Raw genomic sequence first — 144,179 nt, forward strand, 5'->3', positions numbered from 1 at the left:
AGCGCTGAGGCGCTTGTGCCCACTAGGGGCACTTCTTCAAAGTTACCGGTCTAGCGCCCCTAGTGGCCAAAAGTTACAGTGTGCCTTTAAAGGAGACATACCATGCTTTTAAATCCTTCCTTTTTATATATGAATCATACAGTTGTGGTCTATATAAAGTGGAACTGCAATGCTTGGGTCTACATTCCTCATTATTATAGCTCCACAGGCCCCTTTTCTACCCTTTTTCTGATGTGCTTCTGAGAGCAACTCATTTTGGTGCGGTCTCTTTAAATGCAAATGAGACATTTCATACCCCGCCCCCTCTCCAGGTTGCAGAGGTGACATTCGGTTCAACTCCACCCTGTTCGGCCATTTTTGTAGTTTGATAGAAGAGATACGATTGTTTAGTGGCACAGAAAATGTTTATTCACACGTTATTTACAAAATGTCAACAACAGAAGACTTGTCCATCCAGCCTTACATGTTTGAGCCAGAGTCTGACCCGGCGGAGCGAGATGAAAATGAAGACGATGAACCTGCAGAACCCTAACAAGTGAGCTAACACAAGCACCGAGCTAACGCTAGCGCCGAGCTAACGCTAGCGCCAAGCTAACATCACGAAATGCATTTTAATACAGTCTTTTCAAAGACAAAAACGGCAAAATGAAATGACTAATGAAAACTTTAGATTTAAATTAAATCACGTAGGCCATATCATCAAGGATCTAAAACGAGCACACAGCGCTAACATATGAAGACGGTGCAACTGCTAATGCTAACAAAACAATGACAGGGACGTCTTATCATCACACTTTTTAGCGTTATTTACAGCTTACCGAAGTGCTCTGTTCGTCGTCTCCAAAGATAGAAGGAATTGAACCCTCAATCAGACAAAGTCTTTCGGCAAATCCTTCTTTATACTGGCGGAGGTTGCTGAAGCAGTCATCCTTGAAGTGCTTCACACACACAAAAATGACCTTACCCACAGATGTGGGTACATTTCCATAACAAATAAAACTCAACCAGGCACTTTGAAAAGGTTCTGATGCTGGGAGACGGTGTAATGAAGCGTGTGGGTTACTACATCCAACAACCCAACATTTTGACTTATCCTCTCGTAACTTCGGCATCCTTGAGCTTGGACTACAAAATAAAAGCGAGAAATAAAAATGGCCGATTGCTCGAAGTGTTGGGCCTGGAGTCGATGTCCTAATTTGGCAGTTCCGCTAAAAATACTGTGACTTTTTTGTTCAAAAAACGTAATAGAGAATAGAAAAATCAAAACAGATTGAAAAATATGACCAAAACAGAATATAAAGATATCAACGGAGCACCTGAAGAGACTATTTTGAACTCTTCTGTACTTCTAAACACTCTAAATATACAACGAAATGCATTTAAGGGCTAAAAAAGTGGATTTAGCATGATACGTCCCCTTTAAGCTTTTCATTTTTGATCCAGGCGACATGTTAGATAAATGCTCAAATGATTCGATTTTATCACAAAGAGATCAGTTGACTAATTAAATCTGCAATATAATCTGATAAAGTAAATGTTAAGCACTTTTAGTCACTAATTGTATTAGTTTTGCAGTTTTTATGAATTCAGTAATCCAAATTTTTCCATTCACTCATCATTTTAATAAAGCTTATCATGGAATCAATGAATATAACTGAACACATATAAAAGGTCAACTGTACAGTTTCATTATATGCAGAAAGTGCAAAAAGAGCAAAATGAAAAAGACTGTTTGTGTTTGAGTCAGGTACAGAAGGGGGGTGTCTGACTATCTTAGTGATGCGTTACAGAGTTTAATGACCACAGGCAGGAATGATTTCCTGTAGCGCTCAGTGGTGCATCTGGGTGAGAGGAGTCTCCCGCTGAAAGTGCTCTTCTGCTGGGCCAGTGTGTCGTAGAGAGGGTGTGTGACATTATCCAAGATGGACTGAAGCCTGGACAGCATCCTCCTCTCAGCCACGGTCGTCAGGGTGTCCAGCTCCTCCCCCCACGACATCACCAGCCCTCCTGATCAGTTTGTTTAGTCTGTGACCTTCAACCCACTGCCCCAGCATGTGATCCACTATGAGCTCCTTTGTCTTTGTCACGTTGAGCTGCAGATAATTCAGTTCACATCAAGTGACAAAGTTACCCACAACAGTGCTGTATTCATTCTCATCACCCTTCTCAATGCAGCCAACTATTGCTGAGTCATCAGAAAACTTCTGAAGGTGGCAGGACTCAGGGTCAAGATAAACGGTGGCTGACAGAGAGCTGAAATAGCGGTCGAGAAAATTCAACGGAACCTTATCTCATCCATTTAATCTACTGCCCATTCATTAAGTGTCCTCTACAATATTCAGAGATAAAGATTTAACGCTTACCTGCCAAAATGTATTCAAGACTTTTGTAATAACCTTTTTCAACAGGTCTGGCTTAGTTTTTTCAACAGCACAAGAACAGTAATTAAAAGATTTGCTTTCAAACTATATATACTGTAACATTTTGCTATAGTCACTTAGAACTTAGAGAGTGTAAACCTGTGCCAAGTGCCAAATAATCACCTTTTTGTCAGTTATTGGCAGTTATCTTGATCAGTGATCCTGATCATGGTACTATGATCATTTACACTTTACCATTAATAACAATACGGGTGTTTGGACAACCCCTTTTCTTTAAATGGAAAGATTGCAACAAAAAATGCAAACCGCATCTGATCTGGACGAAACACGGTGGGGTAACTGAGGAACCAACTCAACATATTCATAATTTCATAAAGATCGGTCAATTACGGACTGAAATATGAAGTTTTTATATTTTGCCTCAATGATGAAAGGGATTTTTCAAACTGAACCAGAATCAGTGCAATGATCCAGACGTCCTCCTAAATGTAATAGAATCATCCATAATTTAATGTGAAGCTTTAGTTAAAGTTTTGGCAAAATCTGTGCTTAATAAAATCCCACAATATCAAATTGATAAAAGCCAGGGAAAACTTTTTTTTTTTTTTTTAAAGTCCAATTTAAACTTGGATCAATATTTCATAAATAAAAAAAAAAAAAAACAAACTTAATTACAAATTTAAAATAAATTAAGATTGATTATGATTTGTGATTTAACTACTGTCTGTCACATACAAATGTTATCAAAACCAGGTCTGGCAGAAAGAACAAATGCTGTATGTGGATCAATGAATGATCCATATAAAAATAACTTTACATCATTTATGAGGTACTAGTGTAATAAAAATCACCTATCCACAATAGATGCTTGCAAATACTGGCGTTTGATGCTAATGTATTTAGAGGATTAACTGTCGTTTGAGCCACTGTCTCTAATTTTTAATGTCTTCTTGTTGTCACCAGTGATGATTAACTTTGTATTGTATTTATATTTAATGTTGGATCTAAAACATGAAGGCATGTGCCTCTCAAGGAACAGGAATAAAGATTTATAATCTAAAGAACTTCATCTTAACCCTTACCACTGGTAGATTAAATTAAAATCAGCAACAATCCAATATCAGGGCATCTGTTCATAGGTGGAAAATAAAAGGCAGCACATGACCTTATACAGTACTTAAAGTTGAAAAAACAGAAAATGTAACATATACATAAGGATCCAATCAGCCACAAATTGAACACTAACCTGTCAACAGTAGAGTTTTCTTTGACACTGTGACTTTCAGGCATTGTTTTCATTACTTACACATGAAACATGTGGCAGGAATACATTATGGAAGAAAGCCTAGCTGGTAGTTTATACTGTATTGTAATGTAAGGTAATGTAATGCTTGGGGCTTTGGTAGATTTATCTGACTGAACAAAGCCTGTACTGAGGTCACATGACTGAAGGGAGAAAAAAAGAAAACCACACTGGACAAAATAAAACAATTCCAAATAAATATACGATTCCAAAACAAGACCTGAAAAGGAATTTGAGAATATATTTACCCCAGACAAGCCACTAGATTTATCAAATGTTAGAACAACAACAGATGGACCCTGAAGGAAAATAAGGAGATAAAGTGTTTACATATGTATAGACTAAACAAATCCAGGACACGTGTTGGAGTTCACTCCAGTGAATGAGAGGGTCGCGTCCCTTTGGGTTGAGGAGGTCTCTCACCGTTGTCTCGGCCTACGGGCCCAACATCGGTGCAGAGTACCCGGCCTTCTTGGAGTCCCTGGGAAGGGTACTAGACGGTGTCCTGACTGGGGACTCCATTGTTCTACTGGGGGACTTCAACGCCCACGTAGGCTGCGACAGTGAGACCTGGACACGGGTGATTGGGAAGAACGGCCTCCCCAATCTGAACCCGAGTGGTGTTTTGTTATTGGACTTTTGTTATTGGACTCCATAACGAACACCATGTTTGAGAACAAGGGTGTCCATAAGTGCACGTGGCACCAGGACACTCTAGGCCGGAGGTCGATGATTGACTTTGTAGTTGTATCATCTGATCTCCGGCCGCGTGTCTCGGACACTTGGGTGAAGAGAGGGGCTGAGCTGTCAACTGATCACCACCTGGTGGTGAGCTATGATCCGCTGGTAGGGGAGGAAGCCGGTCAGACCTGGCAGGCCCAAATGTGTTGTGAGGGTCTGTTGGGAACATCTGGTGGATCCCTCTGTCAGTGGGGTCTTCAACTCCCACCTCCAGATGAGTTTCTCCCAGATCCCGAGGGAGGTGGGAGACATGGAGTCCGAGTGGACCATGTTCTCCTCCTCCATTGTCGATGCGGCCGTTCGCAGCTGTGGCCGTAAAGTCTCTGGAGTCTGTCGCGGCGGCAATCCCCGAACCCGGTGGTGGCGCCCGGAAGTAAGGGATGCCGTCAAGCTGAAGAAGGAGACCTACCTGGCCTTGTTGGCTGGTAGGACTCCGGAGGCAGCCGAGAGGTACCGGCAGGCCAAGCGTGCTCGCGCGGTTGCAGAGGCAAAAACTCGGGTCTGGGAGGAGTTCGGAGAAGCCGTAGAAGAGGACTATTGGTCGGCCTTGAAGAGATCCTGGCAAACCATCCTGCGCCTCATTAGGGGGAAGCAGTGCTTCACCAACACTGTTTACAGTGCAGGGGGGAGCTGCTGACCTCAACTGGGGATGTTGTCGGAAGGTGGAAGGAGTACTTCGTGGGTCTCCTCAATCCCACTGCCACGTTTTCCAATGAGGAAGCAGAGGCTGGGGTCCCAGAGGCGGACTCGCCAATCACCCGGGCTGAAGTTACTAAGGTGGTTGGAAAGCTCCTCGGGGGCAGGGCTACGGGGGTGGATGAGATTCGTCCTGAGTACCTTAGGTCTCTGGGTGTTGTAGGACTGTCTTGGTTGACACGTCTCTGCAACATCGCGTGGCAGCTGGGGACAGTGCCTCTGGATTTTTAGATATTGAACCAATAGTTGACAAACACTGCTGAAGGACTGCTGCGTCAAAATCTTTAGATTTAAAACCAAAATATCAGAAAAATACACATCGTTACATTAAGAAAGCAGCCTACTGTCGAAATATGCTTACACCTATAAAAAAAACAAAAACTTAGTCGCACATCTCTGCCATTTAAAGGTTAAACAATGATAAAAAATGGATCAATGTTTTCCCCCTTAAACCTAAAATATGTCTATTCATATTTTGAAGCACGCAACAAATGTGCTTATTTTAGACCAGGGATTGAAAACTTTTATGGGAGTGGGGGCCACAAATAGCATTGTCTGATTCAGGGCCACATTTTTATAATTCACGTCAGCATTTGGAAAAATCATCTGAGCAAAAATACAGGAAAGAACAATGACTTTTCTTTTGTTTTTGTAAATGTTCCCATCATTGTAGGATATATTTGTTATTCAGTTTTTTTTGTGCTGCTGTTTTGTGGGGGGGGGGGGTGTCACTTTGTGCTAGTGCTATTTTATATGGGGTGTTTTAGTCATGATTTTGAGTGCTTTTGTTGTACTTTCGTGGGGTTTTTTAGAGTCATTTATGTGTTTTTGTTATTTTGGGTTTTTTCTTCAGTCATTTTGAGTGTTTCTGGAGTCACTTTAGGCAGTTGCTTTAGGGGCCACACAAAATTAGACCAAGGGCCACCAGTTGCCTAGCACTGTTTTAGACTGTCAACTCTATGAATATTTTTTAAAACTCATATAATGGACTATGCCTTTTTTTAATATGTTCTTTTCTGCTCCATTGGCCTTTACATACGTTGATGTTAGCAAGAATAGCTTAGTTTTAGGGTTGATTCTCTAAGTGTAATAGCAATACTTTTAATAATTATAGCCTACAATCAATCATTTTAAAAACAAATGTCTTTTACTGCAATAAACAGCAAATATATACAAATTCATTAATGACATGTACAACGATTTGGGTGCATTGATACAAACATCTTAACTGCACTAGGACTGAATGTAAATCACAAAAATTAAACACATTAGCAATTTTTTTAGGCATCTTGCAACGTTTCCATCCAAAGCGTCCGTTAATGGCTCCTTAAGAATACTTACTGTTCCAGCATATACTGTACACATAAACATATTGGCCCTCATTTACCAACCGTTAGTATGTTCAAATCTAAGCATTCGACGTGTGTTTGACCATATTCACGCAAGCTTCGGTATTCATCAATTCTGATGTGAGTGTACGCTACAATCTCACATCAAGTCTGACCTCCAGTGTGTAGATTTATGGTTCAGCACAGCTTAATCTGACTGAGACTGAAAATAAAGTATTAAATGCTCAGCTCTCATTTAAGCATAAGCAGACACACGTTTAGAACAGAACTAAACAGATACATTTGAACATTTTTGGTTTTTCTTTTATGGTATACGTAAAACCTCGCTAATAAACTCTGCTACTTAGCAGGAGCGCATAGGTTCAGCCAGGGGTCTATTCTCCCATCTAGAACTAAACGCTTTTTTACGCGCTTCTCTCCTGCATGTATTTTCCGGTCCAGGTTCCTGATGTAGTCTGTGAATGAAGGTGGTCTGAAGAGGTTTAAGGAAATAACCCAGCAGAGCATCCTGCTTTAACTCATTGTCTACCAAAAACGTCTAAAGACATTTTTTGGTTTAGTAATGTTGACTGCCAAAGAGTTTATAGACGTCAATTGTGTTTTTCGGCTGGGTTGACAGTGTGACGAAGCTCTCCTGTGAATATTTAGCTTGTACAATGATGTAGTGACCAACTGGTGCCATGTAGGTGGCAGCAGCGCACCTTTGGGTGAGAGATCACCCACGATGAGCAGAGCTCAGAGGGAGAGGAAAGGAGTTCAAGAGACAGAAAATGGCGCTACGAGAGTTGATGCTGGCGCTCCCAGCATCTCACAGCAGTGCACACTCGACCAGAGCATGTGTGGAACTAAGTGGAATATTGAGAGTGTCGTGATGGTGAGAGAAAACGATAAAAAAACGGGGCAAGCGGTGACACTCGGCATGTCCGGGATGAGGAGGAAGTTGCGTGTGTGGAGAATGACGGGGGGAGGAATGACAAAATACAGTAAGCAAACCATTCAATTCTGACCCAGATAGCAAAAATAATAATAGTTTTTCAGTCACCTAAAAGTTCTTTCAGAAAAAGACATTTTTCTCAGCTTTTTGTCACAAACTGGCGATTTGTGTGAAACTTGCCTCTATTCAACTGCTGATTACAGAAGAATAAAACAAGCTAGATGAAAGTAGAGAGTCTAATCATTCAGAATCTGGTTTTAGATTTCAGATTGTCATCGAACAAAATATTCTGTGGGTCTTGAAAAATCTGTGAAAATCATCTAAAACACTTGGCAATATGGAAGCTGAGCCCCTCCTCTCATGCGCATTTCACCAACCTACATTTACTCTGTCGTGGATCAAACTGTGACTTTAAGTTGGACATAGTATGAAAATAGTTGGACATCACTGTGACCAACGTGGACAGAAGTTTGACATCTGTCAGAGTTTTATTATTGAGTAGCAGCAGCAGCTGAAGTGCAACTCACAGCTGATCAGCTCCACCACACACCCTACGGTAAAAGGAGGGGATGGCACGGATAAAATATAAATAAATGTAACACAATTTGTCCCGTCTAGAACTGTTAAATGTGAACATATTGAACCCTGTGAGAGCTGTGACAGGGTCAGTTTGGATAGTTTCTTTTTGGGAGTCTCTTTTGCAATATTCAGAGTCCGTTGGCTTAATTTGTAACTGAGTCCATATTTCTAGAGCAATATAATGTTTCACCTTATCGGGGCACTGCACTTATTCCAGGTTCAGAAGAGGAAAAGAACTTAAGCAAAAGGAGAATGCGCGCAAAGCCAGATTTGAATGGGAACGCCCACATTTAGGGGCCGCTCCACCCAGAGTACATACCTGGGACGAAGGCGTGCAGTGACTGACTTAAGTACGGGGGGAGAATAGCGCGCAGTCAAAAACAGTGAAGCTGCGTGGCTTTTGACTTACACGCATGGGAGAATAGACCCAGTGCACAAACATGCTGTCTTGGAAAAAGAGGTCCTGATTATAATGTGATGAAGTATAAGTGAAACTGGCTGAAGGCAGAATAAACGCAGACAAGGAACAACATTTAGTCATTTTTAAGGCTTTGTTTTTAAAGCATTTTAGTCGTTAATTTGTTTTAATGATATTTATTGCCTATAGCATGCGGACTAAGGCCGATATAACAGTCATATCTATGTTTCTCTCCAAGATCTCTATCGTGAAGTTGTTCACAGCGCACACAGGGGGGCAGACATCACTTGCTCAGTAGCTGATCCTCCTCTTTAACTCCAGTTTTCACACGTTCAAAAAGCGCATCTTTGTTTTGCTCCACCTCAGATGTGAGGATGCCAATTTTAATCTTGGAAAAACTTATTTTCTTGTCTGATCTCAGTAGGACGGGCTTCCAAAACAGGAGGGCGTTAATGACATCCAAAATCTGCCGCTACATTTATTAACACCTGATCATTTGTACGCTGGGATTGGTCAGATATGAATGTTGTCAACTCAAATTTGCACCTGTTTTTACGCAAGGTTGATAAATGATGGCCATTATGTCTTGACATCTGGAAAGATCTGGTCCAAATGGAGCCCAGTAAACCTGTAGAATGGGGCTTCAAGATAATCAGATTTAAGATACAATCATGCAGTTGTTCCCTGAGATCTTTTACAAATTGCCAGTCTAGAGTCAGAAGCAGCTTGGGTCCTGACCGTTAGCATAAAATAACCACATTCCACTTCTGGTCATAGGCAGTCCTTGCACAGAGCCACCTGACCATCGCAATAGTCTCTGCAGGGGCAGAGGCGCTGGTATCCGACGCCAGAACCAGCACAGCTGAAGAGCAGCGGATCTTGCTGCAGCCCACACTCAGCGTGTTCAGCTGAGAAGGCAGGAAAGAGGTGATTCATCTCTGACTCCACTCCTTCGCACTGGAAATGCAGTCTGGAAACAAACACACAAGACTACGTCTCAGTTTGCTGTACACTTGAACACACTGTATCAAATATTAATGCTTACAGGAGAACATGAATGATCGTTTAATTGCAAACTCCACACATAAAGCTCTCAGGTCTGCACTGTGGGAATGAAACCATGCTGACGTGCTAACAAATGGCATTCGGGGACAATTTTTTAAATTAATCATATTTTGAATACAAAAATAATAATATTGTGAGTCGTAGAGAAGCTGGTCCATGCTTTTATCTCAAGCAGACTGGACAATTGTAATGTAATGACAGGAATCCCCAGTCTTGCCTCTAGGCAACCCAGGAAGCCACCTAGGGTGCCATCTGCTGGAGGGGCACCAAACTGCACTCCCCCACCCAAATTAAAAAAAACAATAATAATAATTTAAAAATGTATAATGAACGTGAAACACACCCTTTACAATCACAGTACATGTTTTCTTCCCACTGTCGCTAAATGCTTGTTTATGTGGATCTTGTTGGGTTCTTTCTTTCTTACTATGGACCATATATTTTGTTAAGCACGCTAAAATGACTGTTGTAATTTGCACTATATAAATAAAGTTGAGTTGAGGGTTAATTAAATATTAATTATTAAGTCAGGACGTGTGAAGTTTTAAACAACATTGGAGATGTTGGGACCAAGCTTTTGTTTTCTGTCTCTTCTAATCATGTAAAGAACATTGAATTGCCTTGTGTATGAAATGTGCTTTGCAAATAAATATGCCTTAACTTGCCTAAAAATGAAAATAAAATGATTTCTCTTCTTACGCGCTAAAGGCCTCTTTGATGTTAATGAACCGATACAAGGCAGGTTCGCATATCAGCCCTGCCCCCTGGCATGCCTCAACACATGATTGGCCCTCCAGGGACGCCAAAAGTCTGAGTGCGCTGAGAGGAGGCCAGGATGGGAAGAAGCTGCCATTGGACGCCCACGTCAGGACGCTGGAGTCTGGCTGGAGTCGAAAAGGACTGGATTTGCTGTTCTGCCAAGGCCAGGATGCGTTGGCTGGAGGGAAAGGAGCCTGTGGGGAGCAAAAGTCCTGCAGGTGCAACGACAACAACAATCAAATCTAATTAGGTCTTGTCGTGTGGAATAAGACATTAGGCATTGAAAAACTAAAAAAACATGTGCTTATCAGAATTGACAACTTCCAAACAACGACATAGCTGCTGTTATGCTTTCCAATGAGAGATTAGATTTGGAGGCTGGTGAGAGCCCTGATTAGATCCTTTCTCCAGATGGGGCTATTCATAAAACCTGGGTAATAACATTTCTCTGACATGTCCCGCTGGCCTCCACACCCGTTTATTAAACAGACTCCCACTGCCAACAAGTAATAACCAATCTTCCAATTTCCTCTCTGCTGTGACTGCCGACCTGCATATAGAAAAAAAACCCCTGTTCATAACAGCTCATTATTAAAATTAAGCAGATAGGCAAGAAGCAATGAGGCAGCAGTATAAGCAAAGATTAGTTTTTGAGTGAAATAGGGGTCGCAATATATATATTTTTATTATTTCATATGTCACAGCTCCCGACTCCTTGCTGCATGATGTCTGTTGTCTTAACAACAACAATATATACAATGAATATAAAAAGTCTACACACTCCTGTTCAAATACCAGGTTTTTATGATGTAAAAAAAAAATGACACCAAGATAAATAATTTCACAACTTTTTCCACCTTTAATGTGACCTATAACCTGTACAATGTAATTGAAAAACAAACTAAAACCATTCAGGGAGGTGAAGTAAAAATACAAAACTGAGAGAATGAGGTTGCAAAAGTGTGCACACCCTCTTATAACTGGGGATGGGGCTGTGTTCGGATTGAACCAATCACATTCAAACTCATGATGAATTGGAGTCAGCACACACCTGTCACCATTTAAAGTTCCTCTGATTAACCCCAAATAAAGTTCAGCTGTTCTAGTAGCTTTTCCTGACATTTTTGTCCAGCACAAGCCATGGTACGCAGAGAGCTTCCAAAGCATCAGCGGGATCTCATTGTTCAAAGATGTCAGTCAGGTGAAGGTACAAAAAAATTTCCAAGGAATTAAATATAACATGGAACACAGTGAAGAAAGTCACCATTAAGTGGAGAAAATGTGGCACAACAGTGACTTTACCAAGAACAGGACATCCATCCAAAAATTATGACAAGACGAGAAGAAGAAAAAAATTCAATAATGCCAACATTTCCGTGCATGTCAGGGAGACTGCCAAAAGGTCGACCACAACAGGAATTGCAGGAATTTCTGTCAAGTGCTGGCTGTGTAGTACATGTGACAACAATCTGCCGTCTTCTTCAAATGTTTGGGCTATGGGGTAGGGTGGCAAGACGGAAGCCTTATCTTACAAAGAAAAACATCCAAGCCCAGCTTCATTTTGCAAAAACACATTTGAAGTCTCCCAAACACATGTGGGAAAATGTGTTATGGTCCGATGAACTAATTGGCCATAATTCCAAAAGGTATATTTGGTGCAAAAACAACACTGCTCATCACCGAAAGAACAACATACCTACAGTGAAGCATGGTGGTGGCAGCATCATGCTTTGGGGATGTTTTTCTTCAGCTGGAACTGGGGCCAATTAGTCAGGGTGGAGGGAATCAGAACAGTTCCAAATACCAGGCTGTGTTGGCACAAAACCTTCGGGCTTCTGTTCGAAAGCTGAAGATGAACTTTATCTTTCAACACAACAATGACCCTAAGCATACAGCCAAATCGACAAAAGAATGGCTTCACCAGAATAAGATTGAGGTTTTGGAATTGCCCAGCCAGAGTCCAGCCCTGAATCACATTGAACATCTGTGGGGTGATCTGAAGAGGGCTGTGCACAGGAGATGCCCTTGCAATCTGTAAGATTTGGAGCAGTTTTGTAAAGAAGAGTGGGCAAATATTGCCTCATCAAGATGTGCCACACTGATAGACTGTTACCCAAAAACACTGAGTGCTGCAACAAAGTATTAGTTTAAGAGTGTGCATATTTATGCAACCAGGTTATCTTAAGTTTTTTATTTTTTATTTTTCCCCTTTAAAGGTTTCAGTTTGTTTTTCAAATGCATTATACAGGTTATAAGTTGTGAAATTATTTATCTTGGTGTAATTTTTTTACATCACAGAGAACTGGCATTTGAACAGGGGTGTGTAGACTTTTTATATCCACTGTAAATGTTTTAGACTAGCTTCCTTCAATCTGTGGCTCCATCCACCAAAGGTGAAAGTAACAGATTACAAATACTCACATTGCTGTGATTGTGTTTCTTTTACTTGTACTTTTTTTTTTAGTATATTCCTAAATCAGTCATTTTACTTGTACTTAAGTATGTTTTAAAAGAAGTAAAGTAATTCATTACATTTCTACAACTGTTACTGAGTGAAATATTGTGAAACATAAAAAACATAAATGATCAGACAGCAATCAAATGCATCACATCATAGCCGACCAACCAGATTAAACGTAATGCACAGCGCCAAAACAGCATTGAATGCTGGTTATTTTCACAGTTTTAGAGTTAATAATATATATATATATATTTTTTTGTACATATTCACAAATCTTTTATTGTATTTTGTGGAAAAATCAACGAAGTTCCAATTGTGCAATATTTGTCTCTTCCTTTTAAAGTTTATAAATAAGATGTTTACTGTATGCAAGGGAATCACGGCAAGATTTATTACCAAAAATAAACGTAACGTGGGGGTTGAAAGCAACTTTTACTTTGAGCACTATTTAATGGAGCTACTTTTTACTTGTACTAGGGTGTCTTATGTATGACACTTAATTGTACTTGTACTTGAGTACAATTTCAAACAAGTAACAGTACTTCTACTTAAGTAGATATATCGGTACTCTTTACAACTCTGCCACACACCTACATCTATTATTGCTTGGATGAGAAGAAAGAGAAATTGCTCACGAAGGGAATGAAAGCTAGTAGTTACAAAGTGTGACTTAAAATAATTACTAAATTCTATTAGGACCATGAATCGGAACAACACACAAATAACTCAATGATAAAATTGAGAAATAGAATTAATACACCCATGCCTGCATCTTGAAAGTTGCATTATCAGGAAGGTTTTAAAATTTTTTTTTTTTTTTATGTATATTTAAACAACAAAAGCACAGATGACGGTTGCTAAAACCCAATAGAAACATTTCCATCAAAGCATTTCTTCCCATGTCCTCTGAAAGTTTTATAATAACTCCCTTAATGGGTTGATTTGATCCAATTTGTCTGCCTCTTTTATTTCTTATTTTCTAATCACTCGTGTGAACTCGCACTTCTCAGCGCTCCCAAAATAATCAGGATTTTTCTTTTGTACCATTAAACAATGAAATTGTGTGTGTGTGTGTGTGTGTTGCATGTTCACTCTCAGGCTTTTAATGCAACGTGGGAGTCGCTAAACACAGATTTGCTTTTTCCATTCATCTAATGTTTCTATTCTTGTATTAGATAGAGATATGAGATACACAGATACATAGATACTTTATTCATTACATTATGACATTTCAATATTTCATCTATATCTCTTTAATTGTACAGCACTTCACGTTCTTGTATAACTGACATATAAAGTATAAATAATGCACCGACAACATCCAAGCAATAAATGACAGGTATCAGTCCATGCAGGATCTTTACTTTAAAAATTCTTAATTTCGCGTAATTTTTTTGGTGCAATTTAAAGGGAATTTTGAGGGATTGTTTTAGAGAAATTTCAGGATTTTAGAAAATTTGAGAATTTTTTCTTCAATTTGCGATTAAAAAATGACTGAAATCATGCAATATACGCATTGGTAAATTGCAAGTTCCTGCCAAAATTAGAGTTTGATTGAATGTGTGCATACTTTAGGGCAGGGACTTTAACGCAATAATTGAGATTAATTTATTACAGAAAAATAACACACAAAAAAACGCAGTTAATTGCCTTTTTTTTGCACTTCCAACAGCACAACACTCTTCCCGTTGCACTGGTTCTGGGTATATCCATAACACTGATGCACAGACGACAATACAAGAAACGAGAGACTCTGAGGAGAGGTCGTTCCTGTTCTTCGTGAGTGTTAATTTGAGTTTATGAAAACACCAGACAAAAAACAAAAGCCCAGTTGTGTGCAAATTGTGCAAGAAAGAATGTGTCAATGACCGGAGCTTTTGCAGCCTCCGCTGTGCACCTGAATGCTAAACGTGTAGCGGCTAGCACGGACAGCTCGTACGGACACATAGAAAGTGCTAGGTGCAACATGCTCCGAGCAGGTAGTGTGGCCAATCCACACTTAGATGACAGGGTTCAGAGTAAAAATGAATAAGTTCTTTTGCAATGTTTAATTTCTACTTCTCTGGAATGTTCTGTACTAAGTGCTGTTTTTAATTTTAATACACGAAAACACATTTGTTTTTGCATAAATATACTTACTTAGAATTAGGTTTGTTCCCTGTGAATAAGGCAATCATGATATTCTTTATTCATATTGCACAATATGTTAGCACTCAGTGATGAAAATAGTAAACACAATTTTGCTGTTGAAGGTCATTTATTGTTTTCATTGAATCAATCATATACCAAAATCCCTTTAAATTGCATAACGTTGCTTCTCAATATTATGAGATTCATTGATATTAATTAATTACAAAGTTTACTTTTTTAAATCCAGAAATATATATACTGTATAAATCGGTTACATCAAGGGCTGGATTTGGCCCCGGGAATTGGTTTTGACACATGGGTCTTAAACTAAGATTTCGAAGCCTCACTATTCAAACAGTGCACTTGGTTTTTGTCTTCTGGAAACCCATATTGGTCTAAGAACATCAACTCTCCAATCTCAAACTTGGCCCTCTCAACCTATCATCTAAAACCATTGTTCAAGCTCACAGATTTATTTCAAAGAGCTTATTATATAGGATTTATTTGTGACTCTTACCTGGTTCTGAATATATGCATGGAGCCTTTGGAGCATCCCCTCACAGGTGTACTCATAGGGCAGGAAAGGCTTCACCTGTGAACACAGATGTTAATGCAGATGAGCGGCACAAGTCTGGGTGGCACAAACGGTCTGTGTGTGTGTTTGGATCAAAGCTAATTGTCATTACCAGAACCAATGGATTGGCCATAAATCAAAGCAGATGTGTTCATTAGCATTATTGTCATTGGCTTACATCATGCCACAAGCTTCCCATTAAAATCAATGACCTGATACATCGCAGGTGACAGTTGAGAAAAATTATTTCATTATCTTAGCGATGACTTCATCAATATGTTCGATGGTGGGTGAAAATGACAGATCGGTGTGCGTGGAGGAAGATGTTTGGGTGTGTTTTCGGTCCTACGGGAGCAGTTATCAAAGCTGCAGAGAAGGATTGTCACTCACTATCTGATTTTTGATGGCAGATGATGGATTATTATTCACTGATAGAGAGAGAATAGAGAACCAAATCACAGAGGGTACATAACTCATCTTGGAATCACAAGCACAACTACAATGTGACAGTTTTTGAACACACATTAACACAGATAACAATGCAGATGACATCAGATGAGATGCCATCGGGATCCTCAGAGCTCCTTTTATCTCGTCTCTTGTCTGAGCTCCCTGTTTACTATCAGTCAAAGCTGATGCTGATGAGTGATAAACAGTATCGCTTAGTGTTTTGCTTCTTTTACTGCACTCTTATGACTTTATTTCATTGGAATTTAATGAAACGTATCAGTTGTTCTGCAATGCAATTTGCCTTTTGGGCATTTTCATGTAGAAAGAGTCGGAGAGAGAGAGAGAGCTTCACAGGGCTGTTTTATTGTCAGCTATTATTAGTCATTATTAACCACTGGCCAAGAAAGCACTTGACAAAGAGTACTTTAAATAGTCTAAGACAGGATCCGCAATTACTTTTGCCCAGGGGCCATTCTATGTCAATGGTTGCCAAGTCAAGGGTCAAAACGTCTGTTCTCTTTAATAACATTCATTTCGATGTCTCACTATGGGATATACACCTCCACGCGTCATATCCAGAAGTCCTTCCTCATTCTGCCAATCTGATTGGCTGATGAAAAATGTATTCATCCGCCACAGCTAGTCCCACCTACTATAAGTGGAGTGGGCGGAGAATACATTGGCATTCTTTCACCTCTTCTTGCTCTGGAAGCTTTCACCGTAGAAGCTCAACTGTCCACAGGTGGACCCTACTTGGATTCTACCGCATGATTTAGCCGAGACTCGGCCCAATCCCAAAAATAGGAGCATGAGTCCAAAATCGCCTCAAAATAAGCCAAATATTGTACAGTGTATGTCCACCTTTACTCCTTCTCCTTTGTTTCAGTTTTAAGTGGAAAAGAGGACGTACACAGCGCGCTCAGTGCGTCATACGTGGGAGAGTGGTTAAGTGTACGGTGTGTGATAAGGTCAAATGATCACACCTTTGACTTAAACTCCTAGTAGAATGATGAAACAAGTTAATTTTAATTGAAAATAGCCAACGCTAATTTTGATACAAGACATGCATAATCAAATATTTTTAGTATAAGATAAAAAAATAACGCCAACATTTCCGTGCATGCGCTGCCATCAGTCTGTGAAATGAGCTTTGGGATTTTCCGTTGTGTGACGTCATAGGTTTGACTCGTAATCGGCTCCTTGTTTCTGACACGCAATAAGTTCACATTCAGAGTTCTGATTGGGCCGTGCCTGGTATCAGTGGATCGATCTCGTTCTTTCGAACCTGAAAATGTGCCTCTCCTGGAGTAGAGTCTGAATTGAGCTGCTGGAGACGGAACGCACACTTTTTGGAAACAATGAAAAACCTACTAAAAATGGAAAAATGCTTCCTCGTGTGACATCTTTAACTGGGACGAGGGGACATACTGTACATGCTCCTACACACCTGGGACACCATTCTTTACTGGTGATGCGAGGAGGGAGAACTGTTACGGCCAGGTCGGGGACTTTATTTTTAAAGTCGCCAGGCCTGGTCAGCTGTTTTTAACGTGTCACACAAAGGAGCAAGTGATAGCATCCAGCTGCCTTGACAACCTTGTTGTTGCTGAAGTATTAGCAATAACAAGGTCAGAAAAAATTCCTTACCGTTTGAAGACAGGAAGAACACAATCTATAAATAACACTTTTATCCATGTAATACTGACAGTTTGTGAAGTAGTGTTGCTGGGTCGGTGCGGGCCAGATAATAGAAAGCTTTCATGGGCTGGATCTGGCCTGGGGGCCAGTAATTGGGGTCGACTTGTCTAAGATATAATAAATAAGTACTTTTCAGAAGTTGAAATCTGACAGGACTATTAGAGTAATAATGTTCTACCTCAAACATATCATATACTGGTGTCAGGACCAACCTGTATTCATCAGTGTGACATGACACACATTATTTTGTCTTTATCAGTAGAAAAACACAAGCACCAGTACTTTGTTCTGGTGACAGATTGAGCACAGTGTGATTGAGTAATCCAATCTGCGGTGGACAAAGCTTGCAGCCTGTAGAGCACAGTTTACCCTTTGAGCAGCTCAATATCTCAACCATTTAAAAGCACAGAGAGAGGGAACTAGGTAAGCATGTTGCTGTAATATCGAGAACCATGATTAAGAGCTCCAATAAAGGCTGAGGGCTTTGAAAGTGGGTCAGAAGACGGGACGAATAAATTAGCCTCTCACCTATGCTAATGTGCACAGCTGATGCTGCAGTGGACGTTAGTATAATATGATCATTACTGAATGAATGAGGCTACGTTTCAACACTGAAAAATGGGCTTACGTTGATCTTCATGATCTCACGGATGGTGGATTCAAACTCTTCCGAATTATTGAAGTCAATAGTGATGACGTGTGGTCTGCCAATGTACTGCTCTGCATAGGGATGCTGAGAAGACACCTGAGTCAGAAAAAAACAAAAAACATACACGATTACTGTGAATGTCAATGGCGGTTTTCATCTGCGTCGTGACACATATGAATATTGAGTACCTTCCTTGATGTGGGTTTTCCTCTGAAGAAGTCGTGATTGAGGGAGCTGCGAGGTGGATCAAACTTGGGTTGCAGAAAAATGCAACCATTAGCTATTGCCTCCAAGGGGGCGGGGCCTTCATAGGGGAAGCCAAATCCTACAAATACCTGAGAAGGAAAGTGAAAAAAGAGGATGTTTTCAATTACTTTTAATCTATTCTAAAAGGCGCAGCTGTAAATATGGTTCCTTTGTGATAGAAAAAGCAGCAGTTAGCATGTGGAAAATCAATACCAAAGAATGTTTTGTGGGGAAAAAATTTAGCTGGTCGTCTTTTAAATTAAAAAGGTCATATTTGTCAAATATCTTACAATATTACAACAGGAAACATGAGGTAAAGTAATTGAAAGTGTATAACCTTATATTCGACCAAAGCGCTGCACAATAATTCATAAAACCCAGATATACAATAATGTAAAACACCAGCATTAAAAGAACATTTCTAATAAAAACAAGAGATTGCCACAGCAAATAGATGTGTTTAAAAGAGATTTAAAAATGGGAACAGAAGAGGTCTGTGTCTGTGTTCGAAATGTGATACTAACGTACTACTCATACTAAGTCTGACGTCAAAATGAGTATGTAGTGCGTTCACATTGGATAGTATGGAAAGATTGAGTATGCCAGAAATACACTATACTATATGGGGACATTTTTTATGTATGCACGGTGGGTACACTAGTCATACTCAACCGCCCCATGATGCGTTGCAAGCGGAACGTAAAATCGTCATTGGACCAACTTCAAGCTAAAAATCAAACATACTCTTTTCAAAATAAAAGCACCTCTTCTTGTCTTCCATTACTTTTTTAACACTCTTATTTTGAAGTTAACAATCAGTCAGTAGCACAATGGCGGGTCTCCGAAAATCTCCAAAATGTCGGCATGAAATGTGTATACGTGACTTTTATGGATCAAATGAGAACATGTTGATATTCTACTTGGTCACTTTCTCACTTAAAATGTTTTCAGAACATTCAAAGATGGAGAATTAACAGATATATTTAGTCTCAGTATGCTTCAGGTTTTTATCGTTGTAGGTTTGAAATGCATCTTGGGAAACTTTGAAGTATACTTTAGTGGGAACGCTCATCATCAGTCATCATCTTAATCATACTTATATAGTATAGAACAGAATGTGACATTTCAAACAGCCTGTGACTCTGTGTATAGAATCAATGTTGAGATCTGTTCCAACCCAATAATGTATTTTTTCATTTACTTATATTTTTTTATTCATCATGGAGGAGGTTTAACTATAAATTGGATATGGCAGCTCCAAGGAAATCTCAAGCCAACTTTCCTTTTTATACATGTCGAATATTGAAATGGTGACAAGGTTTGGATTCACAATAGAAATGATGTGAATCTGTTTAAGTGCCTCTCTTTTAGCACTCAGCTCCGCTCACAAAAAAACAAGTCATTAAAGATTAAATTCCCAAAATGCATTGCAGACCCTTCTGTCAACACTCATTCAGTCATGCTCGGGTCTGTTGACAATGGAAACAAATAATGTGTTTTGGGGCTTTTTGACTGAACGGTTCAAGGAGATTTTGAATCCACTACTGTTTACTCTTATGTAAATATTATTTTTGTCCTCTTGGCTTGCTTGCCATCTCTGACTTGAGCAAAAACTCCAGCATTCCTCAGCTGGCGGCTCAGGTTCACCTCACCTTGGCCTTTCTGAGAAGTTGCTGCAGTTCTTGCTGCGGCAACAGCCCGTGGTTCACGACAAAGGCAGGAACTTCAGGTGGTCGCTGCGTCTCATAGTAGACTGTCCCATGGATCTCCATGTAGCGATGGAGAATGGTCAAGAAGTTTTCCTTGCCCTTTGAAGTAACAGAAGTGAGAATTAGATTAGAGCAAAAGTAAAATAGAAGTAATGTATCTGTGGTAAAAGCAGTAAAATGTGTGTTTCAGATTGTCTGATTCAAATTTTCCCGAATTCCAGTTCATACTCATTTCTGTATTCTAAGCATGTGGAGATTAATTGGTACGAATCGGTATCTAGATAAAAACGTGCACGATGCGCAGTGTATCGATTCATTCAGTGTGCATCGGTACAATTTACGGGTGAAATTGAGATACATCGGTCACTGCGTGTCTGCATTGGTAAAATCAATGGTAAAATCAATGGCTGAATCAATTTTTTCAATCATCCATCATCCATCCATTTTCCGACCCGCTTGTTCCTGTTTTCAGGGTTGCGGGGCAATTTTTTGATGTTGTATTTCATTGTATCCCGTATTTTCGAGGCACATTGAATGCACCATCACTGTTTTGTTTTGAACATGGACTGCTATATTCATGCTTTTCATTAAGGATGTCCCGATACAACTTTTTCATTTCCGGTATGATACCGATATTGCAGCCTTACATATCGGCAAATACCGATATTGATCTGATACGATATCGGCCTGAAAAAAAATTATAATTACTTATTTTGTTGTGTGGAATGTTAGAAAAGGCTTGATCATGTGATGTTACTCAAACAGAGAACAATAGTCAGAAACAGTAGGGATGAGAAAAACTGTCCCATTTATTATTAACCAATTGGTTACATGAATTTTAACCTTCAACAAAATATCTACAGTATTCTACAATTGAATAAAAATAAATAAAAAATGAATTGAAAAAAAAAAAAATCAAAAATCTGATATCCGATATTCGTTTTCAGGCTAATATCAGACCGATAACCGATATCGGATTGGACACCCCTACTTTTTTTGTAAACGTTCTAAAACAAATGGAAGTGATAACTGAGCATCATAAAACAGTAGGTATGAAATAAACAGACCAACTGATGAAGTTGATGAATTTAGCAGTTCATAAGTTGATCAGACAATGCTAGCTTCTAGCCCCGCCCACATCCTCTACCACTGAGACTGGTCGACTGGCCACTACAATCATTTATCCACTTACTTTGTTCATTCGTCACTCATGGACTTATTCATTTGAGCTCTAAATCCTGTCATCTTGAGTGTGCTTAGCTGCTACATGTTTAGCATTGCGGTAGTAGGTGAGGCTGCAAAGCTCCGGTGAGCTTTCTTGCACAATTTGCACACAACTGAGTTTTTTCATCCGTTATTACTATAAACAAAAATTAACACCCATGAAGCACAGCCATGACTTCTCCTTTGGTTCCCCATTTCTTGTTTCTTGTGAGTATCGATATTATGGGGATACCGGGAACTTGCGAAATGCGTAAGGTTCCACGCTGTTTGGAGTGCAAAAAAACCCAATAATGGTTAACTGCGTTATTTTTCTGTAATTAATTAATCACAATTAATGCATGAATGTCCCATATATATTTCTAGACTTTCCAGATAGCTGAACGGGGGCTTGTTGATGTGGTCATTGCAGTCACCCTGAGTGTCTTACCAAAGCCCATTTCAAAATCTGTTACTTCAGTTGATGAATACTGTATATAGCGGGACAAAAAAACCCCAAAAAAAAACAGGCAAGACATCTAATAAAAGCCATAGATGGAGGTACTGACGGCTCTGATGACAGGATGAGACAGTTGGTTCAGGATAGAATAACTGGGCCCCAGTAACTATGAAGTCGCTAAATTTGTCGCTAGAGTTTTAAAATAAAAAACTGCGAGGGAGGTTTCAAAAATCGCTAAGTTGGCATCACTATGTAGAGACATACTGTATATATTGGGCACATAAAAGCTACTATGGATAGTTCAATTAATGACTTGTTTTTCTTGCCAATATGTTTCTATGTTATTTTTTCATTGTTGCTTCCATAACTGCAACAGACTGGTCGTGTGAAAAGAGCTTAGCTTATTCTCAGTCTGTCACAGGTGCTGAGGTTTCACCATTAAAGAGAGGTAATGGTACATACAAACATAATCACTTTATAATGGTCTACCAGCAAGTCCCTGTGCAATTTGAATAGAAAAGGAACAACATTGTCTATGTTTCTTCTTTGTGTGGTCACATAAAAACAACTAATTAGAGTGGGAGGAATGAGGCGAAACACCTCAGTGGCATTGATCGACCTGGTGATGTCATCTCCATTTCTTTTTCATGGAAAAGTCTCGATAGGTCTTGTTTTTTTTTTTTTAGGTTCTGTTACTATTTACTGCTACAATAATACACCTAAACTATCTGTAGGAAAAAGAGGCGGGGCTATAAGAAGTTTGGGGTGTGTTGCCCTTGTTTGAAGACCAATTGGAGCGACAAATGAGGCAAATTGGATAATTTGATAACAGTGCTTGTTAGTGTGCATTGCCATAGATCTGATGATACGGTAAAATACATCCCTATACTAAATAATACCATATACACCACAATATATCACAATATCATAACTATAAATGTCAGTACAAAAAGTACAAAATTGTATGAAATACAATTTATGTCATTTTTTTTTAAACTTGCAAGAACAAGTAAATGGTAACTAAATGTAATTCAAGTACAAAAAACAAGTGTTTTGTTTATCAAACTGTCAAATAAAGGTTTTCAAAAAAGTTTAACTTTTGCTTCTACAACTGATTCTTTGATTCTGTTTTTAGTTTTTAAATTCTGCCACCTATGTTTTTATGAGAAATGAAGAGTAATCAACTTCCAGGTTAAAATGCATTAAGGAGTGAGGTAGTTTAACAAGGTCTGGTGTGGTTCACCGACACCTAGTGACTGGGCGTTTACGTGCTATGCACGTTAGCGCAATTAAATGTTTTTGTTTTTTTTCTTCGTTAAAAAACATGATTAAAAAAATCAATGTGGACATTTCTCGGATCTATATGATAATCGCGCTGAGAAATATCGCAATGTATCACAGAATCTATTATTTCTTACACCCTTAGTGCATGATAATAAGTAGTGCAGAGGGTAATAGAGGGAGTTTGTCTGTGCTTTTTCAGTATGCATTGGAAAAATAAAAAAATCTTCAACTTTCTATTTTCTTGTGTTTGTCCTGGTTTGAAACAAGAACATTGTCTGTATTAGAAATAATAAATGAATAAATAAATAGTAATAAACTGTAAAATAAAAACTAAAAGGTTTATGATTTGTCTGTGTAAATGTAGTTCAGGTTCTGTGTTGTGATACTTGGTAGTGATGTGTGGAGTTTGAAAGGCAGGTGTTCTTACTTGAAGCTGTGTTGATCCATCAATTATGCATAGAAAAGATGATGACTCAGAAAAGCAGGAGGAACACAAGGAAAGTATCGAGTGCAGCAGATGAGAAAAAAAGAGTCGTCGTTAATCTCAGAGGAACCTTACAAGACAAAAAAAACTTCAAACATGATCCTCAAAACGATTCGGATACAAAACAATCGAGTAAACCTTTACAAGTTTAATCGCACATGCTACACAGCAGCTTGAGTTGTTGTGGGAATTCAGTGGTAGCGCACAGGAACAAAGCAGATGCCAGATCCATGAGAGTCAAACCTTGGGGGAGGCTGCAGCACATTTCAAAGTTACACTGTGTGCGAGAAGCCCTGGCAGCCTCTGGGAGGGAACATTAGCTCTAAACAAAGAAATTGTTCCTCTACCGGTACTTTCAGGCCAAGTTCCTGGAGGAGGAACTGGTTTTTAAGAACAAAAAAAATGAAGATGGAGTGGGAGTTTCACTCAGGGTTTGGGGTTAAATACATTTTTAAATTAAAATTCCATCTTCAATTATCCATGTTCAATTACAACTCAATTATGAGTATGTTGACCAGCATTTTTTTACAATTACGATTAGAATCTTAATAATTATTTTCCCCTGAAAGTCAAATACAATTACGTTCTCAATTACTAGTTCAAATACAATTAATCACAATTACTGAGCCTTTAATAAATAAACCCATAAAATGTGACCTTACTCTTGTGTTAGCTTTCTGTTAGCATCTCATATGATAACGGGTCGGTTTTGACCCATGTTGTAAAATAAATCGGTTGTAAATACACAAAAACATGGTGTCTATTTCTCATCTCTTGGTTAACTTGTAAGGCTTAATAATCATTGAAAAATATTGGTTTTAATATTTTTGATGTTGGCGTCTGAGCATTTTTTTCTGTCAGTACTGTATATGCCTTAATTAAAAACATAAATAAAAAATTACATGGTCAAATAATCTGCAACAAGGTTCCCCAGTTTTGTGTTCAATTACATTGTAAAAGGCCAATTACTATTACAATGTAATTTATCAGAACTCAATTACAATTCAATTACTATTACAAAAGCAGCATATTTTTCCAATTGCGATTACAGATATAATTACATCATAATTGTAATTAATTACAAAGTACACACTTACAATTATGATGGACCGCAACCCTGGTTTCACTGTTAGGTAAAGTAATTTGGAAGACATGCTACCATCATCCACCGTTAGAACACCAGCTGTGCTGTGTGTGCTGTGCTCTTATAACTGGGGGTACCATGGCAACATGAAATGTTCTCCCATCAACCACAGAGTGGAAGAAGGCTGTCAAACATTGAATTTGATAGATTGCCAGCATTGCAGAGCTTTGTTTTTGTTCAAACTGACCTTCCACATGCTTGCTTCTTTGCCATAAACGACGGCCATGTTGTTAACCTTGTTCCTCTGGATATTCAGCCTCTCCGTCTCGTTCAGCTCCTCTGCCACGAACCCCATGAAGGAGTTGTCTGGTGTGTGGGCTGCCAAGGACAAACAAAATAATTGGTCACGCAGGAATTCTGTTTGTTGTCAAACTAGCCAACGAAGAATAAAGGGAATGAGTTTGATGCCTAGATTGAAAGTGTCTCTGTGATTACAGATCAGGGGTTTACCAACCTCTATGAAACTGCAAGCTACTTCAAAGCAAGTGAATAGTCCGAAGAAGTGCCAGTTTAAAAAGCACTTATTAAATACTACATTTTTATGTTTTCACTTTAAAGGAGCATAGGGCAGGATTTCTAAAAAATAAACATTAATTTTAAGTCTTTCAATGGTAATGGGTGATGAAGCGCTCACAACCAAAAAGAATGAGCCCACACACATTTCTACCTATTGCCTTGATCAGATTGTGTGATACATTTTGTTCTGCTGTTCTGGAGCCGAATGTAGACGTGATGTCAAATTACATTGATGGTGATGTCAAATGACGCTGCTGCTTTCTCTGCGGCTTCAGGAGGCGTCCCAATACCCAGGAAATAAAAAACAATGAGAAGAAGACGGCTTGGAGACTGAATGAAGACCAGCACGGTGGACTGAACTACTGTTTGGCTCCACAGATGTACGCAGAGGCATGTGACATAACCATGTCACAGTTGGAGTGCAGATCAGGCCGCATCCTCCGACCCAACAGTGAAAACTTCATTTTTTTCCTCATAGAAATGACATTTTTATGTTTGTTTTAGTGGTAAACACCACTGTTATAAACAAACAACTGTTAATGTCAACCGCGCACGGGGAAACAAGCGAACGTCAAACACAAACAGTTGCACAGTGCACGCAAGAGACCCAGTGGATCTATTTACACATTCCATGTATCAAAGATAAGAATAATCCATGTTATTGTGCAGAAAAAGGAACGTTTCAATGGTGTATTCCTTAATAATTGTCCTCCTCTGCTCCATCCTCCTTGAACTGTGGATTACTGCTCTCACTGGTTCAGTTGAAGCTGCATTCTTCAGTGCTACAGCAGAAGAACGCTGCACGCAAACAACACCATGTGACTGAACCCGAACATCAGTTCTTAATATCTGTCCGAGCCCGACTCGTCCGGTGCCGTCAGGGTTCGGTCGGGTATCCATCCTCTACCGACAGTATCCGCTGTGCTACGGTGATAAACAGTTGATGTGTGTCCCCGCGCTAGCTTGGCTAATGACTACAGTTACACTAACCACCATGGTGTCACTATGGAGTCTGATTTCTAGATCCTGCCTAATGCTCCTTTAAGTTTCAACCTGCAGCATTTTATTTCTCCTCATTTGTTTCCACTTTCATTTCATTTCACAGGAAATCTTTAGTCACTAAAAACTTTAAATAATCATAAAACATATAACATGTTTGTTCAATTTAACCATTATGTTATATTTCATAAAAATCCACTCTGTGTTTTTTTAGGGGTGTAAAACTCATTTTAGTTCAGGGGCCAGATATCAAGTAGTTTGATCTTAAGTGGGCTGCAGATTTTAGGCGGGTAAACAAGCCATTTCAACAAAAAATTCCCCAAGTTTGCACTTCGACATATAAATGGTACATAAAGTATGTAAGTCGCTGACAATATCCAAGCAATAAATGATAGATCTCAGTCACTGCAAGATTTTCTCTTTTAAATTTTATTGATTTTTGTGACAAAATTGAGTTTTTTGAACAATTTCAGATTTTTAAAATGACTGCAGTCATGTGATAAAAGCATTGGGAAAACTGTGATCCTCCAAATATTGTGGAGTTTCATTGAATTAGTGTATTTATAGGGGCTGATATATCTACAATTGAATTATTTGTTAATTTACACAATACGTCATATTTTTTCTGTCATTTTTTTACTTTCTCCTGCGAACCAAATTGGCCTCGAGTTTGACACGTCTTATCACAACCCATTTACCAAATCTGTAACACCTAAAATCAGTTGTCACAATTTTTTAGTCTTTTTTCTTTTAGGCAAGCTTTTCTTCTAAAATAAAAACAAAATTATTCTATGAAATAGAACACAGAGATCTTCATGTATACAAATTCCAAGGACAATCTGCAAACTGCTTGGAGTTTCAAACTTCAGATCCGACAAATATTCATACACTTCGATGTTGTGCAGCAGTGTTAATTTTGACAGCAAATGTTACTGACTAAAAGACTAAAATACAATCTAGTTTAAGTCCAAATTTAGTCATCAGGATAATTTTGGTTACACAGACAGATTTGATGTTTGATGTGATCAATGTGTGAGACCACATGATCACATGAGTTCTGAATGGATTTCGTCCCATGTGACAAAATTATAGTTTGGTATTTATTAGTTTACGAAAATAGAAATATATTTTTCTATAGTTTTTGTTAAAGCAGAACTAAGTGACTTGCGCCTAACGCTCCCCCTAAAGGTCCCTTTTTGTTGTTACTGTCGAAAACACTGCGTACCCCCTGCCGCCTGTCCCACCCCACAGCTACATGTGCACCTTTGCTCTCCCCAGACGGTAGCAACCGATCACAGAAAAATCCTAATACAACAGTGACACTAAGGGTGCTTTCACACATATAGTCCCATGTGACCTTGTGAACAGTATAAGGAAGAGAGACAAGAAAAATAAATGAATGATGTGGGAGTAATACGGAAGGGAGTGTGGAAATGTGTGTTTGTTTGTGTGCTGACAAAGCGGTTCTGAAGATGGATGGATGGATATTTGTGTGTGTGCTGCCCGATGGAGCGCTGGGTTGCGAGTGTGTGTGCGTGTCTGTAGCTGTGACGACAGTGTGTGTGATTGCTGTGTGTTGCTGCTGAGCTGTCACTGCATGGAGATGCTACGTTCCTCGGTCTAAGGTCTTCTCTGCCTTTTTTTGCTGATTCCGCCATGATATACTGTAAGTTTGAGAAAAGTGAATTTGTAGACAACCGTGTGCAGGGACTGGGCTGGTTATAATCTAGCATTAGTTTGTATTGGGCTGCAGTAAAGCAGTACGTGTTGCCACCGGGTCGAAGGCAGGCAAGTTGCAAGTGCTGTTTTCTGGCCAGACACAGCAGGAGGAAATAAAAGACCCCCGAATCACCCCATAAACACTTGTATTACCCTCACAGGGACTATGAGAATGATTTATTAAGGTGAAAAAGTTACTGAATTCTGCTTTAACATGTATGATTTTATTATTGTCACTTAAAAGAATGTAGTCGACAAAAATTATGATGAAAACAATGACGAACATCCATCTGACCTTGAAAAAAAAAAGAAAATCTTGGATTACTCTGGCATAGCTTTCTGATTTCTGGAAATTAAACATTAGAAGGGTCGTTGAGAGGGAAATGTGGGATTCTCTGTCTGGTGGAGACCTGAGATGAAAGCTAATATATTTCAGTGTCAAAGTGTCTGACAAATTGTGACAATGCTGTGTTTTGTTGACAGCAGCGATGCTCACAGATTGAATTGGCGGGCAAACATCTGATGTTTGTCACATGTGTGCGCGCATGTGTGTGTGCGTGTGTGTGTGTGTGTGTGACAGGTGCCGTGAGCTATTGTGAGCGTAGCATGCATGTGATGGTGTGAAGCTGTAATCTGTATGCCAGATGAGCAAGCAGGGGCTTTAAGTTTGGTGTTTTGAGAATAATTAGGCACAGTTTAAGGCACGTGTGTCAAACTTAAGGCCCAGGGGCTAAATCCAGCCCTTTGGAGCATCTAATTCGGCCTGCAGGAGAAAGATGTCATCATATTTGCAGGGGCTGACAGTTTTCCCACTGCTTATATTGCTTATTTGCACATTGTAGGGCTGGGTGATATGGACTGAAAAATCATATCTCGATATTTTTTCTCAAAATGTCGATATACGATATAAATCTCGATAATGTCTCCCTCAACAAAGTCTTACCAGAAATACAATTCCGGGTTGAATTTGCTGATGCAAAATGCCCCACAGGCACAATTATTATTATTACTCAGAAATCCATCCAACTGTGTTTTTCATGCTGTTTTGAAAAGTAGCAAAAGCAGCGACTCCTAAAATTTGTATTCTAATACAAAATAAGCTATAAAATAAAAAACTAAATCGACAGGCGATATTGTACATTTCAATATTGCCAAAATAGAAATGTCAATATATCTTGAATCACAAAATGAAATTACTACCTTGCTTATGAACTAAGATATATTAATGTGTTTATACAAGTTAAATACAAGTTAAATATAACAGTGGAAAATACAACACTGCCAATAGAACTAACAACAGCTGGATTAACCTTGAAGTAGAGACAAAACAAGCTGCAAACTTGTGTGTCCAAAAGAGACATTCCCGAGTGGTGACATCATGGATGAAAAGGGAAAAACCTCCCAAACACCTTCGAAAGAGGAACTGTTCTTGAACTGGAGGAATGCTAACAACGTCTGGCAGGGAACAAGGCCAACACGAACAACGATAGAGAGGAGGAGGAATACAAACAAGACAACACTGACTACAGATGAGAATACACAAAAAAGGACTGTTCAGAACAACTCAAGAATGTTTGACCAGAGAGACATGTAAACCCATGTAAATTTGCGATGGTAAAACAGGGGACGGGACCCAGATAAGCAAACTGCTTCTCTCGTCTCCTTTTTCGGCATGTACAAAAAAAAAAAAAAAAAAATGTAAAAAAAAAAAAAAAGTGAATGTAACCATGTCGGAAATAAACTGAATAAATAAAAAAAAATAAAAATACATTGCCCAGGCCTAGCAGTGTTGTCGTTGTTTTGTTTTTGTTTAAAATTGTATTTAAATTTATTCTTTCTATTTTTTTTCTTCTCTAATTTATGTCCATCCCACAGTTGTATATCTGCATTATTATCCTATGATGGTATTTATTTTTGTTCTTACTGTTTACTTTTGCTATTCTATGATGTTACTGTAATCAATAAAGGTATATTCTATTGTATTTTATTCCATTCTATGATGGCAGTCATATGTCATGTTAAACTGTTGAAAAAAATCCTCAAAATTCTAACAAAATCTTTTAATTTTCCTCAAATTATTACAAAACATTTTCCTTAATGAGAAAAGAAATTAGTCACAAATCTGGGAAATTTAAAGTGAAGACCCTGTTGGGACTGATATCTATCACTTATTGCTTGGATATTGTCGGTTTCATACATATTTTGTATTTCATGTATACGTACCTGTGTAAACTAGGACACAATAATGTTGAAATTACATGTTTTCCCGCATGAAATCTGTGGCCCTCTTGAGATCAAACTGCTCTGTATTTAGCCCCTGAACTATTATGAGTTTGACACCCCTTGTTTAAGGAATCTGCATTTAAATAAATAAATAGGTGAATAAACTGAAGTCAGCGTACGAAACATGGTCATGTACTGCTGCCCACGCAGCTTCCAGTAGCCCCAGTTGGTTCTGTAGCCGTGCAAAGTGGCATATTCCTCGTGGTTGTAAGCAGGCTCCGTGCCAAAGGTGTCGATCACTCTAATGTGACATCTTAAGAAAAGAAAGAAAAACAGAGATGCAGAGTAATTGGTTGAAATGCCTGTCAAAAAAAAATATTTTTTTTTTAGGTTTGTTAGTGGTGATGGATCTCCATGCCTCTGTCTGGCCCCCCACTGAGAGCACAAATAATTCAGACGTCAAAGGTAAGGGAACTGACAGTTAGTCACAGCATGGCTTCACCATCACCACAGGACAAATACAGTACTTTAGACACCTTGACAAGACTGATCTCACTCACAAGTGTCCACAATTTAATCAGCTTATTTCACACTAATGTAAAACAGAATTACCTCCCCCCCTCCCCCATTGTGTGCATGCATTTCTTTTTCTTCAGGCTGCAATTTCCTGATCATAAGAGCAACCTTCACTGCTTAGTGATGAATAGATCAAAAATACACTCAAGTGGTTAAAAACATCTACTTGCACTTTTAGCCTTTCACAATAAGAGCTAGGGAATACTGTAGGTGATGCACTTAAATCCACGTAGAACTTAAACTTATGTTTGTATTTAAAATACTTTAAAAAATACTAAAAAAAAACACAAACTAATTATTTAATAAATAACTTTTGTTTATTCACTATTTGCTAACTGCTATCTCTTCTATTACACAAGAAGTTCTACCCAGAAAACAAAGCTCGAAACATTTTTTTTATATACTATACATTCTTAGGAAAAACAATAAAATACAAGTTTAGTCAGAGGGCAACAGGAAAGTGACTGTAGCATTATGTAATTGATGTTATTAATAGTCAGGAATAAGGGGGTCTGAAAATAGATGGATGGATGTTATTAATTGTCTATATTTTTCTTCATTAGTGCATGGTCATTATTAACCATACATTTTAGATTTACACTGGGACCTTTATTGACTCCCTTGAATAAAGCTGTATAACAATAATTATAATTAGGGTTATTTGAGGTTAAGTAAAAAAGAAAGTTAGCTATCAGTGCTATCTTAAAAAAATATACAAATTCATGCATGCATCTACAGAATCTAAAATCTTGACAAAATCTTAATGCAAATCCAATCTAGTCAAAAACAGTTCTCTTTTTGTTGCAGTCATTTTTTATGTTTTTCACACTAGGCAGGTAGAGGCTTTGTGACTGTGAGAATTAAGCAGTAATCTCATTTTAAACGTCTGCACTTAAGTCATTGATCAGAGTTTAAAACAAGGCCAGATTGGATAGGAACCGTTTTGGTGACGCGATGTAGACCAATAATGACCGGCTGTCCAACAATTACCAAACAAGTCAATAGAAACGACTTTTATTACAGAGGCAATCAGTCTTACCTGGAAAAGAAGCAAACAACTCTACAACTAAAGCTCTGCAAAAAAAACACTCAAATAACTGTTTGACACGAGACACGCATGGGTAAACAAGGAGAGAAAAACAACAGACTGACTTGTGCTTCTTCAGTGAAAGGCCCATGTGCTGTTTCATTTGTTGCAAACCGTGGTAGTCGGTGTAGATGAGGTCAAATGGAAGAGGTCCAGTCAGGGGGCAGCTTCCTCTTCCTGGAGGAACTCCTACAAACCTACGCACAGGTCACATGGGATTATACACAAGTAGCAGCAAAAACAAACAAGATGTTTAAAAACACGCTATCAAATCCGTCTTTGTGTGTTTGCACTCGGAAAAGATGAAGTTCATCTAGGGCCACAGAGACTACTAGACAATTTATATCCATCTTACTGTTTTAGACTGCGGAAGAAAGCCGAGTACACAGATGAAGTGTTTCCCGCCTACTGAAAGTTATACTTTTATTATTTTGTTGAACTTTTTTTTTGCCATTACTCGTTTCTTTTCAGATCAGAATAACTTTCCTATAAAGAAAAGAAAAGAAAAAAAAAATAATAACTTTCCTACACTAAAATATGTAATGTTATTTATTCAAATGTCAGACTCACCAGGAATTCGCAATGTTGCGATTGTAACTATTATTGCGAATTTAGCCAATCCCCGCAATTTCTGCGCGTCCCTGCAATTCTGTCCAATTCAACCAATCTGACAAATGATTCCGGTCGATTCGACGACACAACGTGGCTGAAGTCCGTCCGCCTTGTGTGTGCCCTGAGTAAGTCACATCAACTTCCGAAGCCGGCAGCCACCATCAACCGCCGGGAATCCCCCGGTGCGAGCGGAATCACCATTTAGTTTGGTTACAGACTGTGTCAAAGACAACACCCAAACTGACTCTTTCGAGCAAAATAACGGCAAATGTGTCTCACGAACGTGTGCATTGATCTCCTGTTGCTCTATAAATACTAACCTGAATAAACCTCTACTATTTTCAAAGATTTTTGATAGAGCTTACAGATGATATCCGGAGTTTCTGAAAAATCTGTTTATGTATGATTTTTTTGAAATGCGAATAAATACCTAACTAGTCTTTTACTATGGTGTACTTCTGGTGGTCATTCATATACATGACTGTATTTAAGTCTCGCCTTCGTCCTATAGACCCCTATACAAATGGAAACAATTGCAGAGTGCACCCAGCCAATAGGCTGAAACTTCCTGGAGCGGGAGCTGTCAATCAAAGTGAATGCGCGTGCTGTGCAAACTGTGTACGGAACTCCGAAACTCCAAAGTTACCCATTCCACGATTGCCAACGTATAAAGCTTCTATTAAAAAAGATAAGTAAAGTCCGGGTACAAAGCTTGTGGATAAACATATTCGTGACCGCAACAGGATTTATCGCGCAGCTGCTTTTCAAAGGGGGAGGGACTTTCTATAGATAGTGGAGCCCAGAGTTCACAGTAAACATGGTGATGCTGCTTTTAGTTGTTATGCTGCAAAGAAGTGGAACAAACTGCCAGCGGAGCTGAAGTCAGCATCCAATGTGAACATTTTTAAATCAAAGTTAAAGGCACTTTTTTTCTCTACTGCATATGATTGAGAGAGAGATTTTTTGTCATGTTGTTGATGTAATGATGATTTTACTGATGATTTTAATTGATTTTACTGATGATTTTAATTGTTCTTATTGATTTAAATGTTCTTATTGATTTTAAACAATTGAATGTTTTATCATGTAAAGCACATTGAGTTGCCTTGAGTATGAAATGCGCTATATAAATAAATTTGCCTTGCCTTGCCTTGCCTTTCTGCTTTTAAAAGGATTCCGAACGGACCAGGATTTGGCGACATTTCTCATGGACAGGAAATAAAGATGTTTTAATCAAAAGTTATGACACTAACCATAAATGTGTAGTTCTTGTAGTTTAGTAGACTTTGTTATGTTTTGCAATGTCAGTGCACAAACGTAGAGGCGTAGCTTCTGATAAATTGGCAGAGGCAGGGGAGGAAGAAGAGCTGTTGGGGGCGGGATATCGAGACGTTTTCTCAGAAACTCTGAATAGCAGCTTTAATTACAGGTACCTTCTAAAACGTTAACAGTGGCCAATATCATTGGTGTTTGTGCCCCCTGGTGGTATCTCCACGCACAAATTTACAAATTGCTGAAAACATGAGATTCTTCGGCAGAAAAAGTGTTAGTAGCAAAAGTCATGAGCGTAATGATTATGACAATTTATTTATTTCAGTATAAAATGGGCCATAACTGCTGAAATTTAAAAAAAATCTCTAATCATGGCATTTTTAAAATTTCTTTACAGTGGGTTTTAGGTTCAGGTGAATAAATACCTACAAGAGATGTTCAGAATTTTAAGTGACAGCGTAACTGAGTAAAAACTGGAGATCTGAGGGGCTTTGAAATAGAGTGTGAAAAGGGGACATGAGGATTAAAAAAGTCCCTGATCACTGCAGTGTGTCAGCACTCTCAATAAGATGGATAAGATGGCTGAGCTTATTCAACCTTACAGCAAAATCCTCACACTTTAAGTATGTCAACACAACCAGCTGTGCAAAAAACCAATGCATACTATCTGAGACACTCTGCACATGCACACAGAGGGATTTTGGCACTCAGGTGTTTATTCATCTGTCTGTTTGGGTGTGATTGTATCAAACAATAAATAGGTCAGTGATTCAAAGCTGGATAAACATACTCTGGGTTAGATTACCTGACTGACTGCACTAATCCAGATTAGAGGTTGAATGACTTCATAATTTTAAAGGTCGACTTTATGTGCACACCAGTTGAGTCGACGTCGACTAGTCAATGTTGTCACCAGGAGCCGAAGCCGAGCCGCTGTTATGCCAAAATCTGTGACCCGAATAAATCTGTGACCGCAGGTGGCAAAAGTTCCAACGGTTGTGGCTTCTCGGCGGACATTTACTCCCTTAAACACGTTTGTAATTCTTCTCCAGTCTGCATTTACTTCAGTGTCATGTTTAAGGGGGAGTAAATAGCTACTTCAAAGCTACGATGAGGTTTACGCAGTTGACGTAGCACTCTTTTTCTCTACCGCTGAGAAGCTGCAGCGATCACATATTTTTTCGGGATTGTGTGCTTTGGATAGTCAGGACTGACAGGTTGTTATAACAAATGTATAATAATAAACATAATACATGTTAATAAAATGATAATAAACATACTGACACAAACACTGCTATAGCTGACCAAAGCATCAAATGATATTAGCAACAACAAAATAAATCACTGACTGCGTTGTGTTGCACATAGACCTTCTAATGTATCACAGTAACAAAGCTTCACCAGTACGTCACTATTTTTACCGTATTTGAATAAATAATGTTTTTTTTTTTACTATATGTTGTAGTGTCAACATATGCCATATATATTTTTAGTATGCTTGTTATATTCCTTTTAATGTTTTGATGTATACTTGTATTTAAGGCTGTGAGTCGTATATGTAAATTGTATGCTATTATTCTCAGGAATGCATTAGTTAGTGCTAGATGCAAGTTTTCTAGGCATTGTTTTTTGTTTGCAAACCAATTCAAGTAAAGCAAAACCAAACTGGGAACACAGGTTGTAAAAGGCATGGCACAATATGATCACTAGACTGACTATGTTGCGTTTTTTGTGTTTTTATGTGGCTCAAGTTTTATGATGTAAAACCTGGAAATGGAAAAAGGCTTGACATCTACCTGGGGCCAATTTGGGTTGTATAAAACAACAAATTGAGACAATTTTTAACCTGTTTTCACCATATATCATGCTTATTTTTTGCCAATTTAACCACATTCAGAATTTTTTTTTACATCTTTAAGATGACTATATATTAGGGCACAAATAATAATAAACTTCCTGGATGCAATTCAGATCAATAAATAAAGGTGGTATCACAGATTCATAGAACAATTTTACCATCAATTTTGCTGACTTTATGGATGGGCCCCATAAATCTCTCCCCTTTATTCCCCCTTATAGATGGCTCTGTCTCTACATGACTGTTCAATGTTCATGTCTGTATTCAACCACCTTCAGGTACAGTGGGGGTCCCCGGTCGATGGAACCTTTATTTTGGGGGTTGCGGGCTGAAAAGGTTGAGAACCACTGGTATAAAGCAGCAGACAAAAACCAAACTCTTACCCTAAAAACATACACGTAGGCATTGCTAAATGTCCTTCAGAAATTATAGGAGTATTTTTCACTGCTCAGTATTAATCAAACGAAAAGCATCTAAAACATGACAAATGTTCCGACCTCTGCAGGGAGGAAGTGTAAAACTATAGATAAGTAAAAACATGATATTTTCTCTCTTAAACTTTAGTTATATGAGCCTCTCTGGCGGTGCAGTAATCATGGGCCATCCATCATTTTGACATGACTGAATTTTATTTTAATTTCAGACCATTCTCGATTTTTTAATCAAACAATCATTTCAGTGCAGATTACATCGTTGAGCACGTTACATTTATGCTGCTGACGCTTTCAAAAAACCGTGTCTTCTGATTCGAACCCGATCTTGAGAGTGAGACTCTTACTGAGTGTTGGAACAAACATCTTTCAGACAGATTTAAAGATTAAGAGGTTTCTGGTTCTGCTGCAGGTTTTCGGTTGGGGTCCTGCTTTTAATGCCTGCTCTCCTTCTTTTCCTTTCCAAAACTTCCCACTCTGTTAAAATATTCATTTCAAGAACTTCTAAAGTATTTTCTTTTGCTAAGACATTTCTTTTCACGGTTTCTGTTCACTTTTTTGGTCTTCAGTCCCAAGTTACAGACTCAACAGATAAGAGATTAAAGACTGAGGCTTAGACAGACAGCAGCCTTCAATGTATTATCAAAAAGCAAAGATACTAACCTGCATAATGATGACACCTGTCTGTCAGTCATATAAGACGAGCATTCTAAGAAGCTAAAAAGGGCACATTGGAAAGATGGGGTATGTCTACATTTCTAGCTCTAGAATCCAAAGCACAACCCAGCAACTACAAACATAAATGCCTGCAAAAGACTGGCTATCGATCTTTTCTTGGAACAGTGAGCACATGCAGTCAGCACTGCAAAGCAAACAGGCTCTGCAGCTGCTTTCCAACAGCTAACAAGCAGGTGTGTAAAAGCCAATGGCGCTTAAAGCTGAGGTTTCATCAATCATGCTGTACGTAGCCTGCCAAGTTGGTGCTGCTTACACAAACAGAATAAGTTTACTTAAACTATACCTTTGCTTACTACGATTACTATGCAATCAAGGCAACATTATTCTGTTATTCTAATGGGAGAGAGGACGCAACACCCCTGACGCCACTGACCTTTCTGCAAGTCTCAGTAATGATGTTGCTTTAAGGCTAATCTAGCTTTCAAATTCAAGAGGATTGAAAGCACTGGGTTGACTGTTGAATTAAGTCAGAGCCTAGGTTCTCAAAGCGGGGTACACAAATTGTCATGAGGGTAGGGATGTAAAGATCAATCGGTTTTTCAAAAACCACAAATATTTTCGGCTTGTGGCAGAACAAGGAACAGCACTCCCGGAGTTGCTCCACCCAGAAAACAAATAAAGTCGGCAGTGTGGGACTATTTTGGATATCCTAAAGATGACCAGGGTGCAGTAAGAGCTGACGAGTATCCCATATGCAAAACATGTCGGAGAAAAGTTGCTGCCAAGGCACAAATACGTCCAATATGATTTAACATCTTCGAGACAATCATCCCTCCCAGTCGGTCCACGTGAAGGTACAAAAAGTATAAATCCACTCCACTGATTAAAGTTTCGAGAAAGTGTTACGATTTACAACGCTATTGTAAGCCACGAGGTGAAGCCGAAGTGAAAGTAAAGAGAGCGCCACGTGCTGGGTAAACAAAGCACGCTCTGGCTGATGCATTATAAAACCAATGCATTATTATTATTATTATTATGATTATGATGATTATTATTATGATTATTATTATTATTATTATTATTATTATTATTATTATTATTATTATTATTATTATTATTATTATTATTATTAACTATATAAAGGATAATGAAGAGTTTAGTTTTAATAACAAATTACATTTTACAGTAAATGGTATTATTATTACTTTTGCTAAATAATCCTACAATATTTGTTCTCCTGTTTACATGTTAAATGGTGGTATTTATTTAGGTTTTTTTTGGTATTTATTGATTATTTCATAAATTTAAAACTTTTATTAATTTATTTTGTTCCAAAAATTTTGTTCTAATGTTAATAAAGCATTTTTGAAAAGGCAATAAAATCTATATATCTCAGTTTATTTTCATTGTGTCAAGAATCGCGAATAACCGTAAAAACGCTATATTTTGCCTCACATGGGGATACGTGAATAATAATTTAAAAAAAAAATGGAAACTACAATATAAATAGAACAGCAGTCAGGAGCCTCCATGCATTGCCACACATTAAGACTACCCATGGTGACAGAAACTCTCATCAAAAAAGTGTAAATATGGCGAGAGCTATATTGCTTTGCACTAGCCAAACGTGCAATCAGGACTTTGATGCCCTCTGTAACCACGCTCTTGTGTGAAAGAGGATTTTCAGCTTTGACAAACATAAAAAAAACAAAATATAGAACACAAATTTGCATAGAGAACGACTGAAGACTCAGACTCTCTCAAATTCAGTGAAACATTGCAGAGTTTTGTGCATCCTCTTAACCTCACGCTTCTCAGTGAAATTGTAGTGAGGTATATTTCAAAGTTTCAGGCTGATGAAAAAGATTTTTTTTTTCCTCACAGTAAATGCCAATAGGTTAGTTAAATAAATCGTGGGATAATTCAAAATAAGATTTTGTGCGTTGAGACTATTATTCTTTTTTTACTTTACATTATTCCTCAACAGGATAGGTAAAATTCACGGACAAAATTCACTGTAGGGATATTGTGTTTTTTAAGTGTGCAGGAGTAGGGGGTACATGGCTTCAGGTTGAAAGTCTGAAGGGGTACGGGACTGTAAACCACAGAATTAGAGCGTTCTGATGGTGGTTTGTACTGGTGCCATAAACTACAGAACCCTAGAGCTGGATGGATGGATGGATAGATGGATAGATAGATGGATAGATGGATGGATGGGGTCTTTTCCTTAACCTAAAGTTTGAGAGTCCATCATTATTTCAATGTTGCTAAAAGCCTTCAAAGAAACTTTCCGTTTCAATCAGCTCTGTTTGTGTGGAGAATAATCTAAAGCAGTGGTTCTCAAACTTTTTTGGCTCAAGTACCCCCTTTCTTTTATTTTTGAATCCAAGTACCCCCTTTGTCCGACTACATTATGCTCAGAATACGATGGCAAAACAACTCTAGAGCATAATGATGGAATGAATGAGTGATAACAGACATTTCAAAGAATCTCATTTTTTCTAAATAAGTGGAATGAAACAGTATTTAGTGCTTCCCGAATAGATTTATTTTTACAGTTTTTATCATTTCGGGTCATCTCTCTTGGCTGGTGTGTGACCAAGACTGACCCTTGTATTTTGAGCTCATCTTCTAATCAAGATAATTTCTATCACCATTATTATGATTATCATTTTTAACTAAAAATAAACCCTTTTTTATGCTTTTATGCCAAGAGCTGTAAACATCCTTTGCAAGTAGCTGTGTGTCTGTAGAAACAGTTTCACTAAAACCTTTAAACATCACTGTTTGGTAAAGGCAGCAAAGTAAAGTTAGCACTGTGTTTTGCAGTGCAGTCTTAATGTGTGGTGTTGCATGTTCTCCATTAGTCTGTTGTACTTCAACACTTCAACATACTTTCATGAATTTTCTAGTGTTGGGGGGAATTAGAAAAAAAAACGTGTATGGATCGGAGTGGCACCAGCATGCACATAAAAACCCGTGGATTTCTACATTTTTAAAAGAGTTTCAGCACACTTTATCACAAAGTAGAAAATAGTTTTTACATTCAGATGTGAGACGCCATCAGACTGTATATGTTCATTTCATTTTAGCAGCTGATGTTTAAACTGCAGTTTGTATGGGTATTTACAGCCAGATGCATGTGTGAAATAATATGGTAGAAGATGTATTAGAGAGACTACAGAGATAACCTGTGCATGACTCTGCTTCTCAGGTATCCTCTAAAACTGATGGTGTTAAGCATTTAATTGGGTGCAGGCAAATGCAGAGAGAATTTAACAGAAGGGCAACGGGATTAATGTGCTTTAGGAGACTACAAGCGAGAAAAGAGAATATTTGTTGTACAAGGCTCACTGAGTGAATGCATCCCCATTAATACATAGCTTCTCTCCCCTTAGACAGACACACAAGATGGCAAACGATTAAAGGATAGGGCTGGCATCTTTTTATTTATTTATTTAGGAGGACTATCTCGTGAAAAGCCCAAAACAACCACATTACTTCTCAAATTAATATCTTCTGGCAAGAATAACACGGCGGAAAAGCTTTAAAAAAAAACCTTAGAAATAAATTACTTCATTGTTATTTTTTTCCGAGGAGGCTACATTGTTATGTGCCCACTCAGAATTATCTTCGTATTATATGTTGGCTCTGGTAACAGTGCTTTGCAGAATAAATATCACGTACTGTTTCCCATTCCATGCCGGTAAGGAACTGGCAACTGAATGCATTGTAATAAGCAAATACAATGTGAGGTGATACTGGAATTGAAGTAGAAAAAGGTTTTTAACAATGCCTCCCAGCTACAAGATGTAGGTTTATTGTTCAGTAACGCCTTGGGTTTGCTCCTTTTAGTGCAGTTTCATCAATTCTCTTTATTCCAATTTAGACACACCCAAACAATAGACCCATGCCACATGACCTCACAGGTCACGTGATGTACGGCCATCCGCCATGATGGAAGAACAAGCCATCGCAGGAAACGTTTTAGCGAAGCAGAGAGCCCATAGCGATGGTAAACTTTCTGCTGTGTTTGGGGGTTCGAACACGGCTGGGACTGGACTACACAAGTCTTACTTCAGGAAATTAAATTAAACTAAACTGAACTAAATTGTTTTATTTGCATTGATCTAAGTGTGCAGATCTATTTTTCACACAAATTTATGTCGTCAATAAAATAGCTCTGATTCTGAAAAAACAGCATTGCACACTCATATTACAGATGAATTATTAAAAATTAGCCTTCTTACCCTGGATTTAACCACATGGAGTAAATTATGAATAAAAACAGCTACTTAACAAAGCCAGCCACAAACAAACGGCTTGTAAGCTTCCAGTCCCTTGAATCTTTTCATGTGGTCCATTGTGTATGAGCGAGATGTAAAGGTAGTTCACGATGTCAGGATAAGGCACTACATTTGTCAACAGGAACGTTGTAGGGGTCATTCCCGCTGATCAGGCCCAGTTTCTCTTTGTATCGACTTCTCTCAGCTTCTGGGAGAGTATAAACATAATCCGTGGACTCCAACATATTGAGGTCAAGACGACCTTCGACAATCGTTTAGCACATGGGCTGCTTTCAATAAGTCAAAAAAAAACACTATTATTCAAGTAAACACACCCGCGCAGGTGCATCCGTATAGGGCTGTAATCCTCCAAGATGGCGCTGGGTCAATGTGCTGTGACGTCAGTCGCAAGGGTCTATCGGCCCTCATTTATCAACCTTGCGTGAAAACGGGTCGTACGACAGGAGCAACATGTGATTTATGAATCATTCATATCTGACCAATCCTAACGTACAAATGATCGAGTGTTGATAAATGCGGTGGCTGAATTCGATCGTCATTAACATTGCTCCATTTCACATCTGAGGTGGATCAAAACAAAGATGTGTTTTTTAACCCTGTCGACCACCGTATAAAGGAGCTCATAAAAACGCTCTGTGAACGGTTAGCTACCGTGCAAGTGACGTCTGCCCCCCTGTGTGCACTGTGCACAACTTTACAGCAGAGATCCTGTAGAGACACATGGAAATATACCGTTTCTATCGACCAGTTGACCGCACGCTTTGGGCAATAAATAACACCTTGACCCTTGACTGTGTTTATTATGCTTTATTATGCAATTCACCTATAATTCATCACATTATTGATTAAATACTGCAGTGCATTTGCAGAAGTTTATGGTATACTTTACATTTTAAAAGCAGGAATGATACACCGCAGCCTTCCCCCGGTCTGATACAGAGCAGAAGCAGTGCTGCACGCCCGTGTGTGTGTGTGTGTGTGTGTGTGTGTGTGCAGCATTTACCAGCGGGGTTAGACGGTATTTTGTGGAAGGAAAACCAAAAAAGTGTTATCAGTAATAACTCAGGCTTGTTGGAAATTCCATTTATTTTGTTTAATTTGTTTTAATAATCTGTTTTCATCTCTTCTGAATAAGTGTCTACTTATGCTTAAATGACAGCGAAGGTTAGTTTAATAATTATTTTCAGACTCACTTACATTAGGCTGTGCTGAACCGTAAATACACATACTCAGATTTGTGTTGACAAGGTCAGACCTGACATGAGATCTGATCAAAGCATACGCTCACGTCACAATTGATAAATATTGAAGTTTGCGTGAATATGGTCGAACACACGTCGTACGTTCAGATCTGAACGTACGAACGGTTGATAAATGAGAGCCATTGTGAGTATACTACAACGTTATTTCATTATGTTGTATTTAAACCAGTGAAATTTAATACACTGAATGAATACAAAATTATATGTTTTCTAAAAATGGTTTACAATAGAAAAAAATAGGTCATTATCATCCAAGTGTGCACTCCAAGGCAAAATCTGTATGACGGTACAGTATCTCTGGCAAAGGGTGGGTGCTTTTCTTTAAAGAAAAGCTCATCAATACAAAGGCCACAGGGGATGGAAGCATCAGCACTGATGGAAGGGCACAACACAAGACTGGCAATGCAGCAAGGCCCTTTGATGGAGCTCGAGGGGCCAAGACATCTTTGAAATTCTGTAGTTTTATCTGCCTCTGTGTGCATTTTGCCTCAATTATTTTTTCAGGCTATGCTAGTAAATGCACAGATTTGACCTGATCTTTTTTTTTTTTTATGGTGAAAATACACTCCCTCCACTCTGCTGACAGTAATTTCTACACTTGACATGAGCATGTGGATCTGACAGCATGCAGTGGTTGCCCTCCCTGTTCCCTCCTCCCTCCGTCTGTCTCCTCACTCCTCAGGTGTTGCGATGTCGTGCTCTGTTGTTGCTAATAATCCACGTCGCTCTGTGAGGAGACGAGGGGAGATTCTCCAGATGAAGCTGACAGGTGTCGTTGCGTCTCAGCAAACTGCCTTTAGGGCTCTTCTCTCATTTTACCACGAGCACTGGTGTTACCGACTAAAGTCTTGTTGAGCCTTCTTCAGTCCCACCTCAATTACAGAACACTAGTAAAGAAGAAAGACGCCGTATCTTCTCTTGTTCTACTATTACAAATTTTGCATACGTATGTGCTTCCTGGCCTTTTTATTATTCTGATCATTATATATTATACTGTAAGATTAGCTAAGAAATGCTGCACTCAACAAGACCACAAGTGCGTGAAAATGTGATGAAAAGAAGTGTCTATCAATCACACGTTGAATATTGTACAACATTATGGTCAATGACAGCTGTAAATACAAAATCATTCTATAAAATCATAGAATCACTATTTTAAAAAATTGTATTTGATAGAAAAGCAATGCCATTTTATGCTTGTAACATTCTTTAAAAGTGTCTATTAAGCTTTGGAAATCTTTAAAAAGTTATTAATTCCATTAAGTTAAGTTTGTTTTCTTTTTTAAAAATATGTTAATTTTCGTAGGGACACATGAAAGCCTCCGGAAAAGGCTTAGATGCTTTCCTTATGAGAGAACTCGTAGGGACACATCAAAGCATATCACGTCTGAGGAAGACTGGCAGTTGACCGTCAAAACATGTCAGTAGATACAATTTCCTCAAAAACCCTGTCTGAATAACCAAAACCTTAACATATACTTTAAAAAGTTAGCTTATAGTTAAATCAAGTAAAAAATGACACAAATCTGCTGCATTTGAATATTTTTTCCTTTTTGCACTACAAGAAAATCTAAAACTCATGGCATTTTATTGGTGGTTCAAGGTGTTTTCCTGTAGATTTATACCTTAAACATTGTGATTTTCTTTAATTATAAAAAACAAAATACTGCTGTGCCCTTCATTTTTAGCAAAGAGCTCCAAACAGGTCTGCAGTGTAACCTGTTGGACAAGTACAGTTGGTTTTTATAATATGAAACATGAAAAACTAAAGGAACTGATAACATTTTGTATTTTGGACAACAATGTTCTAAACTTTGAATTCATATTTCAGATAACTACATAACGTGCTGTTAAAACAACACATTTGTATTGTTTCACGGGTATTCTTCAATGTTTTACAATAAAAATAAGATTGGAACATTCAAGGTATATGCAATCTATTGTCTTACTGTTATATCTGTTTCGTGCACTGTTTTGTAATGTATTTTTTATTGTGATTTATTGCTATGTTTTTGTTGCCTGCCTAAGGACTGTGGATGCAAATGAGCATTGTCACTATAATCAGGATTATGTCTATTGCTAGCTCAATAAATGTTCATTAATGTGCGATGTCGCGATCAAATAAACAAATAAATAAAAGTGTGTCGTATGGAACAAAATTACACATCATTGAGCATTTTAGGATGTGAAAAACAATAAAAACATGCAAGGGAATGCCACAACCTAATGCGTAAATATAAAAACGTGACGTACACAGCAAAAGTAAAGTTGAAAAACCTAAAAATAATTGAAACCTTTGTCTTAAACTAGAACTTGAGTGTATTCTCCCAGTTCCAGCAGTATCCATGTGTACTCCCACTAATGACTGCAGTGGGGTTATATAGAAAATGCAATCATGAATTTGCTGACATTTGTACGGCTCCAAGAAGTTTGTGCTGAGCAATGACTTTGACTGCACCGAATGACATTCATCACTTTAACGCAAACATAACTTGCAAATAGGAAATATTAACTATCCCTCCTAACTGTAATAAAATTATAAAATCCCAGAAGACAATGAAATTCCCAACTGCTTACTTTATATGACTTACGATTCAATAAGCATAAACTCCCTAAACAGTTTCACTTACAGTATAAACACCAGTTTCACTTTTTATAATGAGACGCAGATAAAGCTGCCCTAAGCTGAACACAGATGATAGGATGCTTTTTTGAAAGTTTTCATAACCACTTTCTGGTAAGATGTGTGTCCGTTTACCAAACTCATAGTTACTAATATTATCATTTTACTTGGCACCAAATGCAAGAATAAAAGTATGAAAAAAGCTTTGCAGTCCCAGCTAATTGCAGAATAAAACATTACAAATAATAACATTGGAACACTTACAACAACACATTTTAAATTCATTGAATTGCTAGATCCACCAATAATAGCATTTTTTTTGCCACTTTTCTCCTCTTTTCTAATTGGTTGTTGGCAAAACTACAAGTTAGCCCACAAGTTGCCATGGAAATGTTAGGTATTCTGTTTCCTTTTTTAACAAGTAGTCTGTATTTTTTTTTTTTTAATCAGGAATAGGTTTTTAAACATGTTTTTTAGCATTTTGGAATGTGCCTGTTAGCTTTTAACTACAGCTTTTATACCAAAACATGTCAATCACTTTATAAGAGAATAAGTACAAGTATAACATAACAGTTGAATCTATCTCTTCAGGTGTTTTTCCTCTAAAACATTTACGTTAGGTTACACTAATATTTTATATTACGATCCAGCTTTTTGTATGATGACTACCGGTAAATGTAAACACAAAGCCTGTTCTACAGTCATGGACAAAAGTATTGCACCCCCTGGAATTTTTCCAGAAATTACACCAATTCTCCTAGAAATAGTTGCAATTACAAATGTTTTTGGTATAAACACATTTATTTCCTTTATGTGCTTTGAAAAAACACAAAAAAGCAGAAGAAAAAAGCCAAAATGTACAGAGTTTTACACAAAATAAAAAAAAAGGACTGGACAAAATTCTTGGCAGCCTTTGAAAACTGTGGATAAATTATTTTAGTTCAAGCATGTGATGCGTGTTTAAACTCACATGTGGCAAGTAACATGTGCTGGCAATATAGAAATCACACCTGAAGCCAGTTACACTGTATAAAAGTTGACCCAACCTGTGTGTTGTGTGTCAAGCATGGAGAAGAGAAAGAAAAGCAGAGAACTGTCTGTTTAAAATGATGTACATTTTGGCTTTTTTCTTCTGCTTTTTTGTGTTTCTTTCAATGCACATAAAGGAAATAAACACGTGTATACCAAAAAACATTTGTAATTGCAACTTTTTCTAGGAGAAATGGTGTAATTCCAGGGGTGCCAATACTTTCATCCATGACTGTAAATTTAACAGAACATCTATTTTCCAGTTTTAATCAGTTTAATTCCGGGATTATTTTTAGTCGACTCAAAAACGACAGTTTGAAACAGATGATGTATAAATAATCTTTGTTATGGAAGCAAACGAGAGCATTGTGCCCTGATGTAAACCTAGCATACTTTTTTTGAAGCTAATGTTAAGCTAGCAAACCGAGTTTTAAAAGAATATGGTATCAGCTGATGTAAAGAGAACAAAATAAATAAAAAAAAAGAAAAAAATAAATCTTTCAAAGAAATGTTGGCATTTTTTAATCAAAAAAGCCTGTTAGCGAATAATTTATCGAAGTGGAATAGTTAAGCATGTACCATACGTTGGCCACAGTAGGATACTATCCAGGGAAGCCACAAGTGAGCTGAAATATAGCCAATTAAAGGCAATCAAAAGCTTCTCTCCTGCTGTAAATAAACTCCCAGTGTTGCTATAATCCGTTAGTGAAAGCAACTAAATGCACTAACTACTGTATATAGCCTACGATGTGTAGTGGAGACACAGTAGTCCATTCTGTGATCAAAGGCTTTGTTGGAAATCCAAGGGTGAAATAAGTGAAGTACATGTAGGCCAAAGGGACTATGTGGGAGCACAATCCACATGATAACCTGTCAATTTGCACGTGTGTGGGAGGGTAAGACAAGGAAATGTACTGTATAGGGAAGTTAAATAGTGCAGAGTGTTGTATGTATTATGGATGTTCAGAATCTTTTTAACTCTGGAAAACTAGACTTTACAATGTTTGAAAAACCAATAGCACTTGACTTGAAGTTTTATACATAAGGCTGACATTACGCTAGCATTATTATGACATGACCCTTGTCATTAGCATGAATAAGGTGTCATGAAGTGTCGTCGTTACCCTAACCCTAACCCCTAACTGCTAACCGCTAACCCTAACCTTAACACTAACCCTAACCCTAACCTTAACACTAACCCTACCTAACCCTAACCCTAACGTCCCGCCGTCTTTTTTACAGTGTATGGTCTGGAGGAGTAAAAGATGGAATTGGTGACTTTTCTGCTTGAAAGGTAATTACTGCTGCTTGCTTTACATTATGTTTGACTTGTAATGGTTACACTAGAACTCTGTGGTGCATGTGTTGTTTGTGTGCGCTGCAGCCTCCGTGTGGGCTGCTGTGAGTTACACTGAGTTGTTGCTGCTGCTGCTACTGATAGATTGGTGCGTGCACGTTGAGAGAAAGAAGCGCTGCAGTAATATGCTTTTAACAGTGCATGTTATATTACTGTAATGTTGCTGTCCAGCTAACGTTAGCTTGTTAGCCTCTCTGAGGGAAGGACTTTGGAAAGTGTGGAGGCAGGGCAAGAGAGCAGCGGGGATGGAGGGGGAGAGAAGGATCTGAAAGTGGTGGACTGCACCTTTAACCTTAACCTGGAACTGCCTAAAGGATGAAACAAATCAAAGCACCAACATAAACCAGTTTTAAGAGCTATTTAAGACATATATCATTAGTAAGTATAATAAAGAAGAGGAACAATTTTACCTAGGACAGCAATAATATATATGTACATAATGGTATAAAATATATTAATACTTAATAAACATAACAAAACGTATATATTGTGATAGAGATTATTATTGATTTATATATTGCCACACTAAATTTAATTGATGAAATTTCCGTCGTAAATATGAAATAGTATAATATTATTATGTAAAATGGACTAAATGGTAAATGGACTTGATTTATATAGCGCTCTATCACCACACTGAAGCAGTCTCAAAGCGCTTTACATATCAACTCATTCACCCAATCACTCTCACATTCACACACCAGTGGGACAGGACTGCCATGCAAGGTGCTAGTCAACCACTGGGAGCAACTTAGGGTTCAGTGTCTTGCCCAAGGACACTTCGACACATAGTCAGGTACTGGGATCGAACCCCCAACCTCGCGATCAGAAGACGACCCACTACCACCTGAGCCACGGTACATGTACATGTCATGTACTGTGCATTCATGTGTATGTGTGTATATGTGTGTACGTATGTATATATGATTGATGTGCATGTATAAACTGTATATATAAAACCTGTGCAGAATATATAATTTTAAATATATATGTATATATATTTGTAATATAAGTTTTTTTTGTGTGTGTAGGTGTGTATAAGCTTTTGCTTCAACCTGCACCCTTTTGGCAGAAGAATTAAACAATTGAATGTTATTTCTTCTGTTTTTGTTTTTCTGAAGACTGCCAAAATATATTTATAATTCAATAAAAAAAAAAAATTCAAACTCTAACCCTATATCTAACTCCACTAGATCCCTCCACCTAACCCAAAAAATGCCAACATAGCTCCAAAGGTGTCATAGTTTAGCAAATGACACTTAATGACAGCCTTCATGACACCTTATTCATGCAAATGATGGAATATGACAGCGTAATGTCAGCCTTATGTATAAAACGTCAAGAAAAGTGTTACCGAATAACCTTTTAAACATTTAAAGCTTCGTGTAAATAGAACATCTTGATGGTTTTATGTAAAAACTTGGGGATAATTTTTAAGAAAATAATTCCAATTTGTATCAAAAGGAAGCTTGGGTTCTCTATAGCTCAAATAGAGCTGTGATCATTCTAAAAGCATCTCTGTAATAGTGTCAACACCAAGGAAAGACACACCATGTTTTGCTGTGTGAAAGAAATATTTAGGCCAACCTTGACAGAGAGCGTCTCTTTGAACTTCCCCATTTTTGTAAAGACTTCTTTGCTGGCACCCAACGGAGAAAAGCTTGCAATGATTCAATACACCAAGACACCAATTAGCGGTGTAAATAATAGCGTGGCCGGCAGAGTTACTCCCAGTGTAGCTTCCTGACTTCACTCAACTCTCTTGTTTGTTCCCATGAAAGCAGCTTTTCTTCAGCGCCAGGAGTCAAAGATCAAAGTTCCAGTGCATCTGCCCCACGGCGATAAACAAAATGCTCCTTAACCACTTTACGCTATCGTCGGCTTGACCACAACAACCTGACATTTTGAAATGTCAGGTTGTTGGCTAGTGATCTTTCTCACTAGCCATCATCAGCACAAACATGGACAGTGCAGAAGGTTTTAGGCTTTTTGAAATCGTTTTTGCCATAGCAACAATCTATACAATCTAATACTTTGGATCAAGCCGTATTATCAGTTAGATTGGGAGGCATGCTGTGCAGATGTCTGCTGAAGTGTTTGTGTATACATTCAGGGTTGTGATGAGGATTGATATCACAGGACTGAGTGAGTTGTAGCAAGCTGTGGAGACGATGTGGAGCCCTTGGGCTGACACTATCCGCCACAGCGAAAGCAAAGCTCGCTTATCTTTGAGTGTCTAAAGGTGATTGAAAAAACAGCGTGTTGGCTACTTTGGCTATGCTGCTGATGCTCGTCTACGCTTCCAGAAAGAACAACCAAGAATAGAGAATTTGTGAAAATGAGACCATGTTGTACGTTGCCTGCGTACAAATAAAGGTTATAAGAATATTTCAGTAGTGGATGGATGCCAGAGTGTGTGTATGTGGGATGATGAAAAACACATATTAGTTTCCATGTTTTAAAACAAGGCTGTGAGTGAGTAACAGGGATAGTCTTTGTTCTACTAACATCTGCTGAGTAAAGGAGAAGAACAGATTGAATCTTACCCGTGCAGCTCCTTGAGAGATACTGAGATCTTAAGATTGTGCCCCAACACATGAAGTGCTGAGAGGATGTCAGCCCATTGCACCATTTCTCCCAGAGGACCTCCTTTAAGAACCTTGGGACTAAAAACATCCCCAGACTCTTCTGTCAGGAAACCTACATGGACAAGAACCTGAAAGGAGATTGAAAAATGGACCAAAGTTAATGCAAAGGAATATTTTTTTGTTTTTGTTTTTTTAAGATGTTCAAAAGATGTATTATTGCGATTGAGTCATTCCATATCATTTCATAAAAATTTACAGGACATCCCGCACACTTGGGTTTGAAAAAATTCTGAATTTTTTTTTACCAATTGTGATTTTCCAATTAAGTTTTTGGTTGAAATTGTCTTTATGTCCTGACAGAAATTAAAATCTTATGCGCTCTGAAAAAGGAACGAAGAAAATCCATCATCTGTAGCAGCTGTAAATCTCCCTGTCTCCCTGCTCGTTCTTGATCCCTTGCATGTACGAGCTCACATTGAAAGCGCGTCACCACTGACAGAGTCAAAACACAGTTTTTAGTCACGTTTTTTAACATATATAATGATAAGTTTATTGTTTACTTACTGCTGAATGAGACATGAGACAACAACGTTTCTACATAGTACAAGCGATGATCTGGGCTCCTCTTCTGCAGCAGCTGTGAGCATACATGTGAGTGAGACGGAGCACAGAGGGGAGGGGACATTCAACATCATGCTAGCTTCTGAAAATCGCCTACTCTACATTTAATTATTCAACCGGCACATTGTACAACTTTAGTTTGATTTGATACTTGGCCAATTTAGTGAGGGGGTATGTGTCAATACACTTTCCTTCCATTTTCAGCTTCCAATATCTCAGGAACGACATCACATAGGAAACTGAAATTTGCTATAGTAATACAACTCCACCCACTCGCTCAGAATATTCCAAAATATCTGCTATACAACCCTATTCGGCAGACAAGCCAGCCCCTCAAAATTGGAAAAAAGTATGTTGGGGCTTGAACATACATGCATATGCCTCAGCTCCCTGTAATATGATCAACTCTGAGCTACAGTATATACATAGCCTGTTCCAATCACTAATGATTAGTCACATATATCATTGGTTGACAGTTGAATTCCGAAAAATACTTTAGTTTTTTTATTGGCCAATAACTACATGTAGGAATGTAATAAATGTTTTAATTTATAGTATAAAAGGATGCTTATTATTGGGATATAAATGTGTTTTTCGTGAGGCTATTTCTTCATTTTAATTTTGGATCCCAACTTTGGGTTATTTTACCGCTCGCACATATCGAAAATCCTTTACATGAGGCCATTGTAGCTTGGCTCTGTGTCTTATTATTAGTTTGTGTTTATTATATTTTAATTAGTAATATCAAAAATATGATAAACTATATATTTTTTAAACATAATATTTATTATGAACAAATTTCTCGCATTCTACATTTTCTCTTTTTTAGGTGTTTTTCCTTCAAAATATATTTACATACACTACTGGTCAACAGTTTTAGAACACCACACCTTTTCTAGTTTTTTACTGAAAATGATTCAGTTTATTGTGTCATTGCACTCTGAAATGAAAGCATCGAACAAACAAGCAATTTGAGTTGAAAAATAGATCATGGAATCCATGAACAATACTGTTCAGCCGGTGCACATGAAGGTCTGTTGCCACAGTGTGTTCCAACACTGCTTTTATGCAGACAAAGAAAAGACCTGAAGGAATTAGTAGCACCAGCTTTCATGGCTGATTCAACTTCCATTGCTGCAGGTTTACATTGTGAACACACTTTGTGTTCCCTGAAAAAGGCATATTTGTTTAATTCTGAAATGTACATTTTCATTTTCAGTTTTGGGTAACCAAACCTTTTTTTTTAACGTCTGGCTGTTCAGTACTAACCTTTGTACCATTTCAAGTTATTCATTGGACTTGCACGACTTGAATTACAATACATAATTGGAAAAATGAGGGTGTTTTGACCAGTAGTATAGATTATCATCATTATTATAACAGTATATTTGAACAGATTTAATCTGAACTAAGAAATGAAACAATATCTAATCTTTTATTTTATTTGAGTCTTTTCTTGAAAATTACCTCCACTCATGTGGTAAATGACTCTGACGGTCGGTGAGAGAAAATGTTGGCTTTTAATGGTACATGTGGACACACTGATCCCTCCCTTATTAGGCGTGGATCAGTGGTGTAGAGGATTAAACACAATTAGGTACATAATAAATGTGGGGAAAATGAGTTAAAGAATATAGTTAACTGTGCATTAAGTCAAAAAATTACTCTATATTGATGTGCGAGGCAATGCATTAGCAGTGTAATTGTGAATATAAATATGTAGTTAACATTTTTTAAAAAACAAGAAAAGTAAAAAAAAAAGATTAAAGCAGAGGTTTCTTTAAAGTCCTTCTCATATTACATTTGTCTTAAAATTCAAAAACCCATTAAGTCTTCACCTAAGTGTTTTTTACAAATGTTTTCAGTGCTTGCACGCACTAAACTATTGATATTCAGAGATGTATGGAAAGACACAGTGATGCCATAACCATTACTGTTGCCATTACTTGATATTCTAGCACCAATTTTCTAATATTGTTATGCACACTTGAATCCCTGAAGTGAACATGAACAGGATACTGTAATTGTAACATCTTTGTGTAGCCACAATATCAACAAATGCATCATGAGAAATGTATGGTATATTAAGATCAATTAGATTAAGATCATCAATGAATCAAATCAAAAGATCAAAGAAAATTAAGGAAATACATGTGTTTTCACCCTTCCTGTTGGCATTTATCACTGTTAAAAATGACGTATATGGGGCAGAAAAATGCATATTAAATATTACTCAATAACTGTCTTTTCTGTAGTGTACTTGTCTGTATATCTGTGTCTTCCTTTCGCTCCATCTTAACAGTTAAATCATAAATCTCGTCTTTTTTTCTGCATTGAGTGATTTGTTTGACTCTGCTCGAGGTAACAACAGCAGTGCACCTTGACCTATCGACTGTAACCAATTATTCATCTTCAGTTTTCGGTTTCAGCCAACGATTTTCATTTTGGTGCATCCCTAGTTAATGAATATAGATTCTTAAACCCAACTGAAAAGTAAGAACGTTTATAGCTAATGATGAACATTTGAGACATTCCCACACCTAGCGACTCCAGTATGATTCAGTTTCCTTTGCACCACTCAGCACTGCACCTATAGAGGCCAAGCCTACAGGATCTGGTTAATGGTGAGTAACCATTACTGTCAAACTTGCCATTGCAGTAAACAAAGCTCCCTCCCTGGAGGGGACAGAGGCAGGCGTTCACTGAAACGTGTGACCATATTAACAGAACGGACTTTGATATATTCAGCTAAGACTGGCTGATGAAAGAAACGCGACGCACTCTTGAGTGTAGACAAACAACAGCCTGCCAGGAGAATGTCGGCTTGTTTGCAAAAACCAAAAACCCAGCAAATTAATTTCTCTGGCTCTCATTCTCACATTTCAACGACACAGAAAATTCAGAGGGGCCTTTCACACAAGACCTGGAGTTAGATCTACAGAACAAAGACAGTCTAATGAGAAGCAAACCTGCAGATTGTGTTTGAATAATACATTGTTAAAAAAGAACAGAAACTCACCATGCTTTTAATTGCATCACATTCAAATGGAGCTGTAGGGTATTTCAGAAAAAATGAACAATCTTGTAATTTTATGCCAGATAAATATGTAGGGTGATGTTTATATCAGGGTTGGGGTCATTTATAATTGTAATCGTGTCATTGATAATTACAATTATGACATCATTATAGTTATGATGTATGTAATTTTTGTAAAGTTCAGATAATTGAATTTGTAATTGTGATTGCCATGAAAATTTAAAAAAAAAAAAAAAAAAAAAAAATGTTGTATGTAGTTAACAATTATTAAAATATGTTTCATATCAAGCTTTCCCACATTTTACCATATAAAAAAAAATAAAATAAAAAATTTAGGGCTATACTGACACAAAAAAGAATCAGACGCCCACAACAAAAATATTAAAACCTATGAGAATTTAGATGATAGATATTTTTTTTTAGTGTATTTTATAGCTGATTATGACCCATTATCATAAGAGATGCTAACAGAAAGCTAACACAAGAGGATGGTTAGCTTTTATTAGGTTATTTATTTCAGGCTCAGCAATTGTAAATAATTGGATTTGAACTATAGTAATTGGGAACGTAATTGAATTTCTGAGGATAAAAATATAATTGTGATTTAATTGTAATTGGAAAAAATGCTGGTCACTGTAATTATAATTGAGTTGTGATTGAGCATTGATAATTGAAGACGTACCGTAATTGTAACTGAAATATGTAATTGACCCCAATCCTGGTATATATTACTAGTCAGTGCTGGTCTTTAATATGTTGAATATTCCAGATACACATTGGCTAATAAAGAAGGGGAAGGGGGAACAGTAATTTTTTTCTATTGAAGGCGCATCTGGATTATTATTTATGCTTCATAGTTTGAGTATTTAAGTTACTTCACATCTTTTGCTGGTGGTCAGATCAGAGCCATCAAAACCTTCTCTGCAAACATAAACACATTCTGAATTAAAGATCTATATTTAATCCAAACAATTAGATTTTATTTTAGTAGCGAATACTTCAAAACATAGTGTTTATTCTTTCTCATTGATTTTTTTTCTTGGTTGTTCTGCACTGGGTCGCATATGTTTATAAATTAGTTTTCATTTTATATTTTAGCTGTCATCTATTGCCAGGGTCACAAATATAATATCCTTGCTTTTGCTTTTGTCAGATAAAATCAACACTAAAAAGCCTTTTACTTTAAAGGTCCAGTATTTTGCTATTTTTCACCCATCTCCATTTGTCCTAAGAATCCCAGCAACATAGGTTTATTTTCCCAAACTCGCCTGTTTTCCAGAGTTTTAGCCCTCTGAAAAGTGACTTTCTGAGTAGTTCTAAAAAATGACGGTTTTGAGGCCGACTTATGCATATTCATGAGTGAAACACATGGCTATTTAAGCAGCTAATGTGATTGTGAGTCCGTCTCTGTGTCCGACACTGTGTGTTTATCACAGCAGCAGCAGTGGAGTCATTCAGCTGTTTCAAACACTTACCGGAGTGTTAAGCTGCTAAGTCACTTTCTTCTCCTAATCTCGATTAACTACAGGAATAGTGCATCTAAGGTGTTTTGTCCAACCACTGCATCACATTGTGTCACAAACACGTCAAATCAAGTCAAAGGTGATATAACGGATACTAAAAATGGAACAGCGTTGCTACTCACTCCTCCTCAGGGAGGGGTTAAATGCAGAGAACACATTTTGTGTATAGCTTTACATATATGATAATAAAGTGTAATGTATATTCTATATTAAACCGAAGAGTTTGCTTTAGCTGTGAGCTGGTTTGAGAGGGTGGAGCTCACATTCTTATTTTGGGTAGGAGGAGCCAGGATTGTCAGGAGGAGGAGTTTCCGCTTTTCAACTTTGGCTGTCTGAATGAGGCTAAATGGATGTATATCACTGTAGCAAAACCATTATAAAGTGATTTTTTTCATGATACTACTCCTTTAACCAATCAGATTTCAGTCAAGTTTATCAAAGCCTGAAAGTATACAGAAGGTATAAAGTCTTTTTAACTTTTGGAGAAACACAAGTACATTTACAACTCCATGAATTCAGTGCACATGGAAATATAACAATACCGAAAGAGATTAATGAGGCATCATTCTTGGCTGTAGATGAGACGTGAGATGGAAGTACTGTAACATAGCCGGTAGCTAAAACACAAACTGAATGATGATCGTAGAAGCAGATTTGGAAAGAAATGAATTCCTTATTTACTCGTGTGTGTCTCCATATTGACTGCTTGTGACAAATGGACAGGTTGACACAGTGTGGTTGTTATTTTATGTGTGTGTTGGTGCTCTGTTAGTTTGGTTTGTTTTTAGAAGTTTTGCTATTTTGACTCTTTTCGTTTTAGTGTTTTTAATTTAACACTTTAAAAACTGAGCTCCCCTGTTACTGATATGTAGTTACAACTAATATCGTGGCCTATGTGTTGGTAAAAAGTAGAAGGAAGTAGATGTTTTTGTTCGAGGTGAACTTTTGCTTTTTATTGCTTTTACTTTTTGACATTTAATCAAAATATCACTTTAAATGTCACAAAGAAAACCGCAATAAAGCCAATCAATCCTTCTGACAATCAAATATATTCACACCAAGCAACACAAGATAAAATAAATAAATGTTAGGCCAATAAAATGTCATATAATGGTCATTACCGAATTTTTCGGACTGTAAGGCGCACTATCAATGAATGGGTCTGACTGGGTCTATTTTCATACATAAGGCGCACCGGACTATTAGGCACACCGGTTTGTTATTATCATCATTATTATTATTATTATTATTATTATTATTAAGACACATTGAGCGAAATAAAATAGTCAGATACGTCAAACTTTATTCAACTCATTAACAATAACTCTCAACATTGTTCAGGTTTAACACATAAAATACAGAACAATACACTCACTTTTTCAGTTCAGTATGTTGAAGCACAGTAGTTAATTTTATACATAAGGCGCACCTGATTATAAGGCGCCTGTGGATTTTTGAGAAAATTAAAGGATTTTAAGTGCGCCTTATAGTCCGAAAAATACGATACGTCATTTCAACAAATGACCCATACACTTTGATCTTAAAAAATTCCGAATTTTCTAGCAATTGTTCCTTAATTATTCAATAGACACACTGTCCATTTTTAGTTTGATCTGATGAAAACTTTTTGAGATGTGGCCAATTTAGTGAGGGGGCAAGTGTCCTTATTTTTCTTCCATTTTCAGCGTCCAAGATCTCAGGAACTAAATCACATAGGAAACTGATATTTGGTGTAGTAATACAACTCCACCCACGCTCTCAGAATATACAAAAATATCTGCCATACATCCTATATGCCAGCCACTCAAATTTGGAAAAAAGTTTGTCAGGTTTTAGGGCTGGAACATTTTTGGGTCTTCAGTAAACAACTTTGCATATGTCTCAGCTCCCTGTAATTTAATTAGCTTTGAGCTAAGTACATAGACTGTTTAAATCATAAATGATTAGTCACATATATGCATCAGTTATTGGGTGACAGTCTCTTGAATTATGAAAAAAAACTTGTTTTTTACTATATTCATTGGCCCATAACTGCATGTGGGAATGTATGAAAAAAATTGTTGGATCTCTGTTTTAATTTATAGAATAAATGTTACTATTTCTTGGGATATAAAACATTTTTTCTTAATGTGACATCTTCATTTTTATTTTGGACCCCAGCTTTGGGTTATTTCACCACTTGCGGATAGCTTGTAGCTTGCCTCTGTGTCTTATAATCAGTTGTTGTTTATTAGTTTTTCTGATGAAGTATTCATGGAGAATAGAATAGAATAGAATAGAATAGAATAGAATAGAACTTGTCATTGTAACAAGTACAACACAATTGCAAAAAGTCCTTCAGTCAGTGCAAACAAGAATTTTAAACAGAATAAATATCAAACAAAGATAATAGTGCAAAAATAAAATAAAAATCAGGCTCAGTGCAAAAGTTGCCTTAGAAAAAGATATTTACCATCATCCAATCAAAGTAAGAAATGTACAGTGTGCAACTGAATTACGAAGAAACAATTGATAAAAAAAATGTTTGAATTTTTTTCGACCAAAGAGCATATGATGCGCTGGAAATTTGTTAAAATGACATGGAATAACCCATAAATGCTTCATCCAAAGCCTTATGTACAGATGTGTCTAATCAGATATATGTATTTACTTCTAATTATAGGATGAAAGAGTGGTCAAAGATATGCATTATTGGAAAATACACAGCAGACATTGAGGAGGCACGGTCATGAGAAGGAAGAGATATATGTAGATATTCACCCTCTTTTGCTCTCTCCAGTGGTTACGCAGCTTGTCATCCAGCCGTCGAGCTGCGGAGGCCCACTGTGCTGATAGCCTGCGGATTCGTCTTTTCATGAAACTTAGAGATTCCTTCCCAGAGCCCACTTGCTCCAACAGGAGCCCCATGTCAGACTGGAAGACAGCCTGAATGACAGGAGAGGAAAAACACCTCTGAGGAAAAGCAAAGGTAGACAGAGCTTCTCAGTGAAATTCAAGTGTATGTTTATTTGCAATAGAGGAGTGGGAAACGCATGCAGAGAATACTAAATAAAAAGGAATTGTTAGATTTATACTCCAGCTTTAAAAAAAAAAAAAAAAGAAGAAGAAGTTTGAGGGATGGTAAAAAAAAAAAAAAAATCAACATTTTAAAACACATTTACAAGTAAAATGACTTCCCCCAAAGGCAAAAGCAGCCTATGCCTGCTCTAAAATTCACTTACAGTAAAAATAAATATGGAATTTTATTACAGACAAAAACAGTAAACGTAGATGTGCTGTGCTCTAAGCCTGAACGATTGTGGCTCAAAATAAGATCCTGAATTTTTCTTTGAAAACTCGATTTCCAATTCCGATTTAGATTTTTTTACCCCTTAAAAAAAAACAAAAAAACATTGGATTTAATTATTAGTATTAATAGTATTTTTTTTTATTGAAAATTTGAAGAAACAAATCTGTATTGGGAATAAAGTACAACTGCAAAGCTTTAACAAAGAATGTTAAATCCCTTGTGGGAATAATAAAATAACACCAACCAAAAATTAAGAGAACCGTGAATTAGAATAAAACCTCACCCAAAATTCACATTTAAAAAAGGATGTTAAACTTGTTTTTCAACAGTTTGTAAAAAAAAAAAAAGAGAGAGAGACCTGATTACTCATGATTATATGGGCAAATTGATTTTCTGATTTTGACCTTAAAAATCCCACTCAATAAACAATCTGATTTTGATTTTATATAGATTAATCATGCAGCCTTACTGTGCTCACACAATACAGGTTGTTCAACGCTCTAGAGAGTACACTGTGTTCGATGCAGGCGAATGCAGAGACATGGCGAGAAAGCTAAGGATTAGCTGCTGCACATTAAGCCAGGCAATTAAAGCAGGAGGCAGAGCAGCAGAAAAGAATCACGTCAAATCCCATCACACTGGCTGCAAGTTACACTGGGGAGAAGCCAGAAGGAGAGGACGCAGGCAAACACTGCAATAAAGCTCCCCATGTGATTGGCTTTATACATACAAAGCTAAAAATACAAATCTAATAAGACACAAAAACATTCTGTGAATCAATGTCAGCCCATTTTTAAAGTTCAGAAGGACTGTTTTTTGTCTTAGTATTATAAAAGGTAATTTTAAATATGGTAATAGAGCTTTATTTAGTTATCTGTCTGCTTGTTAAAATATGGCATGTGTGCTGCCATCTGGACTCAAAGAGCTACACTGTGCACTCGTAATAAAGACAACGGCAATTTGACCTAACATGTCAAAAGTTATTCCACCAAAAGCTCCAAACCATGTGAACTCCACTTCATCCCATTACAAAAACAAGCCACTGATTCACCAACAAGGACATGCACCTCATGTGACTTCTTTAAAGGCAGGCATACACTGTGCGATTTTTGGCCCATTTTGAGTCAATTTTTGACTCGTGCGACTATTATGTGGGATCGTGCGAGTCTCTGCTAGATCGTGTAGTATACATGGGGTCAAGAGAAGAGATTAACACCGCACGACCAGCTCCCGATCAGCAATCGTATGGTCGTAAGGATATCAAACATGTTAGAAATCCAGGTTATCTCACAGTTGAAGCAGTGCCACGGACCGGTGCGCGAACACCATAGGACCGCTGTAAAATTGACGGACTGTACTGCCCACGTCTGTCCAGCCAGCTCCTGGTCCATCACATCGCCGTCTTTTCTTTTTGAAAGATCTTTTTGCTGAGATTTGTGACCGTCTCTACACTTTCGGGTTCTTCTTCTTTGTCTGTTTGAATGGCAGCGCTTCAGAGTTCTTCTTCTTCTTCTTCTTCTAATTTGTACGTCGCATTTCCGGAAACAAGACCCTGATGTGTCGTGTATGAACGTACAGTGTGAACAGTCAGATCGTGTCAGAGTGCCGGTCCGTACAGTGTGAAAACATGAATCGTGAGCTGCGCACATTCAGGCTCTGCACCTGAGTCGCACAGTTTGAGCTGGAGCTGAGTGCAACAATTAAAATAATCGCACAGTGTATCCCAGCCTTAAACGATAACAGAAAATTCCCCTCTTGAACTATTAAGGAAGCAGAGACATTTCTCAGCAAACATCTTACATTAGTTTCACATTGTTCCACAGAACTCTGCTTTAATTTTTCACTTCAACTACTTCTTACTTGTATCTTGGGATGAGGCTTGGAGGTGGGCGTAGCTGTTTGGTTCCTCCAGGCCAGTGGGGGGCAGAACCACTCCACTTCACTCAGATAGACGAGGAAGGAACAGTCAGAGCCGTCAACGCCATAAAAGGCGTAGCATGGGTCTGAGGTCCACCGAGCTCGCATCCACTAAAATGCAGAAGCTCAAATCAGTTCTGGTCCAGGTATCTCACAATTTTATTAGCTTTGAGTTTCCGTGCTCCTGCTGTGGTTTCATTAAGCCTAATAGCTGTAATTAGCAGGCTATAAACACTAACGAAACAGGAGTGCAGAGCATTTCCTATAGTATTACTAGCTAGGTTAACTGTATCTGTCAATAGGTCTGAGGAAGTACATCCATAGCTAGGCTTTAGGGGCCGGACCATATACAAAGTTCATGAGACAAGACAATATATGATACTGGGCTCACGGTAACAATACAGGATATATTTGATTTTGGAATGGGAATAAAGAAGAACAAAAATTCTGGGTAAAACCTTTTCAACTCAAGTTAATATAAATCATAAAATTAACAATAATGTAAGACCAAATTTTCCTATTTAACTCATTGAGTGCCATTGACGTCTATAGACGTCATTTAGTTTAGTAACGTTGAGTGCCATTGACGTCAATTGTGTTTTTCGGCTGGGGTTGCTAGGAGACAGTGTGAGGTAGCTCTCTGGTGAATATCAAGGTTGCACCATGATGTAGTGACCCACTGGTGACATGTAGGTGGTTGCAGCACACCTCTGGATGAGAGATCACCCACGATGAGCAGAGCTCAGAGGGAGAGGAAAGGAGTTTACGAGACAGAAAATGGCGCTACGAGAGTTGATGCTGAAGTTCCCAGCAGCTCACAACAGCTCACACTCGACCAGAGCATGTGTGGAACCTGAGTGGAATATTGAGTGTGGCGATGGTGAGAGAAAACAATAAAAAAAACGGGGCAAGTGGTGAGATGTCCGGGGCATGTCCGGGATGAGGAAGAAGTTGCATGTATGGGAACTAACAGGGGGAGAGACTTGGAGGAAATATAGTAAGAAATCAATTAAACTCTGACCGAGATAGCAAAATAATAATAATTTTGCCATCAAAAGCCCAGTTTCAGTGTTGTTTTTGTAGTTTTATAGATGGAAACCAATGTTGAGGTGTCACTAAAGCAAAAAAATTGCTTCAAAGTCATGAATAGGTTTTTTCAGAAAAAAGCCGTTTTTCTCAGCTTTTTGTTATTATTATTATTATGATTATTATCTGATGAAATTAGGGAGTTTAATCTTTCAGAATCTGGTGTCCGAATTCAGATTGTCATAGTACAAAATATTCTGTGGGTCTCAAAATGCTCTAAATTTTGAAAATGTTAAATTGCAAAAAGTGCCACTCTGCAAATATTGCGATACAACTCGTACCATCAACGATATATCGCGATAACTTGTGGCACAATACATTGTTCCAACTTTATTAGACATTGATAATTATTTTCTGAATGAAAAGCCACTACAATTATTGCCCCTACTGTCTGTAGGAGGCGCTGTAACTTGGCAGTCATTTATATGCAATGGTCTGTAGCTTTTCGAGCCATTGAGTGTTTTTTAACAAATCACTGAGATTTAAATCTACTTAACCTTTTTTTTTTTTTTTAAAGTGGCTGTTTTTATCTAAAAGTTGTTCAACTTGTCATAAATCCTGATTGAGATTTACTCGAAAACAAATGTCAAAGGTAGGTAGAAATTGTGGCAACTGGTCATGTGACTTGAACTCCGGAAAGGTTTCCAGCATTGTGTTATGGGATTTCTAGTCCCGTAGAAAAGTGTGTTTCTTTGACAGTTGGTGTTTCTTTCACCCATAATATGCGGTCACTCCAATGTCTGCCGTTATTGGGTGTTTCCGAATAGCCCTAATATCAATATCCGCCATTAATTTGTCGTAAACGTTCAATCCATGAAAACTCCAGAAATGTCACTTTGGTACTGTTTTTGAGGGCACGCTGGCATCAGTAGTGAATGAGAACAACTTTTGAATGAAAATGTGATTTGTGTCATTAGGCAGCTTTAAGTTTCTTCATTTTCTTTTCTTTTTTCTCTTACTTTGTCTGCACATGCTGTCGAAGGTCAACACTACATGAAGTGCAATCTTTTTAAGTATCTTAAAGAAGCAGTAGATAATTCCATATATATATACCTGTATATACACATACAGTATAGATGTATCATGTGCACATAAGCCTGTTAAAAGTAGAAGTTATTCAGCATTTTCACTCATTTGAACAGAGGCCAGATGATATAAAAAATGTTTTTCGCATTTTTCTATACATTTTCTCTTGCTTTTTAGCCTTATTTTTCCTTCTTCCTATCAGCGACAGCCCTATACTAGACATCCTTGTACTCGACAAAAACATCGTCAACAAAATAATCATGTTGCTGTTGTTTGAAGGTGAGTCACAGAGCGGCTACAAAACATTGCCTACACGAGTGAAACAAATTGCACTTGAAGTGAGATATTCAGACTTACATCCATCTTGCCTGAGCAGTCTGGATAGTGGGGATCTTTGGGTGTCTCACACTGTCCAAGTAGCCCGTCTCTCCCTGTAGGGAAGTACAACATTGGGTACGTGGTTTACTTTGGAATTAGTTAAGTTACCACAAGTTATGAAATGATCAGATGTGGTTCAGTGTGCTGCTGTGCTGATTAATATTGATGGAAAGTCAAAGTTTTAGTAGTTACATTACACTATAGTCTCTAAGCCTTTGAGGTAGAAAGAAAGACAAACTGTAGACCAGGGGTGTCAAACTCATTTTAGTTCAGGGGCCAAATACGGAGTGGTTTGATCACAAGAGGGCCATAGATTTTATGCAGGAAAAAAAGTAATTTGAACATTAGTGCCATTAGTTTGCACCTGCACATAAAATATAAAATAAGTAAGAAAATGACAATATCCAAGCAAAAAGCAATAACTATTTCTATACTTTCACTTTGTGAAATATAAAACTAGTTCAACTAAAATGCAGTAAAAAAAAAAAGAAAGAGCTCAAACATGATCAAAAACTAATTCTAGAAAAAATGTCTTTGGGGTCGTCAAAAATGGAGCCAAATGGGGAGCTTAAAAAGGTTGGAACCACTGCACTAAATACTGTTTCTTTCCACTCTTCTTTACAAATGTTTGTTATTACTCGTTCATTCCACTATGAAACTCTACAGTTGTTTTTAAATAGTTTTCTAAGCAAAATGTTGTAGTCCAACAAATGGGGGTACTTGGATTAAAAAAAAGGGGGTACTTGAGCCAAGAAAGTTAGAGAACCACTTTATAGAATATAAGACAAGGGGGCGAGCTTCAGTAACAGCTTAATATTGATATATAATAACATATGCTGTTGATAATCTTACCCTTTTTCTTCTGTTTTTCTCCCTATTTGTAATCGTTACATCTTCCCCATGTCTGGGCAGCTCCTCTCTCTCCCTGCCTTACACACTCCTTCTTTTCTCCTTTCCAAATACTACTACTACTGAAAGCCTAACTAAAAAGAGGTTTTAGCTCCTCTACCAGCAATCACAGACAAATGATTAGCAGCCATTCTGGCTGCTTTGCATGATAATAACAGACCTCTAATGACGGAAACGCCAGTCGCTGTCACAGCTAAGCCAAGTTGTCGTCCGGCCTCATTTATGAACATCTTGACAAGAGACAAATCACATGACGTGTTCTAATCACACACTGTGTGAGTTGCCTCAGTCACGTGGGATGAGAAGGAAAACTGAGCTTGGATTGAGTTGGTGAGTGAAATGATGAGGTCCGATTTTTCATTTTCCACAGTGGTACCTCTCCTATTGGCCACACTGCGCTGCAGGATCTGCTCCACCTTCACTGCCATGTCAGACATGTTCTGGGCTATAGCCTGGATCCGCTCCACGAGACCTACGGGCTGAATCCTGATCACACACACACACACACACACAAACAGAGCAAATGAGTGTCTTTAAAACAACAGGTACAGTCTGTTTGCTCACAGTGTAAGTAGCAAAATAAATTGTAATTACTCAGAACTTGAGGCGTGAAATGGAAAAGCATTTAAGCGCTGACAGATGATTAATTTGTTGAGGGCGTTTTATTGAAAAATCTGATGGGAAAAAAACACATCAGAAGACAATGAGATTATTGCTCAATTTTACTGAAAATAAATGTAAAATGAAGGGAATATAACTATAGAAGCCTTATTTACAGTACGATTTACAGTACGATGCAATCCCGAAACGAGTCAATCGTTCTTTTTATCACTGTGACAAACTAAGAGACATTGTCCAATACATTTAGACATGGAACTATGATAATAGGTGTGTACTGTGCAGGTACTCATGTTATTGTGGTGACCTAACGGACCATGAGAGGCGGTGTGTTTAACCATGACACTGCCTTTTGTTGTAAATATATATATATATATATATATATATATATATATATATATATATATATATATATATATATATATACAGTTATAGTAATTCTTCCTTAAAATTACATGACATCAATGGAAAATTTCTATTCATTATATATTTCATTAAATATAAAAAAAACTTTTGCTTCATATTCTTGTCACGTGTTCTGATTTGTAAATTTGTATGTGGAAAAGCCACCAGTGGGCGCAAAAACCAACAATAGTGGCCGCTGCTATCGTTTTAAACCGTACCTGTAGTGAATTTGACTCACAAGCTCCATCAAAGATCATATATGATAGTAGAGGTTTTGTTAGGTTATATTCTTTAAAAGTCCTTCTAGAGCAGCAGGAGATAAATTAACACTTCCATTTGAGAGGGAGGTTTGAAGCTATTTTGCTTGGAAGAGTCCTATTGGTGCGTTTCCATTGGCGGTATCGGCTCTAGACGACTCCGCACTCCCTTTTGGGACCCGATATGTTTCCATTGAGCACCAACCTGACACACAAAACTGCCAGACTCTACGAATTACACTTTTCTGCATGAGTTGATGACTCTACGCTGTGATGATTCTCAGACCCAATTAGTGTCACATTTTCAGACCAGGGGCCTCATTTATAAGTGTACCGAGGTAAGCACACTTCAGCTGGCGTACACTAAAAACCAAGAAGTGCTTACACATTTTTTTTTTTTTTTACAACTTGTAAACGAGGGCGCACGCTCGTCCCACGTCTGTTTCCGACCAAAAGCTGGAGGGTCATTGGGGAACCCCTCTGTGTTATAACAGAGGTGGGGGGGACACGGATTAACTATATGCTCCAGAAGCATGGGATTAAATAATTTCCTTGCTTGAAATAATAAAAATGAACAGGTAGTAAAACACCTTTGGAACGTTACATAAATTACAATATTTAACATATTTTTCATCAGTCCCCGGGTGTTTACTGGGGAGTGCAGCACCTCATCCTCCCTCCCACTGTAGCCTCTTCCTCCCTCCCACAACACCTCGTCCTCACGGGGGGGTCCTCTCAATAGATCTCACTGGTCTCTGAAGATCCGCTGCCTCCAGAATCTCCCGTGCCAGATAAGCCACTGTGCGTCTTTACGCATTGTGTGGGCGTTCCTTTTCATAACAGCTACAGGTGTTGCAGTCAATTAATCAGCAGTTTTGCGCAATGATCATGTGATTTTAATTACAATTATTATTATTAAGATAGGCGCACGCACAACACTCTGGGGCATCAGTATAATTATTTCCTACATATATGATATGTGTTGCGAAATGTGCAATGTTCAATTATTTCACACAAATGTATCTATTTACTCCTGCTGAGGGCGGAGTTTGCTGTTTCTCATGACGTCGTGTGTACGGCAGGGTCAGAGGTGCCATGGAGGTGCAAACATTATCTCACCAGTCCCAAACGTTGCTTATAAATGGCGTATGCTTTCTTTTTTACGTATGCAGCGTTTATAAATGAGGCCCCAGGGCTGCTTTTTTAGGAACCTCAACGAAGAAGGTACTAAAACAAGCAACACCAGGCACCATGGAGGAGGTCATTTTTCCCAGTGGAAACGCTCAAAAAGAGAGTAGAGCCGAGCCGAGCCCCACAGTGGTGCTGTAGTGACACAGTTTGTAACAAGACTAATTGATGATTCCGGTTGCTCCAGGGACCCAATCTGGAAAAAAGCAGTTTCACCTCTGCATACCACAGTATCCATTTTCCGCATCTTTGTTGCGCTAAACTTAACACTTAACGCTCATGTCTGAGCATGGCCCGGCCGGTGTTAAATAATGTAGAATTAGGCTGGATCTGACCAGCCCATTCCGGTGTTAGACAGTGGGCGTGGCTTCAGTAGCTCATGGTGGTTACACAAGGCACACAAGGAGGACCTACTTTAGTCACATGGACTGGGACTAGCTTGCTCCTGTAACAGTGCTGTAAACTAGTATCTCAGGGTGACGTAAACATGCTAGTGCAAAGTGTCAGCGTTGCCATGAGCAGATTAGAGTGGAGTAGATTTGTGATATTTTAGCAACACAGTGGGACCAAGACCACACACATGTGACCATACCAACCTGTCATTGCCCGATCTCATTAGATCTCTGAAGCTAAGCAGGTCTGGGCCTGCTTGGATGGGAGACCACTGAGAATTCCATTTGCCACAGTGGCGGACAGTCGCTCCAGTGGTATTTGTCATTGTGTCCTTGGGAAAGGCACTTCACCCACATTGCCTAGCATGAATGTAGTGTGTTGGTGGTAGTCGGAGGAGCTGATGGCGCACTATGGCAGCCTCGCTTCTGTCAGTCTGGCCCAAGGCAGCTGTGGCAACAATGGTAGCTTACCACCACTAAGTGTGGCGTGAAAGAATAATGCCTTAATTCTGTAAGGCGCTTTGAGTGTTTATGATAAAGCGTTGTATACAATCCAATGCATTACTATTATTATTACATTAAAATAGGGATATAAACGATAGAGGACTATATCGTACAATAGACTATTTCATATCGCACTACGATATATATTGCTATATCGCACAGCATTACTTCACACTGTTATAGTCATTACCAAACAACCCCCAAACCATCGTCAAGCTGTTTTAAGTAAAGGTAGTCATCTTTTTTTCCTCTCAGTGCCTTTGTAAGCGACATGAAAACCTTCAAATTGCTGCTGTTTATTTTTTCTCTTTCTCTCTCCTTGTCTCTCTCTAGGTTCCTGATTGTAGCTTTAGCTTTAGGAAGTGCCATAACCACAATTGTCATTTGTGCCTTTTTTAGTGTTTGCTTGTTCTTCCCTTTGAAGAATCTTTGTGCCGCCCTTTCATCCAAATGGCCGAGCAGTGGGATATGCACGACCAAACGCCTTGGTCTGATTCTGTCAGAAGCTGCTTGTTCACAGGGAAATGTTTTCTCCTTTCTCTACTAACTCGTGTGCTCAGTGCCTTTACTTGTCTTGTGTTTCCAAATAAATAAATACGATAATATATCATAGATTTTTTTAACCGCTGTAGAAAAAAGCACCACAACATGATTAAAACAGACCAAAGCAGCTTTCAACAACAAGGGTACGAGATATACTACTTTTAAGAAACGATACGACAAAAGAATAAAAATGCTTTCGGCAATCAAAAATTAAACTGCTAATAAGACCAGTTTCCTGGATTTTAATTGGCAAAAACACATCTTGTGTTACAATTACTATTTATTAACATAACCGTGGTAATGACGTGTGTTGTTGGTGGATTTTAAAATAAAATGTATGTATTAATGACGAGCCATCCTGTTTCATCTTAAGCCCTATTTGCACAGGATTAGTTTTACCTTGGGACCACATGCAATTTGTAATAATTGTGGAGAATGTCTGTGATGTTAATCCTGTGCGAATCCGCCATGTCAGTGAATTGTAAAGTAAAAATTCCCCCGCAAATTAGCTACTATATTTTGCTGAGCTCTGAAGTCCTGTGATAATACTAATCTAATGCAAATAGGCCTCTCTGTGATTTGGACAGGAATGGGCGGGATCTAATGCGTGATTACGCGTTGTTTTGTTTCCGGTGTCACAGTCTGAGTTTACCTCGTACTGAGATCGATTATGAGCATACATGCGCATGCAACCCTAACCTTAACCTTAACCCTAACCCTAACCCTAACCCTAACCCTAACCTAATCTAATAAACTAATAAATCCTGGTCCTCAAGAGCCACTATCCAGCATGTATTAGATGTTTCCCTCTTCCAACACACCTGATTGAAATGACAGGATCAGGATCAGAAATATCAGGCTTCTGCAGAGCTTGATGATAAGTTAATCATTTCAATCAGGTGTGTTGGAAGAGGGAAACATCTAAAACATGCTGGATAGGGGCTCTTGAGGACCAGGATTGGGCACCCCTGCACTAAACCAAGTCACACATTAAACAGTGAAAGCCTGATATTATCGGAGCAGCTTTTGTTATTGTGAGTCTGTCTATGTGTTTGCTGCATGGCTGTCCCACCCTGGGCAAAGCCATACAACTTTTCATATATGCATAACTTTACATAATCCTGAAAAACACAGTCATTCCAGCCCAGGAGGCATCTGCTAACCTACCCAACCATCTCCTATGTTTTCCTTTTCTTTTTTTAAAGAATTGCCACCAGTTACCATAGAATATTTGCAAGTTATTTCATAGTGACCGTATTTTGATTTCCAAAAAAGAGGACACTTGGGCCAACCTCGGTATACTCAAATGTTACTCAACGTTTTCTACCTAGTAACGGCAAAATACAAGATATGGAAGTAGATAAATAAGTTGTTTATGTCCATCAGGTTTAAAATGCATAAAAATGCATGTACAGTACAAAACGTAAAGACTAGCTACAGAAAAGAAAAACATTTATTCATCCACAAATTTTACTCATTTTACCCTTAACTTACATACTGTAAACCTGAGCATTCAAAGTATTTAAATAGATTAAATAGTTTATACTCAAAGTTAGAGAAAAAGTTCTACTAACTTAATTATGTCAAGTTGGTGTAACATTTTCTTCCTTTTTGAGTAACTTGAGTAACTGATATTTTTTGAGTAATAAGTATATTTGTTTATAAGTACAACTTAATATAATCAAGTAATAACATGCTAAGAATGATAAAGTCATGTTATTCCTGTTGTTTCAAATAGGGATCATTTAAAAAAATAAACTTAATTCATATTGCATTTTTAACTGTTATCAAAAAGTACAAGTAGCCAGTCATCCAACCTTTTAACTTCTGGAAAATTTTGACTTTTATGTTAATCAACTTCAAAAAAAATTGATTACCGAAATTTGTTTGAGTTCTGGTAACTTATTTGGGTTTACAGTGCATTCTACGATTCTCCCAGTGGCTCCTGCGCTTTCAAATCCCTCTCTGAACCTCCAAGGAGGTTTTTATCATCCAGGAGCATCTTCTTGCTTACATTTTGAATTAAACCCACCAGTATTTGGTCTCTTTTAATCCATCTTGGACTATAGTCTTTCTCTGCTGCATCTCACTATTTCATCAAAACAAAGCAACATCTTTAATGATTCTGTCACATGTGCATAAAAATACTGTAATTACATGATACTGGCTCTAAGGAGCAACTGCTGGAATTTCTCTGATAGAGCACATACTGTATTAGCGGAGTTATGGCCTTTTAAATGAACTATTTCGGAGATGTGTATGCAGTTTGGTAAAGCTGGCACTAGAAAAAGGCCTCAGATTTTTGGTAATCGCGGAAAACGGACGGAAAATACAAAATTCACATTCTTGAAATGGAAAAATAATACATTTTTAGCTGGAAAATAGGTAAATGAATGTCTATAGGAAATGTGAAAAACTGGCCAATATTGCAGTCCCGCTGAAAAGCCTGTTGAAAATCTTGCGCTGCGTAACGATTCCAATAGTTATTATGTATATGTATTCTTAATGTGTGGTGATGAACAAGCGGTTCAGATTATTATGACTGCGTTCAAATCTGAAAAAGCACTGGTACAAAGACAGTTTACCTGTTGGTGTATTAGCTCAACTGGTGATCACTTAACTGCAACTCCAATCGCATGACTGCTCGGGAATTCGTGCAAAACATAGTCTTATTTAAGGTAATTAATTAAAGATTTCAAGAATAATGTTTTGGGACCATATCACGCATTTCCATGATATCCTTTTTGTAAAACAACATGGAGATGTTAAACTCTCATGACATAATATTGTGTGATTTCAGCGACGCGTTTTTGTAAGTCATGTTAAGCATATGAAATGTAAAATTAATAACAGTAGTTCATGCTATTCCTATTCTTTTTTAGCATTGTTGGTATGAATTCAGGCTAGTAAAGCCATATAAATAGGTGGGCTGAAGTCACATGTAAAACTCTAGCCTAGCTACAGCATATTTTTTCCTACATTTTTTTTTAAGCATATAAATAAAGACAATTCTGCTCTTCTGTTAAGATATAGAACTCAGCTTTGTCACCTTATTCATCTGCATAATCCACCTATAGCCAGAAACGCCCTTGGCTGCTACTCTCACACAGTCAGACACATGGAGAGGCGTGAGATAAAATTGTGTTTTCACTAATGATCCATTCTATATTTACATACAATGGCCCTGACTCTTAGCTCCAATGATGTTGATTATTCAACACTTGAGTCAAGTGAAGCAAAATGCAGCCAGGAATCCCAAACACACCACATATTTTCACCTCCTAATTGGTTTTTAAAAAATTTGACCTTTAAGACGACAACATTTAATCAATCCCCGACGGATCAATTAAATAAATGTTAGACGTGTGTAAATGAGCGCACATCCAGGAGGCAATTTCCAGAGAAAAAGTAATGCTAACAGTAGCATCAAACTGCTGTTATACATACTGAATATAGTGACAGTAATTTGCCATTTTCAGCTAATAAGTTAGCAGACCAACATGCATTTCTTAGACATGAATTATAAGCAGCCTAAACGTAATTGTGGTGCTGTACCTGTACCTGTCCAATGCTGAGCTGAGTTCATCCAGCCGGTGGGTTTCAGTTGAGTTACCGAGTTTGGACAGAGCATCCATCCGCCTCATGATAACTTCCAGCATGTCGCTGATCTTTCTTAGAACCCCACGAGACTCCTGGCCACCAATCACTTAGAAAATACAGAGAATTACTAGTTAATTACATTTAACTAGTACAAGAACCAAAAATTATGGAAATTAAATGCAAGTCAAATGTACCATTGTGTTAAAACAGGTTCCGATAATAAAGATGTTATGGTGAAAATGAAGAATTTAGCCAATAATTCGATGTATTAGCAAAATCAAATAGGGATGTCCCGATACAACTTTTTCACTTCCGATATGATACTGAGATTGCAGCCTTGCGTATCAGCCGATACCGATATTGATCCGATATGATATAATGGATCATACTGTACATTTTTATTACTTATTTTGTAGTGTGGAATGTTAGGAAAGGCTTGATCAAGTGATGTTACTTAAACAGAGAACAATAATAGTCAGCAACAGTAGGTTACTTTGTTGGAATTTGAACCACTATCACCTAGATAGAAGTGCTGGAGTGGAACATTTTTTATCAGATAATTTATATTGGTGATTTTATATGCAGTCCGATAAAATCCAACATTTGTTTCCTGGCTGATATCGGACAGATATCCGATATCAATATCGGATCAGGACACCTCAAATATCAAATCAAATCAATTTTTATGTAATAAAATGCAGCTCAAAGTGTTTTTGAAAAGTTAAAAATAAATAAAAGCATCCACCCAGTACAAACCCCGTCCAACGCACACAGACACAGGTTAAAATAAGGACAATGTCACATGGCTGGGTACAGAGGATCTAGGTAAGGAGACATCACAAGGAGCCGTCTGCACCAGGAGCAGGACACTGAGACAGAGCCCCCAGCACAGCTAAACAGCAAAAGCCATATTCACCAACACTGAGGGCCCACGAGACAAACAGCACCACTGCAGCCACGACCCATCAATGCCCCCACAGTGCAGAGGACCCCCTCTGAGGAAACACTGGGATAGTAATCCTAAAACATAACAAAACTATAAAAACAACATAAAAGAACAATCCTAAAACTATAAAAAAAAACATAAAAGAACAATCCTAAAACTATAAAAACAACATAAAAGAACAATCCTAAAACTATAAAAACAGCATAAAATAACAATCCTAAAACTATAAAAACAGCATAAACGAACAATCTTAAAACTATGAAAACAACATAAAAGAACAATCCTAAAACTATAAAAACAACATAAAAGAACAATCCTAAAACTATAAAAACAGCATAAAATAACAATCCTAAAACTATAAAAACAACATAAAAGAACAATCCTAAAACTATAAAAACAACATAAAAAAACAATCCTAAAACTATAAAAACAGCATAAACGAACAATCTTAAAACTATGAAAACAACATAAAAGAACAATCCTAAAACTATAAAAACAACATAAAAGAACAATCCTAAAACTATAAAAACAGCATAAAATAACAATCCTAAAACTATAAAAACAACATAAAAGAACAATCCTAAAACTATAAAAACAACATAAAAAAACAATCCTAAAACTATAAAAACAGCATAAACGAACAATCTTAAAACTATGAAAACAACATAAAAGAACAATCCTAAAACTATAAAAACAGCATAAAATAACAATCCTAAAACTATAAAAACAGCATAAAAGAACAATCTTAAAACTATAAAAACAACATAAAAGAATAATCCTAAAACTATAAAAACAGCATAAAATAACAATCCTAAAACTATAAAAACAGCATAAAAGAACAATCTTAAAACTATGAAAACAACATAAAAGAACAATCCTAAAACTATAAAAACAGCATAAAATAACAATCCTAAAACTATAAAAACAGCATAAAAGAATAATCCTAAAACTATAAAAACAACATAAAAGAATAATCCTAAAACTATAAAAACAGCATAAAATAACAATCCTAAAAATATAAAAACAGCATAAAAGAACAATCCTAAAACTATAAAAACAGCATAAAAGAATAATCCTAAAACTATAAAAACAACATAAAAGAATAATCCTAAAACTATGAAAACAACATAAATGAACATTCCTAAAACTATAAAAAAAAAACATAAAAGAACAATCCTAAAACTATAAAAACAACATAAAAAAACAATCCTAAAACTATAAAAACAGCATAAACGAACAATCTTAAAACTATGAAAACAACATAAAAGAACAATCCTAAAACTATAAAAACAGCATAAAAGAATAATCCTAAAACTATAAAAACAACATAAGACAACATTCCTAAAACTATAAAAACAGGGTAAAAGATAATTCTAAAACTAAAAAAAACATTATAAAAGATAAACCTAAAACTGAAAACATAAAAGATAAGATCCTAAAACTATAAAAGCATAAAGGATAACAATCCTAAAATGAATAAATAATTATCTAAAAGCTAAATTAAACAAGCCTACATACAATACACACAGCTTTATGCATTAATCTAAACTAAACAAAAATCTAAGTACAATAACTCGTGTATAAAATACAATAACAATGAAAATATGAGTCAATATAAGTGAACAGCCTTTTTGCTTTTAAAACTCTTCTTACAACGCACTTTTATCCATTGCTGCTTGTTGTGTGTTGTGTACATATTTGCTACTGTTTTTACCTCTTATCTGTTTAAATGTTTTGCCTATTTTATTTTATTTTAAAGCACTTTGGTAAGCCTGTTTAAACGTGCTATAGAAATAAAGCTGACATTGACATTGACAATACTAATTACTCCCCAATGAGCAGTTAAATGTATAGTATGTAGTATACATACTTAGCAGACTATTTTTTATTCTGTCACATTTTCCAGAATCTATATTGAAACATAATTTTGTTACTCTATATCCTGCTATATATTTTTGTCAATGTTCATGTAGCACGACAAGAACCACATGAAGCAACACAAGAAAGAGCAAATTAGTCTCACAGTATTGACTTTGCCTTCCTGCTTGGTTCAAATTATCAACAAGTTGAAGGATGGTAAACCACAAAGCTTCTGTTAGCAAACACATAGTCAATTTATTAACAAGCCTGCAGCAACAACACAATAGGGTCAAAGCCTGTACCCAGAATGCCTTGCGAGTTTCTAAAGGTCTCGACCCAGTGGCGTTTTCGTCGATTGCATCAACTATGAAGCCAAGCGTGACTATTAACAAGTGAGAGTAACAGGTAAAAGTGAGATAACACAGTTAGCTACATGCCGCGAGCAGAGGGTCCCAAGTTGACTTTGATGAAGGGAAATGGTAAAATCAAGATAAATAACACAGCCTCCTGGGATTTATGAGGGGATTTATGGAGGAACTCAGGAACCTCTGCGGAATATCATGAACCAACAAGGACCTTTTATTGCTCTTGGAGAAAATGAGACCTTACTTCGCTCTCCATCAATTGCATTAGAAACAGCAATATGTGCAGACCCATTTTCCTTGTCAGAGTTCATTTATCACTGTCTAGGCAAAAGTCACAATGTACTGGAAACAATATGTTACGCTGCCAACAAATACAAGATGCTGTGAAAAGCAATACTTTGATTGTGCTCTCATGACATTTTGAAAACCCATAATGCTTTACGTTTATAAATAAACATAAATATAACCCTGATATTCTCTTCAGACACATTTTCTGCTTTTGCTCTGTTTTTTAAAAAGGCCCTAAATCAGATGACTCACTGTTAAATAATTTAGCTTTGAAGAGATTCTGGCAAATGCTTGACGCCTCAGGGGAGGGAGGCAGCAACTCGCCCACACTGTGTACTGTGGCGATGAGGAGCTGCTGACATCCATTGGGGATATTGTTGGGGGTCTTGGAGCTGTGGACCGTTTGTTCACCTTTGAGAGGGTACTAGAGTTTGCTCAACCACTCTAATGTTTTTTGGATTTGGAAAAGGCCTACAACCATGTCCTCCGAAGCATCTTGTGAGGAGGGCCTTTACTAAATACCTTCCAGTCACTCTACCATGGGTGCGAGAACCTCACCCACATTGCCAGCTCTAAGCCAGACCTGGGGTGCATCAGAATAGTCTCTCCCATCTCCTTTCCTATCCACTTTTCCTTAATCTCAAGAAGTGTTTAAGCCATGATAAGGAGTGTTCCAATTCTCTTAAAGCTAAGTAAAGGAGGCTCAATGCTTCCTTTATAACCTCCTTTAACCTTGGACACACTGATGCTTCTGTTACCAAAGGACACCAGATAATGCTGCCAAACAATTCCTTTGTGCGACAACTTTTAAAGGGACACGCTCATCAGAGGGTTCACGGAAACTCACGACTGAAAACAGAGTACTCCGTCGTTCAACAAAAAGAGATCAGAAACATTTTTAGCCACATTATGTTTTATTCAACATATTTCATTTACCTTGGAATTCTTTGTGCGGTTGTACATTTGTATGCCTACAAAGTTATGTAGGTCTATATCTTGCATAAAAGTCTTGCAACAATTTCATACATCATCATACTTACTGTATTTTGTAAGGGTGTAAAGATTTACCGATCTAGATCTTTTTTTGTTAAAACACCAAACGTTAGTTGGTGAGAAAATTTAGTTTTCAAGGAATGTTTTTCATGTAAATGCCTTAAACAGTCAGGCAATAAAATTCTCAAAATATATCAATATTGTGTTTTTAGTCTTTAATGTGAAAAAATCCAGATTATTGTCTGATATCAATCGCAGGCCTCTAAATCGAATCAAAATGAAATTGTATCGTGGCAGGCTTTGAAACATTGGCAAATATCGACTCGTTGTTCTGATAATCAATATTGTATCTTATCGGAATAAAACCGGTGATTTACACCCCTATTATTTTGAATTAATGTTGATTTCTGAGTGGAAGGTGAGTGTGAGCAACCATTCTCAGTGTTACCTGGTAGCCTCTTTTCCTTTGATTTACATTCAAACCTTGTGATATTTGAGTTTATATCAGTGGTTAGAGGCATAGGGGAAAGTTATAAATGCGCTTTTAGAAATGTGTAGTTTTCTCACCACGGCAGACATCACTAACTTTCGCCACCGTCAGATTATTACGTCACCTAGTGGATAAGGATGAGAGAGAAAACATTTTTGGGTGCCAATTTTAATAATCTATTCTGCTCCCCAGTATCGATTTTTTTGTTTTTTTATTATTGTATTTTTCACATTTTTGTGGGCGACCACTGGGTGGCGATAATGCACCAACAAGTGAGTGCAAACACGGGGAAGACTTGCAGCATGAAGAAGAGTTACAGCAGCTGGGGCTTCCCTTGAGCAAACAAACCAACCACCGTGATTAAACCTGCACCTGTACAATTTAAAAGTATGAACATACTTATGATCGATTCCATGACGAACGGATTTAGACATGACCAAAGCTGTATTGAACTCTGCTCTGGACAAGTAGCGTATTGTGTAACACAACTAACATTACTGCTCATCTTGTCCTTCACCATCTGGACATAAAGCTAGCGCAAGCAAGATAAGACACCCGACCAACGGACCCTGGATGGGATGTTGAATAAACTTATCCAGGTAATGAAGCCAGTCAAGGTGTCTACGTGCGTTATGTCAGATTAGGCGGACCCAACCCTGTCCATCAGAGCACGCATCATGCACACCTCCTCCAAGCGACACATGCGAGCCAAAAGGTTGACCATCAGCATTTCCAATAAGTTTTAGATAAGGCAAAAAGTGTTACATAAAATTACATTTTATTCTTGCTGTTCACTCCTTTTCCTTAGAAGGATGGTGGCTGCTGCGCTGCGGAGCAAATCAGCTGTGTGCCGTGGTGCGCACGTCAGCTGCAGCTTATGAAATGAAACTCTGAAAGACGTCAGAATGATGTCCACGCTGGTCAACTATTATAACACTGGGTCCAATGTAAAGCCACACTTTGATCACACTACAGAGTAAATAACAAGTGTAACAATGATGATGATGATGACTAATGTGCGCTGATCATTTCTGACATGTTTTGTACCTCCTTTCTGATGGAGGTTTTATTTTTTCAGTATAAATAATAATAAATCACTGAATAAATAATGATGAATCAGTCAACAACTGAATCAGTGAACAACTGAATTCTTGAAGTTTAGTATTCAACTTGTGTGTTTAGATAGGAAAAATCGTGATAATCACAATACTTGTAAACTCAAGAATCGCAATTTAAATCGAATTGGCACCCAAGAATCGGGATTAAAATCGAATCGGAACAAAAGGGTATCGTTGCAGCTCTACTAGTGGAAGTGTGTCTGATTGTCAAAACAACATGATGGCCTTTCTCCTTGAGGAAGTCTCCCAACTCCTGTCTTTAACCCCGTGGGGTTAAGGAAAAGTGGATAAGAAAGGAGATAGGAGGGACTATTCGAACACAGCCCTGTTCACAGTGAGGGTTGGTCTCCACCAGGGCTTCCCTTTGTCACTGTTTCAGTATATAAGTTTTATGGACAGAATATCCAGGTACAGAGGGGGTCCAGTTGTCTTCAAATCAACCAATATTTAGAAAAGAAAAAAAAAAAAAACTCATCTTTGCAACAATGAGCAAACATTTTTTCCCCCATGTTTTCAGTGCACCAAAATCTTTTCTGGTTTTACAAATGTTCTCCAAGATCAAAATTCTGTACTAAGCTTTAATACCACTGTGTATGGGGCTTGTGGGTGCACAGCTATAGGGAGGAATTATTGGTTAAACATATTTGTGAAGCTTTGTAAGGTGTATTTTCCTTTCAGGTAGAGATGACTTAACACATGCTGGCAATGCAGGTCTCTCAGAACTTTATACCCCGAGTTCAACCCTTACACAGCAAAACAAAATTGAAGAAACGATGTCGGACACAAATGGGAGCATATCTAAATCTAGGTAAAACTCTTTTTTCCTCCAACAATCATAAGTATGATTAGTTTTTTTTCCAGTGGTTTTTTTTTTTTTTTTTTTTTGCAATATTTCGGTAAAATGTTTTTTAATCTGGCAAAGAACATTAGGTTTGAAGAGCACAACACTCCCTTTTGACTTCAAAAACTGAAGCACAAATTGCTTAGATTCTTTGTAGAGTCGCTTGTCTCAATAGTTCGGAGATATTGGATTCTTGAAAAATGACAATGAAAAGGAATTCAAGTTCTAAATGAAACCGTCAACTGTATTCTCATTTTAGATGCTTTGATGCTGTTAATAATAAATATGTGATGTTTTCCCTTGCAAAATAAATAAATAAAAAGAAGCAGTCTTTGGCGTAATTAGAACTGACATGCCATGCTTGCATGCAATTCATGTTGCGTTAAGTCTAAATATTGCCTGTGTTCAATAGCACAGCCTTCTGGCTACATCTTCATCTACTTGTCTTTAGAGGGCGAATGATTCACATGACTACACGTTTCTATATTAAGGGTAAAATGAGTGAGTACAGATTATAAATAACCTGACAATTGAGCACTTACCACAACCATTGTTCTGTTAATTACAAGTGGTCATATATAAACAGCACTAAGAAAAGGTCATTAGTCAAGTATTCAATTTACCATTGTTGGTCATGCAAAGAAATGAATGAAATTACACTGAGACCAGAAGGTGCAGAGGCAGCAGACTGGAAAACTCAGAGCCAAATCAAGTGAAAATGCAAGAAATGACAGCAGGGATCTCTTCAGAACACAATGAGAATCACTGATAAAATCCTGAACACTCGGAATAGAATTATTACAATTGGCATGTGAAGGAAAAGAAGAAATGCTTCCAAGGCTATCAAATGCAGGAGTGTGCAGATGGTGGATTGCATGTTGTTTGTTTAGTATGGTGCTTCTTTTTCTTCTTCAAAAGGAACCGAGAAACTTCAGAATCAACACTTCATTTAAAGTTAATTGTGTTCTTTGTACAGGGTTATATAAATTGTGGATTTTTGAAGAAGAAAAGTCCAATTATGTGGTATTACAGCCAGGAGAAGCTACATGGTTTAGGCCTCAATATAAAAATCTAACTTCTTTCAGTTTCCTATTGTTATGGTTTCCTTTTTGTACAATAGCAAAAAACGAAGAACAATCAATACACCTTTTTCACGACAACCGGAAATAGCGCCTCCTGGTGCAGAGTAACTTCCCGTTATTGCGAGTCTAAAGGAAAATGGCTCTTGTTTTTTGAAAGCATTGCTCAACTTGCCAGCTTTTTCATTCGCTGATGCGGAGGCAATAAACTTGATAAGGGGTATAAGTTCTTCCATGAATAATATATCCACAGCTATCAAGATAAAAAAAAAAGAAGTAGCTTTGTGAACTAACCGCTATCTACAGCATATGAAGTACAGACACCGTAATAAAGAAACCTAATTTGGTCTGATAAAATATTTGGAATGTTTAAAGAGAGGCATGTTATAGACTATTAAACTATATTTTAACATTCAGATCTTTAGCCTGGCTAGCTTGTTGTGAGAGGACAATCTGCGGTTTCTGAGCCCTCTAGAAGGCAGACTTCCTCTCTGGTGGTGCAATAAAATTATTCCAGGGAAAGAGAGATGGAACAGCTCCACTTTGAAGGTGTCTGATGATGACTAGATCCGCTGACAAAATCCTCCTGAGTGAAGCACCGGTGTAGTGTAGAACACAGATTCCGGACCCTCCAACTGCTTAGATCCACTGACTCCTTTGGTCTGGGTCCGTCAGAAAAGCGTGGTAAGACAGGTACGGCTGTTTTCTTGCCCCACAAGAGCAACCAGGAACAGAACAAGAGCAACCACGCCGAGACTGAGCCATTTTTGTCACTGTCTCACGCTAAAGCTATAGCCACAGGAAGTTGTTGCACACCACTTCTGGTTTAAAATGCTAAAGTGTGAAAAAGGTCTATTCCTGCTTTTTTATGATTTTTCTAAGCAAGGGTCAGACTATTACATAAATACATAAATATATTCCCTTTCCCCTCCTTGTTTGAACCAAGGCATGCATAGCTAACCATGTCATGTCCTTTCACCTCTCACTGACACATCTATTATAAATCAAGATCAGGTCACTGTATTCTTATAGAAAGGCAATGAGGGAGCTGTTAATCACAGGCATTAATAGATTAATCTATTTGTGTGCAGCTTCAGCCACTCATAAAGCCTAAGATCCTCGAAAAGAGGAATGTTTCTTTGTTCCTTTCCTCCCTTAGTACTAACCACACATCTCTGCAAACACTCTGAGTAAATTACTTGTTAATTGCTCTTCTACTTAAATTAACACCGGCAGAGACACATAGATCTAAGTCTGTAAATATACCTGTGAGCATGTGATAATATTGACAATAGAAAATGACCTGAATGTAAAACATATTTGCTTTAATGTGAGTGAGAATATCAAATGATTAAACAATCTCTATACAAATTTTACTGATTAAACACTTAGACTGAGCATAAAGTTTTTTGAGTCTTGTTGCTATTTTAAATACCTGAAACCAGTCAAAGGTACCCTTAGCCCTAATATATCTATATTAGTTTGTTTTTGTGATATTTTGATTATTGAAATGAAGAAAATAGTTTCTTATCTGACATTATAGCTGACACCTATAATGTCCGGAAATGGCTATCTTCTCTTTCAGCGGCTCAAACACTCCTTTAAATAGTGAGGGGGCGCAATCAGGTGATGAGGCACACCTGAGTGGAAACAGGGGAAAACCTAATCAGTCTCACAGCATTTACATACTGACAAGACAGGTTATGAAGACACAGACAGCAAATCTTGGAACCGCAGACAGGGAATAATTTAACAGATTTAAGTTCAAGAACTAACAAAGTCACACAAAGAAATGATTTAAAAAAAAAAAACAATAAAATAACCACTAACCAATAAAACCTGACTTACTGCCTAAAAAATGAGGACTGAACACAAACCAGAAGCCTAACCCTAACCACATCAACAATTTAAGAGGAAAAAACCCACAAAACAAAACAAACTAAACACAAAAGCTACACGGTTCTTCTTGACAGCACAGGTATCTTAGTTTTCCTCTTTTGTTGTAAATTTTATTTAATTACCAAACATTACATTTTTGCAAAAATAAGAAAATGTTTTAATAGATTATTCACTGTGAATCAAAGTTCTACGAGATGCAACTAACGGTAACACTATACCTGAAGTTTTATACATAAGGCTGACATCACGCTGTCATTATCTGTCATTAGCATGAATGAGGTGTCATGAAGGCTGTCATTAAGTGTCGTTCGTTACCCTAACCCTGACCCATAACCCAAACCTTGACCCTAAAAAACCCCATGAGACCCATCCACCAAACCCCAAAAATGCCAACATAGCTCCAAAGGTGTCATAATAACAGCATAATGTCAGCGATATGTATACAACTTTAAGTAAAGTGTTACCAAACTACCTTATATGGCCACATCTAATTTTCACGAATGGTGTTTAGCCTTTAATAAATCTTATGTCTTAAAACAACCACCAAAAAGACATAAAGCACAGTGTTTTGGATGTATGCTTAGACCAGTTTGTAACACTCCCTGTAGAATAAAAATACACATCCATAAACTTTGTTGATTTAGCAAAAAGATTTTCTCTCTTCATAGCTCACTTAATTAGCAATTATTTACTTCAAAAACACCATTAGCATTTCTTGCATGATAGACCATTGCAATACAGAGATACGCCGACATATGCAATTATACAACATTACTGCTGCTACTTCATGGCGAGCAATAATCAAAGCAGCAGTGCTTAATTGCTCACTGGCTCCCTTAGGTCACTATTAATTAACTGATAGGAAATCAGCACAGAAAATTAAACCAAGACCAGTAGCGTTGCTAAATGTGTGTCCACAATGCTGTCATAAAAAAGTGTGTTTACATTCCGGAGTAGGAGAGAAAGAAAAAGTCACATCTCGGATGAATTAGTCAGTGTCAGCTTAAGAAATACAAGCTGAAGTAAAAGTAGTTTCATTTGACCCAGCTGTAAACACTGAGCAATTTCTGCCAACATAAACAATGGCAGCAAAAATCTGTTCGAATGTCTCTGCTCATCCGCGAGAAAAACAACTATCAGTGCGGCGCCGCTATGGTACCTGCGCCGCAATCAGGAGAAAATCACTGCAGCTCAACCAGGCGACAGGAGCCAGTGAAAGTGTGAACAATGAGCCATCATCTTTTATTCACACACCTCCTCTGTCAGCCACGGGTAATCCAAGTAGTCAGCCCGCACGGTATTTTCAGAGGATTTATTATTATGTCCGAACGCTGATGGACAGACTGACGGCGCTCCTGTTTGAAGCAAATCACTTATCCAATTTCTCCCTCTGACAAACTACTGAAGTTCACAGCTGAGATCAACCAGCTGAAGCCACATCCTCACTTTGAGCGATGTCGGCAAAGAGTCATTTTTATTCATTGTGTGCTGAGGATTACTGAGCCGTGAAATAAACAAGTTACATTAGTGTCAGTGAAAAGGATGGAAGGAGGATTCAGCGCTGTGCTCGCTGCATACCTGATGCTAATGAAAGTATTGCCTTCCTCCTTTTATTTATCAGTTTATCCTAAAGTGTTTTTGAGTGCACTCTTTCTTAGACAAATAGTTAATCTCCTGTACACTCACACTGTCCCAGTGAGACCTCAATACTACAGTTATTTTTTGGGCATTAGTTCAAACAAACATGCAGTATTTTGTGGGAAAAAAACAACACAAGCAAACTCCAAATTCCCCACAGTTGTACTCCTGCAACCAACAGAACAAACAAGAAAAAAATTCTAGTTTTGACTTTTGAAAAATCCATTAAGGCCACGGGTTCAAACATGCACAGGCTAAAACTGATCCATCATCACTAAACATATTCAGCGCACTTCTCCAAGTTTCAAGAAGTATCATCCATATAAGAATCAATGTTTTCAAGCATTTAGATGTAAATTAAATCAGATAGGTCATAAAGGTCTGTCGATATATGATTTATTCTCTACCAGAAAGTGCTCTCTATTAAACAAAAGACATAAAAAAGTACATCCAGATGATCATCTACAACAAAAGCAGGACTTTATGTTTGGTTTTATATTTTCTGCTAACTTAAAATTGAAAAAAATGTAATTTTATTACAAACTAAATATTCATTTTAAGGTCACTGAAAAAGTCATTTTCATTAAACCATATCATATTTGAAGTAGAGTTGTAGCCTAATGGATACAGAACTCAACTTGCAACAGGAGGGTCCCTGGTTCAACCCCCAATGTGGGTCATTGCTATCAACCGTTAAACAAGGCCTTTACCCTACACCAGTGGTTCCCAAACATTCCACAGTCCCTCCCGTACCCCTTCAAACAATTAACCTGAAGCCATGCACCCCCTACTCCTGCACACTTAAGAAACACTATAATGTAATGTTAGATAGAATGTAGCCCTATCATGTAAAGCACATTGAGTTGACTTGTGTATGAAATGCACTATACAAATATATTTGCCTTGCCTACAGTGAAATTTGTCTCTGCATTTCACCTATTCTGTTGAGGAATAATATATCATAAAAAAAATAATAATGATAATAATCTGTAAGCAGACAAGAAAACATCTTATTCAGAATTAAAGCCTACTGGCATTTTCAGTGAGAAACAATCATTTGTTTGGGGGGGAGGAAATAAATCTACCTATGATTGAACATATAGCAGCAATACATATTTATCACCCTAAAACTGTGAAATACAACTCTCTACAACTGAGAAGGACGAGGTTGAGAGGATGCACAGAACTCTGCGGTGTTTGCCTGAATTTAAGAGAGTCTTAAATCGTTCTCCACGCAAAAGTCTTGATCTGTATTTTGTTTTCATGTTCGTCAAAGCTAAAAATCCACTAGTCCGTGGTGGCAAAGGCCATTAAAGTCTTGACAGCACGTTTGGCTAGAGCACAGCAATGTAGCTCTTGCCATATTTGCGCTTTTTTGATGAGATTGTTTCTCTTTCACCACTAAAGGGTATATTTATAGAGGCCAATGTGTCATTTGTGGCAATGCATGGAGGCCCCTGACCGCTGCTCTATTTATATTGTAGTTTCCAATGCTGTCACACTGTGGCAATTTGCGTACCCCACTTTGGGAACTTAGGCACTACACTAACTGCTTAGCTGTGTCAAGGGGGCAAAAGGAAAGGAAAGATGATAGTATCAGGTTAGAAAGGAGCAGCATTTCACTTTTGGTATATGCAAATTATTGAGTTATTGAGAAACTTAAAACTTTAAGTTAACTTGCCTTAATTTTAAGTTTACTAATGCAAAACACTGATTTGAGAACAATTAAATTAGTAAATGAATAAGTCCATGTCAATCAATTAAACTGTGTTGAAGGAGCATAGGGCAGGATTTGAGAAAAAAACATAAATAAACATTCATTTTAAGTTTTTTTAATGCTAATGAGTGATGAAGAGCTCACAACCAAAGATAATGAGTCCACACATCTTTCTCCCTATTGCCTTGAAAAGATTGTGATACATTTTGTACTGCTATTCTGGGCGCAAATTTCCCCCGCAGTTCCGCAGGCGTGACGTCAAATGACGCTGGTGCACATTCTCGACGACTTGGAAATAAAGAAGAATGAGAAGAAGACGGCTTGGAGACTGAAAGAAGACAAGCACAGTGGACTAAACTACTGTTTGGTTCCACAGATGTACGCAGAGGCATGTGCACAGGTCTTGCAGTAAACACGAACGGCGAGTAAATAGATAACCGTGACACAGTTGGAGTGCGGATCGGGTCGCATTTTGTCGTCCGAGTCCGACTCAATAGTCAAAACCTAATTTTTTTATCAAGGAAATGACAAATTTACATTTGTTTTAGTGGTAGCGCATGGGTAACAAGAGAACGTCAAACACAGAGACCCAGTGCACGCAAGAGACCCATCGGATCTATTTGCATAATCCATGTATCAAAGATAAGGATAATCAACGTCATTGTGCAGAAAAAATAATGTTTCAAAGATGTTTTCATTTAAAATTGTCCTCCCCTGCTCCTTTCTCCCTGCATCGTGGATCACTGCTCTCACTGTAAGAGTTAAAGTTGCACTCTTCCTTTCCTGCTGCTGAATGCTGCATTACAACAACACAATGTGACTGAACCCGAAAGCAAGGCAAGGCAAATTTATTTGTATAGAGCATTTCATACATGTGCTTTACTTGATCAAAAAGTGCGACAGAAAACAATCAACAGCTTAAATTCTATAAGAACATAATTTAAAATCATCAGTACAATCATTTAAAATCATCAACAACATGACCAAAAATCTCTCTCTCAGTCATATGCAGTAGAGAAAAAAAGTGCCTTTAACTTTGACTTAAAAATGTTCACATTGGATGCTGACTTCAGCTCTATTGGCAGTTTGTTCCACTTCTTTGCAGCATAACAACTAAAAGCAGCATCACCATGTTTACTGTGAGCTCTGGGCTCCACTATCTGACCTGTGTCCATAGATCTGAGAGACCTGCTGGGTTCATACCTGACTAACATGTCACTGATGTATTCTGGACCAAACCCATTCACAGATTTATACACCAGCAGCAGAACTTTAAAGTCTATTCTGAGGCTGACTGGGAGCCAGTGTAAAGACTTTAAAACTGGACTAATGTGTTCTGAACTCTTTGTTCTGGTTAAGACCTGAGCTGCAGCGTTCTGAACCAGCTGTAGCTGTTTGATGCTCTTTTGGGGGATTCCTGTCAGAAGACCATTACAATAGTCCAGTCTGCTGGAGATAAAAGCATGGACCAGTTTCTCCTGATATTTCTGAGTCATTAAACCTTTCACTCTGGAGATGTTCTGTAGGTGGTAGAAGGCTGTTTTTATGATAGATTTGATCTGACTGCTGAACACCAGTTGTAAATATCTGTCCGAACCCGGTCTTAGAGCAACAGGTAACGAAGAGCTGACCTTTCCCTGCACTTTAATGGCAGTGGAAGAAAACAGAAGTATTGTAGCGTGCCGGTATGGATTGGGGGCACAATTGCAAATTAATATCTAAACCATTTGAGCATGTTAAAACATGGATGCATCCTGGAATTAACTCTCCCTATGTGGTGTAGCTCTATTAAGGACCCTGTGGCTAAAGGACACACCGTGAAGGTGGTCTTCAAAGGGCTTATTGGAAAGCTACAGTGCACCTCTGGAGACTTCAAAAAATCAAGGATCAAACACCTCTGCTTCTCATGTTTCCCGCCCTGTTAGGAACGGCCTCCCTCCGTCTCTACTTTTACTTTTTCCACATCATTAGTTTCCTACACCTTCAAAGAGAGGTAATGAAGGGAATGCCTACATACACCTTTGTGTGCAAGTGCAGCAAGGCATCCATAGAGTTCACCCATTTCCAGTGAATTCTATAACCTAGAAAAAAAAAATGTGGCAAGAAAGTAGGTGAAAATAATGAAGCAGGGAGACAGCTAGATGGACACAGAGAAAATGCAGATATAAAAACATTAATTATAGGTTTTTTACTTTACTCCTTTCCTTTTTTTCCTTACTGGCTTTAACTGCCATTTGGGATTTCTTCTTCTTCTTTCTTGGTTATTGACGTGTCGCAACCAAATTGAGTAGGTGCATATCGCCAGCTGTATATGTTTTATTTCATTACTTTCCCATTCTACACTCCCGTTCGGGATTTAAGATGAGCAATAAATGATGAGACTCCTGGATCGGATGATTTGGTTTACAATGTAAACAAATCCACAATGAGCATTTTACACCTCAAACACTGCAGGGTGCACGTGTGTATCCAGCACATTTAAAGTCCACAACGTGTGTGTTTGTGTGCGCGGATGTGTGTGTGTGTGTGTGTGTGTGTGTGTTCTGTGGTGTTCCTGCAAAAAATGCATGCCAGCTCATTTATTACCCTCACTTAAGAGCTGCTAATCCTCTCTCAGCAAACACGCACACACACACACACACACACACACACACACACACACACACACACACGCTCTCATGCAAAGAGAAAATGAGCGTTTTCATAGTCCAGCTCTGCCTGGTTAGAGGGAAGTCAGTGTTTAATGAGCTGGAGGCCCAATGGCTTCCCTCGACTGTAGCCTGTGAGTGGTAATTAATCAGACAGCTCTCCTGTCTTACAGCACCCCACCACCTCCACCCCCACACACATACATTCATTCTCCCACTCTCCTTGAACCAGCTCAATGTGTGCAACTTCATAAATGGATGAAACCCTTGAAATTGTCTCCCATGGCGAGTACCACGACGTTCTTTGCAAAGATTATTTTAAACAATTTTCTCAACCTTCTTTCAACTAGTCTGGGGCACTTGGATGAACCATCCTTCTACCCTATTCTGTTTGTGGTTCACTAACCCCAACCAGTCGAAGCAGATGGCCTGGTTCTGCTGGAGATTTCTTCCTATAAAAAAGAGGGAGTTTTTTCTTCCCACTGTCGCTAAATGCTTGTTCATGTGGATCTTGTTGGGTTCTTTCTTATTTTTTACTATGGACTTCATATTTTGTTCAGCGCTTTGAGATTACTTTACTTTGTTGTATTTTGCGCTACATAAATAAAGTTGAATTGAATTGAATTCTTTAACAGTGGGTTATTCTTCAAGAGAGGATTACACATTAAACATCTACAGCACCCTAATTCTGTCTTTACATCTAAATCCTTAAGCAGACTGCATTACTTTATTGTTATTGACCTCAACATAATGCCGTCACAATGTAAGCCATGCACAACAGGTGTCTGAATGAGCTGGAATGGATCGAGGCGTCGCGTCTTTCCCGTGCCAGCTGCCATCTCTCGCTGAGCATGTTGCTCTGCTTCAACATTGTGCCAGCAGGTGATAAAAAAAGTGACAGACAATGGCCTTCAGCTCTAACACCCACATTCCCCAATGGTGTGCTTTATATTCACGAGCACAATGTGCTAAAACACTGAGAACGTGCAGAGAAAGGTCAATGATCAGGCATTGTTCAGATTACTTATAGGAGTGGCAGTGAAATAATTACACCAAAAACACGTCGTTGTCATTTCAGAAGTCAGTTGTAATAACGGAAGCTGAAGCCACACCTACCACTAAGTACACTAAAATCTGTCATGGCTAATTTGATATGAATTGTAAAGGTGTTCTTTTTTTACATTTCCACTTCGGCCAATTCAAGTTTGAAGTGAAAATCTACATTTAAAAAGCATGTTAAGGTTTAATTTATTCAGATTTTATAAAGAAATTGACTTAGACCTTTGATGATGATGAGCGTTCCCACTGAAGTATATTTCCAAGTTTCCCAAGATGCATTTCAAACCTACAACGACAAATACCTGAAGCACACTGAGGCTAAATATCTCCATTGATTCTCCACCTTTGAAAGTTCTGAGAGCATTTTAAGCAATAAAGTGAGCAAGTAGAATATCACCATGTGCTCATAAAACTTGCGGAAAACAAATTTCATGCTGACATTTCAGAGATTTTCTGAGACCCTCCATTGTGCGACTGACAAAACTTCTGGTTAACTTCAAAATAAGAGCCCAATTTACAAAAGTGTTAAAAAAAATTAATGGAAGACAAGAAGATATGCTTTTGTTTTGAAAAGGGGATGTTTGATTTTTAGCTTGAAGCCGGTGTCACAGTCTGAGTTTACCTTGTACTGAGATCGATTATGAGCATGTGCACTACCGGAAAATTAATTTTTGTTAGTTCCGCTGTGAGTTTTGCTACTTCCGACGTGCTGAGATGGAAAATTCAATTTCAAAGCTAATGTCCCAAGCTAATGTTATTGCAAGTATTGTGATTGTATATTAAAAAAAAAATGTTTTATAATGTATTCTATGCAGTTTTTTTTATTATTACATGTATTGTGTTTGTACAAAAAAACCCAACATGTTTTATAATTTATTCTATGCAATTTTATTTATTATTACATGTATTCTGTCTGGATAAAAATAAAGCTTTTTAAGAATATATTCTTCCTTTCACTAATTTCCCACGGCAAGCTGAGTATGGCAATCTGAGTGACAATCTCAGTCAACAACTTGAGTAAAGTAATAGTGTCTCAAGCAGCAATGTCAGTACGAAAAGGAATAATTTATTTCCCTAAAAACCTGATTATAATATACATTGGAATAAATAACAGTTAACCTAATGTAACTTTAAAATAATAAGCTGTTGTTTTCATATAAATCTGATCATGACAATCGTATTTTTTTTCATCACTGGTTGATTTTTTTATCGATGGTCGACTGATATGATGTTTTATGCCTTTTTTTTAAATCAGCACAACAATCTCTGTGCATGACTAATCCAGCACGGGTACATCTCAGTACGTAGCAGTCACGTACTGAGATTGCAAAAGAATCTCAGTACGAGGTAAACTCAGACCGTGACGCCGGTCCCAGGACGATTTTACGTTCCGCTAGCAATGCATCATGGGATGGTTGAGCATGACTAGTGTGCCCACTGTGCATACTTCAAAAATGTCCCAATATAGTATAAATCTGGGCAGGGTTGGGGTCAATTCTATTTTTCAGTTACAATTACTTTTTCAATTAACCATGTTCAATTCCATTACGATTACAGTGACCAGCATTTTTCCCAATTAAAATTATATTGTAATAATTTTATATCCTCAGAAAGACAGTTACAATTGTGTTCTCAATTACTAAATTTGTATTACAATTAATCAGAATTACTGAGCCTGAAATAAATAACCTAAAAGTTAACCTTCCTTTGTGTGAGCTTTCTGTTAGCATCTCTGATGATAACGGGTCCTAAATCAGCTGTAAAATACACTAAAAACATTTATCATCTAATTTATTTTCTATCGCTTGGTTACCTTGTTTGGCTTCCTAATCAATACAAATATAGGTTTTAGTATTTTTGGTATAAGTGTCTGAGCCTTTTTTTGGTCAGGACACCCCTCTATTAAATTTTTTTTTCAATGGTAAAATGTGGGAAAGCTTTATATGAAACATATTTTAATAACTGTTAACTATATATATATGTAGAACTATAGACTAAGCTGTAACATGGCTCCTCAGTTTTGCGTTAAATTGTAATTCAACAGTTTAATAGAATTTTCATGGCAATTACAAATACAAGGTAATGATCTAAACTCAATTACAATTTAATTATGATACGACAGCAACATATTTTTAAAATTACAATCACAATTATAATATTTTCATACTATCTAATGTGAATGCACCACATACTCATTATGACATCAGACTTAGTATGAGTAGTATGTTAGTATGTGATTTCCATAGACAGCTCAAACTACTGAGCTATGTAGGTGTGAGTCAGCGTTAGATCATCACCTAAAAGCTATAGTCAAACCAGACAGAGGTGCAGATGAGAAAAAAGAAAGGTCTCTCCAGGTGACAGGACCCCCTACTGCACTCCTGATGAACCAAGCGAGCAGGTCTGTCAGTCTGCCGGCAGCAATCAACGAAACCCCACCAAGATCCCAGCATGTTTTCAGCCTATTCATTATTAGTGCAGGGCACGGCGACAGGAGACAGGCTCACCTTCAGCTCGCACCGTGAACGGAGACTCTCCCGCTCGCCTGGCTGACAACTGGCCTCCCAGAGAAGTCATCAGAAAGCACAGGCTGAAGAAGCCAATCCCCACCACAAAGATCCTGTGACAAGAGGTAGAGCAGCAATGGAGAAGTTAAGAAACTCCTGAAACAGGCCAACGTCAGAAAAGGAAGCTGTATAAATGATAGACCAAGATAAGTAATGCTCAAAGTCACGACACATTGGTCTGTGTAGGGTTTTTTTTTTGGTCATCGTATTTTCCATTCAGCAAAAGATGTGAAAAAAAAAAAAAAAATGACAGTTTTTTTGTTTTGTTTTTTTATTTAAAATTCAACAATTAAGCATGTTTTGATACCACTAGCCACTAGCAGCAGCCGTCAACACAGACGGAAGTTGATCACAAGAAACGAGGAACACCAGTAGATTCATTACACCATATCATGTGCATAACATCTATGTTTTTGCTTGGATTTATTCATGTATTAATAACGTTTCTATTAATGTGACTTATGTGTTGCTCTTTTTTTTTGTCCAGGAGTAAAAGTCTGCCCCGTCTGTGGGTCCCCTCTGTGTGGTGAGCTTAAAACAGGAATCTCCTGTCCTAGTTTCCATTAAATATTTAATTAATCAGAATAATTCATTTTAAAACAGAAGAACGCTGCTTGTCTGGTTTTTAATTTTTCTGTATTTCTGTTTTAGTTTTTAAGTCAGTAAAACAAAGCTGTTTATTTGTTATTTTGATTTGGTTTGAAAACGGAATAAAGAAAAAAACACTTACGGGTCAAGAAGGGTTATTTTCATTTACTATAATAGAAAATGAAATGTAAAAAAAGCCTGTTTTTTCATATGGTGCCACCGAAAGTTGGCCTTTTCAAAGTAAGAGCTAGGATGTCTTCTCATCTGCAAACATCTCTGCACGCATTTCACACCAAAATGGGGTTGGAAAAGATTTTTTATTGTTTTGAAAAACAACGTATTGATTCATGTCCATTAAGTTCAACTTGTTACAGACCAGCGCCCAAATCAGGCAGTTTTTTAAAGTTTTGTTTATTGCTTTTCAACCCTTAAAAAGAAAAATGTCTTGAATTTCACTTTTGAATTTTTAAAACAAAAAAAAAAATGTATTTTTTTAATATCCTTTGTTGAAGGAAAAATCCGATGACCAAAAAAACTGACACTGACGAATGTGTTTTTGCATTTTAAAATGAAAATCTAATTTTAAAATCCTATTCTGAACAGAAAATCCAATGACCAACACAGGGTTCCTACTATGGAAGCTTCCATATTCTACAGTCAAATAAAATTCCTGACTTTTTAAGACTTTTTTATCGCCATTTGAAATTAAATTTAAGACCAAATTCACAGTAAACACAATTGGGGAAAAAAAAGCCACATCAATTACAAAGGGTTAGGGTACATTTGTTCCAGTGTCTAGTGCAGATGTAAAACTGGCGGCCCCCAAAGTAAACACACAAAAACACACAAAATTACAGTAAAATACACAAATAAAACAGACTGCAATAATCAAAATCACTCTAAAAACACACAAAATGACTACAAAAATAGCCACTAATCTATAAAACACCAACAAAAATACAAAAAATAAAAACCATTATGAAAATGTTTTAATGAACAGGCAATTTTTGTTAAATTTACATTTCCCCATATTGTTGAAAGTCCTGCTGCAATCACCGTTTTGTAGATGGTTTAGCTGTCGTGATTGCACAATGTTACGGTAAATTATAAATTAAAAAAAAATTAAAAAACAAATGTTACCATTTATTTTGAAATGTGAGACTATTTACATTCTAATGTGTTAAAATATAAGACTTTTGAAACATCGATTTAAGATATTTTAATGACAATTAAGGCCTTATTTTTAGATTCATGAATTTAATGCCTTTTAAGAGTTTTTAACCCTGCAACACGTACACTGACCACACATTGGTCTTTTTTGTATTTTTATAGTTTTGTTGTAATTTTTTGAACTAAAGCGTTGACAGCAAACATTGCATACTCACATTACTGCATTATTGATAGACTTTATGTGGCGCTTAATGAGCAAACATCTAAAATAAAAGATTTCCCAAGCTCTCTGCAAACAAACACGTTGGAGTAACTCTATTAATTTCACAGTGTTTGTCTGATCACTCAGGGGAGGTCGTGCTGACAAAAACATTTAGAGCTGCAGGAAAAATTCCTTTTCTGCTCGGCAGTAAACACAAACAACTTCTGGAGCAGTTAAAGCTGAGAACCCATCACGCACATACAGGGTGTGTGATCGGATCATATCCAATATTGGAGGTGATGCTGTGAAACTGGGGAGCAGCATGTGTGATCGAACCAAGCACTGCAGCACTAAGTCAACAGATAAGACTATTTAGTCCAGTGGTTTCAAACCTTTTTCAGGTTATGACCCCATTTTTCTATCACTAATTTCTGGTGACCCCCAGAAACATTTCTTATCTCAAATTGGTTCAGATATTTTTAAACTGTTTTTTTTTTTTTTAACTAAAATAAAATTTGAGAAAGTGAAAGTATAGGAAACAGTTGTTTGAGTTTGGGTGTGTGGTGTTTTATTTTGAAAAAGTATACAAATTGTAAAAAAAAAAAAAAAAAAGGAAAATGATTTTAGTCCAGTGGTTTCCAACTTTATTCAGGTCGTGACCCCATTTTTATGTCACACATTTCTGGCAACCCCAGAGACATTTTTCTCTAGAATTAGCTCAGATATATTTTATAGTGCTTTTACTGAAAAACACTTTTTTTAATTTGAGAAAGTTAAAGTATAGAATACTGTTGTTTTTTGGGTTTTTTTAATTGGGTGCGTGGGTTAAATATTATTTTAATATATATTTTTATTCTCATCAATTACTACACATTTCAGGTGACCCCAATTTGATTCCAGGCGACACCACATGAGGTCGCGACCCCAAGTTTGAAAAACAGTGAATACGACTATTTAGTCCAGTGGTTTCCAACTTTACTCACGTCGTGACCCATTTTTTATATCGCAAATTTCTGGCGACCCCGAAACATTTTTTCTCTAGAATTAGCTCACATATTTCTATACTGCAGTTTTTTGTTTTTTTTTACTAAAATAACATTCGAAAAAGTTAAATTGTTTGAAATTGGGTGTGTGGTGTTTTAATTAAAAAAACAAAAATATAATATATATATATATATATACATAATTTAATCAGTATTTATTTATTTATTTTTTTATTACTACACATTTAAGGTGACCCCAATTTGATTCCAAGCGACCCCACATGGGGTCACTACCCCACGGTTGAAAAAATTTCCAAAGGGGTTTCCAACTTTTTTCAGGTTGTGACCCCCATTGAATACAAAATCATAAAAAACATGATTTTAACCAGTAATTTTTAAAAATCAATTACTACACATTTCTGGTGACACCAATTTGTTTGACTCCAAGGTTTAAAAAAACTGGTTTAGTCTGTGTCACACATTCGCTCTCACAGATCCGTGGACTCCAATCACTTAAAGCTATCCAAGTGTTAATGTTGTGTCAAGTTTTAAAGAGTTTTACAGTAGCTTGTATTGGTTTGGTTTGAGTGGATTCACTGCTGATAGTGGGAATGTTAACAGCTGAGGGCTAATACAGTAACACTACAGCCTCCCTGTGGTTTTAATTAATTCCAATGGCCTGCTCAAAGCTATCACCACTGTTCACTGTGCATAAAGCATCACTCCTTATAATAGCCTCTATATAACAATATGTCCTCCACTGGGTCATTAAATCAGTGGTTCCCAACCGTTTACAGGTCCTGACCCCATTTCTATATCACAAATTTCTGGTGACCCGAGAGACATTTTTTTTTAGGAAGTGTCTCCTAGTACGCAATACGTATCTATATACAGGCAGTCTATCCGTACAAAAGATGACGTTGCCGGACCTTTTCTACATAAGCGTAGTGTGCCAGAGTTTTCACCGCCTCAAGGATTCTTCCTTCAGCTGCTGTGGGTTTGAATCCCACTTTTGACATTTATATTTTTTCATTTTTAACATATTTAACACGACAAACTCCACCTTTAAAAATACATATACGAAAAAAATAAACATTTTACGGTATTTCCTGGGTTAGAGTTAGAGCTAGAGTTTGGGTTAGGGCTAAAATAAACAAAGTGTCTATTGATACAGACACGTATCAATAGACACTTGCATTTCCACCGTGTCAGGATGGCCGAGTGGTCTAAGGCGCTTGACTCAAGTATCCTTTTTGCCGCTAACGTGGGTTTGACTCCCACTTTTGTCATATATATTTTTTCATTTTCACATATTTAACACGACAAATTTTACCTTTAAAAATACATATATACGACAAAAATAAATATTTGATCATATTTCCTGGGTTAGGGATAGAGTTAGCGAGGTAGCTAAAAATAAATATGAGCTAAAATAAAACTGACGGAACTTTAAGTCATGTGGTGCACCTATCACGTGACCTAAACTGGTCAATGAGGGCCGCTGCGTATGAATAGACTAGCAGTCTATTCATATGTTTCCGTATCAATAGCCACGGCCTAAAAAAAGGGTTAGCAGGGTAGCTAAAAATAAATATGAGCTAAAATTTAACTAACGGAACTTTAAGTCACGTGATGCACCTATCACGTGACCTAAACCATATACATAGACTGCCGGTGTAGTGAAAAAGCTTCCTACAGGCGCATGCGCACTAATAGCGTAGTAAAAATTTACACGTATATTATGTACAACATTTTACTACCTTAAATTTTCCTACTATGATAAACACTAATTCTAACCCGAACTCAAACCCTAAAAATTAAAGGAAATATTCTTACCTTTTTTTCAACAAGACGGACGCACATGCGCAGTTCGCAAGGTGCGCATGCCCATTGTCTACCGTAGGAAACTTTTACCGTTAGGTTATTCTACACTACACCGGTCTATTGACACGTATTACGTACTGATAACCACTGCCTCTTTTTTTTAATTTAGAATTAATTTAATTTTTGATCATGTTCGTTATGCTGTGTTACAAATACAGACTAGCCATGAATAGTGCACAAAGTGACAAGCTGTGCCAGCTCAAATATTTTATACGGCATTTTATTTGAACTAGATTTAGTAAAGTAAAGTAAAAGTATAGTATACTTGTTTGAGATTATGTGCGGCAAAGAAAAATAATAAAATAACAATATTAATTTGATAATAATTTTGAAAAAAAATCATTTGAATCTGTATTTTTTTTTTTTTTTTTATCACCTACTAGACATTTTACTCGACTCAAAGCACGAGAGTTGATAAACATTTTCAAACCAAGCCCACGCAAAAAATACACAGAATTACACCCGAAACACAAAATACAACAAAAATAACACAACAGTATATGCAACATAAACCGAAATACACATAAATGACTCAAAAAAATATATACAATTACATACAACATATAAAGTATATATTGTATTTGAACTAGATTTATATTTGAGAAAGTAAAAGTATAGAATACCTGTTTGAGATTGTGTGTAGTAAATAGTAATATTAATTTGATAATAACAAAAAAAACTAAAATGTATTTTTAATCGGTAATTATTTTTTCTTAATCAATTACAAGTATTTCTTGTATATGTATTATATTTGTACATTTGTATATAGGTAATATTGTTTTCTTTTTTTATCTTATTTTATTTGTTCTGCTGTAATGTGTGCACTTGTATTTAATCATGATTTAATTATTTAACAGTCTTTTACTTTTTAATTTCTGTCTTTCGTTGGTGTTTATTCTTTTATTCTGTAATATTTCTCGAGCCGCTGCAACAAAGTAAAGGTGACGCCACATGGGGTCACGACCCCAAGGTTGAAAAACACTGCATTAAATATTATCATAGAAACAAAGTAGCATTAATATGTTTATACAAACATCTGCAGTGGGGTGGTGATGATGATGATGATGATGATGATGATGATGATGATGATGATGATGATGATGACAACACAGTTCAGACTTCCTTACCTGAACGGCTTGAAGGTGAGAAAACATCTCCTCACCATAATGAACAGCTCGCTGCTTGTTGACATCATTTTCCACCCATGAATAGAACATAGATCCCGTGTGTCATTGAGCAGGTGTACTGGGAGTACTGGGAGTCCACCATAACTTCACTCTACGATGTCTGTCTGAGACTGAATCAATACGCAGCCACGCCGCGTTTATCCGCACGAGTTCAGCTCAAATCCCGCCGTGTTAGAGTTAATCCTCTTCCTGGTCATAAAGAGTCACTTTTTTTCAAGTTATGTTTGAATCCATAACACGATACGAGGAACATGTCAAAGAAATGAAAGGATATGGAGCGCAGTGTGAGAGCGGAGTGCTGCTCTCTGTCCCTCTATGAATGAGCTTCTTTAACCAGGGACCAGCGGCTAGTTTAGCAACAGCGACACCCAACGGCTCACACTGGAATAGCAACGCTTAGCTCAACTGCTAAAGCCACTTATCGTATTAAAAAAAAAAAAAAAATATTTATAACAAGAATAAAATAAGAAAATAAAAAAATTGAGTTAAATAGCCAAACTGCTAAAACTTTTCATCATTAATCAGAAAATTTAAATAAGTTAAATTATATAAATGAACAAACTAAACGAATTTAATTACAAAATAAAAAAAATTAAATAAATAAAATGAGTTAAATAGCTAAACTGCTAAAACTACTTATCATTAATCAGAAGATTGAAATAAGTTAAACTATCGAAAAAAAACAAAAAACAAATTAAATTCCAAAATGAAAAAATGCTAAGACTACTTATCATTAATCAAAAAATAAAACTAAGTTAAATTATACAAATAAATAAATAAATAAATAGATTGATAAAATGTAAAAATGTCTGTAGGTGTCAAATACGAATTTTATGCAAGAATTTACAAATATTGATTGACTTTATTGAAGTGTTATGCACATGCGTCCAGCCCACATAGGCTTACAAGACACAAATAAATAAATAATAAATAAATGAATAAAAAAAATCACTTATTTTGATATTCTACAACAATATACGCACAATATAAAATATTAGTCACATGATGATGAGGTGGTATTAAGCAACTAGGCTTTTTCTGTGTGGAGTTTGCATGTTCTCACTGTGCTTGTATGAGTTTTCTCTGTATGCTAATCCTGGTTATACCCTCAGTCCAAAAACATGTATGACTGTTATATTGTAATCATTAATATATATATATATATATATATATATATATATATATATATATATATACAATATGGTGCAATATGGTGCAAATATATGCATTAAAATCTAAGAATAATGCTAGAAATTAATTTTTTTCATTCATCTGAATGACAGTAAAGACCATTTATTGCACCTGCAAGCCTGACTTTATCAATAGTTATGACTTTTTTTTTTAATCCCCACGATAGCTTACACAGAGAAGAAAATGTTAGGCATTTATCTGGTTGTCTTGGTAACAAAATTCCAAGATAAATTGCTTTGCAGATTGACTTTATATGGAACAAACAAGGAGCCCTCAAAGGTCCACGTTCTGTGGAACAAAATGTGATGATGACCTTACTTAATGATGTTACTTTAAAAGTGAGAACACCTTCCTAAGTGTTTTTAAAAGGAAGATACAATGTCATACACAATGTGTTACATTTACTGTTGGGGAGTGTTTAGTGTTCCCAACGGACACATTATTATTGAACACTAACAGCTTAAAGTGCAGAATACGTTGCCTTTATCTATTTTTCTTTCTTTTTTTTTGAGGAGAAAGGATTTATTATAGTTTGTCTTGGCTTTTTTCACACTTTTGAAAGACAGCATAATGACACACAAAGTGCCTTTGTCACAATGTGAAGTGTTTCATCGGGCACACTGAGTGGAATCAATCTCGTTATCTATCTATATATATATATATATATATATAAAGCAAGGAATCTCTGTCTGTCTGTGTGTCTGTATGTCTGTGTGTCTGTGTGTGTCTCAAATATCTCTGCGGTTCAGGGACAGACAGAGCTGAGACTTTCAACATGGCTGCTGCTTGGTTCAAAAGTGTGCAACATCCGATTTGTTTGGACCGACGTCAGCAAACGTCACCATTGGCTGATAAAACTGATTGACAGATTCATCTGCCAATCAGGTGTGTGACCCGGGACGTCAGGGCCGTCTCAAAATTCACCGCACACATTTCTCTCACAAATGCGCAGAGGTTTCACAGCACAGAAGGAGTTTGTAAATGCACATTCAGCAATTCGCATTATCTGTGGATTTATATTACAAGTGTGCCTCAAAATAATATTTTTGAAGTAGAGCGTGTGCATTTCAGAATTTATATTACAAGTTTGCATAAAATATATATTTGCGAAACAGATTGTGTGCATTTGTGAATCTGAAATACAACTATGGAACAAAGCATGTGTATTCGTGAAAAACCCTGCAAGAGTTCATTCATTATGATACTGTTCTGATTCCATACTCCTCAGCCTCCCCAAACGTGTGCACATTCAGCACACACTGGACACACCCACGTCAGTGCACATTGCCTCACACACACTCAAACCTACACAATCCTGAACTCAACGAACTCACAAAGAAGTCCCAACACAAGCTGCAGCGCACAAAACGCACTCAAACGAGCAAAAACACTCACCGATGTCTGAAGGCAGTGGAACGTCAGAGGGGAGAGAGAGTCTGGGGTCGCTACTCCATTTATGAACTACTTTTTTTTTTTTTGGAGTGATACAACTGTGTGCTCACACCAAATGCGTAAGGGTTGGCAACTATGTTTTTACCTTTTTCCTCTTGTGCGTACAAATTAAGGTGGCAGCAGGGGTGGTAAGGTTTTGTTGTCAGGTGGCATTTGCCACCCTATGCCACCCCGTTAGATCCACCACTGGGTGGGGCGTGGAGGTGGGCTCTCCAGTGATTGGCTATGGCGCGCACATGGCTACGGAGTGTAGTGATTAGCCATTTATTGGTAAAAGGAAATCATAGACATTATATTTCCACAGAACATTGCAGGAACATTTTTGATATAATCCTTGAAAATGTTCAGCTACGTCTCAACACATTAAAATTTCTGCAACACCCTGACATAAAACACACCTCAATGTGAGCCACTTCCCGACATGCATGTGGTTGCGAGGGCCCGTTCATCTCTGCTTGCAGCGGTAAATGTTATTATTATTATTATTATTATTATTATTATTATTATTATTATTATTATTACCACCACATGTTGCAAATAGTCTAAAGCTACCACTACTGTTGCTGCAGTGTAACAGTGAAAGTTTGGCCCAGGTAGCGTAACGCCCCTTAGATAATATCACAAGATTTATAGAGTCGGCTTCCTAAGATGAAAAAAAAAAAACATGTTAAGCGTGTCAGAGAAGTGTTAAGCAACCCAACCACATGATTGTGAAATATAAACAGAAGTGGAACAATCTAATTCCACATTTGGAGATGCGTATATGTATTTTCTTTTCCTATACTTATGAGCATAGAAATAATTGATGAATTCTCCAACACATTTAAAATCCATGCCTTGACATTAAATGTACACAGGAAGTTATCTATCAATAAACTATTAATATAATTGTGAAATATTGACATACAGTTCATCAGTAACCAATCTAGGTGATAATAGCAAGTCAAAGCCACTTTGTGGCTGATCTCACTCACATAAAAGTAAATGTGAGTACAAATGTTGTATGGATTGGGTTCAGTTTGTGTAAAAAACCAGGAAAAAATGCTTTCGCTCAGTGGAAACCATTCCTGGGCATGTCAGCTCACGTTCATGCGTAAACCTGACATCATGAACACTACTCAAGGTTTCCTTTTAAAAAACCAACTAAGAAGAAGCAGCAGCATTGAGGACCTTAGCGCTTTATCTGTCTGTGGGAATGAAAAGAATATTGAACTTATTTCAAAGCCATGAGTTTCCCCTTTGCTATGAGGACACGCAGAGTTTTGATCTTCTGCCTCTTTTCAGTCATCGCCATTGTTGGTAAGTCTGTATTGTGCAGCCTCAATAGGACACAAAGATTTGAATCTGTCATGGTAAAGTTGTCACAAAAAAGTAATTGAGTCCTTGTAATACAAAGGTAAAGGTGAAGGTGAATGTGAAAGTGGAACGGTGCTTCTTTCTTTCGATTTATAAAGAATTAGTCAATCTCAAACAGAAAGGTGTCATTAAGTGTGTCATCAAGTACAAGAATAGCCTCAATAGGAATAACTGACGTTTAAAATGGGCCAATGATTTAAACAAAATGTAAATAAAAGCTTAACTTGGACATGACTGACCTCCATGAGCAGGGAAACACTTGCAGTGACATATTCCTGTGTTTGGCTGTACAACTAAAAAAAAGTTGAGAATTAGGTATCATTTTATATTAAGGTGCTTGTAATAAGCATTGAGTCATAATAAATCTCTTGATAAGGCCTTATTAAATTCCTATTACAATAATTAAAGCTATATGAGTGTTGATTAAAAAAAAGTAACATTAATACATGTAATGACTGATGGATCAAAAGAGGGAACAGCACTTCATAAGGCCTAATATAGTATTTATCATGCACTAATTAACATTTAACAATCCTAATAGCATTGGGAAGCTTTCAAAGTGACAGGATGCTTATTACAAGCACCATAATAGAAAGTTTTACAGAGAACGGATTTCAAGAACGGCCATACCAGCCTGTCATTGCCTGATCTCTTTAGATCTCTGAAGCTAGGCAGGTCTGGTCCAAAGTTGCAAATACAAAACAAAAATAAACAGATTGAAGCACTGTGAGACTTACAGACTAAATAAAACATAATTCAGCTAAATGCCTTAAATATAATATAATGTATATATAAAGCCAGAAAAAAATTCTAAAACCTGCCAAAAACAATTGTGTTTTTCCAGATATTAACAATTTTGCAACCTAAATGATATAAGATGTTTACTCTTTATGCAAATGTATTTTAATAGTTGTCTCTTTGGTTTGCAAATGTTCTGTTGTTACAGCACAAAATATGCATACAAGAAAAAGTTACACATAAATGTTTATATGTATATATATTTCTTACTCTTTTACATGTTGTTGAGGGCAGTGGTGACTTAACGTTTTAAAAGGAGGGTTACTGGTTTAAATCCCAAGAAGAGCAGCTGGGTAAGGGTCAATTACGTCATCAATTATCCATGTTCAATTACAACTCACTTATGATTACGGAGACCAGCATTTTTTCACAAATACAATAAAAAATATAGCCGCAAGCGGGGATAAACGGCCCTCGCCTTCGCCGAGCCGCCTTTGGTGCGCCGCCTTCACCACGCCGCTTTGCCGCAACGCCTTTTCCTGCGCCGCCTTTGCCGCACCGTCTTCTGTACCACCTTAGCCGCGTCACCTTTGCTGCTTCGCCTTTGCCGTCTTTGCCGTGCCGCCTTCGCCGCGCCGCTACGAGAGCAAGAGGCCCTTCGCCAGCTTGTGGCGCTCGGGCCAAATTACAATTATTATTTTTCCACTGTGAGTCAATTACAATTACGTTCTCCATTATTAATACTCACATTAAATTAATTGCAATTACTTAGCCTTTAATAAAGAACTCCATAAAACGTAACCTTCCTCTCGCATTAGCCTTCTGTTAGCATCTTTCTCAAATCAGCTGTAAAATGCACAAAAAAATGTTATCAATCATCCAATTTGTTTCTCAACTCGTTAGGCTTCCTGATCAATGAAAATATTGTTATTAATATTTTTGTATATTTTAATATCTGAACCATTACAAATCAATTACGATTACAACGGCAACAGATTTGTTTCAAATACGATTACATTTATAATTGCGTCATAATTGTAATTAATTACCAACTATGCAATTACAATTATATTTGACCCCAACCCTGACTAGCAGTCCTGGGTGGGACTGCTAGTCACAAATAGATAGCGGAGAAAAACTTCCATGCATCTCATTATATGACAACAAAACATTATTCTTCTTCTGTACCACTAAAGTGTTAAACATGTAATAAAAAGCTCCGACATAAGATATTTTACATACTTTTGCTTACTTTGTTGTGTTTTTTTTTAGTTTTTTTTTTTTTTAGTTTTTGCATCACATACATGCCTAAAGTGTTAAAGTGCTCTTCCTCTCTGTCAGACTGCCTGATTGTGCAGCTCCACGCACGTCCCCAGGTGGAAGCACAGTGTGGAGAAGATGTCAAACTGATGTGCAATGTCAGCTCATCACAACAGATGGATGTCAAAGTCCTATCCTGGGTGGCTTTCAATCGAACGCTGTGTGAATACGAACGCAACCGAACTGAGAAGGAGTTTCACTGTGAAACCACAAAACTAAAGGATGACCAAACCCTCACTCTGAAGCTCAACAACGTGATGCCAGTCAACACAGGAAAATATCTCTGCAAAGTGCAATCTACAGGGGGAGTGAATTCTACAGCCACAATGGTTACAATACAAGGTATGTCATGGCCCAATTAGGCCTAGGCAATATATCAAGATTCAAGATATATTGCGTTTTCAATTTTGGCAATATAGAAAATTACAATATTGACTATATTTTTATTTTATACTGTAGCTTATTTTGTATTAAATTCCCTGTGACTTAGGAAATCCTCTTTGATCTCCTGACATGTTTTGACTGACAACTGCCAGTCTTCGTCAGAGGCATCTGCTGATCGCTTTGATGTTTCCTTTGAAGTTTCCTTGACCTCCACGTAGTAATTCCAGCAAGATTCTTTTTGTCCTCTTTGTGAATAGTAAGTTAAAGTTTCATTTATTATGACAACTGACAGTGACCATAACATTTTATTCAAAAAGAGGATAAAATAATCTTGCTGGAATCACTCACACGTGCTGTCCCTTATTGGGAAAAAAAAAAAAAGCCAAAAGTGGCACAAATTGTGCAGCTGTTTGTTCATAAATGTGCCTGTGTGGCATTTTGCATCAGCAAATTTGATTCAGAATTGTCTTTCTAATAAGACTTTGAGTTTAAAAAATTGAGATTTATATTGCACACTATATCGCATTGAGAAAAAGGTAACACTTTACATGAAGTTGTAATGCATGAATAAGGTGTCTTGAAGGCTGTCAAAAAGTGGCGTTCGCTAAATTATGACACCTTTGGAGCTATGTTGGCATTTTTTGGGTTAGGTGGAGGGATCTAGTGAGGTTATGTTGGCTTAAGGTTAAGGGTTAAGGATTAGAGTTAGGGTAACGAAGGGTTAGGATTAAAGTAACTAACAAGACTTAATAACAGCCTTCATTACACCGTAGTAAAGCTAATGACAGATGTCATGTCATAATAATGACAGCATAATGTCAGCCTTATGTATAAAACTTCAAGTAAAGCGTTACCGAGAAACAATATTGAAATATGAATTTTGGTCATTATCACTCAGCCCTATAAGTCCAATGTGTTGCCATGTTTTTAAAATGTGGTCCCCTGTTCTTTTCACCTATTTTTTTTTATTTTAATTTCATCTTCACAGAATGCAAAGGAAGATCTACTGCTTCAAAGAACATATCCCATGCTGAGTGTTCATTTAAAGGAGTTTATCCCAGTGGTTCAGTCCACTGGTTCCAAGGAAACACAAACCTAACCAACTCAAGCTCCACAAAGGAGATAAAGGACCAGCATGGACTTTATAATATCCATAGTACATTGGATGTGAAGGGAGAACATCTGCATCTCCAGCACTATAACTGCTCACTGTGGATACCCTCCCTCAGAAAGTACCTGTCTTGGCAACAGCCTCCTCTTGTGGAGGAAGTGGGATCATCAGTAGGTTCTGCCACTGTCAGACTGCAGACAGGCCTGTGCATGATGATAGTGAGAGTTATGCAAGATGTACTGTAACAAAGCAAAAAAAAGGAGTCTGTGTGTTTATGTGGCGCATCTTGTCACTTTGTGCACTAATCCTGACAACATCAAACATTATCAAAAGCAAATTCTAGAAAGAAAAAAAAAGTCTCTGGATACACCAAAAACGTGTGATATTAAATCAGAATCAGAATCCAAAAAGTTTATTTTGCCAAGTACAGTTTTAAAAAAACAGCACAGGGAAATTGACTCGGTAGTCAGTGCGCAGAACAGAAAAAAACAAAACAAAAGCCAGTAACAGTAATAATAATAATAATAATGATAGGTATAAAGTATAAAATATAAATAAAGGATAGATAGAGGATCAAGATAAATAATAAAATATTTCTTTTTTTACTTTTGTCTTTTATTTATTTTTTATTTTCCCAAGATAAAAACGAAAAATATAAATAAATATATAAACATATATACAGTGCTGAAGATAATATTGACTTTATGGAGGTGGTGGAGGGGGGGTGGTGGTGGTGGAGGGGAGTTTATGGGTGGCTGGGGCTGTGTTCATGAGGATGGTGGCAGAGGAAAAGAAGCTGTTTTTGTGTCTGGAGGTTCTGGTCCTGATGGACCGAATCCTCCTTCCAGAAGGAAGAGATTGAAACACAATCTTTCCTGCATTTACTATACCTAAATGGTATCACAACCAAATAAAGTTGGGAACTACTGATGTAATGTCACATAATAATGTAGCCCTCACAGCCATCTTATTATGAGGCTAATGTCCAAACCTCTAAGCATCCTGCTGTTAAGTTGTATAACCAGAAATAGATATTGTATGAACAAGTGTCTCCACCTGATGGCAGCAGAACACCTTTAACATTCTACAAATCAGGTTCCCAGTACCCCAAATGAATGATACAATCATAAAAATTGTTGCCATGTTCAATCTAAAAATGTTTAGATATTATAAATAGATGTTAGATTCTATATATATATATATATATATATATATATATATATATATATATATATATATATATATATATATATATATATATTCTGTTTTTTTAAAGGCCAGAGAGTAAAGTTTAACCCTGCTGTGAATAAAGAATAAACATTTATTTAAATCACAATTCTAAATGAAGAAGTAATACAAACACAGGTCATGAACAATAGCTATGACAAAGATGATGCCATCCTCTTTTTTTCTATTGTTATCATGGCGATCGTAAGCTGTTCAAGCATTGGGAAAGGTCTATTTACACTTTCTTCTGATCTGAGTAACGCTTTGTTCTATGATGAAAAAGAGAAATAGTCCACTTCTGACATTTGATGTAGTCCTTTTTCCACAAAGAACATTTTCAAGTTTGGATGAAACAAATGAAATATGTGAATCACAGCTTCATTGTAAGGTTTTTTCTTATTAAAAAATAATAATGATGATGAGATGATGACAAAGGCTTAGAAACAAATAAAGACACGTGGAAAAAAAACTGTCACATGTTTCATTCTGTACTGGCTGATGAGGCAGTATTAGTAGCCATTCTTGATAGACATCCAGATGGTGCGCAACCACAATTAGACAAGGCTGTAATTAACTTTCCATGCGACAGATCTTTTTTCTATTATTATTATATATTCAAAGTAAAAAGGGAGCCGAATCATCTGTAAAGAAAGAAGCGCCAGCGTATTTAAAAATAAAACAAGTGATGATGGAGAACTGTGTTTTGATTATCTGTCCCTGCTCAAAACAAATAAATGACATGGTGTAGTAACCTGGTCCGGTTCAGGTCTGAATGAATGATCAAAGTAACAATATTTATCCTATTGAATCTTATGACTAACCTACAGCTAATGGATTACAGTTTGATTTCTACACCTGGTTCACAACTCCACCACTAAATAACCCTTTGAAGAGCAGGACACAAACACACTGTAATGATAGAATTGAAATGAAAGATTTACACACATCTTTGAACTACGAAGATGTAGATTTGAATCCACCACATAAAATCTTTCAGGAGGAGATAAAAACATTTATTCTTCTATTATAAAAGTATATTTATAATAGTTCATACTGTATATTGATTTGACATAAATATCTTATGTGTATAGGTATTGCACCTACCAAAAGTGTAACATAATTACATGTGCAGTGTTATAACAAACCATTTGAAAATAGACAATTTAGCAAAATATAGTTATTTACCCTGGAAGATAGACAAACACATGACTAATCTTTATTGCTTTAAATACGCAGTAAATGTTTGATTTCTAAATGTATAACATGTGTTAATGAATGATTCATTGTTTCAAACCAAAACCTCCAACTCTGTCTTTCTAGTCGCTCTCAGGTTTGGACACAAGTAACATCACTATTCTTAAAAATTAATTTGAATACATTTATTTATGGAAAAGTTCACATTTTTTCATGCAAAAAATAAAACTATTACAGAACACAATGATGAAACTGAATAAAACATATTTGAATTCCACCTATTTGTTACATTCGGCTTGATTAAAATGTTGTTTCAGCTATATTATGTGAACATTATACACATTCTTGAGAATCTTTACAAAAGTAGTGTTTTTTGAGCCACCTTAATCAACATGTTGCAGTAGATAATACTCTATCAAGGAAGACCAGTTGTTCTTCGACAGAGTCTCGTCGACGGCCGCTACTCTATTGGTCTGCCGTTGAAGAATAAAGACGTAAAAATGCCGAACAACAGAGCAGTGGCAGAGCAACGAGCGCTCAAGATGAAGAAGAAGCTCCAGAGAAAACCAGAGGTTCAAGGCAGACTACGTTACTTTCATGAAAGGTGTGATCAACAACGATTATGCTGTAAAAGTTCCCAAGGAAGAATTAAACCGGAATGACTGAAAGGTGGGGTTTATCCCGCATCACAGCTTCTACCACCCTAAGAAGCGGAAAATACGAGTGGTATTCGACTGTAGAGTTTTGTATCAAGGAACCACACTCAATGAGCAACTACTACAAGGGCCTGACATGACAAGCAGTCTGATCAGCGTCTTAACAAGGTTCTGTCAAGAGCAGGTCGCAGTAATGGCGTATGTGGAATCAATGTTCCACCAGGTGAAAGTCCCACCAAAACACGCTGACCTTCTCAGATTCCTGTGGCGGCCGGATGCATTGTTTCACAAGAGCTGCAAGAATACAGGATGGAGGTTCATTTGTTTGGCACCACTTCCTCACCAAGCTGTACTCGTTATGCTTTGAGAAGGTGTGCCAAAGATGAGAATAGTTTTGACGCAACAGTAGTGAATATGGTCCTCCATAATTTCTATGTTGACTACTGTTTGAGAGCAGTTGCCTCAGAACAAGAAGCAGTCAAACTACACCAAGGTTTGAAGGCCATCTATCAAACAGGAGGGTTTAGACTAATGAAATGGATGACCAACAACCAGAATGTATTGTTTTGTGTAACATGATGGATGAGGCTGAGATGTTGGACTCTGACTTGAAAAAACTGTATGACAGAATTAGACAACTAACAGTCCCAAGCCAAGAAATCAGAAGGAAAGTTGATGCATGCTCAGCCATTACATTTTATTAGTTATATTTAATGAAAGTTAGACTAACTGAGGACAAAAAAAGAGTTTGATTCAGAGCCAGAAAAAAAGCAAAGTTACACTCTCCTCGACAATGACTATGCTCGATCTATATATGGGTCTACTGCTTCCAGAGTTCATGCACGCAGCCATCGTTCTGAACAACCCTCAGAATCACCAAGTATTACATGCAAAAATGCAGAATTTGCTGCACAGAAAGCGGAAAATGACATGGAAGATGTCATCCAGGCTCAGCGTCAACACCTGTGAAAACTTGAGAATAAAAGAGACATTGAGGTGATGGAGGCTAAGTTGAGAGCCTACACAGAGGTAGAGATGAAAAGTGAGAGATGTAGTTCTGTAAATATATCAACACTGGAAACAAAACTCAGACTGTGATTATTTTACGGAGACTGAATTAAATGTGGAAACCAAGAGTAAAAAAGGTCTGTCATTTATTCATTTCAATTGCTAGGTGGTGGGGTGATTAAGGATTACATTAAATTTAAATTCAAAGTGTTTATTGTCATATGTGCAGTTAGAAACACGTTTTCCTGTACAATGAAATTACTACCTTGCTTATGAACTAAGATATAATAATGTGTTTATACAAGTTAAATCTAACAGTGGAAAATACAACACTGCCAATAGAACTAACAACAGCTGGATTAACCTTGATGTAGAGACAAAACAAGCTGCAAACTTGTGTGTCCAAAAGAGACATTCCCGAGTGGTGACATTATGGATGAAAAGGGGAAAACCTTCCAAACACCTTCGAAAGAGGAACTATTCTTGAACTGGAGGAATGCTAACAACGTCTGGCAGGGAACAAGGCCAACACGAACAACGATAGAGAGGAGGAGGAGGAATAAAAAAAAAAAAAAAAAGACAACACTGACTTCAGATGAGAATACACAAAAAAGGACTGTTCATAACAACTCAAGAATGTTTGACCAGAGAGACATGTAAACCCATGTAAATTTGCGATGGTAAAACAGGGGACGGGACCCAGATAAGCAAACTGCTTCTCTCGTCTCCTTTTTCGGCATGTACAAAAAAAAAAAAAAAAAAAATGTGAAAAAAAAAAGTGAATGTAACCATGTCAGAAATAAACTGAATAAATAAAATAAATAAATAAAAAATAAATAGCAAAGTCAGTCCTCATCTGTCCACCTTTACATTTAATGTGAACAGCCAGTCACACAAAATGAAGCATTTTTTCAAGCATTTCAAGAGTCAGTAACTCTTTGCAGACTACCTGCTCCAGAGCCTAGGGTGTTTTCAGGCAATCCTTTACAGTTTATAGAGTGGAGCACAAGCTTTAAAGCTCTTAAAGAAAGACGGTGCTCAAATCACGCAGACAGGCTATTTTACTTGCAGAAGTACGTAGAAGTTTCTACCGCAAAGATGAGGAAGCTTATTGGAGCTTGAGGAAGCTGCGAACGCTCTGCCGCCATGTGGCCAACACATTAACATTTCTCTCTTGTTTAAACACACTCAAAGTTCAAGCCTTTGTAGATTTCAAAACATAAACCTGTTTTCAAACATACAACACTTCAGAGTCACACTGCTAGCGATTAGACATTCATGCCGAACGCATTTAGAGTCTTTGTAGCGTCAGGCCAACGCAGACACCTGTCTGTTCACTCATTCAACCATGGAGTAGAAGCTGTGTGTGACCACCTGGAGCTGTATGACATGGCCTTTATAACCAGGATCGGAGTAGGAAGATTAGGCGTGGAGGAGAATCAGCGAGGAGGTGGTAGCAGCAGGTAAAAGTTCTCTCTGTAGCACTGAGCTATGATATCATTCGCTGCTAATCACACCAGCTTTTTTCACTGGTGGTTTATGTTTATGAGAGGAGAAAAAGGAGCACAGCTCCTCGCTTCAGCAGACAGTGAAACTCACCGAGTTGGATGTGTCGCTGGTGGGTGAATGCAGGATTAGCCAATCAGGACGCAGAACACAATGCAACAACAAGCAAACACTTTCTTACTTGTGTGTGTTCTTTAGAACTACAGTTGAAAGAACAACAAAAATAAAGAAGTCGTTCATAAATTGGTTGGCTTTTAATGTTTTAAAATGACAGTTTCACCATTGTTGCCAAAGTTTGTCGTGAGTTGATTAAGCTCAATGTCGTTTAACTCTACCTGTTAGTCTTGCTAAGGATGAAGACTTTGGATGAGTGTGCAAACACTGCTGCAGTTATCAGAATCAGAAATCAGGAAAAAAAAACTTTATTTTTCCCCGAGGGGTAATTAGAAAGGCAAAGAGTGGCATTTAAAAAGATTAAAGAAATATAATACTAATAAATGAAAACAACACTAATATAGCTAATTATGCACACAGAAACCAAAGAGGTTGTAAGGTAAACTAAATAACAAGGTTCAAATGAATGATAACGTGCTTATGTATAGGTTAAGAAAAAAATAATAACAATGAATACAAAATAAAGTAAAGTACATGTATTTAAACATATGTAAACAGATTCTAGTTAGTAGAGGAAGCAGCAGGGGGCGGTGCTGGCCTCTGGTCTGCCTGCCATCACACAGCTGCATTTGTAATGCTTTTTTTCTGCCAACTCTGCAATGTGAATAACAATGAGATGGAGCTTCTGCTTGTTAAATAGTCCTCTGCAGAATCACAGAAAGGAAAAATCAGTGTTGTGTGAAGCCGGCAACTTCTCTGACAGTTACAAACCTGGGATCTTCGTTTGTTTACGAACTCTCGAGGTCATCTCTATGGCAACGCCGTCCCACTTAATTGGCATTGGAGACGAACTGTGAGAGACTGCAGCAGAGTCTCAGAAAACAGGTACACGCTCGCATGATCACTCCCACACTTTCACACACAACCCGTCTTTTTCAATGTTTCCTCCGGCCCCAACCCCTTCTCCTTCCCTGCCAATAGCAGCAGAAGCCAAAGTGCCGTAAGGGCTGCTATGCGCCACCCTGTGGTTGACCTGCGAGCTACTCATCCTAAAGACCTATACCCCTGGTGCTAACGGGCTGTTGTATTGAATTGATTGTTGTTTTGTTTTGGTGCATGTATGCTGAGGAAGTTTTTTCATAGTTTTTTAATGTCTTCCCCAATAGGGAACCCAGTTTTCTCCCTGTACACCAACAGCTGCACCTCCTCTCACCAGTCGGTCAAACTCCTGAAGTTTGCAGACGACATGACCATCATCGGTCTCATCTCTGATGGAGACGAGTCCACCTACAGGTGGGAGACAGACCAGCTGGTGTCCTGGTGCAGCCAGAACAACCTGGAGCTCAACGCTTTAAAGACAGTGGAGATGATAGCAGACTTCAGGAAGAACCCAGCCCCCCTCACCCCCCTCACCCTAAGACACTCTACAGTGAGCTCTGTGGAGTACTTCTGCTTCCTGGGGACCATCATCACTCAGGACCTCAAGTGGGAGCTGAACATCAGCTCCCTTATCAAAAAAGCTCAGCAGAGGATGTACTTCCTGCGGCAGCTGAAGAAGTTCAGTCTGCCAACAAAGATGATGGTGAACTTCTACAGCACCATCATCCAGTCCATTCTCTGCTTCACCATCACCATCTGGTACGCTGCAGCTATGGCTAAGGACAAGGCCAGACTGCAGCGTATCATCCACTCTGCAGAGAAGGTCATCGGCTGCAATCTGCACTCCCTCCAGGACCTGTACGCCTCCAGGATTTTGAGGCGTGCAGGAAAGATTGTGGCCAACCCCTCCCACCCCGGTCATAAACTGTTTCAATCTCTCCCTTCTGGAAGGAGGTTTCGGTCCATCAGGACCAGAACCTCCAGACACAAAAACAGCTTCTTTCCCTCTGCCACCATCCACATGAACACACCCCCAGTCACCCACTGAACCCCCGCCCCCCCAACCCGATCACCACCTCCATGATGACATTATCTGCTGCACTGTATATATATATATATATATATATATATATATATATATATATATATATATATATATATATATATCCTATTTATCCTTTATTCTCTCTCTATCCTTTATTTATCCCTCATACTTTATATTTATCATTATTATTATTATTATTATTGTTGCTGGGTTGTTCTTTGTTTTTTTTATTATTATTTTTTGTTGTTGTTTGTTTTGTGCACCAACTACCAATTCCAAAATGGTTAACGGAAATAGGTAAAAAGGGGTTAAAGTTTGCCCCTTTTAAGGTTTTCTGGGGAAATAACAATTAAAATGAAGACATAAAGAGCCACATGCTGAGCATCACTGACTAAATAACAGCTTCTACATGGTGTACACTGATAATGTAGTGGACTGGTCTGGACACAAAATGTCAGTGCTGAATTTTGGCCCCAAGACATAGTAATCTGAGGAAAATCTTGTAGTTGGACAAAGGGGGTACTTATGGATTCAGAAATAAGAAAAATAGGGTACTTGAGCCTAAAAGACTGCCTAAATTATTCTGTAAGAGAAAAATATACTTTTCATCCAGATATCTCAATCTTTGTCTCTCTCTTTCCAATCACTCAATCATTCACTCACTGATCAGCTCCACCATCCTTCAAATATTTCTCATTTCGTCCTGATATTTGAAGCTCTTCTGCGACATTGTAATTGAAAATAAATGACAACTCTGATTGCTTTTGGATCAAATCACTGACGTGGCTCTTATGTAATGCTGAAGGAAAGACAAGAAGAGATTGATGTTTTTTCATCCATCATTTCTGATCAACCAGTCCTTTTCATTACACACTTAAGGGACAAAATAGTAATAATGGAAGACCCTTGGTGATCCTTCTTCTTCTTCTTCTTCTTCTTCTTCTTCTTCTTTTTCTTCTTCTCACTCAACTCAGTTGTATTAGTGCAAACCATTACAACTAAAATATATATGCATCAAAGTGGTGAGTTGACTCACAAACAAAATTGAGCCACAATGTTTGAGCAACCATGAGCACGTCCATGTTTGAATGTGTAGGAAAAAACCCATGCGAGCATTGGGAGAACATGCAAACTCCACACAAAAAAGACCCCGAGTCCACCCCAGGAATCAAATTCAGGGTTTTCTTACAGTTTTTCACAAATTTTAACAATCTGACTTTTAGACATTTAGAAAGATTATCAGTGTCACTGCTCACCTTTCACTCTGCATTCAAATATCTGCAGTATAAAACACTGAGAGAATGACCAACATTCGGCTCTTTTAAAGCTCAAATGAAAAACTGGTTATGGTCAAATCAAATGTTCTCACTCAGCAACACTGGGTTGAGTGCAGTAGAGGGATATGTGCAATAGTGGGGTTTGTGCAATAGTCTGGTGTGTGCAATAGTGAGTAGACTGTAATAGTGAGTAGTGTCTGGTTTGTGAATGTGTGTTTTTTGTATGTATGAAATGAATTAATGTTGTGTGTGGCATTATCAACATTTGGTATTTGTGTATGGTTTATGATCTTATTTTGTATATAGCCCCATGTGACCTCAGCCCCTTGTAACCTTGGCCCCATTTGGGACAACAGATGGAAATTGGCCACTGGCTACAATCTGGCGTGTTTACATTCATGTATTTTTTATTCATGTATGTCCATTAACATGCACTGTCCCAATCAAATAAATAAATAAATAAATAAAACAGTGTAGTTTATGAATGAATAAGATCTGTTAACTTACATCACTTATTGTAAAAGCACCATTTACACTCAATGTTCCCACAATAAATTGCATTTTAAAGAGTCACTGTGACGTTTTTTTTACATTGGCATCTTCCAACATTTGTGAATACTGTGTATATATTGGTGGTAAAAAAATACACAGCCACAGGATCAGCAAACATTTCTGGTTTGGTAATATTGAATGTTCAGCTCCTTTTCTTTGCTGTGCTCTGTCTGTGCACAGCGGCTATCTTTGCTACTAAATAGATCAGAAGAAAAGTGAAGGAGGACACTTTCATCTATTTTTTTTTGTCCAAAGTAATCTTCAATCAGAAGTTTTTCAAATTCAGTTCATGCTTGTTCAGTTGAAAATGTACTCTGTGTTATGAGAGGTCTGTTGTTGCTTTCTAATAGGATGTATAATAAAATGTAATGGATTTGTTCGTTTATTTTTGTTACATGTACATTTTGTGATCATTCTTTAATGGAGAATATTTGGGCACTAGGCAGGATACAAAATATTTGCTGTAATATCTTGAGGTTTCGTTTATTCAACAACTTCAACAACTTCATTCAGGAAATTTACTTTAATCTCATGACATGTTTCGACCAACTGTCAGTCTTCCTCAGAAGCATCTGCTGATCACTTTGACGTGTCGCATTTCAAAAAAGACAAAATGTAAATAAACCATCTGCTGTTTCATTGTCATTTCCTGCCCATTTGCGGTGGCGTCTTCATACCTCCAGGTTGAGTGAAGCCAGGTATTTGTTTCCTTGGTTTATCTTTACTTTGTATTACATACATTTATTTTTTTGTGTTGTGGTTTTGTACAAATTTATTTTGCAAACCTTTAATATTTGCTAATGTTGTCTTTGCTAATGTTATAATCTAATGTTCACCATCAGTATTTTTGATCAAATATTGTTATCAAATCACTGTTATGATCAATACTAGAAAATTCGTTGGTCGAAATGGAAAACATGATTATAAAATGTGATCAGATCACCTTATTGTGGTAAATTCTCTGTCCCTACATCTGTTGGGTTGGGTTATCACCTGTTTACAAAGAGATAGGGCCTACCACATACCTTTACCATATACAGTATAGGCAGAGAGTCATAGAAAAACAGAGCCCTTAGATTAGATGGGTCACAAATATGAAGAAGCTGGTCACTTAGGGGTCAAGAAATATATATGGAGAAAAGCACACAGGCATTTACAGGAGAAGCAGAATTAGAGTTATGTTTAAGGTGTAGCATTTACTGTAAAACTGATGAACTCCCCATAACTGATCATTTTCTGCTCTCATTCAACTCTGCTCTCACCATTACCACCACTAAGCTCCCCCGTCTTATATCATTCCGCAACATTAAAAATATAAATCTTAACACCCTCACCTCCAGTATTGACCACCAGGGCAATCAGGGCGATCGTGGCTCAGGTGGTAGTGGGTCGTCTTCTGATCGAGAGGTTGGGGGTTCGATCCCAGTACCTGACTATGTGTCAAAGTGTCCTTGGGCAAGACACTGAACCCTAAGTTGCTCCCAGTGGTCGACTAGCGCCTTGCATGGCAGTCCCGTCCCACTGGTGTGTGAACGTGAGAGTGATTGGGTGAATGAGCTGTTATGTAAAACACTTTGAGACTGCTTCAGTGTGGTGATAAAGCGCTATATAAAATCAAGTCCATTTACCATTTTACTATTTACCACCTGGACATAAATACATTCTCCACCCCTGATGAACTGGTTATGCATTACAAAACTACACTCCATTCCATTCTCAACTCCCTGGCTTCGTTAAAATCCATGTCTGTTAATTTCTCCACTCCTGCCCCCTGGTTCACACACCATCTCCGGCTCTAGAAAGCCAGAGGTCGCCAACTGGAGCGTCTCCATAAAAAAACCCACCTCACTATTCACGAAGACATGTTCCACAACCACATCCTCCAGTACAATGACTCCAATGCTAAAACGAAATCCAAATATTACTCCAGTTTAATCAGTTCAAATAAAGGTAACTCCAAGTCTCTCTTTTCTCTCCTCAATAAACTCACCTGCCCCCCTAAGTCACTGCCACCTCATTTCTACTCCACCTCATCATGTGAAACCTTAATGTAATTTCTCACCTCAAAAATCCTGAACATTCATCACCACCTCAGTCAGAACTCTCCTCTCCCCATCTCACCAGAATCCTTCCTAATTACTCATTCCTTTTCTACTTTCCAACTACCCACTCCCTCTGAAATCTCAGACCTCATCCATCAGTCCAAATCATCCTCCTGTCAATTCGACCCTCTCCCCACATTCCTGGTCAAAGCCTCCCATCATCCACTCCTCGCTCATCACTGGAACTGTTCCCTCATCCTTCAAAACCGCTGCAATAACTCCAATCCTAAAAAAAACCCGGTGCAGATGCTTCCAATCTCGGTAACTTCCGTCCCATCTCAAATCTCCCCTTCATCAATAAAATTCTCGAAAAATTAGTAGCCAGCCAACTTCACTCTCACCTATCCCACAATAACATTTATGAACAGTTTCAGTCCGGTTTTCGCCCCCTCCATAGCACTGAAACAGCACTTACTAAAATCACAAACGACCTCCCCATGGCAGCTGATTCTGGACTCCTCACCATCCTCATCCTCCTCGACCTGAGTGCAGCATTTGACACCATCTCTCACACCACCCTTCTGAACAGATTAGCTTCTATCGGCATTACCCTCACCCCCCTCAACTGGTTCAAATCCTATCTCTCCGGCCGCACTCAGTTCATCCAGCTCAAATCCTTTAAATCAAACCCCTCTCCCATCACTACAGGTGTGCCCCAGGGCTCAGTCCTGGGGCCCCTTCTCTTCATTATTTACCTCCTCCCCTTGGCAATATCTTCCGTAAATTTGGCATTCATTTTCACTGTTACGCAGATGACACCCAGCTCTACCTCACCAGTAAACCATCTTCTATTCCTGTTTTTGGAATTACAAATTTCAAGTGAGAGGTTTTTGAATGAATTTTGGTTAAGTTTGGTTTTTGGGGTAACTGATAAGTTTGAGTGAAAAACTGCTGCCACTCCTCCTCCTTGACCACTCTCACGGAGAATATGGTTATTACCATAATTGGGAGTGCTGGCTTCATTAAGAGCAATAAAATCTTCATTTTTGAGCCAAGTCTATATGAGGCATAATACACCTAATTGATGGTCAGTTATAAAATCACTCACTAAGAGGGATTTAGACAAAAGCGATCTGATAATTAATAGTCCACATTTAATGGTTTTTTCATTGTTTTGTGTTCTGTTTGTAGTTTTAATTTTGATGAGATTTTTATGGTTAACTCCTCAATTGTGGACTTTAATTTGTATTGCATGTTCTGTACAGCTCAGCACAATGTTTATGGGGTATAATTGCTCTATGTTTTAAGTAAGTTGTATATCCATGAAAGTGTTCATTGTAACTGCCGGTTTTTTCTCAGCTAGTCATGCGCTTGTGGAGTTGTGAATCACAGACTGTAGATTTAATTTTAGCATTTGTGCTCTATGTAAATTAGGGTGGACACCATCTTTTTTGAATAGATCACCAAAAGAGGTCAAAGTTATCAATAAATGTGAAATTATGGAGTTTGCAGCAGGATTGTAAGAAGTTGTGCTGCTGTGATAGGCGACTAAATCATTCTATACCCCTATTTAATGTAGGAAGAGGGCCAGAAATGAATATTGATTTCCTACTTGCATTTAGAAAATTAAAGAGAAGGTTAAACTCGTTCACGGTCTGCATCGATTCACGTCGGGTGGTATCGTTCGTCCCTACATGTAACATTATTTTAGTGACAGTTGCTGGCAGCGTGGGTAACATTTGATTAAGTTTGTTTAAGCTAGTGTGAACTGTAGAATCTGGAATACAGTGTGTGATGGCATTAAAGAATCTAATATTCCTTGTTATTGAATCTCCGATAATGAGTGTAGTTTGTGTGAAGAGAGTGTTAGGAGTGAGTGTGTTATTTTATCCAGAGGTTTGTATTCAGGGAACTTTACTAAAGACGTCAGTAGATGTTTTAATGCAGATCAACCTCTCAGTGTCTGTCACTTAATGATCTGTATCCACAATAATAAAGAAAACTACCATTTGCACACAAAAAAAACGTAAAGCAACACAACATTAGTAATGATGTCAGCACGTCTGAGGTGTGTGATGTTACTAATGTGTTTCAGAGAAGAGTGTTAAGGTTCAATAAAGTGTTCAGAAACGGTGTTCAGGTGGGCGGAGCCAGGTAGAAACCCAGGGTTTCTGCGATGAAACCTGCCAGCAACCAGGTTTAGTTCACGGACAATGTTGCCATGGTAACATACTCAGAGAAGACCATACCTCGCGTTTAGGAATGGGATACTCAGAGTTTCCCTCATTTGAGCCCGAACATACTCAGAGTTTGAACATAACCCGCTTTATGGAATACCCTTCAGACAAATACTGACCAAACACTAACTAAAACACTGACCAAACAAAAGCTAAGCCTGAGGTAAAGGTTGTTTCTGTGAAAATCGTGAAGGAGGGCAGCAGCAGCAGCATTATTATAATAATAATAAAGCATAAAGGATTTCAAAGTGGATTTCATTGGTACAATTTTGTAAAAGATTGAAATTTGTTGAATATTATAATGTTTGTAACATTTCCTCTTTAAAAAACTGAATCAGGATCAGGGTTGCATTGAAAAACCAGAATTAAAGTCTTAAGTCAGTCTGCTGTCATGACTGGCAGAAATTAAATCTGGATCATTTTGATCCAGATATTAGTTTACATACTGTATTTTACTGAAACCATGCTGCCATTAGTATGTTCCCAAGCATTGCAAATTGTGAAAAAAATATTATTCTAATAATTTAGAAATGTCATTTTCAGCATCTTTTGAAAGCCAGATGTGTGGCCTCCAGTGCAGCCAATTCATCTAGTGGTTCTGTGTGAATTGGTGGAATGGTCACATTAGCATCCATCGTCGCGCTCCATTAGACAGTCAAACAAAGCCCTGAAACCCAAACAGAAGCAGCCACCACTACACCCTCTCCATTAGGGTCTCACACTTCCGCCTTGGAGATGAAGCGCAGCGTGTGTTTGTGTTTTTCTGTGTGTGTGTGTGTGCACCTGCTCGTGTGATTGTATTTGCCTGTGTGTGTGTGTGTGTGTGTGTGTGTGTGTGTGTGTGTGTGTGTGTGTGTGTGTGTGTGTGTGCGTGTGTGTGTGTGTGTGTGTGTGTGTGTGTGTGTGGGCGTGTAGAGCAAATATCTCCCCGACTCGGTGCGAGGTCGACCTGAATCTTGGTCAACAAGTTCCAAATACCCCGAGTGTGTGTATCTGTTTTTTTTTTTGGAGTAATTTGGTCATTTCAAAATGTTCATTTTAATTTTATTTCACTTCTGGACGGCCCTGAAATGAAACCTATTCAACTTTTGACCACGGGGTGTGAGGGGGCGCTGCTTGGATCATGACGACAAAACCCTTTCCACGGTGGAAAATGAGACACCAGAAGATCTGGAGCTGATAAACAATGAGCTCACACAGCTTGATTCTTCAATGGTTGGGGAAACAGAAGATCTGAAGGACACACAAACCCAACAGGACCAGGAAGTAAATGGTTTTAGTCCTGAAAAGGAGAACACTTCACTCCTCGACTCTCAGCAGATGTTCATCCTCCAACGTTCTCAGGTCCAAAATGACACTTCTGTGGTTGACCAACTGGGGAAGGAAAATGCCAACCTTAAACTGTCTCTGATCGAGGACCAACAAACATCAGAGGCCCAACAGAAGCAGTGGGAGAAGGAAAAGGCCAGATTATTGGACACCCAGAAGGAGAATGAGACCATCTTTGAGCAACAACGAGAGAGGATTGACCACCTCAAACAGACACTGGATAAATCATCAGAAGACTTTAAGGTGCTGAAGGAGCAGCTGGTGACAGAAAAAGATGCTCAACAACATCAAACCAATCTGAGGATTAAAGTCAAAGAAGAGGAAATCTCCCGCCTCAGCATTTTATGGGAAACGGCTAAGCGCACGGTCTCCATCCAAGCTCTGGAACTGGAAAATAAAATTCATCTGGAGGCTGAAAATGGAAATATAATTTCCACCTTGAAGGTTTCTATCACCACAACACAGGAAAAGCTTGAAGAAACAAGAGAGAAATGCAAACAACTGAACGACGTTCAAAAACAGAACAAGGAGCTGATCCACCTTCTTCAGTCCCAGCTGAAGATAAAGGAAGGAGAACTTCAAGAACAATGCCTTCAGGCCATAAAAGGTCAGGAGAACCTTCAATTTGAACTCAAAAAGCTGAGTGAGGAGAATGTCTTTGCTTCAGTAGAAACAGAACGAACAGGAGTGAATCTGAGAAAGATCCTCCAACAAAAAAATCTGTGTTTAGGCGTCTCATCAACTTTCTGATGAAGGGATGGAAGAGGATAAAAGAGTTCTTCACGAATATTATCAGAAGATAGAAGACACAGACTTGGAGCCAAATCTGGACTGGAAGTTGGAATACTGACTAGTAGAGTTTATTAGCAGTGGCGGCTGGCCAATAGAGGGCGCTAGGGCGCAGCCCACCACTTACCATGTTTGAGTGAGACATAAAAATAATAAAAAATAAAATGAATTAAAAATACTACAAAACAAATGTGTATTTAGATAATCAGAATAAATATTATACAGATAATAATGATGATGTGTGAAGTTGTTTTGTTCATCTGTGTCTGATTGGTGATGACGTGTTTCCTGTTTAGGGCGCAAAAATCTTTACCGTCCACTCTCGTTCAAAGTTTTGCATTCACAGTAACTCCTCTTCAATACGAGTCAATGGAGTGTCTGTGGGCGCAGTTTACCTGCGCCCAGACCAGTGTTGGTCTAAAAAGTAATTAGTTATAATTACTCACTACGTGTTCCAAAAAGGAACTGCGTTAGTAACTGAATTACTCTATAAAAAAAGTAACTCATTACCAAGGAAAGTAACTATTTGCGTTACTGTTAAAAAAAAAATTGCTATATGTCAAACAACTCAGATTTTTTAGATGCGTGTGTTGTTGTGAGGTGCTTTTTTAAATTTGAGTTGCTTACAACAGATATGAACAAAGTCTTCACTCCCGGATATAATGAACACTTCACATATACATTCTTGTTTTTGACCACAATTAATTTAAAGTAGTGTTTGTATCGCCACCTTAAAAATGACAACTTTTCATCAGACTGCTCCACGCTCACCATCTCTGCTGCTTCATCCAATCTGCTGTGTGTGTGAGTGTGTGTGAGTGTGTCTCATTTCGCTGCTGATTCAACACAATCTGCTCTGTGTACAAACAATGGAGACCTCAGTGTGATGTTACAGCTCTGAGAGATGATGTCTTAACAAACCTGAGAGGATTTAGTGCCGAGATGGGCAACTTAATCAGGGCGGGGCCCAAAAAATGTGATCGTCTGATCCGAGGGCCACATAATCAACATTTATAGTAGCATTATAATAATGATTAATCTGAACATTGATACAGGAAAGAAGGGTTTTGTCTGTTTAGTCCCTTTTTTGGTGTTTTTTGTTTTTAGACATATTGTGTGTTTTTGAAATCATTTTGTTTATTTTCTTGTCAATATGGCAATTTGTATCCTTTTTGCATGTTTTTTGAGTCATTATGTGTTTTTGTTATATTTTTTGTGTTATTGTTGTCTTTTTGTGTATTTTTCTGTCATTTTGTTCAATTTCATCAGCATTTTGTGTCTTTGAAGTCATTTTGTACATGTTGTTGTTTTTGTAACTATTTTGTGTTTAAGTGGTTGGTTAGTGTGTCTTTGTTATAATTTTGTGTACTTTTGTTGACATTTTATGCATTTTGCTCTCGTTTTCTACATTTTTGGAGGTTTGAATGCTATATTGGGTTTCAAATAACTTCCAACTTCATGAATTACAGTTTTGTTTTAGGGGCCGCATGTGGCCTCTGGGCTGCCAGTTGCCTATGTCTGGTTTAGTGTAATATACCTAAAATTGCATGTTAAACTAATTTAGTTATGAATGAGTGTTTACCATTAGTTTCAGCTGCTCAGTGAACTAAAATGCCTCATTGTGCGTATTATTGTTATTAAAAAACAACAAGTTAACATTGTCATTAAGCAGCTTTTTCTTTCACCATTTCACAAATGCAAATATCAGCGGGGTCATTGAGTGGAAGTGGGAGTCGGAAGTTGTCTCGATAGCTTGAAGAGTTGGTTCACCTTGAAGACGTGGCTTGGAAGACATTTTGCAATCTGTTGTTTCAGCTTCAAAGCAATAAATGAAAGGACGTGTTTAGCCTGAGTGCTGGAGAAATGGCTCAGAGATAAATAAATGATTAAAAACACAGTCTGAGACACACATGTCGTGACTCACTGTGAGCCCTGCAGGTATGGCACCACAACCATGTCAGAGGTGTTGTTGCACAACTATTCCAATAAACAGCAATGGATTAACAATCTGTTGTGGAAGAAAAGATGAAGAAATGTAGAAAATAAACCACACTGGATTAAATAAGGGTTTAAACCTTTGAATGTTTTCATATGACTCGTAGGGCATGTACTACGAAGCTGGATAGGTATATCTGGGATATCTCTCCATTAGCCGGCTTCACCTAACCAAACATTGTCCATCAGAGAGCCCCTGTACTACGAAGCAGGATATGAATAAGCTCACTTAACCCAGCCTGGCTATGTGCGCGATTGCAGCGTCAAACCAATCACAGACAAGGAGAAACCATGCAGACTGTCAGGTTTCATTTTGTTGTTATTTAGCCCTTGTGGTCCTCTTTCAGTTATTGTGTGTCTTTGTTTTTTGTTTGAGTCTGGCCTTCTGTGTTCAACTCTTGTCTTTGTGTTTCATTTTTTTTTTTTGTCTTGTCTGCACATGCTGTCAAAGGTCAACACCACAGGAAGTGCAATCATTATGAGACAGCAATGCATATTTTGTTATTGCAATAAAATACATTGATTTATTTTATTTTGCTTAATTGTGACCATCACCAGCCCTCCCTAAGGAAGGGTAAGAAATCTTTTATTATAGGGAGGATATAAAAAGGGAGAGCAGTGTTACACCCAAGTGTAACACTTTGTGTTTCAGGTATTCCTGCTTGTGGCTCCACCCCCCAGTGATGTCTGTGTGCTTGGTTTGTGACTGATTAGCTCCCTCATGTTTCCACCCAGGTGTGGCCCATTCCCAATCAGGCCTCGTCCACTATTTAGCTGAGTGCTTGAACATTGAATGTTTGCGGGATCATTGTCAATGTTATACTCCCCGTATGCTGCTGGTTTGTTCCCTGCTCCCTGAGTTTCTTCTTGCTGCCTTTTTAGTTTTTTGACTTTGGAATAAACATGGACTGGTTCCAAGAATGCTACACCTGTATTCTGCCACCATCTCTTTCTCTACATTTGGGTCCACACCTACATCACACCGTGACACAGGCTTATGTCACAATTGAGGAATAATTATAAAAAAAAAATAAATATGAAGACTTGAAATCAATAATTCGGACCAAAAACATCACTGTTGCCGCAGAAAAAGCAAGAATGAAAGAATGCAGGAATTTATGACTGTTAATGCTTAAATTAGAGATTATACAATATTCATTGGAGAAAACTGACACTGTGATCAGTTTCACTTTTTTCAATTTAGCCTACAGTACATTATAAGGTGGACAATATTTGTATTTTATACAGCCTGTATTATCTTACAGGACTGAGGTTCTCAGCATTGCCACAGAATACATGAATGAATGAATTTATCGGTCTGAGGGGCGGATTCACTAAAGGTTTAGGGGTATTGAAAAATGCACCCTTAATCCATTAAGTGCGATTCCCTCGAATGAATATGTAAAGTAGGCGGTTCTCACAAGGGGAGCAATAAAGGGGAGGAGGAAATGCAAACAAATTAATGCAAGTGGGGGCATTGCAATTCATCAAATCTGGAACTGTTTGCGGTGATTGTTCTAGCACCGGAAAATGTTATGATTGACAAGCAGGTGCAAACACGCAGAGTTGAGCTGCAGTAAATGTTGAGACAAAACACAGCGGAGATGGAAAAAAAAAAGACTCCAGTTAATCTTTCTAGTTTAAGAAAAATAATTAAATAAAACAGTCAATATAAACAACCACAGAATAAGAAAATGCAGAGTAAAGTGTGTGTGTGTGTGAGAGAGAGAAAAAAAGCTGGATGTGCACCCGTGGCGGCGCGTGTGGAGTCCTGTGGCTGCGGTGGAGAGGAAGTTGTGCACAGAGATAAAAAAATGTCGCTCTGGAGTCCTGATGCACCAGCTTCTGTGTCTTTCTCTCCATGTTTTGACCATAAAACTGCCTTGATGGCAGCAAGCATAAATTATGCAGCAATGGTACAATATTCACAAATGAGTGTGCGTGACTACTCAGGAGCTCAGACCTGCTTGATGATGCTCAATAGATCATCTTCAAATGGTGCTGATCGACTGACTGACAGACTGTTGCTGCATTAACTCAGATCAATGGCATCAACAGATCAATAGGACGGTTTTTGTCCACATCCGCCTGTTTTAAGAGCAAAGTTTTATTTGTTTATTTTCTTTTCTACATTATTACATTTTTGTGCAGCAGACAGAGAAGTCCACCAGCCTCCAACTTTTTTAAATGTAATTTTGTGCTTCTGTGCACTCACCTCTCCACATTGAACCAGCAAAATGTTCACTTAAAATGGGCGGCCTCAACCACATCTATACGCACACCGACTAGTGAATTCCCCACAGCACGTGAGCAAACAGCGTGACCAAAGGAATTAGGGATGCACTTGGTTTACTTTTATTTCAGGTCTTAGTGAATCCGCCCCTGAAAGCGCCCGACACATGCAGGCTTTATCAGCTGACTAACGTAGGTCACTCCATCAGATCAAAATCTATATCACTATGCAGCGTCATAGTACAGGCCCTTTGATGTTGGGAGTAGGGATGAGCGAGGACAACGTTATTTGTATCTGTTAACCATACAAATGATCTGTATCTGTACTCGAAGTGGGCGGGGCCTAACCCAAAAGTGGGTCGGGTTGTCTTGAAATGGGCGGGGCTTTAACCGGTATGTTATTTTAAGCATGCAATTGATATGGGTTGATCATAAATTGTTATATTTATTTATATTTATTTATCTTATTATTATTATTATTATTGTATTTTTATTTTATTTCATTATTATTATTATTATTATTATCTTGTTATTTTTATTTAGTTTGCACATATTAGTCTAACTACTCTTATATTTGTGTTTATACTTCTTTTTTTATTCATTTTTTCTTTGTTTTATTTACTTTTCTTTATTCTAGTTGATTGTTATTATTTAATGTTACACTATCTGAGAGAGCACAGGTCACCAAAAGAAATTCCTCGTGTGTATTCATACACCCTTGGCCAATAAAGTTGATTCTGATTCTGATTCTGATTAGAAAACTATTTACAGGACAGCGTCAGCATTGAGCTTCAGATCAAACAAACTATTTACAGAACAAGTTTTGCAACAATGAATACAACACATGCGGTTACAATTATGAAGTAAAATGTAATGAACATGAGTTTTCACACTCAACATAACTTTCTATTTTTAACTTTTTTTTTTTTAATTTTATGATCAGTGTGATTTTTTCATTTATTTATTTATTTTGGTTCTTTTTAAAAAAAAAAAAAATTGTGTGTGTGGGAGAGAAAAAAAGGCAGACCTTTACCAGAACTCTACTGGTTAATAACTGTACAAACCAATGTAAAAACAAACCTGAAGCTAAAGAAACCTTAAACTTTAATGGAAAAGACCCGCAAACCTGAGTGACTGAGGGAGAGAAGGAGCTGCGGGACACATTCAGTGACAGCAACACATCTGTATGTGTGTATGGAAGGGGCGCTGTGACTGACACAGACAGCTATCCACAATGAGGTATTTCATTCAATCCGTGCACAGATATTGACTCATATTACTCGTATAATATTCGGACAGATCCTGTACAGATCACAAAATTAAGGATATTTTTTTCCAACTTTGACCTGTAATAAAAAATATTATTTCCCATAGTCTATGATTCATATACTGCTGAAGTTAGTACATCTTAGACTATACTTGCATGCATACTGTTACTGTGTACGTTTTGTCAAATTCCTGTACAAATCACAAATTTAAGGATATTTCACCCAACTTTGACATAAAATAAAATCCTTATTTTCCATAAGTAGACCATTATTTTTATACTGCTGAAGTAGTAGTTTACCACTTTCATATTAGGCTGAATGTGTGGCAAGAAAGCGATAAGCTGGTTTAGCTGGCAAGCAGGACGAGGGGAAGACAGTGTCGCGAGCAACACTTGTTGAGAGCAAGAATTCAAACAACTGTTGTTTCTGGCTTTTACCGTTCAACTTACCTACAAGCATCTCTTCAAATAGAATGATCTATTTCACATACAAAATACTATTTACATATTTTCACATTTTTAAAAACCACAAATAAAAATATTTTAAAGTATACTTGAAGTTTGTCTTTTTAAATAAAACAATATGAACACCTTTAATTATATACATCTGTCAAGTTATATTTAAATCACACAAGAGCTTCAACATGAAACATTCTAAGACTATGTCTGACTAAAATTGGTCTCATAACACAACAGACCAAAAACAAAGTCAAATCTGCTTAATGACTAAAGTCCTATGTGTCTGTAAACACTTTCACCAGCATGTGCAAACAAAGTCAAATATAAAAGTAGAATAAAAAAATACAAAATAAATAAAAAATAAAGTCCAATGTGCAGGCATCTGTGATGCACTGTTTTTGCACAGTAACGCAGTGAAATTATAACATTTACTTGATATTATTATATTTAAATAAAAAAATGCCTAAATATTAATACTTTAACCAATACCTGTAATGAGGTAATTAACACAATTTGAAGTAACCAGCCCTCTCTTCACTTAGTAAAAAGTGTTGTAACTGTAATTTTAAATTAATTTTGTTTTAAAATGATAAAGTCTGTATGCTTTAACCACTACATCATTTTTGAATTGTTCTTTCAATCAAGAAAATAAAAAAAATTAAAAAAAAATGAACAGTTAATCCTCGTCAATACAATGACACTTTAGACATAGCCATGGAAGAACTCACAGAAATAGAGCAGTTACATTTCAACAATTTGTTACCATGGTGACAATGACCCCACGCTTACTGCCATCACATTGAACTGGACAGTGCACGGTTGATCCTCTCCATTTGACAGTCCCCCAATCCTCCTCAAATCCTCCTCATTTTGAAGTATTCACTTGGTAAAACATGGATAAATAGTGTGTCTTCTTTAAATGTGTGTCTTATTCAAATGATCAAATATTGTTATAAATAAAAACACATTACCTTGCCTATTGAGCAACTTAGTTTCAAAATCAGTGTCTAGACACTGAGGGCGTGACAGTGAGAGATAAGAAACAATACGAAAAATAACAGATGAAATGTTTTGGGTTAGGTTACTTCAGCCCTTACACACTTTAATCTTAAACAGAACATTTTAAATAAAGTAGTCAAATTTAGACTCCTCTATGAAAATGTTTATTCTAGTGTCTACACTGTGCTCTTTGAGGCACATCTAGATTTTAAATACTAATTTATGTCTACGTTGATGACTAACCTAACCCATTAGCTAACGAGGAAGAAGCAGGGACGAGGGAGATTATGGAGTGTGTATGAAGTGATATTGTGAAGAATCCAGCAGCTCACAGCTCCACATACTAACACAGAACATGTGTGGACCTGAGTGGATTATTGATAATGTTGCGATCGTGGGATTAAAGCAGAACTAAGTAACTTTTTTAACTTAATAAGTCCTTCTCATAGTCCCTGTGAGGGTAATACAGGTGTTTATGGGGTGATTGGGCATCCCCCCCATGCTGTCTCTGGCCAGAAAACAGCACTTGCAAGTTTCCTGCCTCCGACTCCGTGGCAAGACGTACTGCTTTACGGCAGCCCAATATAAACTAATGCTAGATTATGCACATGGTTGCCTACGAATTAACTGTTCTCGAACTTATATCGTGGCGGAGCCAGCAAAAAAAAAAAAAAAGGCAAAGACCTTTGTCCGAGGGACGGAGCAACTCCATGCAGTGACAGCTCAGCAGCAACACACACTGTCATCGTCGCAAAAAAAATAAATAAAAGTTGCTCCAAAGTCACTGCGAGGATTTTTTTGTTCTGAAACTGAAGATTTGTGTGAAACTTGCTCTATTCAACTGCTGATTACGGAAGAATGAAACAAGCTAAAAAAAAAATTTCTTCTTCTGATGAAAGTCTATTTAAACTTTCAGAATCTGGTGTCAGATTGTCATTGTACAAAATATTCTGTGGGTCTTTAAAAATCAGTCAACATGCTCCAAAATGGCTGGCAGTGAAGGGGTTAGCCGTTTTGAAAATGGCTGGCATTGAATGAGTTAACTTCAATTTGTGGTGAATTTGACCTGAGTTGATTTCTGGGCCAGTCTTTCAAACCTCTTTGACATCTTTGCATAAAAGGAGCGTCTTCCATGGCGTCCAAGGTTACCTGCCATAGAAGCACAAACCTTTAACAAAAAGAAAACAAACTAAACATGAAAAATTGTTAGTTTACTTACCCAGTAGTAGTCCTGACCACAGGGCAGCCTGAGGCAGAAAGCACTTCTGAAACTTTGGTATAAAATTTCGCCAGAAGTACACATTTTGCTTGCCGTCTTTGTCCAATGCTGCCTGCTGGATTATCCTCTTAAAGTGGTTGTTAAATGGTGTTTGGCCAAAATCATTCTACATGTGAAAAAAACACATTTACAACATTATGTTTCTGTGGTCCATGCAATTGATTATTTCTTATTTCATGGACTACCGTGACAAGACATGATGCTGACATCTCTCACAGAGAAATTAGCTTGCATCATTAAAGAAGTCCATACAACATGTATTTATAGGCATAAATAACCAAAGGAAATTCCTCCAAGCATTCTTAAAAACACAAACATACACAAATAAAAAATTACAACACAACAAAAAAAACCTAATCATGTCATTTATATATTCTCGAAAATATTACCGACCACAAAGTCTTCCTCAGCAATGCTTGAGTCATCAATGACTGGCTGTGAAACTGCTGTCAGCAGTGGACTTGAGAACAGCACAGTAGCACTAACTACTACTTCATCAAGCTGTTTCAGAGTAGTAGCCTGAGTCATCACCCTGAAGGCATGCATACACAGAACATAGTGTTTTGCAGCACTATGAGGAAGAATTATACCGAACTAGTTATTTGTATGCTTCTGCATTGGAGGAATACACCAAATGATATTTAGTCAAAGACATTACACGCAGTTTTTTGCAGCGGTCCTTGGCATTCTTTATTACATGGCTAATCTGTGTACCTTTTGGTTCTTTGGTGATTTCGTTTCAAAAACCAAATTGAAAAATTAAAAAAACAGGTTGTTTTTTTGGTTTTATTAATTTAAAACCAGTAACAGAAAAATGAAAAAACCAAAAACCAAACAAGGAGTGTTTATCTGTTTTAAAATAAAATCTGGTTTGTGTGATATTTGGATATTTACAGGGACATCTGGGGGCATCTGGGGGGTTGCTCGGCCGCAGGGGGGGTTGCCTGGGGCTCCCTGGCCTCCGCTCTTTCTGCTGGCCTGGCTGCATCTGCGGGCCCAGGGCAGTTCCTGGGCTTGTAGTAGCGGTTTTTTTTTTTTTTTTCTCATATGCTATTCTTCTATTCTTCCCCACCTTTTTTATTTCCTGTCTTGAGTCTCTCCTCCCTGCTCCCTTTCCCCTCCCCTTCCCCCTCCCCCTCCACTTAGGTGTAACACTGCTCTCCCTTTTTAAATCCTCCCTATAATAAAATATTTCTTACACTTCCTTAGGGAGGGCTGGTGATGGTCACAATTAAGCAATAAAATAAATCAATGTATTTTATTGCAATAACAAAATATGCATTGCTGTTAAAAAAAAAAAAAAAAAAAAAAAAAAAAAAAAAAAAAAGGATATTTACAGGGAAACTAGGATGAGAGCTTCATGTTTAAATCTCACCACATAGAACAACTTCTATTCTGCTGGGTTTGATAAAAAATGATCTTGTATCATGCTGTCCACCTCACACCGATGGCAGAGGTGTAATTTGTGTGTCGATGACGTTTTATTAAAGAGTCTGAATCTGTGAATATCTGCCAACTTTACCGAACAGTGTTACGGTCCAAATAGTATCCAGGTGAACTGGTGACTGGGTGGACTTTTGCTCCTGGTCCGGACATAAAAAAAAAGCAATGCATAAGTCACATCACTGGTGAATTGAAACGTTATTTGTCAAGTCAATCTCAATTTTTGTGCTGTTCCTGACTTGAGGGAACTGCTCTTTATTGGATGGGGATTCCTGGACGTCACTCAATGAACCAGACCTTCAATTACTTTTTATTTTTATTTAACGTAATTTCTGTGGGTCGGAACATCAGTTCAGGTGAAAAACCTCAAAAAGAAAATACACAGTACAAAACCAATTAGACAACCATTTGTGAATTGAAATCAAATTTAGCTTTTCACCCTTTTAATCTTACCCAACATATTAATTTATTGGTATTTTAACATCTTTGTCTGGTATCCATTTGCCCAGTTTTAACAAAGAACCAAACCAAATCAAATATTTATTCATCCTTCTTAAGTTAGTTAACTTAGTACTTTTAACTCGGGTATTTTTAAACCACAGCATTTTTAACAATGTAAAACTTACTTATTTAACCAAATATTTGTAACCATTGTATCTTAGCTTATCTCTGCAGATAACATGGCACTGGAAATAAACATGATAACCCTTTAAATTAAACAAGCATCAAACTCAATAACAATCCTTGCATTTGCCAGTAACCAGTAAACAATTTGCTAATCTTTACAAATAAATTAAGAAGAAAAAAAATGCATTCAACTTAATTTTTTCAATGCCAAACAATGTCAATCCGTTTCCTGTCTATTTTAAATGAATTGTCCAACTAACAGAAGTTTTTTATGCTTGTGGTTATGTAGGTGCTTACCAGCTGCCCATCCATTCATAATAAGAGTTTTTGCACAAAGTTCAGTCCCAGCTGAGGAAACAGAACTTTCTTCTTCAAGGCATGCACTGCCATTGCCTCAGTGCTCCCACAGTGGCTGGTTTGTGATTAAAAGAATCACATGTGGGAGGGGCTTCCACAAGGCCCCTCCCCTGCTTAGCAGGAGGGTGAAAGGCAGCTCACAGGCAGTTTGACGGAACATTATTATTACATAAATAAGTCAAAACAAAAACATGGATTTTACGTAAAACATGCACATACAGCATGTGGAACCAGAGGTGGTGTATGAATCGTTTCTTATGATCAACTTCCATGTGTGTTGACGGCTGCTGTTAGCGGTATTTATAATGTGCAAAATAAATAGCCCTTAAAAAAGCTGTAATTTTTTTTTGCAAAAGTGTCAAATAGTAGAAGTTCTAACATCTATTGTTCCTCACACCAGCCTCACAGTTAATAATCAGTCACCAGTTTATGTGGATACTATTTGGATGTTTTATGAGCTAAAACATCCACACACTGAATGAAAACGTGAGCAGAACCAGAAAACTGCTGAAATAAATCCTACACAGTCCTATTGTGTGAGAAGACCTGGTCCAGGACCTGGGGAGGGAAACAAGGTGCAGTGGACTTCAGTTCTCGCTCTAATTTCCCCATAAATATCACGCTGCTTATCTGGTTTTTGGTTTTTCTGTGTTTCTGTTTTGGTTTTAAATCAGTAAAACAATATAACCACACTGTTTATTTGTTATTTTGATGTGGTTTTAAAACGGAATAACCAAAGAACGAAGGGCACACGGATTATGGCTGAGGCATCTGTGTAGAATAGGCAGTGCAAATGCATGCTCCTTTCCTTGTCCTGTCACAATGTCATAGTATCGTCACAATAGTTCATTCAGACTTAGGCCACAAACGTTATGAGCAATTGACTGTATCAGAAATATGGAGCCATCACATACAGTATGTACATGACTGGTCTTTTGCAAATTTTGGGCCCATGGTCTGTGATGAAGGAGCCAAGAAAGTAGGATACAGATGCAGTAATGTGGTCACATGTAACATATGTAGCAACAGGGACAGGGGAGCATTATTTCACTGGATTCTTCACTACAAGTTTGTATATATAAAAAGATGTGCTCTCCCCTTCTGCCTTTTTAACAATGCTCCCATTGGAATCTAGACAATGTCCTCCTTTGACCTTTGGTGGAATAGCTGAATCATTTTCTTTGACCACAGCATGACACCTTTAGGCTGCAGGATTAGCTTCTGGATTAACTGCTCATCAGTGCATTTTCTTGTCTTCGGACATCAGTTGCAGACTGATCGTGTCATTGTCGTGCCGCTTTTGTTTTTTTTCCTTTCGCTCCATGATAAAGTCTTCATTACTCCAGGAGCTGGCTCCTCATCCCTGCAACCAGATCGCACAACAGTCTCTTCAAGCTTATTTTAAACTCTGCAAATATAGACTTCTTGGGAGTTTTGAGGTCAAAGTGTTGGCAATCAGTGGTCTTTCTTTGCCTCTAATTGGCCTCCTTCTCAGCTTTTGTCTGCTGTGAGCAAGAACCTCGTGGGACTTGTTTTCAACTTTGACTTTTACCTGAACACAGCAGTCATCAAAGCGGCAGCACCCAGCGCAGGTAAAAAGTGGGGTGGTTCTCTGAGAGCCTTTTTTTTTTTTTTTACATTGTGCCGCTTGAAAGCAAAGCTACAATATGGATGTAAACTTGCAATCAGATTTGTCCAATGAAGACTTTTGAACTGGTGGTTCTGTTGGGTCGTCCAAAGTTTTGCCCATTCTTTGTGTGGAATGAAGAAAAAACAAGGTTGCTCAGGCAATTTGTGGGTGAAGTATTTTTTTTGTCAGATTCTTCTGAAGATGAATCGGTTGAGGCACTGCCAACACAAGTTGAAATTAAAGGTAGATTAGACCTGGAAGGCTTAACACTCTTGGTATAAAATATGCATTCATGCCACTCATTTCAAATCGTTTAACAAAAAGAAAGGTGGTTTAAAACCCAAAATATATGACCAACCAATATATAACCAATAAAACTAATTACTGTATCAAAGATATCTTTTTGAAAAAATTCCTAGTTTAGCTGCATATTGCAAATTTCATTATATAATGTGAGGAAAAAAGTGACTTTTACTATTTTCTGTAATAGGACATACCTCTTAAATTGATCATGTCATAAAGGACTTCAGAGTACTCCCTTAATGTAAAATTAATAGTTATGAATAATTATTTTAGATTTGAACAATTCAACCAAACCTACTTGAATTGGCTCATGGCAAATAACATTTTTTGAGTTTCTTTCCTTACATTACAAAGCTTTTTGATTCAAGCCTGTCATCCACAGAGCATTTAGTTGTTCTTGGCTGTTTTTAAACTGGGTCACAGAGCCTGGCGAGTCCAACTCTGTTCAAGGTGCTGATGTATGGCTCGACACATATGCTCAGACCCCAAAAGCAACAGAAGTTAAAATTCAATAAAATGCTAAGGTCTTTGATTGTGCATTTATTCATTCCTTCATAATATTATCATCATAATACATTTATACCATAGAAGTATTATCCAAATACTTCACATTCACATACTCCACATTCTAAATTGTGGAAAAAAATCATTCATTATTATCTGCTGATGTTGTAAGTAGGTGTTTTTTAGTCTCGTCCGAATACTAAAGGAGATTGGGGATTAGTAAGTTCTCACACACAGTGCCCCAGAAACGTTCCTTTGAAAGAAGCACTTTCTGTGCAACATCGGTCTTGATCTGAAGCCTCTCGATATATGTCAGAAATTCTGTTGCACTTATTGACAATTTTCTGGACTATTCAAGCGAGGAAAAAAAAAATTCAAATGTTCGGTTTCTATTTTTGTTTGTCTAAGCAATCAGTGCATTTGGAAATAGTATTAACACTTACCTTCCCAAATGTAGAGAAAGAAAACAATCTGTAAAGACAGTCATGATTAGAAGTTACAGAAAATATACTTAACATTATGTAAAAAATGAAAAGTACTGTTAAAAATGTATATAATAAATTAGTAAATGAATGCTGTGCTATTAGCTTTATAGATCTACACGACAGATGACTACACTGAAAAACATAAATTATGAAGTTATTACAGGCTAATGCTTATGAGCACCATGGAGAAAGGCTTAGTGGACTGGCAGTCATCAGTATTGACCATGTGTTTGGAAGGTAGATTTCCTGTGATGATTTAATGAAAGACTTTGCTTCTCGAAAAACATATAGTCGTTAGCAAGAAGAAAGAAAATTTTTAAAAAAAGTTGTTGCAGATAATAAGCTGTAATATTTTTCTTATAAGTTCTAAACAATATTTTAATTTACTTTTTCAGTTGGATCCTTTTTTTTTATAAACAATTATATTTAGCACTTCATAAATACTATGAATATTTATTTTGTTGGAATGAGTGTTTTTATTTTTTGTATTTATATTTGTATTCATATTTAACCTGACTTGTTTTTTGTTTTAAAGAAAAATGTCTTTTTGCAGTTATTATCGTGTTCATTGTGTTTCTGCTAAGTAGAAGAGTTCAGAGTTGGACGTGTATTTGATGGAATCCCATATGCAAACACATTATTATTGGCTTATTGAAAATGAGCAATTTATGAATACATTTAAAAGCAGGCTTTAACTTTTTGTTGTATTTATTATGATGTTTGACACTGAGGATCATTCAGACAGTCGATGAGCAGTTGGTAAATTAAGGCCATCATGTTCATCGAGGGAAAAAAATGTAAATAATTTGGTTTAGAATAGAATACAATATCGGCTTTTGTGTTCCTTAAACATCCATAGTTGGCAGTGTGAGGCCCTGAAAAGGTATCCAGCTTAGGGCCCCAAGATGTGCTTAACTGTTAATAGCAGTTCACATATCACGCTAACTTTTATCTTCTTGCAAGAGTGTGTTTTAATGTTTTTGCTACAACATTTTTTCCATGTTTTTTTAAAGAATAGAATATACTTTTATTGTCATTAGACAGTGATGCAATGAAATCTGGAGGCTCAGTGTGCAAAAAAATAATAATATAGGAGCTATTTACAGAAGATAAGGATATATGATAAAAATAAAACTCAAAGTAAACATTTACAGATGAGGTATAACAAATGAGAGCTATTAACATAAAAAATACAGAGATACATAAGAAACAACTTGGAGATAAAATTGCAATGTAAGTAGCCAGTGTCCAAGTGTTTTCATAGTGTGCCTCTGCTGCACAAGAGATACTTTTCTTTGTTCTTATTTAATATTTTTCTGTGTATGTGTGTCAGGGAACCAAAAATACATTTAGCTCACAAAGGGCTTTAGCAGTTGTAGCTTTACCTGCTCAGGAATATCATTCCCATTGGGTCTTCTGGCTTGCTGAGTCATGATCAGTTAGTCATCATTATTCTTGTAGGCAATCTTCCAAACAAGACAAAGGAGGGAAATCCAGTGACTTTCACAACTATAATTGAAATCGTTATTCGTTACCACATTACCACAGTAAGGCACTAATAGATAAGCAGTGATAATTGTACAGGATAATCTTGGTAAAGTGATGTACCAGCTCTATAATAACATCTGTGCTATTCTTGATGCGTCTTACTGTAAATGCAGGTTAAAGGGACTTACTGTAGTAGTGCTACATATTCAGGCTTAGTATGCAGCCAGGAACATTTAAAGCATCCATGAATGTGCTTTAGGGGAGAGCTTTAAAGGTGAACTGTAACGATGAAAAGATTAATCGTAAGGCAGTTAAAAATCGATTCATAGGTATCACGATTCACATCGATACTGTGAAAATTGAATCGCAGTACTTTTTTAACCAGCAGAGGGCGCTATCCAGAAGTGTTGGTGGTGGGCGGAATCTGCTAATACTTTCGTTCTGGCCGCCTTCTACTTTTAAACATGTTCATAAATGATTCCTTAGCCCTTTAGCACCAAAAAATATCTGTAATATTACGTGAATATCTGTAAAAGGCACATTTTTCTATTTGCTCTGTTTGCTAGCATAGCATCTCTTCTTCACTGCAAGATACCTGCATGCCAACCAACCACTGGGTTACCAGCACCCTCTGCTGGTCCAAACATATATCTGACCTAAATACATTTTTTTTAAGTCCAATTGTTAAGGCACAAAATACATTTTCAGTTGCACTTTTAAAAAGAACTATTATGCAGTTTTGCATTGTTTACTATAGAACCAAAATTTAAATTAATAAGCTTCTTCTTCATTTGTATTATTCCTTTATTTATTTCATTCAAGATTTATTTTTAGATAAATTGCATTGTTTTGAATAGTTTATCAAGTGATTCTTTTGACAATGAAAAATAAAAGGAAAACAGTACAGTTTTTTTCAGTCATCATTTTTCTACAGTCCCATTTTGTAAAATAAATCGTGAGAGAATCGTATCGTGAACCCAGTATCGTGAATCGAATCACATCGGGAGTTGAGTGAATCGTTACATCTATGTTAGAAATTTGTGTAAGAAATGTATTTGTAGTCATTAAAATCAATTTTTTTGCCTGGAAACACATGTAATGTTTCTTCATTTGCGGGCATTACCATTTTGGAAATTTCATTCGATCAGCATTTACATATCATATTCTTGTCTCATTAGAATTACTCCTATGTATTTCCAATCCAATATATCTCCATGGTGATAAAAGTATTTCAATTTGACACTTTAGAGCTGTGACGCTGGGTGGGGATGGTGGTGGAGGCAGCAGGCAGGTGTAACGTTGATTAAACCAGTCCATGTTTATTTAATGTAACCAAAAAAAAACAAAAGAGGCACAAGGAAAAGTGGGAGCACCACACGAGGGGGTAACATTGACAATTAACCAGCAATCATTCCGGCTGCGTCTGAAAAGTACCTCCTATCTCCTTTCTTAGCCATTTTTTCTTAACCCCATGGATGACGTCGCAGGGTTAAGGAAAGGTGTTAGGAGTTGTTTTGACAATCAGACACACTTCCACTAAGTGACGTAATAATCAGACAGCGTCAAAGGTTAGTGACGTCTGCTGTGGTAAAAAACATGTTCACAATGATTCTCGTTTTATTGGACAGGTCGTTTTCTAAGAGAACTGATTGGTCAGGGGGCGGGACTTTAGTACACGCTCAGATCCTAGGCAGAGCAAAACTTGGTCCCGAGTAGGTTAGTCGTTCAGCCTTAGTTACCATGGTGATTTAGCTCCGTAAGACATTAGCTGGCTTCGCAGTCCAGCACACACTGATTAAATCCCAAAAGTTAGCGCGCTAAGAGGAAATCTAGCTTCGTAGTTTAGGCCTTAGGTGTAATATATTGTTTTGTTTCATTTTTTGTGGTCATTTTCTGTAATTTATTCTCATTTTGTGCTTTCTGTTATTGACTTGTGTGTTTTTACTGTTGTTTTATGTGTTTTTTGACACAAGTCATTTTTGACTTTTTTTGTTATTTTTTTGTCATTTTCTGATTTTGGAGACATTTTTTGTGTATTCGTTTTCTGTGTTTTTGTGTATTTGTCTTCTGTGTTTTTGTTGTCATTTTGTAATTTCATAAATTTTCTCTCAATATGTGTTTTTGTTGTTGTTGCCATTGTGTGTTTTTGGAGTCATTTTGTGTATTGTCTAGTGTTTCTTTCTGTAACTTTGTATGTGTTTTGAACTCATTTTGTGCATTTATTTGAGGAGCCACTCCAAATTAGAGCAGTTGCCCATGTCTAATGTCAACAACTTATGTCACTCATATATAATTTTGATTTAAAAAGGCTGCCAGCTTGGAGCCCTACACACTGTATGTCACTTTCATCTCACTAAGGACATTCAAGGTTTTTTTTTATCTCATAATTCCATATACTCGCTGAAGATATGCGGGTTTACTTTCAGCTCCATGATGTAAATACAAATAGAGTTTTTTTTTTATTTTTTTTTACATAATAATATCTTTTACTTTTTCAACAAATCTGACCATTTTTCATCTTTCTATCTTTATCTCACAGGACATGAAATATGTGTGAAGTCTTAGTGAGCTTCAAAGACAAACTGGTGTTGAAGGTCATCTATATGTCACAGGATGTGAAGTTAATATGTAATTCCTTCATCTTCACTCCCAGCAGGTTATTTATTCGATCCCAATTTCATGGTGTCTTCATTGTCGTGCCCTTTCCTTTGCCACCGTACGCGTCTGTGAAAACAGATAAAACTACAAATAAAGGTCAAGGGCTGTTGTAGATTCCACAGGCTTATATTAAATTGAAAAAAAAAACACATTCAAGGTCGAGTCTGAATTTTCATCCAAATATAGCTTTGTGGCTAAGGATATTTATTGCAATTTCGAAATAATGTGAAAAATAAATGTATTGCTATGTTTATTATCAAAGTAATTAAAACTATCACATATGTTTGACGAATGGTTGCAGATTGGCTTTTTTTTCTCCCTCTGGCACACAAGGCTTAGTGTTTGCTTATCACATAAATGTTGCAAAATAAATTACTTCAAACTAACAGACAATAATTTAACCAGCAAACCAACAAACAGTTTGTTTTTTTTTTCAGTTGTAAAACACTCATTAATTAAACTAGGGGTTCATATATGTTTCCTGTCATGTTTTAACAAAGCACATGAAATGACTTATTTTTTATGAAATAACTTTAACATGCACACATGAAACTTCTACCTGTGTACAATAACGGGTAAATGGGAGCACTTCCTTGCATTGTCGTCGGTTGATATTGACCCTATACACATTGACATGGTGAATTTCATAGAATCTGATGGGTCGCAGATCTGTGTGCAGCACTGAAATTCACTTCCAAGTGACACAGCCTACTCGATGCATGTAGGAACCTATTCTCCCATGCATGTATATCAGAAAAGTCATGCAGCGGCGCAACTATGGCTGCACAATGGCCTTACGCACCCTTCAAGCTGATATCCGGAGTTTCTGAGAAATCTATGTTTATATATGATTCTTTTGCAATGCAAAAAAATACCTAACTCGTCTTTTCCTATGGTCTACTGCCGGTGGTCATTCATATACATTAATGTATATAAGTCCCTCCTTTGTCCTATAGACCCCTATACAAATAGAAATGATCGCTGAGTGCTCACAGCCAATAGGCATCTACTTCCTGTTTTTGAGTCTGTCAAAGTAAATGCGGAACTCTGCATGGAAACAAGGCCGCGCGTAACAACAAGAAACAAGTAAATATGATTTTGGCTCTTACTTGACCCATTGACCTACATCAATGCGACCCGATGCAACCTTGTTATGTTCCCCGATGCGCGTGCAGAAAAGTAGAGGCGTGGCTTCTGGTAGATTGGGAGAGGCAAGGGGAGGAAGTGGAGCGGTTTAGGGCGGGACACCGATACATTTCTCAGAAACTCCGGATATCAGCTTTAAGCTTAAATCTTGCGACTGCTTCACGTTGGTTGGCCCTATTCTCCCAAATGCTCATGAGCAAATGTGAGAATATGGCCTGAGCACATATAACTTGTATGATTAAAATAAAAAAAAATACAAAATTTAAATGTGTTTTAAAAAGTTGTGATTGATGTTTTTCTTAGAAGAAACCCATCCTTTGTCAAATTGAATACTAAATTTTAGTATTCAATTTGACTGCAACTCACAGGTGTTTCTGTTGACTAGCCTAATATGGTCCGACTTTAAGGATACTACGTTTAAGCAGTGTTTGGAATAACGGCATTTAAAATAACGGCATTTAAAATAACGGCATTTAAAATAACAGCGTTATGTAACGGCGTTTGTTTTTCAGTAACGGGGTAATCTAACTAATTTCTTTTTACGCCGTTACAACGCCGTTATCGTTACTGAACGTTAAATGCGGTGCGTTACACGCATTGATTGAATAAACTGTTATCCAAAAGCATCCCCGGCTTCTGACTCAGCTGTTGTGAGGAGGCGGATGAAAAACAAGGTGAGCGATTATGATTGGCTAAGGCGAAGTGCCAGCACATGCGACACACACACACACACACACACACACACACACACACACACACACTGGATGAAGCAGCAGAGATGGTGAGCGTGGAGCAGTCTGATGAAAAGTTGTCCTTTTTAAGGCGATACAAACACTACTTTAAATTAATTGTGGTCAAAGGCAAGAACGTGCATGTGAAGTGTTCATTATATCCAGGAGTGAAGAATTTGTCCACATCCGTTGTAAGCAACTCAAATTTAATGAAGCACCTCACAACAACACACGCATCTAAAAAATGTGAATTCTTTGACATATAGCAACTTTTTTTTTTTTTAATAGTAACGCAAATAGTTACTTTTCTTGGTAATGAGTTACTTTTATTATAGAGTAATTTAGTTACTAACGCAGTTACTTTTTTGAACAAGTAGTGAGTAACTATAACTAATTACTTTTTTAAAGTAACGTTCCCAACACTGCATTTAAGTGATAAAAATACCTGGTTTAGAGCCAGGGCAAATATAAGTTAAGTTCATTTACTATGATTGAAAATAAAGTGTGCAATAGCACACCCTGTTTACAGGTGCTTTACTAACACTGTATGGCGTTACATAGCTTTCTTAATTACCTGAGTGCGCTCAGAGCGTAAAAGCGTAAAAACAACACATCATAATAAACAGTATCATGGCTTTTAAAGGAGCATTGGACAGGATCTAGAAATCAGACTCTATAGTGACACCACGGTCGTAGCTCAGCCGGCTCGGGAGCGCGCGCATGAACTTTATAGCAGCTCAGCTGATTGTCATTGTGCCTCCATCTGTGTTTTTTCAGTCAGCTGTCTGTCTTTTTCTTTAAGTTTAGGTGTCTGAGTGACAGGTTATCTAATGTGGATGACTGATCACTGTGGTGTGTGTGGATCCCGATCTTTGTGTGGATCACTGATTAGGAGCCATTATTGGTACACAAATGACAGGCGGAGGTGCTGGTTCGTTTGATTGGAAGTTTACGTCCTCATCAGTTAGTCACCTTTTTGGTTTAACCTGTTGTGTGTGGAGGAGTGTGTCTGCATCTAGGGTTTGAGAAAGTCACAGGAGCGACGTCCGAGAGACTGCTGCTGGCATTGCCTGTGTGTGACACTGATACTATGACACGGATATTTATATACTCGCCGTTCATGTGACTGTTTCGTGCAAGACCTGTGCACATGCCTCTGCGTACATCTGTGGAACCAAACAGTAGTTTAGTCCACTGTGTTTGTCTTATTTCAATCTCAAAGCCGTCTTCTTCTCATTCTTTATTAGGGATGTAACGATTCACTCAACTCCCGATACGATTCGATTCACGATACTGGGTTCACGATACGATTCTCTCATGATTTATTTTACAAAATGGGACTGTAGACAAATTTTTTTTGGGGAAAAAAACTAGAAAATACGGTACTAATTTCCTTTTATTTTTCATTGTCAAAAGAATTCCTTGATAAACTATTCAAAACAATGCAATTTAACTAAAAATAAATCTTGAATGAAATAAATAAAGGAATAATACAAATGAAAATGAAGCCTATTAATTTAAATTCTGGTTCTATAATAAACAATGCAAAACTGCATAATAGTTATTTTTCTTTTTAAAAGTGCAACTGAAAATGTATTTTGTGCCTTAACAATTGGACTTTAAAAAAAAAAAAACCGTGATTACACTGATTTACGTCATATTTGTTTGGACCAGCAGAGGGCGCTGGTAACACAGTGGTCGGTTGGCATGCAGATATCTTGCAGTGAAGAAGAGAAGCTATGCTAGCAGACAGAGCTAATAGAAAAACGTGACTTTTACAGATATTCAGGTAATATTACAGATATTCTTTCGGTGCTAAAGGGGTAATGAATCATTTATTAACATATTTAAGAGTAGAAGGCGGCCAGAAAGAAAGTATTAGCAGACTCCGCCCGCCGCCTACACTTGTGGATAGCACCCTCTGCTGGTTAAAAAAGTACTGCGATTCAATTTTCAGAAAATCGATATCAACCGTGATACCTATGAATCGATTTTTAACTGCCTTACGATTAATCGTTACATCCCTATTCTTTATTATTTCCGGTATTTCCAAGTCGTCGAGAACGCGCACCAGCGTCATTTGACTTCACGTTCACAGAACAGCGGCGGGGAAATTGGTACCGTAACAGCAGTACAAAATGTATCACACAATCTTTTCAAGGCAATAGGTGGAAATATGTGTGAACTTATTAGGTGAGATTACTTTGTTGTAATTTGAATTGAATTAGCATTAAAAAAAAAAATTTTCTCAAAAAATCTCAAAACTGCTCTGCGCATTTACATTTGATCTGAGCGTGCGCTCGAACAATATGCGACTACAGCATATTTTTCAATGCGCATTGCGTTTTCTTAGAGGGTGGTACGTCATGGACCAAGGCTCGACTACACGCAGAGCAGTTTTAAAAGCCACATTACTGTTTATTACACACAATGTGCTGCTTTTACGCCCATGATTTCAGTTTCTGTGCCCTACGCTCTGAGCACGCTCGAGTAATTAAGGAAGCTAAGTAACGCAATACCAATGCCTGCACTGACAATACTGCCATAAAAGTGGAAACTGTCCTATTGTAATTAAAGTCTAAATATGATCGATATCTGATTGTGCAGGCTGTCTAATTAGGGCCTGATTCACCAAAGGTTTGAGTTCATATAAAAGTGCTAAACATATTAGGTCATTTTGCCATTAAACATCCAGAACAAGTGTTGGAGATGGGGGGTCGGTATTTATACTAGTTATACAGATCTTTTTGATAACAGAATTAAGCATTCTCTTTACTCTAAGTACAATTTAAATAGGTAGAAATTAAAGGAAAGTCTCTAAAAACAACAAAAAAACAAAGAAAGACCAATCTTCAAGATATAGGATCTGTTAAGGTAAAACATCAGAAAATAAAGACAATAAAGTGAGGAAAACCTTAGAAGAGAAAAACAAACCATGGACAGAATCACATAGTGTAAAGCTCCACGTGGAATATTTTAAATTTGCTCACAATTAAAAAAGTAATAAATAGCAACAATATCTGTCCAGATACATTTCAGCCTCAAAGGAATACATCTATGAAAAATAAATTACTGCAACCTACAAATATAATTGAAATTCCTGAAACATCCATCCATCCATCAATCTTCTCTATGGGTCGGCATCGCAGGGCAACATCAGAAGCAGGAAAGCCCAGATTTCCACCTCACCGGCCACTTAGTCATCCTCTTCCCAGTATTTCTCAAGGTTTGAAACATTTACTATTGACCTGAAATAATGAAACTACTGAGAGATTGAAATCCCCTGCTAGAGAATGATGATCATTTGAAAACACAACAGGCACCTGTAATAGAGCAGATACTCAACATACAGCAGATCAGCCTGAATCTGAATCAGATCCATCAATACTAAAGGACATGCAGTCATATTTGTGATGCAGTGAAATGCCAAGTCCCCAAAGATCCTGTTGGGTTCGGTAGCACGTGAATAATTCATACAAAAAGTTCTTAAAAACAATCTGAGATATATCAAATGTCCAGATCACTTGAATAGTGTTGAATTTTGGCAATGGCATCACTAACTGGAGAGTATTAGAGCCAAAAAACTCAACTTGATAAACATTAGAAAGAGAGACGATGCTGATCACTGAAAACCTTTAAACACTTTAGTGCTCTTTGCTGTAGATCTGAATGCAGAGCTGCAGCTGGAAAAAAAGTGTCTATATTCAGCCTTGTTCATGTCCTAACGCTTGTACGGTTATGAAACACAGAAACATGCTTCCACTGCGTTTCCATTCATTACGCTGATACCCAGAGAAAAACATTACATAACTTGACAAGAGATGACAAAAATCAGAGCCTGAGGTTAGAAACCTTGCAGAAGAGATATGTCTATTTCCTCTAAAGACCTGGCTGTAATATGCTTTATATTTTTTGGAAATACAAGATAATTAAGCAGGTCATTACAAGATAAGTTCCCAACAACATAAGCAGGTCCCCACAAAGACAACCAAGTCCTCACAAGATAAGCAGGTTCCACCAAGATAAGCAGATGCCGACAGTGATAAGCAGGTTCCAACAAATATAAGAAGTTTCCCACAAGATAAGCAGTTCCTTCCAAAATAAACACGTCCACACAAGATAAGCAGGTACTGAAGGTGATAAGCAGGTTCCAACAAGATAAGCAGGTCTTGAAAGTGATAAGCAGGTCCCAACAAGATAAGCAGGTCCCCACAAGGAAAACTAAGTCCCCACAAAATAAGCAGGTACTGACAATGATAAGTAGGTTCCATCAAGATAAGCAGGTCTTGAAAGTGATTAGCAGGTCCCAACAAGATAAGCAGGTCCACACAAGGAAAACTAAGTCCCCACAAAATAAGCAGGTACTGACAATGATAAGTAGGTTCCATCAAGATAAGCAGGTCTTGAAAGTGATTAGCAGGTCCCAACAAGATAAGCAGGTCCCCACAAGGGAAACAAAGTCCCCACAAGATAAGCGGATGCCGACAGTGATAAGCAGGTTCC

At 37.5% G+C, this 144,179-nt stretch overlaps 2 protein-coding genes across 3 annotated transcripts; one reads left to right on the forward strand and one right to left on the reverse strand.

Moving 5' to 3' along the window:
* Positions 1–6,331: 6,331 nt before the first annotated feature.
* Positions 6,332–96,996, reverse strand: mgat5b (alpha-1,6-mannosylglycoprotein 6-beta-N-acetylglucosaminyltransferase B). Its single transcript, XM_028455144.1, has 18 exons — positions 96,607–96,996; positions 90,593–90,705; positions 71,106–71,250; positions 64,014–64,123; positions 62,708–62,781; positions 60,182–60,349; positions 57,793–57,957; positions 49,810–49,979; positions 31,900–32,031; positions 30,351–30,484; positions 24,902–25,032; positions 23,514–23,519; positions 20,086–20,241; positions 18,376–18,522; positions 18,167–18,283; positions 15,334–15,408; positions 10,166–10,437; positions 6,332–9,371 (listed from the first exon to the last, which is right to left on the reverse strand). The coding sequence occupies exons 1-18, from the start codon at positions 96,672–96,674 to the stop codon at positions 9,173–9,175; spliced, it is 2,382 nt and encodes a 793-aa protein (XP_028310945.1). The 5' UTR covers positions 96,675–96,996; the 3' UTR covers positions 6,332–9,172.
* Positions 96,997–100,412: 3,416 nt separating this feature from the next.
* Positions 100,413–104,924, forward strand: LOC114468674 (uncharacterized). 2 transcript variants are annotated; one of them, XM_028455700.1, is made up of 3 exons: positions 100,413–100,608; positions 102,745–103,065; positions 104,096–104,924. In XM_028455700.1, exons 1-3 carry the CDS (start codon positions 100,536–100,538, stop codon positions 104,461–104,463), a joined length of 762 nt encoding a protein of 253 aa, XP_028311501.1. In that variant the 5' UTR covers positions 100,413–100,535; the 3' UTR covers positions 104,464–104,924. The 2 variants fall into 2 exon arrangements, with proteins under 2 accessions (XP_028311501.1, XP_028311502.1); XM_028455701.1 differs by lacking the exon at positions 104,096–104,924 and adding an exon at positions 103,214–103,267.
* The last annotated feature ends 39,255 nt before the right edge of the window (positions 104,925–144,179 follow it).

Source organism: Gouania willdenowi, chromosome 8 (genome assembly GCF_900634775.1).
Source record: "Gouania willdenowi chromosome 8, fGouWil2.1, whole genome shotgun sequence".
Lineage (NCBI taxonomy): Eukaryota > Metazoa > Chordata > Actinopteri > Blenniiformes > Gobiesocidae > Gouania > Gouania willdenowi.

What these genes read in the sequence shown, in the direction of transcription:
- LOC114468674 (XM_028455700.1), top strand. Translation starts at nt 100,536, where the DNA reads ATGAGTTTCCCCTTTGCTATGAGGACACGCAGAGTTTTGATCTTCTGC. An exon ending in TTCAGTCATCGCCATTGTTG is followed by an intron (nt 100,609 to 102,744) that starts GTAAGTCTGTAT and finishes CCTCTCTGTCAG; the next exon opens with ACTGCCTGATTGTGCAGCTC. An exon ending in CACAATGGTTACAATACAAG is followed by an intron (nt 103,066 to 104,095) that starts GTATGTCATGGC and finishes TCATCTTCACAG; the next exon opens with AATGCAAAGGAAGATCTACT.
- mgat5b (XM_028455144.1), bottom strand. Translation starts at nt 96,674, where the DNA reads ATGATGTCAACAAGCAGCGAGCTGTTCATTATGGTGAGGAGATGTTTT. An exon ending in ACTGCTCAGGCAAGATGGAT is followed by an intron (nt 60,350 to 62,707) that starts GTAAGTCTGAAT and finishes TCTGCATTTTAG; the next exon opens with TGGATGCGAGCTCGGTGGAC. An exon ending in AACTTCTCAGAAAGGCCAAG is followed by an intron (nt 18,523 to 20,085) that starts GTGAGGTGAACC and finishes TTTCCTTCTCAG; the next exon opens with GTATTTGTAGGATTTGGCTT.